General features: G+C 41.0%; 15 protein-coding genes, 1 long non-coding RNA gene, 2 other non-coding genes and 1 pseudogene across 23 annotated transcripts; 7 read left to right on the plus strand and 12 right to left on the minus strand.

Annotated features, from left to right (window-relative positions):
- Positions 1-1,358: 1,358 nt before the first annotated feature.
- On the minus strand, positions 1,359-9,183 carry LOC108957684 (scarecrow-like protein 14). Of its 2 annotated transcripts, XM_018868755.2 has the most exons (3): positions 8,981-9,183; positions 6,191-8,867; positions 1,359-1,554 (listed from the first exon to the last, which is right to left on the minus strand). In XM_018868755.2, exon 2 carries the CDS (start codon positions 8,284-8,286, stop codon positions 6,232-6,234), a length of 2,055 nt encoding a protein of 684 aa, XP_018724300.2. In that variant the 5' UTR covers positions 8,287-8,867; positions 8,981-9,183; the 3' UTR covers positions 1,359-1,554; positions 6,191-6,231. The 2 variants fall into 2 exon arrangements, with proteins under 2 accessions (XP_018724300.2, XP_018724299.2); XM_018868754.2 differs by lacking the exon at positions 1,359-1,554 and having other exon boundaries at positions 5,579-8,867.
- Positions 1,361-4,630, minus strand: LOC104432725 (scarecrow-like protein 34). The gene has a single exon (XM_010045237.3). The coding sequence runs from the start codon at positions 3,981-3,983 to the stop codon at positions 1,587-1,589; it is 2,397 nt and encodes a 798-aa protein (XP_010043539.2). The 5' UTR covers positions 3,984-4,630; the 3' UTR covers positions 1,361-1,586.
- Positions 9,184-12,918: 3,735 nt separating the features above from the next.
- LOC104435320 (scarecrow-like protein 14) lies at positions 12,919-16,241 on the minus strand. The gene is made up of 2 exons (XM_018868757.2): positions 16,050-16,241; positions 12,919-15,764 (listed from the first exon to the last, which is right to left on the minus strand). The coding sequence occupies exon 2, from the start codon at positions 15,655-15,657 to the stop codon at positions 13,345-13,347; it is 2,313 nt and encodes a 770-aa protein (XP_018724302.1). The 5' UTR covers positions 15,658-15,764; positions 16,050-16,241; the 3' UTR covers positions 12,919-13,344.
- A 6,099-nt stretch (positions 16,242-22,340) lies between these two features.
- On the minus strand, positions 22,341-28,309 carry LOC104432726 (telomere repeat-binding protein 5). The gene is given in 10 exon segments (XM_010045238.3): positions 22,341-22,858; positions 23,444-23,507; positions 23,777-24,091; positions 24,408-24,640; positions 24,951-25,030; positions 25,122-25,184; positions 25,294-25,479; positions 25,593-26,370; positions 26,476-26,663; positions 28,100-28,309. Coding segments are annotated over 9 exon segments (1,950 nt in total). The 5' UTR covers positions 26,557-26,663; positions 28,100-28,309; the 3' UTR covers positions 22,341-22,708.
- An 8,087-nt stretch (positions 28,310-36,396) lies between these two features.
- On the minus strand, positions 36,397-42,959 carry LOC104435321 (oxysterol-binding protein-related protein 3C). Of its 2 annotated transcripts, XM_039305888.1 has the most exons (11): positions 42,664-42,959; positions 41,588-41,681; positions 41,131-41,247; positions 40,947-41,019; positions 40,745-40,863; positions 40,374-40,495; positions 39,813-39,989; positions 39,508-39,652; positions 38,311-38,489; positions 37,945-38,192; positions 36,397-36,943 (listed from the first exon to the last, which is right to left on the minus strand). In XM_039305888.1, exons 1-10 carry the CDS (start codon positions 42,759-42,761, stop codon positions 37,946-37,948), a joined length of 1,371 nt encoding a protein of 456 aa, XP_039161822.1. In that variant the 5' UTR covers positions 42,762-42,959; the 3' UTR covers positions 36,397-36,943; position 37,945. The 2 variants fall into 2 exon arrangements, with proteins under 2 accessions (XP_039161822.1, XP_039161821.1); XM_039305887.1 differs by lacking the exon at positions 36,397-36,943 and having other exon boundaries at positions 37,757-38,192.
- A 2,871-nt stretch (positions 42,960-45,830) lies between these two features.
- LOC104435322 (PGR5-like protein 1B, chloroplastic) lies at positions 45,831-49,761 on the minus strand. The gene is made up of 7 exons (XM_010048096.3): positions 49,294-49,761; positions 48,842-48,904; positions 48,650-48,736; positions 47,982-48,216; positions 47,219-47,292; positions 46,944-47,042; positions 45,831-46,240 (listed from the first exon to the last, which is right to left on the minus strand). Exons 1-7 carry the CDS (start codon positions 49,531-49,533, stop codon positions 46,148-46,150), a joined length of 891 nt encoding a protein of 296 aa, XP_010046398.3. The 5' UTR covers positions 49,534-49,761; the 3' UTR covers positions 45,831-46,147.
- Positions 49,762-50,067: 306 nt separating this feature from the next.
- Positions 50,068-50,139, minus strand: TRNAG-UCC. Its single transcript has one exon. It is a non-coding gene; the product is annotated as a tRNA-Gly (tRNA).
- Positions 50,140-50,481: 342 nt separating this feature from the next.
- LOC104435323 (xyloglucan galactosyltransferase KATAMARI1 homolog) lies at positions 50,482-51,768 on the minus strand. Its single transcript, XM_010048097.2, has one exon. It carries the CDS (start codon positions 51,766-51,768, stop codon positions 50,482-50,484), a length of 1,287 nt encoding a protein of 428 aa, XP_010046399.1.
- A 10,612-nt stretch (positions 51,769-62,380) lies between these two features.
- On the plus strand, positions 62,381-65,155 carry LOC104432728 (expansin-A4). Its single transcript, XM_010045240.3, has 3 exons — positions 62,381-62,627; positions 62,885-63,203; positions 64,326-65,155. The coding sequence occupies exons 1-3, from the start codon at positions 62,474-62,476 to the stop codon at positions 64,633-64,635; spliced, it is 783 nt and encodes a 260-aa protein (XP_010043542.1). The 5' UTR covers positions 62,381-62,473; the 3' UTR covers positions 64,636-65,155.
- Positions 65,156-68,020: 2,865 nt separating this feature from the next.
- LOC104435324 (factor of DNA methylation 4) lies at positions 68,021-73,244 on the minus strand. Its single transcript, XM_039307085.1, is given in 10 exon segments — positions 68,021-68,290; positions 68,705-68,892; positions 69,383-69,633; positions 69,722-70,055; positions 70,171-70,239; positions 70,643-70,824; positions 70,904-71,272; positions 71,275-71,406; positions 71,492-71,889; positions 73,171-73,244. Coding segments are annotated over 9 exon segments (1,995 nt in total). The 3' UTR covers positions 68,021-68,290; positions 68,705-68,706.
- Positions 73,245-74,736: 1,492 nt separating this feature from the next.
- On the plus strand, positions 74,737-75,474 carry LOC104432727 (expansin-A4). Its single transcript, XM_010045239.3, has one exon. It carries the CDS (start codon positions 74,752-74,754, stop codon positions 75,094-75,096), a length of 345 nt encoding a protein of 114 aa, XP_010043541.2. The 5' UTR covers positions 74,737-74,751; the 3' UTR covers positions 75,097-75,474.
- A 2,482-nt stretch (positions 75,475-77,956) lies between these two features.
- On the minus strand, positions 77,957-83,973 carry LOC104432729 (factor of DNA methylation 4). Of its 3 annotated transcripts, XM_039305371.1 has the most exons (8): positions 83,761-83,973; positions 81,744-82,808; positions 81,483-81,664; positions 80,978-81,046; positions 80,594-80,860; positions 80,186-80,395; positions 79,466-79,695; positions 77,957-79,053 (listed from the first exon to the last, which is right to left on the minus strand). In XM_039305371.1, exons 1-7 carry the CDS (start codon positions 83,771-83,773, stop codon positions 79,468-79,470), a joined length of 2,034 nt encoding a protein of 677 aa, XP_039161305.1. In that variant the 5' UTR covers positions 83,774-83,973; the 3' UTR covers positions 77,957-79,053; positions 79,466-79,467. The 3 variants fall into 3 exon arrangements, with proteins under 3 accessions (XP_039161305.1, XP_010043544.2, XP_039161300.1); XM_010045242.3 differs by lacking the exon at positions 83,761-83,973 and having other exon boundaries at positions 77,957-79,036; positions 81,744-82,926; XM_039305366.1 differs by lacking the exon at positions 83,761-83,973 and having other exon boundaries at positions 81,744-82,926.
- A 666-nt stretch (positions 83,974-84,639) lies between these two features.
- LOC120289230 lies at positions 84,640-85,761 on the plus strand. The gene is made up of 3 exons (XR_005547150.1): positions 84,640-84,725; positions 84,810-84,896; positions 85,321-85,761. It is a non-coding gene; the product is annotated as an uncharacterized LOC120289230 (long non-coding RNA).
- Positions 85,762-87,287: 1,526 nt separating this feature from the next.
- Positions 87,288-87,360, minus strand: TRNAK-UUU. Its single transcript has one exon. It is a non-coding gene; the product is annotated as a tRNA-Lys (tRNA).
- A 486-nt stretch (positions 87,361-87,846) lies between these two features.
- Positions 87,847-88,245, plus strand: LOC104435326 (flowering-promoting factor 1-like protein 1). Its single transcript, XM_010048099.2, has one exon. The coding sequence runs from the start codon at positions 87,847-87,849 to the stop codon at positions 88,243-88,245; it is 399 nt and encodes a 132-aa protein (XP_010046401.2).
- A 5,130-nt stretch (positions 88,246-93,375) lies between these two features.
- On the plus strand, positions 93,376-96,289 carry LOC104432730 (serine/threonine-protein kinase PCRK1). The gene is given in 5 exon segments (XM_010045244.3): positions 93,376-94,139; positions 94,725-94,985; positions 95,166-95,288; positions 95,544-95,838; positions 95,841-96,289. Coding segments are annotated over 5 exon segments (1,359 nt in total). The 5' UTR covers positions 93,376-93,728; the 3' UTR covers positions 96,110-96,289.
- Positions 96,290-96,749: 460 nt separating this feature from the next.
- On the minus strand, positions 96,750-100,908 carry LOC104432731 (probable serine/threonine-protein kinase PBL9). Of its 2 annotated transcripts, none has more exons than XM_010045245.3 (7): positions 100,542-100,908; positions 100,178-100,264; positions 98,989-99,314; positions 98,619-98,754; positions 98,384-98,526; positions 98,061-98,184; positions 96,750-97,574 (listed from the first exon to the last, which is right to left on the minus strand). In XM_010045245.3, exons 2-7 carry the CDS (start codon positions 100,227-100,229, stop codon positions 97,135-97,137), a joined length of 1,221 nt encoding a protein of 406 aa, XP_010043547.1. In that variant the 5' UTR covers positions 100,230-100,264; positions 100,542-100,908; the 3' UTR covers positions 96,750-97,134. The 2 variants fall into 2 exon arrangements, with proteins under 2 accessions (XP_010043547.1, XP_010043549.1); XM_010045247.3 differs by lacking the exon at positions 100,542-100,908 and adding an exon at positions 100,443-100,491.
- Positions 100,909-118,617: 17,709 nt separating this feature from the next.
- Positions 118,618-122,518, plus strand: LOC104432733 (glucan endo-1,3-beta-glucosidase). The gene is given in 3 exon segments (XM_018868761.2): positions 118,618-119,350; positions 119,352-119,771; positions 121,777-122,518. Coding segments are annotated over 3 exon segments (1,533 nt in total). The 5' UTR covers positions 118,618-118,720; the 3' UTR covers positions 122,260-122,518.
- Positions 122,519-139,121: 16,603 nt separating this feature from the next.
- Positions 139,122-141,072, plus strand: part of LOC120290714 — a 9,973-nt pseudogene continuing 8,022 nt past the window's right edge.

Genomic DNA, 141,072 nt, shown 5'->3' on the forward strand with positions numbered 1-141,072 from the left:
ACTATGCGATATCGATTCACTGCATAAATATTTGTGTTTATTTTATTGAGAAATGGATTGGAAAATGAGTCTTAGATTTTGGAGGAAAAGAAACTATTTATGTTTATTCACATGTGTTGATTTTATTACATCGATTCAAGCAAGACAAAAAAGAATAAATTAAGAAAATTGAATAGCACTCTGCGATATTTAACAACATTAGTAGGAAGGGAAAAAAACATAGCAGTGAGTTTCTCATTCTTCTACATCCATGGCCATGATTCCAAACTGTGTAGCTATTAAAACTGTGCGATATTGATTCACTGCATAAATATTTCTGTTTATTTTAATGAGAAATAGATTGAAAAATGAATCTTAGATTTTGGAGGAAAAGAAACTACTTCTATTTATTCACACATGTTGACTTTATTATATCAATTATTAAGAAAAACTTTTCATCAAGCCAAAACAAATTAATATAATTGAATAACATTCTATGATATTTAACAACATTAATGAGAAGAAAAATCATGGCAATCAGTATCTCATTCTTTTACATCAATGGCTGTGATTCCAAAACTATGTAACAATTGAAACTATGCAATATTGATTCACTACATAAATTTTTCTGTTTATTTTATTGAGAAATAGATTGGAAAATGAATCTTGGATTTTGAAGGAAAAGAAACCATTAAGTGCTAATTAACGTGGGAGCTTACTATCGCAAGGAACTGGCAACATGTGGGCACACCCACTAAGATATTTGCTCATTAAACTTTAGGATTGGCTGTCACCTCCCAATGCATGGTTATGCTTAATTAAAATGCAGAAAAGCTAGAACTTTTGCAGATCAAATCAACCTCATCCCCCTCCCCCCATCCATCAGACAGCGGTGTAAATGAAACAATTTATTGACAGACTGGATTGCATGGGAATTCCATTATATCTACAATAACTAGTTTAATCACATACTTGATCTCCCTTGTATATAAACCAGCAATTGACCCATACAAAACAGAGATGCAAAAACAATGCCAGAATGCCAGAAAGGATCCAGAAGTTCAATTGCCCTTGAGTTCGCTTGAAGACAGAAACAACTTTGGCATGAGAACAATTTGACTGCATCACATGTGGAAACATCATCCTTTACGAGCCCAACCTTGGGTACTCAAGTTCTCAAAAAGCTAAACAGCTTGCGGTACGATAGGACACTAGTAAACAACAGAGCCATCAAGCGAACAGCACAGACCGTACATGATAATCCTGCACCCACATCCATTATCAGATTCGAGCAGCCTTGTTACTTGCAGAACTTGTGAGATACAGGATAGAGAAATCACGACAAACTATCTGCAAAATTCGCAATGTGGTGCGGCATAGAAGCTGTCAATTGTATCTTCCTATCTTGATTAACAGTAAGACAATAAACAGTAAGACAACATTGCAGATTCAAAATTGTTTGCAATTAAAAATATACATCCACAAACAGAAAGAGTGGGAAATCAGTAGAGTCTGAGCTACTCTAATAAAATGCCTAGACCTGTCAACCAGGGAAGAATCCCTGCAATGAACGGATCGTGACAGAAAATATTCCTTTTGGAGCCATCCTAAGCGGGCACCCAACAGGAGGAGCAATAAATAATCCGACCTCTCCAACCTTGCAGCATCCAGTTGCCATCTTCATCAAGCGCAAAATCCTTGTGGTAACATGCTTTCATCTTACTCCTGAACAACTTCATGAGCTCTTGGTCCAGAGGAAGCGCCTTAAACCCAGCCCTCATATGACGAACCCACCACTGCTTGTATGTTTCTGGCCTCTCAACCCTTTCCGAACCTTCGCATGCTATGACATTCATAATTTCCTGGCCATACAACTCTCTCTCAAAAACAAACCTCTCTTTGCTGTCACCATCTAAAATAGCATCAAACATATCATAAAATGCAGAAAGATCAAAAAGTGCTGCACGGAATCTTGTCGCAAAAAAGGGCGAATTGTAGGAGCCACTACGTACAGTATGAACAAAAATATCCGGTTTCATTTGCTGAATTAGATTCAACACAGCATCCCGTGGACAGTTGTCCCCAACTGTCTCATCAAGGAGATTCCTAAACCGATCTAAACTACTCACAGCAACTGTCTCATTGCTTTGAATCTTGAGATCCTCGAGTTTGATGGATTCCCAATTCTTCGATGCTATGCAATTGAATTCAAAAGGGACATTAAAACGCTCACAAAACTTCTCCAAATGACGACCTGTCTCCTCTAGTTTTTCTGACGGGCGGAAACCAGCCTGTGGAAGCTCTATCCCTGTGATGCGCAATTTACAGGGCCCTCCTGATCGAGAAGAGAGCCTCTGTATGAGGATTGGCCATTGAAAACCAAATGCAAAGCCAAAATCTATTATATGTAAGGTAGTGGCTTTCTCTGCTATTCTCAAAATCATGTAATTTGCAAAGCAAATGGATAACTTAAGAAACGGACATGTCGAGATATTAAGGTGGTAAGCTTTCAAGAGATCGGCTGCTGAGGTCCTCCTGGCGACAAGACTTGAAATGAAGTGTTGCGTTCGAGGCTCGTTGCCCAACAATCGTGCCTCTAGCCCATTGGCAAAGTAATGGGCCAGTCTTTGAGACCCATCGCCAGATGGAGAAGAGTTCTCTCTAATCTGCTTCAACAATTCATTAGCGGTCCTGAAGTCACTAGTAGAGATGGCTTGGGCACAGAGAATCAGAAGAGTGCTCAAGTCAACAGTATACTCACTTCCCTGCTTCTTGCCACGACCCCTACCTCTATTGGAACCGCGCTTTTTCCTTTGTGGTCGTATGTCTTTGCTCAGCCCTGTCTCCACAGATTTATCGCCAGAACACATAGCCTCACCATTTTCGTTGCATAGCAACACCTTGTCGAACAAATCGGAAAATTCACTCTCCTCTGTATACAAGGCTGTTTGCTTATTGGCCCTGCCTTCGTCAAAAGCATCCTTGTCCCTCTCGTGATTTTTTAATCCCTTGAATCCATCAGTTGAGCGCCTCATGTTGATCTCCTCACTGATGCGCATTCTTGGGGTTCCTTTCTCTGTTTCTGATGGCGGTTTGCTGTCCCCTGGGTTAATTCCTAATTGATTGCTGGTAGGAAGGAATTTGCTGGCCTCCTCTAATCCTTTCTTGAACTGAAGCATAGACTCACTATCACTGAAAATGCTCTTGACAAGAAGCTCGTGCAAAGATTCCTCAGACCCATCATCATAATTTGTGATGCTGCTTGAAGAATTGGACAACAACCGTGAACTGGAATCCACGTTTGACCGGAAGTCCAGGTCAGAATTTTCCTGCGCAGCGTGGCCATGTTCTTCGATCGTGTAAAGAATCTTAGCATCAGCTGAGTCACTAGAGCCAACAGTAATGCTTGTAGCATCGTGGCTTCCACGAGCACTGCTAATTCCAGAAAGGTTGCTATTTGGGCTCTCGATATTATGGCTTAAAACACGCTGTGAGGGGCTCTGATCAGACACCTCTGAATGCTGACCAAGGGCATCGTACAACGACTTTTCAGCATTCTGCAGAGCAACCTGATTAGCAAATTCCCACGGTTGCTCCTCCATGTTCTCTTCCATAAGCATCTGACTTATGTACTTTAGAACAGGATCCGATGAGTCAGTGTCCCCCGATGGGGAGAGCGAATCTCCCCCTAAACTCAGGGCACTATTCGAGCTCATAGATGGACCAAATGGGCCTCCATCTGAGATCCTGCTTGTCGAGGGAAACATTAAATCTCCAATACCGAGGTCTACAGATTTTGAAGGGAGATCATTGGCAGGGTCTACTTCATTCAAGAGAAAGGCACTATCTGAGGATTTAAGGTCGAGGAAAGGGTCATCCAAAAAGAAACCATCTGCGAGACCCAAGTATCGATCTGGACTAGTTGAAAAGGCACGGCTATCCATGGGACGATCATCTCCATTGATACTAGCAGAGGAATCAAAGAACGAAGGATCCATGGTCATATATTCTCCTCACTCATACCCTATCAAAGTCCCTACCCTAACATCATGTTTTGATGCAAACCAACAGTATATTTGGACTCCTAGAACATCGACCAACTAAATTAAAATGATCTCAGCCTGCAACAAAAGAACTCACTCTCCAATCTTGTTCTTTTTTCTCTTCGTTTGCTCAAACAAACTTCGATTTAAAGTCGAGGAATCCAAGAACAGACTCACTTGCTGGGAGAAAAGCGGAGCACTTCAAAGGCAAAGGACCACGCAGGAAGTAAACATCGAAATGCTCCTCCAAAGCAAATGAAAAGAAAAGGCACGGAACCCGACTTTTCATCTACAAGATAGAAAACGAAAAACAGAGTTTGGATCTGCATACCGCCAATGGGAAAGTGGGTTTGGAAGCTGAATAAAGACCCATCTGACGACAAGTTCCTTCGATGCGACTTTTGTACGAGGGAATCAGCTGACTAATGATTGCTTTAAGGTCGGAATACTCGGCGAAGCAGACGAGCTGGAATACTGGACTTCGACTTGATAACTGTAAAGAGAATGGTGCTGGAAGAACTGGGTCGGACAGTAAAGCGGGCTCGGATGTTCTCCATCCGCGCGTCTTCCGCTTCGTGTGGCTGACCTTCGATCGGCGGAACGATCGGTCAACCCTGCTGATGGTGATGCGTTATGTTTTTCTTTTTTTTTTTTGTGTCGAAAAGATACATTATTATTATTTTATGTTTTTTGGTCGTGAGAAAATGCGTTACGTTTGCCAGCCAGTATAACGACCGCTGCGGAACAAAAATGTAGAAACAAAGAGACAGAAGACTCCCGGAAAAAACCACTAAAAATTCTCAAACCAGACCCACTGAGTACCGAATAATACCCGTGCCATTAAAAATTCCAAATTACGCAAGCATTAATATTGTCGTGATGTCAATGCAAAAGCTAGCTAGGATTTTGCAAATTTATGTAACTTCGAAATTATTCAAGAAAATAAATGATGAACAATAAAGAAATTACACGGATCGATATTAAGTGTCAATATCACGGCAGAATTACCAACAAATAATCTACCGTAATCAAAGAATCAAAATTTATAATTGTTCGCAAGTTCAAGTGCTTCCCCACTTCTAAATTAACTTCGACAGCACCCCATCAGCAAAACCATGCAATTCCATTAGCGTTGTCAAGATTTCTACTCATCACACCATAAACCTAGAAAATCATGACCATTTATTTAGTAAATTTAAATTACACAAGTGTTGATTTTATTACATCAATTATTAAGAAAAACTTTTCATCAAGCGAAACAAGACAACATAAATTAATCTAATTGAATAGTATTCTACAATACTCAACAACATTAGTAGAAAGAAAAGACATGGCAATCAGTGTCGCATTCTTTTACATAGATGGCCATGATTCCAAAATTGCGTAGTTATTGAAACTATGCGATGTCGATTCATTGCATTAATATTTCTGTTTATTTTGTTGAGAAATTGATTCGAAAATGAATCTTAGATTTTGGATCAATCTCAACACCCCCCTCCCAAAAAAAAAATCTATCAATCATTGGTATAAATGAAGCAATTTATTGACAAACTGAATTGCAAGAGAATTCCATTATATCTACATTAACTAGTTTAATCACATACTTGATCTCCCTTGTATATAAACCAGCAATTGACCCATACAAACAAAGATACAAATACAATGCCAGAATGCCAGAAAGGATCCAGAAGTTCAATTGCCCTTGCGAAGATACACAACATTGGCATGAGCATAATTTGACAGCATCACACGTGGAAACATCATCCTCCATCAGCCCCACCTTGGATACTCAATTTTTCAAAGAGTTAAACAGCTTTCAGTACCATAGCATAATAGTGAACAATAGATCACAGACCGTACATGATAATCCTGCACCCACACCCACTATTAGCTTCGAGCTGCCTTGTTTCTCGCAGAACTTGTGAGATACAGGATAGACAAATCACGACACATCATCGGCAAAATTCGTAATGCGGTGTGGCGTAGATGCTGCAAATTGTACCCTCCTATCTCAAGGGTTGATAAACGGTAAGAAGTCATTGCAGATTCAAAATTGTTTGCAATTAAAAATATACATGCACAAACAGAAAGAGTGGGAAATCAGTACGGTCTGAGCTACTCTAATAAAATTCCTAGACCTGTCAACCAGGGAAGAATCCCTGCAATGAACGGATGGATTATGACAGAAAACATTCCTTTTGGAGCCATCCTAAGCGGGCACCCAACAGGAGGAGCAGTAAACAATCCGACCTCTCCAACCTAGCAGCATCCAGTTGCCATCTTCATTAAGCCCAAAATCCTTGTGGTAACATGCTTTCATCTTACTCCTGAACAACTTCATGAGCTCTTGGTCCAGAGGAAGTGCCTTAAAACCAGCCCTCATATGACGAACCTGCCATTGCTTATACGTTTCTGGCCTCTCAACCCTTTCCGTACCTTCACATGCTATCACGTTCATAATTTCCCTTCCATGGAACTCTCTCTCAAAAACCAACCTCTCTTTGCTGTCACCGTCTAAAATAACATCATACATATCATACAGTGCAGAAAGTTGAAAAAGTGCCTCTCGGAACCTTGTCAGAAAAAAGGGCGCATTGTAGGAGCCGCTAAGTTCAGAATGAACAAAGATATCCGGTTTCATTTGCCGAATTAGATTCAACACAGCATCACGTGGATTCTTGTCCTCGACTGTCTCATCAAGGAGACTTTTAAACCGATCTAAACAATTCACAGCAACTGTCTCATTGCTTTGAATCTTGAGATCCTCAAGTTTAATGGATTCCCAATGCCTTGATGCTATGCAATTGAATTCAAAAGGGACATTAAAACGTTCACAATACTTTTTCAAACGGCGACCTGTCTCCTCTATTCTTTCTGCTGGGCGGAAACCAGTCTGTGGAAGCTCAATCCCTGTGATGCGCAATTTACAGGGCCCTTCTGATCGAGAAGAGAGTTTCTGTATAAGGATTGGCCATTGAAAACCAAATGTAATGCCAAAATCTATTATATGAAGGGTAGTGGCTTTCTCTGCTAATTTCAAAATCATGTAATTTGCGAAGCAAATGGAGAACTTCTTAAATGGACATGTCGAAATGTGAAGGTGGTAAGCTTTCAAGACATCAGCTACTGAGGTCCTCCTGGCAACAATAGTAGAATAAAAGTCTTGCGTTCGAGTCTTGTTGCCCACCAATCGTGCCTCTAGCCCATTGGCAAAGTAATGGGCCAGTCTTTCAGACCCATCGCCAGATGGAGAAGAGTTCTCTCTTATCTGCTTCAACAATTCATTAGCAGTCCTCAAATCATTCGTAGAGATGGCTTGTGCACAGAGACTCAGAAGAGTTCTCAAGTCAACAGTATTCTTGCTTTCCTGCTTCTTACCACGACCCTTACCTCTATTGGAACCTCGCTTGTTCCTTTGTCGCCGTATGTCTTTGCTCAGCCCTCTCTCCACAGATTCATTGCCAGAACACATAGCCCCACGATTTTCGTTGCATAGCAACACCTTATCGAACAAATCAGAGAGCTCACTCTCTTCTGTGTACAAGGCTGTTTGCTTATTGGCCCTGCCTTCCTCAGAAGCATCCTCGTCTCTCTCGTGATTCTTTAATCCCTTGAATCCGTCAGATGAGCGCTTCACATTGATATCCTCATTGATGCGCATTCTCGAGGTTCCTTTCTTTGCTTGCGATGGCGGTTTGCTGTCCTCTAGGTTAATTCCTAATTGATTGTTGGTAGGAAGGAATTTGCTGGCCTCCTCTAATCCTTTCTTGAACTGAATCATAGACTCACTATCGCTGAAAATGCTCTTGACAAGAAGCTCGTGCAAAGATTCCTCCGACCCATCATCGTAATTCATGGTGCTGCTTGAAGAATTAGACAACAACTGCGAGCTCGAATCCACGCTCGACTGAACATCAAGGTCGAAATTTTCCAGCCCAGCACGGCTATGTTCTTCGATAGTGTAAAGAAAATTAGCATCAGCAGAGTCGCTAGAGCTAATAGTAACGCTTGTCGCATCGTGGCTTCCGTGAGCACTGCTACTTCCAGAAAGGTTGCTATTTGGGCTCTCAATATAATCGCTTAAATCAAGCTGTGAGGGGCTCTGATCAGACACCTCTGAATGCTGCTGACGAAGGGCATCATACAATGACTTTTCAGCATTCAGCAGAGCAACCTGATCAGCAAATTCCCACGGTTGCTCCTCCATGTTCTCTTCCATAAGCATCTGATTTATGTACTTTAGAACAGGATCCGGTGAGTCCATGTCCCCTGATGGGGAGAGAGAATCTCCCTCTGGACTCGGGGCACTACTCGAGCTCACAGATGGACCAAATGGGCCTCTGCCTGAGCTCCCGCTTGTGGAAGGAAAGATTAAATCTCCAATATCGAGGTCGATAGATTTCGAGGGGGGTCATATTCAGGGTCTACTTTATCCGAAAGAAAAGCACTATTCGAGGATTGAAGGTCCAGAAAAGGGTCATCGGAAAAGAAAGCATCCGTGAGACTCGGGTACCGATCTGGATCAGGTGAAAAGCCATGGCTGTCTACTGGAAGATCATCTACGTTGATACAATCAGAGTAATCGAAGTTCAAAGGTTCCATGGCCACATACGCTCTCCAAACCCTATCAAAATCACTTGCCTACCCTAACCAGCACGTACTCATGCAAAACCCGTCACTACCAAAACACCAACCCACTAATAAAACTAAACGAAAGAAACCCACTCTTCAATCTTCTCTTTTTCTGTTCATGCTTCGCTGGCCTAAACGACGTGGGTTGAAGTCGAGGAATCGCGAGGCCAAACAGAGCAAGTGCAGGGAGAAAAGCGGACTGCTCCTAAGATCCTAAGCAAATGGAAAGAGAGAACGCATGAGCTGAAGAACCAAACCGACGAGAGACCCGACTTTTCATCCGTGAAATGGAGAAGAAAGACAGAAGAGAGATGGGATCTGCGTACCGTAAGGACGGGAAGGTGAAGTCGGAAGCTGAATGAAGACCAGTCTGAAGACGGGCTTCTCCGATGCGATTTTCATACGAGCGAATGGGAAGATGACGAAGATGGCGAAGATGGAGGAATGCGTGATGTTCGGAACCTTCCGGGAATTAGACCAGCGGTATTTCCCTCGACTTCGACTTCGACTTCGACTTCGACTTCATCCACAGCTTCAAGTTTCATCGTTTTATTGGCTCTTGAAACCCTCTTGCATAAATTAACCATATCATTCTGTACGGATCTTCCTATTAATTTAATAGAATTTCCTTTGTCCTCTTTCATTTTAATTTTATCAAAAATTAAACTATCGTGCTGCTCTCAAATGATGTTTATTAAGATCAAATGTGCAACCACTCTTGATTTTCGGCTAACGCTCGCCTCCTTTTTTTCCCTTTTCTTTCTCCATTTAGAAAAAACATGGGATGCCTCTTTTTCAAAAAATAGCTTATTTGATAGACGTCTTTTCAAACTAAGTCTCCCCAAATTGACATTAAAGCGAAATTAAGATGGATGTAGGATGCATGCTAAAAGGATCTTAACTGTCTCACATCGCTTAAGGAAAGCCCTATAATCTACTTGATAACTACTGCAGCTCTCATCTCCTAACCTCACATTATGTCTTTTGAGGCTAAGTCCCCACAAATTTGTATTCCCGACAAAAAAATCTAATTATTTTATTAATGAGTTATATATTTCCTTTTTTTCCCAGGAAACTATTATTCAAAATATAACTTAAGTACAAGTGAAAAGATAATTTATGAGCAAATTATGTATAATGTATCCATCGACCATAAAATTTTTAAGTAAATTTTCCTGAAGTTGTACCAAAAATCAAAGTCAAAAATTTCACACTTATAAGGATAATTTATGGAAATAAAATAAAAAATTTACAAATAAAATTAACATTTCTTTATTCCTTTATTTGCTTAGATTATGATCATGGACAACAAGTTCAAAACACACATGAAAGATACCTTAAAATATAATGGGCGTAGAAAAAGCAGCTAAGGTGAGTTAATAAGATAAAAAAAAATGAGAAGAAAAGGAGATAATAAATTATATTAAACCAACAGTGAAAATTACAAGAGATAATGTAATGAATTGAATATGATAAAGGGGTGTCAAATGTTAATAAAATGTAAAAATAGCATCAGCCTAAATAATTTAACCTAAATAAAACATAAAAGGACGAGAAAAAAGAAATCGTGTAAGAATATTCGGGTCCCACTTCGCGCACCTTCGGCCAGGGAAACAATCTGTCAACTCTGGACGTCCCGCGTCGACACGTTTCGCGATGATCACGTGTCATAGCTTTACAGGCCAATGAGCGACGGCTTCCGTCAATGACAAAAAGATTAAAAATGAGGAGACGCCATCTAGTATTTTCCTTTTTCTCCACCGTGTGAACGCTCGCATGTGAACGCGCGTTTTCTGGAATTTTCGACTCGGTCAAAGCCCGCGTCAGGCAAAAACCGGGGGGACCAGCCCTCCCGGTCAGAGGCCTGGCTTATCTTCCACGGTGACTTAGGGAGCAAGTCCCTTGCGTAAAAGACTTCACGGGGTGAGACTTTTCTAGCTCGGTCTGTTTCAATGACGCCGCGCACTCCCTGTATCGGTGAGAGCGTTGCTTCGGTATTTGCGACCCTGCATCGATCCGTGAGCATAAACATAGGTAACTTTTGGATTACCCAAAACTCGTAACTCGAATAGTACACTTTCGACAATTTAATAATACATCAGATTCAGATTCAATGGATTTAGCTTTGTTTAGTCCTTAATTCCTGGAGTGGCTCCTTCCCATCTATAATTTATGGAATACCCAAGATTAAGAAAGATATTATGCTCTCGACAGTTTAATAATACATCAGATTCAAGTTCAATGAACTTAGCCTTGTTTAGCTCTTCATTCCTATTGTGGCTTCTTCCCATCTATAATTTATGGAATATCCAATATTGATTCCTCGGATTTAACTTTGTTTGGTCCTTAATTCCTGTGGTGGCTCCTTCCCATCCATAATTTATAAAGTCAAAGAGCTAGCCAAAAGCTACATGGAAATCATGCTATATGTGTGGTTACTTTCTGTTTTTTTCTTCCAACTAACATAAGGGCGAATGTTCAACCAAAAAAGGAAAATCATTTGTGTGAACGGAAAATGAATGAATCAACCAAGCTCAATCGTGTGGTTTGATTCGGTTCCAAAAATTATTTCAGTTAGAATTTCAAATTCATTTTGCTTTGGATTGATTTAAACCGCACTAGTGTAATTTGGCTCGTTTTTTGCACAAAAATTGAGTAATACCGTACTATGCTTACCCCTAGTACATACAAAGTACTTACCATTTGCCGTCACAAGAAAACTCAGACATCGTCATATGTTTATGGTTGTGATCTTTTTGAATTTGTTTATCGAACTTATGATTATTTTTGGCCAGAAAGAAGCTAACCACACGGTAAATTCCAGACTCGCTATATGTCAAACATTCAGACACGGTGGTTTGCAAAGTCCCTGACACGATTTATCCGAAACTCAGCGCTGTCGGTTTTGATGGGTCAGTTTCTTTCCATTTTTGTTTACTGGCAGAAAACAATTCCGAAAAGACTACTAAAACTTGGCCAGCTCCATGTCTTATGCCCGATCTCGAAACAGGTTCGGTAACGGGTCTTAATCGGAGCAGTTGCGGTGGCCGTCTCTAATACCCTGGGATAGGACCACCTTTCTTCCGACTGCGGAATTTTTTTTTAAGTATTCAGGATTCTTCTTGACCCAAGAGAAAAAGAACAATTATGGAGTTGGCCTGCCTCGTTCGACCTCGCATCTCTTCGTTCTCGGTTTTCTTTTCCCAAGTTCTCTTTCCCCCACTGAAATTCTGGCCTGTGGGCCAGTAGGCTGGCTGGACCCCCAAATTGGATTAAAGAGACGCGAGCGTGCTTTGTTGGGTTTAGTAGATCTTGCGTTAAATTTAGTGGGATCCATGTGGACGACTAATGCATTTCGATCGCACGCCATGCCGAGACTCAATAAGTTAACCGACCGGGGGCGCCGCGCCCCGGGAGGGTTGGACCCAAGTCCTTTTATCGAACACTTTAGTCAATGTTAAAGATAATGTTCTCTAATTCGTAAGCGCACAAAACAGATAAGTTAACGCCATCTTCAGGCCTAGATATAATTTATCCGAATGATTATCTTTATTTAACGAAAGCCATCCCTACAGCCCCACAAAAAAACAAAAAAAAAATCTCCGCACAATGTTCTGAACCAATGGGTATTGGATGGACATGTCGGTCAAAACAGTGGAAAGCACATGTCTAACCAGCAAAAAGCAAGCTTCCGACAGATGCTCAACGCCCAATCTAGATGCATTCTTTATTTTAATATGTCAATACACAAACGCCCTGTCCCCTCCTCCCGCCCTCCCACATTGGAAAGAAAGTTTTTCTTCCTTCATCCTAGGAACACTCCCAAATTATACATCCTAGAGTTCAGACGAAATAGTTTTAAGACATACTTAGATCCAGAACACTATTCTCTACGCCCAGACTGAGACTCATAAGTTAACCTAGGGGGGACCCAAATACTTTTATCAAACGGTTAAGTTAAAGTAAAAGATAATGTTCTCTAATTCGTAAGCACACAAAACAGGTAAGTTAACGCCATCTTCCCGCATAAATACAATTTATCCGAATGATTTTCTTTATTTAACAAATGGCATCCCTACGGCCCGCAAGAGTTTTTTTCTGGGGCTCCACCAATCACATCCTTTTACATTTATAAATCTGAACTCGTGAAAAAATTGCTTGCATGCGCAAAGCGTGCCCGAACGAACATAATGCCATGATCCTCAAAAAGAATTTCGATCCCATCTCGAAAATTAACCAAGACCTGTTTCAGGCAACTAAAACATCAACCCAACACTGTTGGACGTCGTTGTCTTCATGCCATTACTCCTCAACCAACAGCAGACAATATGGATATTCGGAAACAGATATAACCAGAAAAACTACATCAGTGCTCAAATTTATTAAGGTCCAGGAATACTGTCTAGACAGTACCACAGATAAATAGTAGCTATCCTATACAGTATGCACAGCCAAGGGAGGGCAAGCATTTCCTAGATATCAGTCTAAACAGAAAGATCACCAGCCAAAAAGAGAGAAGCCTACAGCAGCATACAATCGTAAAGTGAAAGCAAGGTGATATGACACCTATTTCCGAAAGCTAGAAAGATGCCTTACTTGCCACGAATCAGCCAACAGCTTCCTCCTTGGTCGTCATAAACTATCCCCGGCTCACACCAAAAGGACAAGCATATAAAGACTTGGAGAAATTCTACACAGGTTCCCAACAGGAGGAAGCATAAAGAATCCGACCTTTCCATCCTTGGAGCATCCATTGACCATCTTTGTCAACCACGAAATCATCAAGGTACCCCTCTTTCAATTTCGACTTCAGCTTCTTCATAATTACGGGATCCAGGGGGAGGGGCTTAAAACCCGCCCTCGTGTTGCGGATTTGCCACTGCTTATATGTCTCAGGCCTCTCAACTCTCTCCGTGCCCTCACATGCGATGACATTCAGAGCTTCGCGGCTGAAAAACTCTCGTTCAAATACCAGCCTCATTGGATGTTCACGAGGTAATTTAGCATCAAATGCATCAAACAAGGCCGAGTAGTGGAAAAGAACCTCCCGAAACCTCGACACAAAAAAACAGGCATTGAAGGATCCATTAAGGATCGAGTGGACAAAAATTCTTGGCCTGATTCGATGTACTAGCTTTAGTACCTGATCCCTCGGGCTATTAATTATAACAGTCTCATCAAGTAAATTCTTGAATCGAAAGAGGCAATTCACGGCAACCACCTCGTCTTTAGAAATCTTGAGGTCCTCAATCCTAATGGTTTCCCACTTCTGCGCGATAGCATTGTACTCAAATGGAACCTTGAAACGCTCACAGTACTTTGCAAGGCGCCGACCAGTCTCTTGAACTCTTTCTGCTGGACGGAAACCACTTTGGGGCAGCTCGATCCCCGTGATGCGCAACTTTGGGGGGCCACCAGGTCTCCTTGCGAGGCAATGAATGAGGGCGGGCCATTGAAAACCATAAAGGATACCAAAATCGATAATATGCAGTTTCGTCGCTTTCTCAGATATGCTTAAAATCATATGGTTAGAATAGATGATCGCAAACCTCTGAAATGGGAAAACTGAGAGATAAGCTCGGTAAGCTTTCAACATTTCAGTAGCAGATTTCCTTTTGGAGCCTAACTCCGTATAGACTTGCGCTCCTGTGCAATCCATGCGTGCCTTAAGGGCTTCGGCAAAAGAGTGGGCCAACCTCTGAGACCCATCACCAAAAGGGGAGGAGTGCTGCCTAATCTGCTTCAGATATTGATTAGCATTTTTACGATCCTCCACGGCAACTGCTTGTGCACAAGAACACAGAAGGTTCCTCAGATCCACGACTTCCTTCTTATCACTCATTGGTTTTTTGACACAGAGCTGTTCGGCTGAAAGTGCAGGTGATTGCAGATTTTTCTGTACATTCTGGCTTGCCCCATTATTTGAGGCATCCTCAAATCTAGAACCAGGAGATTTAGAATCAGGCTTATTTCCCGTCGGAGCACAAAGTAGAACCCTATCGAAAATGTCAGCTAACTCATTCTCCTCCACGCAAACTGCTGGCTGCTTTGTGCTCCTCTGATATTCAAATTCCGCGTCCTCACGCTCATGCTTCTTATTTCCCTTGATTTCATATAAATACGAGAGTTCAGGCTCACTGTTCTCCGCCTTGACTGCTGCCCTTGCAGTCTCCCTCTTCGACACCAGATGGGGCATCCTCTTCTCTGTATCAATCGACAATGGATTACCCTTCGGAATAAATCTACTAGCTTCCTCAAACCCCTTCTGGAAGAACAACATGGAATTGCTATCCGCAAAAAGGTTCGGAAGCATAAACTCACCCATTGCAGAGCCTGAGCCCAACATCCCCTTAGCTTTGGTAATGACATTTTTCCGAAATTCATGCCCTGATTGGCGACTGGGAATTGCAGTCGCCTGGAACACAAAGTTCTCTGGGATGTGAGGCTGAAATATAGAGGGTCGGCTCTCACAATAATCACCAGTCCCTGGAAAGTCGACAGAATTGCCACCGCTAGCAGTGCTCGAAGTGATAGTACTACTGCCGCAGTAGCCGTTGCTGCTACCCGAGCAATTGTCATCAGGGCTGTCCATGTAGAGAGGCGACTGGTTTTGTGAGGGACGGTCCTTCGGACAGAGAGCATCGTATAAGGATTTCTCTGCAGCTTGGAGAGCTAAAGGATCATGAAACATACAGGGTTTGTCATCTATGTCCTCCTCCATGAGCATCTGATTTATGTATTTCAACGTGGGATCCGAGGTGTCGCCATAGTCGGAAAGGAAATCCCCATCCACGCTAAAACTAGGAGATACAGCGGAGTTGCAGGGTTCGGGATCGGAAGCGAAGGAAGGGAAGTGAACCGAAAGGTCCGATTCGGGATCGTCCAGCAGCAAGTGGTTCGCCAGCTCCTCGTATGGATTCGAGAAGGGGGCGAGAGTCTGGTCGTGGAAATTGAAGCCGCTGAACGGCCCGGAATATCCCGCGTACTGAGGATCCATAAACATTTCTCGGTCCGCAGGAGCTCAAGGAAAACGATTCCAACTCGGGTCACAGACCTGGAAATCCCCGATCGAACACGGTCTTCTTCGGAGAGTTCCTACGATTCTAAGCCCTAACGGATAGAAAAAAAAAAAAAAAGGGAAACCAAAATCACGACAAGAAGACGTCCCAAAAGAACCTTAAGCCGTCCCATTCAAAAAGCTCGGCAAATCGATCAGAAACCAAACAACAAAACGCCTCGACATACGCGGCAAGGAATTCAGACGAGACGTGCGGTCGAAATCCATGTATCGAGAAATGAAACCCTAAAAAGCCGTCACATCTAACGGAAGAAAAAGCCAAGCCGATCGAATCTGTAAAATAACAGCGCGGGGAGGAGATGAGGATCGAGGCGTACCTGAGGGACGGGCGGAGGGCGAGGAGGCGAGGCGAGGCGAGGCGAGGCGAAGTCGGTGGGGAAGGATGTTTAATAAGCGCCGCCGCGAATCTTCGCGGAAGGGAAGCGAAGCGAAACTGGAATTTCTTTTTGATGGCGGGGGAGAGAGAGGACGAGGCTGGAGAGAAAAGTTACAGCACCCAGCTCTTTTCACGGGCAGCCGTTTTGGCATCCAGCTTCGCGAACGTGATATCCCACGTGGCGCCGGGACCGCAGCCGGGTCAATGCGGGCTCAAGCTCGGGTCGTCGCCCGACCCGGGTCCATTTACCCGACGTGGCCCCCCAAATGGTGACCCGAGATGGGGTGCATGCACCGTGTTTTAGCGGAGGAGAAAAACGTTGTGAAACATAACGTAATGCTTTAGACGACCTAATGTGAACATATCAAAAGGGTCCTTCCCTCGGTATCAAAAATCAAATATTTAAAGACCGAAAGCGACTTTTGAGTCTTTCATATAAAGTTAAATTCCACTAATCTCGAATCACAAAAGATGGAAATCATTATAAATAAGTGTCAATAACAGACCTTTAAATATAGATTCCTTCTTTTATTTGAAGGTCGAGGGTGTCATTTGAGCCCTTCGGATTAGCTAAAAATGGCAAAATCGCAATTTTCTTTTCGTCGGAGATAGATCAAGAAATTAGAAACATGGGATATCACGCGGGTGCCCAATTGATGCCCACGCGTCGTTACCGACCACCGCGTACCGACTAGTAAGAAAAAAGAAAAACTCTGGGTTCCAAAAGTAAATCAACGGTCGGCCGGTCAACTTGTGGGGGCCCCCTTCCCGCTGGAATTTTGCGCTAGTGCCTATCTTTTCCGTGCTATTACCATCATCAGTGCCCCTTTTGTAAATCGGGCACTGGCAGTTCCCAATTTCTCATGGTGAGAGTAGGTTGACTTGTCTACTCCGAGGACCTTATCCGACCTATAATACAAGGAATTAACTTCAAGAAATTAGAGCTCCGTTCGGTCCGCAATAAATAAATAATTTTAAAAAAAAAATCATTTGTATCACTCATAAAAATAAATAAAAAGCTATGTGACGAGGATCGCACGACTTTTTCGTGACAAGATCATGGAAAAATATTACCTGATGGGGATCTTGAGTGACATGCCCCGTCACGCCATCCGAATTCTTTATTAATTCTCTTCTCCGTCCGAGAACCCCAAGCTTGACTTTGAGCCACCCGCGTTGAGAATGGACCACTTCACTGGCACCTGCTCATTGATTATATTAATATCTCGATGATTACGGTTTCATCACTTTCTTCTATGGTATGAAATGGTCAAGGTCATTAGCTAGATGGAATAAGGCGCGCCTAATTAATATCTATTCAACGACTCCATCGATTACAAAACAAAGTCCTTGGGTCCCCAGAATACTTTACTCCAACGCATAGAGAAAAAGTTATTTCTTTCTTTCTTTATTATTATTATTTTTAAACAGAAAAAAAGAATGAGAGAATATCAATAAGCATTGTTGTGACGTAAATTGACAATAGCATTAGATCGACATCTAATCTAGTATTTGAATATTTCGACACATCCTATCACAATAAGGTCGAAACTTTTGCCTAGGACTAGAAAGATTCGAGTTTGAGATCTCATATTCTGATATTATATAATTTGACCAATTTACAACCCTAAAGTCCCATTTTCTCAAGGGATTATTTAGAATTAAAAAAAAAAAAGGAATCATCTCTTGATGATTTATTACCCCCATAAGCTTTACGCGACTATACACCCACATACATATAATTTATAGAGAAAATTCTAAAATAAAATTTTAAAGTGTTATCATTTTTTCAATTAAAAATATGAGGTGATCATATCAATTTTAAAAAAGGAACTTACCTTGCGGTTGGTTTGGGACATTTTCATCATTTAATTTTTTTGATTTCAGCGAAGACTTCGGAGTCATCGTCGTTAGGTCTGCATTACTCATGCACGTGCATGACAACGACCCTCAAACCCCCCATTCGTCCACGTTGGCAAGTACGTGACCTCGAGCACCGAATCATTTTGGATACTTCCGGCTGGTTTTGTCTGCCCTAGATTATATACGCCAATTAATTTAAATCCGGTACGAGGTGGATTAGAAAAATAGACACAAGTTTTTTTCCCCATATTTCTTACCAGACCCTTGCTTTCTTATCTTGCTATTATACGTCACATGGATTTTAATTTTCTTAATATTTGAATATTCAAACTTTTTTTCATTTACTTGAATACCTCAACTTTACAAAATCGGATTGAATGATGTCTCAATTAAATTGACCACCGCATCATTTTTCTTATTCTTTTTTTCCAACCTCAATAGGTAGAGAATTTTGACTTTCCTCCTTATTCTTTTTCTTCCATTTTTGTCGCTTTCTCTTTTTTTTCTTCTTTTTTATTCTCTTCTTCTTCTTCCCCGTGCATCTATAGTTCCACCATCATCTTCTTCTTTCAACGGTCATCACCCAACCGTGTCCATGACCATCATTACCGACTTCGCGACATCAAATCTAGGGATCATGATCCAATATATGGATGTCGGAACTTTATTCGAGAGAAAGACTTCGATGGTGGAAAGTGATGACAAGCTAGGTTGGTGGCGGTGAGGCGAATTGTGGCGGCTAAGTGTGGTTTCTGTCGGCGATGCTGAACAGTCTGCGATGACGGTGAAACCATCGTGATTAGGGCGAGGCATGATCCGTGGCACCTAGCGGTGGTGAGGTTGATCGATGGTAGTGGAGGCACCATTGCGAAATGGATTGTGGTAGGGCGGCCGAACCTCCTGGTATTGGTTTTTAAAGTATACCTTTTGAGGATGGAGGTGGTACAGAGACTAGACCTTATTTATCTCTACGCGTCCTAAAGATTTTTTTGAAAAGTAGAAAAGATCATAAATAGAGAGGCTGATGTGTCACTTTTGCTGATGTTGCGTTGACTGTGAGATGACAACTCAACCATCTAAATGCTACCTAACGGTGTTAGCGACAAATTTGAACAATTTTCAGCCACCAATCTAATAGAGAATTCCAGTAAAATCGAACTCTAGAACTAGAGATATACTTGACCAAAAAAGAAGGGAGACAAAAATATAGATATTGATAATGTCGTTATCTTTACCTTTCTTGTTTAAGATGAACGGGTGGAAGAGTTGTCCGCAGCACAACCATTCTTCCATCCTCTCGATTGAGACCAAATCTAAAATTTTCGGGTCGGACTGAAATAAAAATAATAAAAATAATAAAATTTAAAATGAACTTTAAAATTTAATGAGAACTTTAGCGTTTCGTTGTCCTTTTATTCCTACCCCAATGGCTCATTTAAATTTGTTGACAAAGACTTTACTTATGGTACAAAAGAACCCAAAGCAATTCCAAGTGTCCCTCTGTCTTTCGTCAACCAATCACATTGCCTTCTCATGCCATTCTAAAGATCACGTCTTGCGACAAGAATCCTAATCATTTCCTAATTAAAGTCATTCCCAATATGGTCAATGTTCATGTTTTGATTTCTCTTTTTCTAAACGGTCTTAAGTGAAAAAGATAAATTGTTTGAATTATATCCTACCAAAAAGATTTGACAATTATAAAACTAATTTTATTTATATTTTATACTTTTATGTTGCGGGCATCACAACTGATTAAAGTATAATTTATGGTTAATTAAAGGAAATAAATCCAATCACGATCAACTAGGCCAATATGTGTGGAGGAAATTTGGTCAGGGTAGGAAGGAAAGTTGGCTTGCCGTGTACTTTAATGCGATGAGCCAAAGTCACTTTCTTTGGTGTGAATTATTTTGAATTCCCACCTCCTTTTATGGTCTTTTCTCCTGCTTTTGCTTTTGGAAAGTGTGAACATTAGAACAACCTCCCCCCACATTCAATGCCCCAGCAAGCGCAGATTGAGCCAGAGAAAGATGTTGACACTTTCTAGATGCGGTGGAGGATTGACTTTAATTGACGAACCCAAAGTTACGAGAGAGCAGCAAATTGTAACACGATACGAGGTGAGACACCCACCATACGTCTTGTATAGATGACTTGACTGAAAGTTCTGCTGAGGATCGATCCTACCTATCGGACTAACATGATTGTATTTTTTATTTTAACGTATCAATATCTGCATACTTCAACCTCTCAATTGGAGCTAAAACCTTTATTTCTTCTCTCTAGGGAATACCTTGAATTTTACGTCCAAAAATTCAGATGAAGTAGTTTAAGGTTCTACTCAAGACTGATTTATATGGATGACTTGATCATAATGAAAAAATTTCTAGCTTACCAAACCCAAGACAAGAGCGAATTTTCTCAATCGAAATGCCAAACCATTCTGCAGTACATTTTGCCTAAGGAAAGTTCCAGCATGCCGACAATTTCCAGGGTTTGACGAATATAATCAATCATCGATGTAATATCCGAATTAGACCCACGAAACCTGTTGAGGAGGCCTTCAAAGATTCTACAACATCATCTATTTCAAAGACCCATGGATATAGCAATGCACGATTCGCTTTGCCGAAGCGGTGTGCCAGCTGCAAACTGAATGCATCACGTGCTCAGCCACGTACAAATTTGGGTGGGTTGAACATCGTTTTAAGCCATAACAGAGCGACCAGCTGGAGACCGATGGGCAAGACGAATCAGGACTTTCTCGAATTCTGGGGTGTTGGGCTCGGATGCATTTGGTCTCTGGGCCGCGAAACGAAATGGGCCACCAAGAAGAGATTCGTTTTCCTTGGAATAACTGAAGCCGAATGCTCGGTCCCATTGCATCCTTATCTACATATACGACGTTTATCTTTATCTAAGCTAAACTGACCTTTCTCCCTGTCGTAGAAGAAAGCTATCCGCAAAGGGCGAAATCGTGTCCACTACAAAGACTAATCCCGTAAAAACAAAATCCCATCCACGTCGTGGCTGTGTGTGTGGGGATTGGACTGGCAGCTCACATCGTTGCATCACCCTCCTACGTGGAAAGCGGATTTGGATGGAGACCCTCCACCAGGCAGCAGCCACAAAACGACAGAATCCTTTAATCATTTCATCTGTCGACACGAGAAGACTGAGAGCGAAGGTGCGTCGATGGGGGCTCTTTATGTTGGCCAATGAGGAAGGACGGGAGTGGTCCGATCAAAGCAAAATGACACTAATCCCCATTTGTTCTCTCTAGAAAAGAACAAATGTGATGGATCAGTGTCATTTTTTGCAATTTGATTAGTAATCTACGTCTGTTTTTGCGACAATATATACCTAGAATTGCATTCTAAAGATTTCGAGAATCCAATGGTCGCAGAGGGGAAGTCCCCGTGCCTAGGAAAGAATTTGTGTAAACGTGTCATATTAAAACTGCTCTTACACGAACACAATTGTCCGAAATCAAGGAGAAAAAAACTCTACTTTTTAATGATGATGATTCAATAGCATCGTTAGTGCTGGTGGAAAAAATAAAAACAAAACACTTTCTTCAAAAGTGGTGCTTTGGGAACATTGATCTCGCAAATTAAATAACATTCAAAGTGGCGCGATGCTTTTTCAAATCCATTTAAATCAATTATGTGGACCCAGGACTGATCTATTGTTCTTTAAAATTAGGAAAAGACTATTTGTACTTTCGGTGAAGGATGAGTTGCTCCTCTTATCGATACGGAAAAATATGATGTAAGTTTGAGTTTGCCTAAAAATATTAATTCATTGATGGTCATCGTGGACTATTGGATTTTTTAATATCCTGAAAAACATGATGTAAGTTTGGGTTTGCCTAAAAATAATAATTCATCTATGGTCACCGTGGACAATTGGATTTTAATAGGAAAAATCATCGGAAATGCTGAAAATTGCAGTAGTTTGAAATGTCCACCAAAGACGTTCGAAACCTCAGGGGTTGCTTATAAGAACAATATTTACTTTTTACATATGATTCTTGATATACTAAAACTTAATTTTTCTGTCTGAAATGTTTATGATCATATCGAAAATTTACTAGCTATTAACGATGACATAATTACTAGTGTTAACTTAATCGCACTAATCCCTCTACTCTAGTAAACAAAACTTGCTCTTGTATCACCAAGACCACATGAATTAACGTCGACCTCATTTTTTGGCTTCCCATCCATCGCAATCCTTCTCACCCAACATTAATTTCCAATACATCTTCCAGATTGAAGGATAAGTGGGTCTGCTCATTCAAGTCGATGACGATAGTGCCACCGTCTTGTGCAGATCCGACTTTCATACAGTCACCATAAAAAAAGAGAGCAAAGGAACTTGATACTTTCAACATTAATGGACAAGGATTACATGTGCAGCTTCAACTTCTACGTATTCCATCTACACGCCAAATTCACTACAGCCAATGAAGACAAGTCCTAGAGGACACCGTGCCGGTGTCAAGACTAAAACACACCATTAGCTAGGGCTTATTCCGTCACGTCCCCTTTACAATCGCCACCCTATCCTTACACAAATAACCTCCGCGATGATGCGGATACAATATTACACTAAATACTCCTTTTTCATGTACCTATTTTCTTGACGTCACATCTTTTTACAAGTCAATTGAACAATTAGGAAAATACTAGATATACGCTAAACACAAAGTGACCTGTTTCTTCAACTCCCTCAGATGTGCTTGAGCTGTTGCTTGGCTTGGTGTTGGGACCAGTAAGCATGTGCGGTCAGGACCCTGTCCAAAAGCTCTTGAGGAACAGGCTCTCCCCTCCTCTGCTGAGGCGATATTCTCGCAGTGTGTACCAATGTCTTCCACTTATCCTGTATATAATTGAATCACGTTTCAGAAGCAGAGGAGTTTGTGCAGGATTTTGACTTATCAGATTGACATTGGCACTCATTCTGTTCAAGAAGCAACGCAGACAAGCTATAAGGGGAGATTAACGTGTATTTGTCTTCAAATGGACACTCTTGACAGGATTTAGATGGGAGATCCAGCCACTTTCTCTATGCTACAAGTTGAACTCCATAGGAACAGCATAGATAATGGTAATGAGGGGTTACATTGTCCCCCTGTGTACATTCATCGAGGGGTTATGTTGACTCCCTCTGTTCATTCATAAATCAGTGCGTGTGGGTGCGTGTGGAAATTGCATATTCAAAGTTCACAAATCAATTGAACGCAATTATAAAAAATGGTGAGGCTGAAACTAAAACAGGGTAGATAATGGTAATAAGGACTTACATCATCTTCCTCTGTTCATTCATTGATCAGTGTGCACACGCACAAAATTGCATAATTGAAATTCAAGAATCAATTGAATGGAGTTTTAAGAATGGTGAGGCTGAAACTAAAATGTAACTGCAATCTCAATAGCTTCATATACTTTCGAAGAAAAAGGTCACCTTTAAGTCCACATACGTCCGATGCTTTGCACTATCAAAGGCCCGAAGCTTAACATCTCTCCACCTGGAGGTATAAAATTAATGAATTGTTCAGAATATGGGAAAAATAGTTAAATTGCGATCTGATACTCACAGATTTAGAACAGGATTCGTACGCTTAATTCATCTAGAAAATTCTAAAACAAAACTGAAAGAACTGTTCTAAGAAACTAAGATATAGATGCTGACCTAAGGCAACCCCTGCACACTAGCCTCGACATATCAACGTCAACCACCCAAAATATCCCTCACTGCACAATCTATAAGTCCTTGAATGTGTAATTTCATGCTTACCTTCCAGTTCCAAGTTTTTCAACAGCCTGAACAAGTGCTTCAACTTCAGTCACAGAAAAGGGTCTACGAATGCGCCGCTGAGCAAACTCAGATCTTTTTGATTTCCTGTGCACTGGTACCACAGCTAAAGCCTCCACGTTCATAGACGAAACAGGTATAAGTGCTTTAGATTGTGTACTACCCTTTTTCAACACTCCAACAGGAGAGGTTGCCAAATCACAATCATTCTCTACCACAATGGGTAAGTTCGTCTCTTGATGCTCAGGCAGGGTATCATGAGTTCTCTCTTGAGAATCATTTGGACCAGTGGGATACCTGGTGAGAAACAATCAGAGTGAAAACAAGTTGACAAAGAAGTTTCTGGAAGAAATCCAAGCAGCACAACAACAACCAGACTTATCATAACCCCATTCCTGTTTCTATAGAAATATAGTATCAACACCACCCTGGGTCCACTAATAATGCTCAGTTCAATATGCAGTTCAACGTTATCATGCTATAAGCCATGCATAATAAATACGCAAGTACTATATAAAAAAGCGACTACTCCACAAAAACATCTACCAGATTTTCCATTAAGCACCCTCAACCAATATGATCATTCAAACAGGAACATAAAATGTTTTCTTACCTTATCAAAGGCTGAGACACATCGCAAGGAAACAGAGAAGAGACCTTTGGACTTGCAGATGTGTACAAAGGGTCGGGCTCTAAGGCAAAACCCAACGAACTCAATTGATTATCATGTGAAATTCCGGTTTGTAGTAGAGTTTTGCTGTCATCTCCAACTTTTTTTCCCTGGAGAAGAACCCCAACACGTAACTCACTGCCAAGAACACCACTAACTGCTTCCATAACTGCCCTCTGCACACAGCCAAAAGAATTTAAAGAAAGAGAATTGACAGGAAATTTGTAGAGAAATCCCCAGACAAGGAGCCAAATCCAAGCTATCAAGAGAAAAGTTAGTCTGTGGTTCAAAAGACTAAGAAGTAAAATGACAAACCACTCATCCTACACACCTTTCTTCATACTGTGAACAAAATAGGGGAAATGCACAGAGAGAGTCAGAGTGGAGACCCTAAACACACTCGCAGAATAGCCCCTGCAATCAGCTATGCAAGATGGCCAAGCAATATATTGTGGTATAATCTGAAGAAAATGATGGCCAATATACCTTCAATGAGCCAATAGTAGCTGTCTCTGGAATTTCAATTAATAGCTCCGGCACAGTGAAAGACTCAATCCGAAGCTTCACTGAATATAAAAAAAAGAGCGTTGATAAGCAAAATGATTTACCCTACAAAACCACAAGTAGTACACGGCGTCTTTCCAAAAGCTCCATTACCATGGGAATCTGTAGATTGGTACGACAAATGTTGACCTGATGCTGGAGGGGATTTCCGTTTGGCTGCAAGAGGACCAAATTTGCAGAAAAAAGACTTAGACAAGATTCTATGTCAAAAAGGCAAAAGAAAAACAAACTAGAAAGGAACTATTGCATTTTTTCTGAAACTAACCAGAAACATCTCCATCAGTATGATTCTCAGGGGGATAGACAGTCGCGTTGCTACTAATTTCCTTGTCAGAATACGACTCAAAGTCAATATCAAAAAATTTTCTCTTCTTGAAAGGATAGTTCCTCTGAGATCTTTGGCGTTTATAATAACTACTCTTATCCTTGTAATCAGCCTTGAAATTTACACCTGCCCCCATGAATTAAAATTAAGAGGACATTAAGAGATCCAAAACCCTAATGGAAATACAAGACTGCACACAGCAACAAACCTGTCACATCGAATGATGAGTGACCACTTACCAGTTCTAGGATGTACTTTCCAATGTCGAGAAGCCCAAACTTTCCTTATTCTTCTGTCTCCAATATGCCTAAAAGACTTCTTTATGGGGATAGGGTGCGTGCACCCAGAGGATTTTTCGTCATCATCTCTACCAACTACTTCTACATTCCTAGCAGGGGATAAACAATCAAGTGAAATGCAATCTTTATTCTCAGGGAATGACACAGCAGCACCACTCTCCAAGCTAACTTGCGTGAGAGGTTTTGCATCTCATACCACCGGTTCCCTTAAACTATACATAACAGCCCCATTATCGTTTGGAGCCTTCTCAGAATAAAGCTGTTCCACCTTAATCTCATTTTGGGTATCATCTTCTAACTTGGAGTCGGTTGACATCAAAGTCCCTAACACTGCATGTCCACTAGTTTCATCATTTCTTTTGTCCTCATCAGTTCCCAGCCTCTCTGAGCAGTCAGTACTTCCAATGACAGGATGTTGAATATCTTCCAGAGAAAGCTTTGGATCCTCATGCTGTTGGGATTCAAGCTGGGAATCTAACATACTCCTACCACAGCTTCCTTGATCACAAAGTTGCAGTTCCAACTGTTTACACTGATTGTGACACCCTTCTTCTATACCAGTGCTGTCAGTGACGGGAAATTGATCCTTTTTAGTCGACGAATTACTGGAAGATAAAGAACTACTGTTCCCGACCAGCAGCTTCCCAGCTAAGGTGGCCAGTAAGTCAAACGCATGCATTTTGTTGTCTTCACCATTCTTCTTAATCGAATTTCTCCTCTAAAGAGAATAAAAGATCAATAACGGAGATCAGTAACCAAGAATGATGGTGTGAGATGGATACAAATTCTAGAAGTACCAACTGGAAACTCAAAATGAGCTTACTCTAGCAGATCTGGTGCCCCGAGGCATGGCAGGCACCTGATAGCCATTGAATCCATATTCTAACCTCCTATTCAGCACCATATCGCAGAAATCATACTAAATAAGATCAACCAGTACAAGGAACAAACTCTCTTCAATCCATCTTATAATTCAGCTATCCTTCAATGCTTGAGACACCATACCAGAACCTGAAAGCATAAAAAAGTTTGCAGCATTAAACTAAATGGAGAGCAGACATTATGATCCAAAATAAAAACACATAATTTGCTACATCATATCTATCCGAAGAAAAAAACTTGCTTGATTAATTCGCAATTATCATGATCGCACGCATGCATGCACAAAAGCAGGCACACACACTCCAATCTTTTGTGTCGCAATGATCACCAGACATAACATTTAAACAGTAAAAATCAATTCACGAAATCGCATTTGGTGGAAATTCCAATTAGGAAGCAGTTTTGATCGACAATATTAAACTCCCCAACAAAAACTCAGAACAATGTCACTGCTTAGGGTAGTCATCAAGAAGTGAAAAGACAAATTAATAAACCCGTTCCAGCCATTATGATCTAATTCCCACAATTAATGCACAATTTAACAAAAATTTAAAAACATTTATCCGTGACAAGAGTTCAAAGTCCAGAAGTTCGCAGATCCAGCCAAGCTTGACACCCGGAAAAAATACATTAATTTGGGAAAACTCTAAGGATATGCAAACTGCAGAAAAGAGAGGAAAAGATTGGGTTTTGACGACTCGCGTAAGGTGACATCGAAGAAAAATATCGATGGACGGTCAGAAAATGTCAAGACTTGAAACTCAAGAATGGAAAAGCGGAATTACGAGTAATTCCCAGTTTGGGGAAAGGTACGAGGAGAGGGGGAAAGAAAACCGCTTAAACCATCACAAAACCCTCATGCAGAGCAAGGAATCGCCAAGATTGGTTCTCCGACGGATCCGAGAGCCGCTCGAATCTTTGAACAAGGTGGAAACAGGGAGATCCAGAACACTCATCGAACATCAATTTTGAAAGCTCGAGCTCCGAAGACGATTTCAGGAACAGAGTAGCGGAAGAAAACCGCGCCTCGACCGTATCGCGTCCACGAGAAAAAAATCATCGGATCCCAGCGATCGGGCCCCAAAAGAAGAGAAAGCATTCGACAATCAGCGCGAGGATCGAAAACCGTCGCCAAAATCGAAACATGTAGAAGATGAGAGACTGTCGGGGAAATTCCGAGCATTTTCCGCGCCTGAAAAATGCGAACTTGGAACTGCCGGAACCTTCCCGGATCGCAATCGAAAGCCGGAATCCAACTTTCAACGCCGCCGGCTCGCGCGACCGCGACTTTCCTCGCCGGAACCGGGCGTCCGACGTCGAGATCCACCCCCAAAAAAAACCAAAAAACCGAAGCCACAGCACGGAAATTCAACGAATCTCCGCGAGACGGAGCACGGCGAGGCATGATCCCGGCTCGCCTCTCGACAATGCTTCGCTTCCGCACGCCTGGATTCCGGCAGAGAGAGAACCCCACGAAGGCAAGACGGAGACGACCGCAGAATCCAAGACACGATGCAATCTAGAGAGAGAGAGAAGAGAGAGAGAGGCTCGACGGCCACACGTACCGCGCGATGCCACCCCGTTTCCTCTCTCGCATTCCGAATTCCCTCCCCCTTCAGCCCATGAAATTTTCCCGAGAAAATACGTCGCCTTCTTCCTCGCTTTCCTTTCTCTGCGCGGGAGAAAATCCTCTCTCTCTCTCTCTCTCTCTCTATCTTTTTCCCTTCTCCTGATCACCAAAAACCCTCTGAGAACCACCCAACCCAACGCTTAAACCCCAACGCCCCTGCTTTTTATGGTTACGCCATCCGCACGCACGAAACATTTCACCAGTTATTTACCGGTCATATCGGCAACCGGGCCCGCGGCCCACCGGCTGCAGCAGGTGGCCCGGGGAGCCCCGCGCGCTCGACGACCCGGTCTTCTCACTCCCCCGAGTGAGCTCATCGGTGCCGTGTCGCCATCCCGGGCGCGACACGTGGAAGGCGGGTGGGATCATGTGGCTGGGTGTTGGTCAGCGCGATCGAGAAAACGTTGAGCCCGCTACTAACCGGAGGAGTTCCTCGTTCTTTTCTTTTTTTCCTTTTCTTTTTCTTTTCTTCTCTTTTTTGGGGTATCGAGGGATTTTTTTATTATTATTATTTTTTTAAATTAGTTATTGGATTTTTCCTTAATTGGGATGCCTTTAGAGACCAAGTGGCCCTTGCTGCGGGCGCTATAGCGAGACATTCGTGCCTATTTTCGTGAAAGAGAGGAAAAGGCAAATTGTCTTCTCTTGGTGTGGTTTTTCTTGTTGCTGTCTTCAGAAGGAATGCTGGTCAGCACGCACGCAATGATTTCTCCTGAAATGGCCCGATTGTCACGTGGTTGATGTGGGTTCCAGGCTCTTGATAATTGCAATTTTGACGGATTGGGTGATTAAGCAATTAATCGAGACGTCCCTCGTTTGAAGTAGCCTTAGAATCGAGTCCGTAGTTTTATATATATAAGATCACTTGTGCTTTTAGCAAAAGTGCCCAAGAAAAAAGTGAAATCACTTTTATGGTTCTCACGGACGAGGAAAATTTTGTGTATAATTGGTGAGAAGTTTTGCTGCAGAAAAATGACGGAAAGGACAGTATAGGACATTCTTCCAAGGACAAGAGAATCTAACCATGACAAGACATGCGCAACTCATGAAAGCATGACATTATGGCTGGCGTAGAAAAGCAAGATGTTGGTACACCCATGGAACTTGAGTTACCCCAAAAATGTGCTAAAAATCGAATTGGATTGTTTGCATTAAATGGCCAATTATGGGAGAGGACCCAATATTTGAGAAATTAACCTCATAGCGTCATATCCTTGCTCCCCAAAGGAACGAGGTCGAAATAGGGTAAAAGATTTGGATTTCTTTCCAAAACTAACATATATTATAATTACATTAAAACAAATATTAAAGAAAGCTATGGTTGAATATTTGGGCTGGACGATTAATTAATCCAGCGAAATTTGAAGACGTAAATTATATTATGTATTGAATCAGAGGGCACCACAAGATAAATCTTAAGAGAATCGTATCAAATTTGATTTATGAACGTATTATATTAAAGGTTGAGGATTTATGATTCGGCCTATTTTTGTAGGTAACCAAATGCGATACATATAAGGCATGTTTGTTAAAAATTGTTTCTGTTCCTCGAAACAAAAATTTATGTTCTTTTGTTTCAGAGAACGAAAAAAGACTAGAAATATGTTTGGTAAAAATTTTGTTTTTACTCTCTCTTCTTTTTTTCTTCTCTTTTCTTCTTCTTGGCCGGTCGACGCCGACGCCGACGACCGGCGACCTTGCCAAAGCATTGCCGGCCCCCGAAGACGCCAAGCCACGGCGAGGCTCGTTGGCCCGAGCCTTGCGGGCCACGATGAGACTTGGCCTCCCCAACCGACGTGAGGCCGGACGTCGCTTAGCCTATCTTGGGAATATAAATTTTCATAAGTTACCAAACACATTCTTTTGCTCAGAAATTATTCCCGATAAAAAAAAAAAAATCATACCACCCGTGGTGGCGGCGTAGTGGTTGGGCACTAGTTTCTTTCGCAAGAGGTCCAGTGTTTGAATCCTTGTGTTGTCTCCTTGTTGGAAATGAATCCACGACTTATCCGAAAAGTAAGGGTGGTGGTGACTCTACTCTCTAGGGTTTACTCCAACCGCGAAGTAGCGTACGGAGGTTCCCTAGATTACCAAAAAAAAAAAAATTCTCAGTAAAAATTGTTTCCCAAACAAAAGTGTTACCAAGCGCGCCCATAATTATTGATTTTTGTTCACATTAATTTATTGATCTATAGAGGTTAATAACTACTATTTTTAGTCTACCTAGAGCTCGAGTCTGATAAGAACTTGATGGCCAAAGCACATGAAAGGGTTCATCCAACTTGTAAATTGTAACCATACTCAAGTCAATAATGGGATGCTTACATGATAATATTGATGTAATATTATAATATATTGAATGCCTTTCTTAGAGATGTCCAAGGAACGAGCTATAAAGGGGCAGGTATGTCATTTCCTTGCGGGGCAGCTATCCCAATAAGCATGTCGAGCACTTTATTCAGCGTGTCAACAGCATCCGCATCCGTGGGCCCACCCTCTGCCACATCGGATGGAGCCTCTGGTCCTACGTGGATCAATATGAGGTCCATACTAGTGTCTGTATTATCTCACCTCGCAGAGAGAACGGAAAATACGTTCTCTCTCCAGTCGGAAAATATTTTTCTCGATTTTCCAACACTTAAATATGTAAGTAGAATAGGCAATAAAATCCATCGAAATATATATATGTTTTTTTTCTAAAAAACAACTTCCATTTTATAAATTATAATTTTTTTTAACAATATCATTAAATCTCGATATCTGAAATCGATACCTCAACACTTGCGCTAAGGTCCCTTGAGATTGAGGGCGTTTGGTTGCTTTTGGGAATGTATTTGCGTGTAATGCAAATACGCTTTGGAGTAAAGGGGTTTTCCGAAATGCAAACATCGTTTGGTAAAATTTGCATTGAAAAACAACTTTAGCCAAAATACCGTTTAGTAAAATTTGCATTTGTAATTAATTTTTATTAAATTAAAAAAAGCAAAAATACACTCTTTTTTTTTTTTTTTTTTTTTGAAGTTCGGCCACTGGACCGCTAGGGCCTCCCGAGGCCGCGCGACCCGGCGCGGCCGTCGCGCGACCCAAGCGGTCGCGGGTTCGCGCAACCTCGGCGACCGTCGCGTGGGTTCATGCGACCCAGCGACGGCCGCCCGAGGTCACGGTTGCGCGGCGACCGTCGCCCGAGGTTCGGCGACGGTCGCCGGGTCGCGACCCTCGGCGGCGGTCGCGGGCGCCGGGCGTGCACAACCCCTTGGCCGATCGTCGGCCTCCGTGCGGTGATTTTCCTCACGGATGAACAAAAGAACCGCGAAGTGAATAGTAACCTTAGGAACTTGCATTCCGGAAATGCAAGTTTCAAAGGACCTCCGGACCTCCTTTGGCCTAAGGGCCCTTAGACCCTTTGGAGATGCGGTGCATCTTGCCAAAGTCACTCAAAAACTCGAACCAAACACATTTGCATTTGGCTAAGGGACTTTAGAGTCCAAATGCTCATCTCCAAAGCTGAACCAAACGGGCCGAGTTTGGGACCCTAGGGCTATTGCCTGGGTTTCAATGGTTGAGCTTAGGATCTTGGCTACCATTGAATGAACCTATGCTTAGAACGAGGAAAACGGAGTCAATTTTTGCATGTGGGCAAATTTATTGTTTAAGCCTTTTAGGGACAGCCTTTTAGTAGCAAACTATTAAGAGATTTAGTTCAAAACATAGAGACACTTGAGAGTGTTAGGATGATAACTTCTCTAACTTAGCCGAGCTGCTTTTTTAAGAGTATCCTATCAGGTTGGAGAATAAGAGTGTTTTAGAGAAACATTGAGAATTTCTGTAAACACTCACTTTAATTTAGGGAATTATGTCAAACACATTACATCCTAGATTACAGACAAACAAACAAGGACTATGTTCGCGAGTTTGAAACAAACAAAGGCTTCGAAAAATCCGATCAAGAATTATTTTAGGTGATATGAACAGTGACCATAAATAGTGCTTTTCCTAACATATTACTACAGTACTTTGCTACAATGATCTATGTTACAATGACCTAGCTACAGGCCTATCTTCAGTCGCTAGCGTTGTAGTTATAATATGAATCATTAGAGCTATGCATTGCAAGATGTTCTTTGTATCTTTGTTCAAGTTCTGAAAGTTTGATGTCAGAGAGGCTTTGGGTGATTTCTCTTTGTGCTGTTAAAGCATTCCACATTTTTATGTTGGTTGAGGTAAGAACCTAGAAGTCAAGCTTTTAAAATATTGAATCAAGGTTTAGCATTTTGAAAACCTATTGGGGAAATGCAGAGTAATTTAGTCCAAAGAAGGTCGTTTGGTAAGTTATGATTTAAGAAGCTAACTTTAAAAGAAATACCGTTTGATAGAAAACACATATGAAAAGCCCTCTAGGTAATTAATATTAGTTAAAAATTTTATTTGTTTAAAATTAAAAGAATAATGTATGCAACTTTTTAAATATAATCTTTGACAATAACTCTAAAAAATCAAATACATATAATTAAAAAAAAAAAAAGGACCAAATCCTTCATTGATTCGACAAAAGGCTACGGTTGTTGTTGAGCTAGATCCGATTTTGGCAACAATTGAATTAGGTCACCCAAGGTCGAGCAGCCCTTGCCGGGGTTGCACAACCCTCGCTAGAGGTCACCGGACCTTGGGTGACGTTGACCGATAGCCACCGATGACCGTAGCCTTTCACTAAATCAACAAAGGGTTTGGTCTTTTTTAATAAAATAAAATAAATAACGAAGGATTAAATAAAAAATTTAAAGAATTGGTCAGGATAGTTTTGAAAGAAAAAAATGAGTTTCAGCATTGGCCAAATGCCGAAGGCCAAATACTGAAGGCTCAATATTAGTCTCTACTAGCGTTGAGCTTTCAATCTTTATAATGCTAGATTTTACTTGAAAGTTCATTTAAAATTGTTATCAAACGATCCAGCATTTTCTCAATGGGCTTTGAAGGCCAAAAGTCCCCCCCCATATTACATTGAGAATAGGCCTGGAGCCTCAGCGGTCGAGCCCATGTCCCTAGAGGATGAGCCTATGATCCCTCGAGGCTTGGGCTCACCCCTAACTTGTGAATTCGATATTTGTAGTTTTATACGAGATCTTTCATAACTTTCTATAAAAAGCATTAGAACGTGACTTTCACCACAAAATACAGTTAAACGACAAGAAAATAATCGTTTTCCTTGTAAGTTCCTTGAAATGTATTTTCCAATGAAGTTCAATTTTCGTCCTTATACTTCCACTATCACCATTTTAACTAAGTCCATGTAAAAAGAAAAAAAAAATCCAATCAACCGACACTTTAGTGTGACATGGAATAAATATTATGTCTGAACACCCATCACAAGATGTGTGTAGTGTGAATGGATTGAGTTTCATAACTTTTATATTCTTTTAGTCACTCTCTATAAGCGTTCAAGCATACAATATTCAACATACAAATTTTGTGACTTACCTATTTTGATGGGAAAACGATACAAATAGTTATTAAATTTTGACTCAATGTGTAATGTGCATATTAAATTTTTAATTTGTTTAATATGATATCTAGATCTTTTGTATATATTCAATGTTGTCCCTAAACTTAGATTAATGAAATGACAATATTAAATGTTCTCATATGGTTTTTGGGCTAAGTCAAATGTGGTGCAAATCCAATGATCACATTATATAAATTAAAATTAAAAAAATTATATTACACATCTAATCAAAGTTTAATAATCATCTGTCATTATCTTTATTTTGATTTGTTTACATCCAAAACTTCCGAAAAATTCACAGTACTCGATATAAGTTCACACGTAACCCTCTTCATGATTTTGAAAAAATTTGGATCATATTTTGAATTTTGAAGAAATTAAATTTTTTATTGACTATGTGAACAAATATGTCCCACGGGAGCACTTTCAAAAAAGGCGACAACCAATAATAATAATACGGGAAGTGCAAGTCGAATCGCATTCGAATAAATTTGAAAGAGAGAGGGAGGGGCGGAGGGGGCACCGGTTAATTTATCGTCACTGTCGTCGTGTTCGACGGCCGTTAGGGAATCTCCGTCAGACAGGGACAGCGTGCCGCTCACAGAGTGGATATTCGGATGACGGCGTCAAGATCGGGGAACGACGGCGGCGTCCTTCGAGTGGGCCTCGCTGGGCCCCATTGAGCCCGGGAGAATTGACGGGCTCCCCGCAAGAGGGCCCATAACGAGGACACCGCGATTTGGACGGGTTTCGTTTTGGAGTTTCCGAGAAAATAAGGGGAGACCACCGTTTTTCTTACCATAGTGTTTGTCGCAGATTCTAGATTCCACTTCTATGTGCTCATGATGGCACGTGATTTCTTCAGAAAATACTTACATATTGTTTTTTTTTTTTTTTGTGTGAATGCGTCGCTTATTAAATAAAACCGGATGGATATTATTACGTATGTACTCAAATTTAAAGGGATGAGTTTTAATTTCGGGAGTGGCTTTCACGAAGTACGTTAAAGGTGAAGATAGCCTAATATTTTCCCCATTTGTCGGGGTTAAAGTCGCGTCGGAGAGCGGAGGTCCGCGCACGTGCCGCTGTAGAAGCAAAAGCCATGGGGGGTCGGGCCTTCCGGCTTTGACATTAGTGAACGAGAAAAGTGCTCGGAAAGAGGCTTACGGATATGGTCACGCGTGGCGCTTCTAGAGTGGCTCTAGGACCGTCTTTCGTTGCCTCTGGGTAACTGGGTTTCTGGTGGTGGAAGTGGAAACCGGGCCAAGGGATTGGATGGGGGCATGTGGTTTTTAGGGAGGGGACGCCACCAATTTTTTAGGCCATTCAAAGCTCCAGTCAAAGATGTCATTTTTTATTATTTGTTATTTGATAATTCGATGTTAATCAGAGCTATCAGGTTACTCGTCTCCATTGCAAAGCAAATCAATTGGACGGCATACGGTCGATCGATTGATTTGGCACAACAAAACAATTATTATCTTTCAAGACCCTTGTTGGGGGTTGAATACCAATTAGAGAGGAGTAAAAAAGCAGGCCACATATTTACGGGAGGATCTAATTTTCACAGTCCATTCACAATTTACTTCCCATCAGTTCTTTTTCACTCAAAAGAAGCAAAATTATTAGGTAGCGCATTGTCAAAGTGATTGGCCCAGTGATAAATTGAAAATATGGCAATGACGATTTTGATTCACTTTTGGCTACGTTTGGTCGTCAGGATTTTAATCGGATAGACGTGGATATGATAGGATATAAAATCGCAGGATTTTTTTATATCCGTCCATTGTTTGGTGAATCGTAATATTTAAGTCGGATATGTTCACATCATATCATATACATTTTTATATATATATAAACGACATATCATTATAAATGAACCTAAATGTTCATAAACGGAGATGGTGAAAATTTCTCGTAACACTATTCCTTAGTTTTATTTTTATTTTTCCTTTTTATATTATTTTCATTATTATTTCCTTTTTCCGCTTTCATAATTCTTTAATAAAATTTTATCAAACAAGAAACTATACTAACATACCTAAAATACAAAAATACCTAAAATATATAATAAATATAAATATTTAATTTATAGATTGAATGTTTATTATAAGATAGAATTAAAGTTGAATATATAAATTAAAATAAGATTAATTGATTTTTAATTTTTAATTTATTAAATTAGAATTCAAATATTATTTATATTGAAATATGATTTCGATTTTATTAATTGAATAAGTTTGTTATTTAAGAAAAATAACTTTCCTATTATGGACATTAGAAATCCTATCCACCTTTATCCCACCTCCCATGGGATAATTTTATCCCGTCTATATCCCCCTTATATCCGACCTTATCCGTCCGAGTGAGCACCAAACGTAGGATAGGATAAATCATATCTTATCCCGAATTTTATCCTGACTGCCAAACGCAGCCTTTGTGATCGAATCTCCGAACGGTTCATGCTCAATTTATGCGACATTTGGTTTAAACAACAATAGTATGTCCACACTGATTAGGTGAAGTATATCCCAATCCTGCCCAAGCCAAGTAACGTTTTTAAGTTTGGATTAGATTCAGATTAGGTGGCCAACTACCTGTTCAAATTTACTATATTCTCAACTAAGAATCTCAGCGGAAGTAAATATTGTCGTCATCCAGGATTTGCCTAAAGGTGGAAGATGTAGTTAACCCTGGTAAATAGGAGACTGAGATATTCGAGTTAGTGACACAAGGGGAATGGACAAAATTGAATAGTCAAGCTTATGCTTTCAAGAAGCCTCGGGTTCCCACATACTGTACCGAGGTACACAAGAAATGGGGCGCATTCATTCGTTTGCTGAAACATCTAGACTACCTCATTGAGTCTTCACCAGGGCATGTCCATAATCAAGTCTATCCTTTGTGCTCGCAACCTATTTAAGTCTCATCTCCCATCCGTTTGCCTTCAGTCTGTAAATTGTAAACTCCACATAGATAATGCCTGCCTGAAGCCCCAGAGGTTGCAGCATCAATGCTCTCACTATCATTACAGTAACAAGGTTGTAAGGAGGGAGGGAGAGAATTTGGAAAAGTTGCAAATCTTCGGGAAACCAGTGTAGTCCCTCGTCACACGAAACCCAACTCTGGCTAATTCGAGTACTCATGCTCTCTCCAGATAAGACTGAAAAGCCTAAGACCATATAGAACAAACACGCACGTACAGTTGCTCACACACTTTCTCGAAAAGCGAAAAGGTTCCATAAATTTCGGCATTCTGTTAGTGGGACAATCATGTACCTGAGAAAGATTCGAGGAAGCAGGCGACAAGAATCTTCAGGAACGAATTTCAAAGAGATGGACATGCTATATATCAAGGCGATCAGTTGCATCTAATCCTCAATTGACACCGACAAATCAAATCATAAATTTCGATTCCAGAGCCCAGCTTCTGGAACTGACAGAAAGAGAACAATAACTTGACCTTGGTGACCACTCTCCAGACCAGTCTGTCGTGTGATAAGCAGGCATGAATACTACTGCCCTCAAGCATTTCGCATGGTATACCAGTGGCCTATGAACACCCCTACATCATAATGCATTCTCCGCACGTAATAATGAAGTTGGTCTTTTGTCACTTAACGTCAAGTAACTGGGTCCACCAAGAGCAAGACACGATCAAGCTGAACATATAGTTTGCTCACATGCATTTCCAAGATGAGAAATCACAAAAACCTTATTGCAAACAGTCAGTGAGGCCATTCACAGCATCGCCAGGAGATATCTAAATCCAACGAAGCACTACTCTTTAGTCAAAGTTGATTACGTTTAGCCCAAAAGGAAATTGATTAATCCGTCAAATATCTCAGTCTCTTCCTCAGGTAGCTTTGAAACCTCATTCTTGCATCCGTTTAGTACAGAACTGACAATCTAAGTTCTGATCACGATTCTTTCTGACACTTCATTATCTTAATCTATTGATTCTGTTCATCAATCTACAGACAGTTGTGTGATTCAAAGTAGATCAACAAAACAATGATAAAAACCACAAAAGAACGTAATAAATTCTAGGCACGAAAGACAAAGAACATAATAAATTCTAGGCACGAGAGAAGCATAACTTCAACCATATTTGGGAATAATAAATGAACTAAGATCAAAATGGAAAAAAAGAAAAAGAACATAACAGACCAAAAATTTGACGTTAACAGGCTACAAGAAGCATTGATCTAACATTTCACACCAGAAAGTTCCATGAATAATCTGCATAGTCCAACAAGCCAAATCTAACACAGGATTACCTTATTCCGTAGATACATCACTATATTGCCACGGATTAAATTCAATGGATGTGACATCAATCTCGCTACTGCTGTCAGAACTATCTTCAGCAGCTCGGTGCTCCATATATCTTCCATTGTAACTGTAAACTTCCAAATCACCCCAAGGAGTAGGTGTGACTTCATCAGTTGGATCAAACCATCTAGGGGTAAACTTTTGATCCTTGGACTCCCGTTCTCTCTTTTCAGCTCTTTGCCTCTCCTCCAATCTGCAAGACAAGCAAAAAGAAAACATAAGGGCTTGGTAAATCACTAAAAAAGAATTTGGAGTGCCTGTGTAATTCAGTTTAAAATTTGGTCCAAAGAGAGGGGGAGAGAGAGAGAGACCTGCTCTTCTCAGCGCCAGCTTTGGAGAGATCACCCTTCTCAAGTGCATATCTATCAGGACGTAAACGAGAATCTGATGCCAGCAACTTCTTAGGAGCAGTCTGGAAGCTATTCAATTTGTGCGCAAAATAAGTATACTGGAATTTGTCATTTGCTGGAACATCAGCAACATGCCAGACCTATAGATAACAACAACATTTGGTCAATAGCTATTTAAAAAACGATACAAAAAATAAACTTTGGTCAATAAGAGCAGCGCTTTTAACAGCTAAGAAGTACTGAAGGAATATACAACACCCACACAGTTTGTGAAAACTCAATTCTGAGAGCATAGAGGCATAGACAATATAAAGAGATAAACTCGAAAAACACAGTAAAGTACTCATGCTCTGGAGCTGCCTCTCACACAGCTTTACCTATAGTCAAATACCTAGGGAAGCAGTGAATTCATGTTCTTTTTTGGCTCATTCTCTTCTCATCTTATCTATTTTTTCAATTTCTTCCTGTTATGTGTATGGCAGGTGTGTTAGGAACCTAGGTTGAAGTAAGATCCACATGCAATAGACAAGATGGAGAGATCCAGCCAAACCCTTTAGTTGGTAAACATATCTCATAAGTAAATTAAACATTATACAAGAACCATGCTCATAATAGTGAGCAATTAGGTAGACAAACTTAACAAATGAGTATTAGCAAGACAACAGTTATGTATAGAACCAACGAAAAAGATCAATTTACAGTATTCTATTCCCAAAGGGGGCAAAGGGAGATTTGTGAAGGCATGGTTGGAAAATGTTAAAAGGACCATGAACTTTCAACTTTTCAACTCTTAACAGATAATAAAAGCAAACAGGAAGTAGCTGAATGTTGCAAACAAACAGATTGGGTAGACTACTCTTGTAAAGAAACTCGGTTTGGCATTATTGTAAACATAAACTCCATTGCCCCTTAATTCAATTCTCTCTCCAGTTTTTCACTCATGTTTTGAGCTTCCATGCTCCATAATTTGACCCTACTGAGAAACAGTCCAAAATGAAGGCATAAGTGCATTGATTGCATGGAAAAGAGACAGGCAGTATTGCTATTTACCATAACAACCTTAACAATGAAGTAGAATAAGGAACAGGGGCAGAGAACCCAAAAAGTTGGCTCATACAGGGAAGTTTTTCTAAATGCAAGACATTTTACTGGTCAAACCTCTTTTAGTTCTGAGCCTGGAAGAGGCTCTCCTTCCAAGTCGCATGGTTGATAACTCAACGACTCATTCCACTTCCCTGTCATCAAGACTTTTGGTTCTTCGGCGGCATTATAAACATAACCATCAACCTCATAACGACCGGCTCTGCAATGATTTGTCGTAATTCATGAGCAAGATCAGTGATAAGCAAATTTTTCATTTTTTTTTTTTTTTTTGGGGGGGAGGGGAAGGGTGGGAAGAACAGCCCAACCAACACCAAAAAAAAAAAAAAGCAGGGGTACAGGAATACAGAGCAGCTAATTACCCAAACCAGCCACACGGTTGGAAGTACAGCACGACTTTGTCTCCAGTAGTCAAATTTGTCATGACCATCTCCCCAGGTGAGTCAACCCATGTCCGTCCAAAAATCAGGTTGTTAACCTTTGTTGGGGGTGGCACCAAATCTAAAACCACACCATCTCGTTTAAGAGTGACACGTGTTCTGCAATCAGATAACCACTTATCCATCATTGATGGCTTCAGGAGTTTGTCATTAAATGTGCAACAAAGCTCAATCCTCTTCTAATCACAATGGACAATAAATCACTGGTCCCGCATGTGAACAAAAAGTCAAACCACAAGCAATTACCAACTCCAATTTAGTAACAAATTAAGTCCGGCTTGTAAAACACCCCCAATTAGGCAGTGAAAAGGATTCATCCACTGATCAAAGTAATTATCAGAGATGATATATAGGTTCTACAAGTGTCAAGAATAATGAATGTATTGCACGCCAAATGAAAAAGATAAGATATTCTAATAACTGAAACACTTACATCGAGAAAATTTAAATGGCAAAATTGATATTAGAAAAAATTATTCATACCTTCCTACAGGATAAACATCAACAGAGTTCCCTAAGAATTTGGTTTTTAATTTTGATGTCACATCATACGTAAAATGATCATTTTCCGCATGCCCGGCACTCATTGGAGGATGATGACAGACCTGAAATGAACACAGCACATATTAATTACTGAAAATCGATGTAATGTGGCATTACAAATACAAGTGCAGATGTATTCTAACAATGTGGTCGCTCTAATGAAATGATTCAGAATATGTGAATAAGTAATTATTCAGAAGAAACAACACTGATAAGTCAACAACTGCTGAAACGAGTATATGCTGACGACAATAAGTGAATAGCTGTTAATGGCAAAATTCTCCCGGAGATAACTATTTTTTAACGCTGACCTGCTCAGCAATAAAAGTAATACCGCCATGATTTGCCAGTTCATAAGTCTCCCCAAGAATAGGATTGAAAGGCTTCCACGTCCTTTGATAGGCATAATAGACTGATATAGCCCATGATGCTGAAAATGTTTTTGAAGAACTCAATCATCTACTAGACAGTATTTGCAAGGGTTAATAAAATGAAATTCCAAAGGACAATTACCCGCATAGACCAATCGCATGTGCGGATCCTCACATTCATCTGCCCGATCCAGTAAATGTGAATATTCCATTAACTGTCAAATTAGTGCATACGTTGTGCCATCAGACAAAAGGGAGAAAAGTAGAAACAAAAAAATAAAAAAATAGAAAAAAATGAGTTCCCTCCCAGAAAAAGCAATTCAAACCTCTGCCATTTTCTGGAGCATTGTCATTGGCTCAAAAATAAGAACGGGAAGTGTCACCATTGATGTGACGTCTGAGCCAATATATTTTTGCATCATCTTCCAGTAACCGTCTCGGTCCTAGAGAAAAAGGAGAACATAATGACATTAGAGAGCAAGAAACGTAGTTTTCTAAAGCACAAAGATATTTTTCTTGAGACGTGTCAAACTAAATGTTGTAATGGTAAATGCACACGAACAAAGAAGTAATGCCAATTAGGCAGACAGGCAACAATATCTTGATAGCAGAATTATAACTCATAAACACATAATTTCTTTCTTCAGAACTTCACAGCATGAGAAGCAGAACTCAAACCGAGGCTTACAAGAGAAGTTGCAAACAAGAGAAACCTTAAAGATCTTTAGCACGGTGTTCCTTTAAATGCAAAAACCAGCAGAAAAAAACAAAGTAGGAACATACCTCCTGCTTCCATCTACCTTTCTGAGCTTCCTCTTCTGCATCTTCTTTGCCTCCCTCTGGATTGATGACTTCTAAACCTTCATAGCCAAGCAATCTGGATGAAATAAGAAGGATTATACACAACCCAATACCACATCTCCAATACTTATATCAAACAATTGTATTCATCATAGGGATTACAAGAATAACAAATTGCCAACAAGGTACACCATCAATAATCAGCAATTTAATCATTTTTCGATCTTATGGCCATGAGTCCACTATACTTTTCAGCATGTTAACACATAATCAAGAGGAACTTAAGAAGGTTCTTTAGGACGTAGATTTTCTCCCACAATATGGCTTTGAGAGTTTCAAAATAAAAAAGAAGGCTCAAAAGCAGGTCCCAGAACATATACGACATGCATATATATTGGAAATATGCATCACAATGAATAATCGTCACTGCAGCATAAAAGGACCGAAGCAAACCATCAAGCAAAAGTAAAAATTACGAAAAAGAACTTATTTAAAGCCAGATGCTCCATCAAGCCAGTTCATGAAGTCTTGCCTCTTTTAATTAAGAGCTTGAATTAAGTCAATTCAATTTACGTGCATGTGGCACCAAAAGCAAACTGATCATCAGATCATAACCGTTTGCATCGAAGTCCAACTTCCTCGGATCCATGATGATGGACGTACAAACCGAACTCATGAGCTGCATCCTTCCATCAAATCTTAATCTCCCTACTTAAATTAGAAACCACCGGCCAACCACAGGCAAACGACAGCAGAAAAACGCGAATCGAGCTCGCAGTGTCGAATCCAAAACAGCAGAAGCAAAACGCGAACGAGCAGCAGAACTACTTTCCGGAAAACTCGAGTCGCACCGGAATCGACACGCGGAGGCCTGGAATCACTAGATCAAGCACCGAACGCGTCGAATTATTCACGCGACTCGGACAAGCAGAGGCGGCGAAGGGCGCGAGCACGGGAAGAGAAGGGAGCTGATCGCAGCTCGGGGAAAAAACGGCCGCGCACACCAGCATCGCGAGGCGAGGGAGAACGGAAGGATGGAGCAAGACGCGAGGAAGTACCCGTTGACGGATCTGTGGACGGCGTTGCCGAACATGGACAGCCCGGAGCTCATGGCGGCGAAGAAGCCCTTGCTCTGATTCTTCTTCGGACTCCCCATCCCTGTCTCTCTCTCTCTCTCCCCCTCTCTGTAGCTCCTACCGAACAAACGAGCTCGGCGGCTCGACCTGAGGCACGAGATCGGGCCGGCGGGAGAGAGATCGGAGACGGCGGGCGGATTCTTCTTCCTCTTCCTCGACGGACTCGGCGAATGTTTCGCGATCGCGAGTGAAACGACGTTCGAAGAGACAGGAAGAGAATTGAGAATAAATATATATTAGGAAGGGGGTTTGATTGCAGGAACCAGCGAGGACTCGTTGGCGGTTTTGATTTTTCGTTTTCCATTTTTCCCTTTTTCCTTGCGAAAAGACGATTTTGGGGCTTGATTCGTGCGCGATTTCTTTCGCTCTCTTTTCCGACGAGATTGAAAAAAATATTTGAAAAAAAAAGGGAGGGGGGCGAGATCTGCTTCGTTATGAGCAGTAGCTGAGTCTGCGCTAGCGAGTAGCAGCAACGCGAGACACCCGAAAATATCCCTGGGGGACGTGTTCTGCACGCCGAGTGGCGGCGCGTGGATCGTGGCTTCCCGTTCCCCCCCACTTTGGTGTTCTGGACGCAATGGGACGACGGCTGGGCTCGATGGGCTTGGATTAGCGGGACGAATTTCAATTTATGTTCGGGACTGTTCGCGATAATGTTTAAACATTTTTTTTTTTTTATCAGTCCTACTTTTTCCTACTCTACACTCACTCTCGCACTTTGTCTTATTTTCACAGTAGCATGGAGTCGAAACCCACTTCCCGAAACTTACGCGTCCCCACCCCCTCTCCCACGAGAAGGCGGAGATTTAACCCTCACCTCTCCCTTCCATGTTGGAAGGGTGGCAGTGGAAAGCGAATCTTAGAATTTTAAACACTTCAATCATCGAACAAATGAACGATTTGAAAAATATTTTTTATAAATAATTTTTTAAAGTAATTATTCAATTTTTATTATCACTAATAAATTATGTCTGAATAAATTTATAAACAATGAAAATATTTTCATTTATTCTTTTTTATGCGAAACGAATAATTATATTTAAGAGAATGTCTTTCAAATTATTCTTTTTTCGTGAAATAAATAAAGTCTAAGTAATGCCCAATGAGTACTCTATGCTATAGAGTAGACCCTGTTCAAATCCAACCAAATAGGGATTGAGCAGATGTAAATATGGTTTGGTTTGCAATAGAGTTGAACCGGAGTACATAAATACTTTTTTCAAAATAGAAAAAGAATGGAACCTAATCAAACGAAATCACTGTTTGGAATCAAACGCTACTGCTTTTGCCTTTTAAGACAGAAGGTCTGCGCACAATAGGGGAATCAAATTCGCGAACAAATCTTAGAATTCACGACTAAGTTTCTATGGGCCTCAAGTAGTGATGGTGTTTTTCTGATTAAGAAGCTTAATCTTTTGACTTTCGATTCACTCATGTCTGTTCGACACATCCATAAAGGTTTTAAAGCAAACTCACGGTCGATCTTAGCTGCGAATATCCTTTGCTTTTTCCTGAAACTACAGTTCATGTGTTTAGCTGGCACACACCGGATGTATTCTTTAGGTGCCATGTTCACTGTCCATTATACTTTCAATTTAAATGGAGATGATGCTCTAATGGGATGATCTGGATCCACGTGTTGGTTCTTATGGGAATGGAGTGATGAGGAAACTTTTCAAGAAAGCTTTTGCTGACCTGAAGATCTAGTCTTAATGACTTAAGGTGTGAATTCGCGACATGTTCAGATGCGAAGAGAATCACTTGGGCAAGAAAGCCTCGAGCCAACACGTACGAGGAGACAACCTGAGATGGGCGATTTGTAAGCTTCTACGATCTTTCGTAGTGGCCAGCACGTCACGTCTCGTCTCATGTCCTTGGTGAAAGCAATGAATGTGCCCATCGATTTGTCAACTATGCCGCTGGAGAACCTTCAAGCGAGAGCCTAGGCTCGTGTCCACCTAAGAAGCCGTTCCCTTTTTGATTTTCCGTTCGACCGCAAGTAAGCTTTCGCATGCCCCAGAGCAAGCGAGAGCCTAGCTCGTGTTCTAACAAAAAAAATGTAAAACGCGTTTGTGTGCGTTTGTTGCCTTTTTTTCTTTTGTTCAGTAACGAAAAAAAAAAATGTAAACAAAAAACACAAATTTTTGCTTCGAAACAGAAACACATTTTTTTCTTTTTTTCTTTTTCTCTTATTTTTCTTGTTCTTTTTCTTTTTTTTTGATTTTCCGTAGCCGGGCGACCGCAAGCTCGCCCCCCATAGGCAAAGCTTTCGCGGATGCCCCAGAGCATTTCATATGTAGATCCTTCTCGGCGAGGCCGCGGCCGGCCGGGGCGAGCTCGCCTCAGCCGGGGAAGACCGCCAAAAGAAGAAAAAGGAAAATGAAAAAGAAAAAGAAAAAAAGGAAAAATAAGAAAAAATAGAAAAATAAAAGAAATAAAAAATTATCTAAATTTCCCTATTTATTTTTGTTGCATTAACCCAGAACAATTTTTAAACAAAAACACAACCAAACGCAAACGAAGACCAGAAACGAAGCAAAATTTAAAAATCATATGCCTCAGGAAATTCCATCTAATCATCTATAATTTCATGTCCGACTTGATGATGTAAAGATTATTTTTCAAATTAACACAACCGACATCAAACCTATTCCAACCAAAAATGAAGAGCCTACAAATTTATGCTCCCCGTCCGAGAAAGAAACCTCGAAAAGAAATCCGAATGATGGCAAGGGTGTTCAGAAAAGGCGTAAAACAAAAAAGAAGAGATAATCGCAAAATCCAACTTCAATTTTGCGTGATGAAGAGAAGGGAAATGCACTTTTGATTTTAGTAAATAAGCCTAATTAAAATGGACATAATTACAGAATAAGTTCTAAAACTCGTTACTACAATATAATTAAGTTTTAAAACTTTTATTTTGTGTGTTTAAATTCTAAAAGTTGAACCTTCTATGCATTTGAATCTTTCTGTTATCTCCATCAATTTTAAGTTGACAAAAAAACAAAACGTGACTTTCTTTTTATAACTTTTTCAATCTTACGTGGATTTGCTGCCCACCAAAGACATAACGAAACTGAGAAAAGAACTAAAGCGAAATTAATTCAACTCTTCATACCAGTGCTTCAAAATTTTGATGTTCCAGGGACCAGAACACTAATACGAAGGAAAGATTGAGCCTCGTTCCGACATTATTTCCCTGATTGTCCTATAAGGGGCGGCTACAGCGTAACTATTCTACAGTATCAGAAACTGGGTATTTCATACCGCAACTAACAATTGCTTGGTAAGCCAATTTCGACAAACCCTGCCAACCTGGACATAAATGAAGAAATTCCAGCGCTGTACAAAAAGCAATGACAGTTCGCAAAAGCAATGACAGTTCGCATATGCCTTGGAAAACATTTCAGATCCATACTTGGCGCCGGGTCCTGCCTCTCCGAGAAACAAGGTATACACGACCATAAATCCATCGTCTGCCTAAGCTCGAGGCAGGTTGCTGCATGATGAAGACATAACAAATTAATCAGATACATCGCAAACTACTCAGAGACAAAAGTGCTGGAGCTCTCAGACTACAATACAGCATGATGAACGATCTTGTTCCTCCTTTTCGCCTTCACATCATGTTAAATGATGTGCTATACTGGACATTTCATCAATTGGTGTTCCCATGGCATGAAATATCCAATTTCAGAAACTTTGTTGACTTTTGTAAGGGCAAGGCTAACATATTTTCATGAAAAGGAGATTCTTCCTTCTTTACCGAAGATATATGTCCTCTATTTTGCAGATTGCAACCAGTAAGATTTGGGAAAAGGAAGTTAAGAAACCATACAGCAAAAAAGTTCTCTAATCCATTTTCTCTTCAATAATCGCTTGCAAAATACAGAATCTTTCAATTGGTCATTGGAGCTCAAGTTCTCAATATCATGATTGGACATGATAATGATGTATATAGTCAACAATCACTACAGAACATCGACCCCGAATATAGCTGCATATATAGGAAAGCATCAGAAAGTTTTGAGCGCTTATGTGAAACAATCACAGAAATCAAAGGAGTCACTTCCCCGTGTAATACAGGTTATATAACCCATTCCTATGTCGAGTACTGACATCTCCAGAGGGACAGACAGAAGAAAATGACCATAACCTAAATAAATATGAGAAGATCAGTTAATATACATGCATGTCAGTACCTCAATCTTGGTGCGGAACTCTAATGTGCATTCACAAACGTGACAATCAGCTCTATGAGCTGAGCTATTTGATTGGTTTGACTTCACGAATGCAAAAACCTGCAAAACGGCACAATGTGAAGCAGTGACTAGATAAATATTGCAAGTTCCTACATTAATTCTGTTCCAAAATCAGGAAGCAGTCTATTGCAGATGTAGGCTTAAAGCAAAGTGAAAAGCAGAGTGACCCAATCAGCTCTAGACCAATGACAGTCAAAAGGCATGCTAAGAAATACCTCTTCTCCACAATTTGGACAAGCCCCTTTCAAAGCTGCCAAGTCTTTCCTCCACAAGCCCTGAAGTACCCCAACTATGAGAAAAGAAAGATAGCATAAATGATTCTCTGTGCAATAACCGTGAAGGAACTATATTGTTCAAAGAATTTAACAGATGGATTACATATTATGCAATACTAACAACTGTTGTTCACCGACATGCAAGGAAAGAGGCGCATCAAACAATTATCTTCCTCAAATTGCAGCCGTCAAAGTTATGTTAACTGAAGATGTTCCTCAACAATATATATGACTTCTTATGTTTCTAAGCATCTTGGAAATCAAATCAGGCAGGCGTTTAAGCATTATGTGTGTATCCCTGGCTCCGGCTTGTTCAAAAATTCATTTACAAAAATAAATCAGTTGTCCTCACATGTCTCCCGTAAGTCCAGTAATCTATGTGCTGACCACGATGACAACCTAATTTTTGTCCAAGTACCCAAGGAAGTACCTCATGACTCATGTTATCGCATTCAGCTTATTAATTCTTCATTCATTTCCCATGCCAATAAGCAGTATGTCCAATTATGAGAGTATCATACTCTAGAAGACGATTATAAAATTTTATATGGAGACTTGTCGAGAGAAAAAAAACAACAGAAGAAAGGCAATTTGCTTTCAAAGGAAAAGACAGGATAAATCCGAAACTATCTCTCACAAACATGGAATCTTAATTAGTACATCTTGTGGTACTTCATTAAAGCGCTGGGCCAAGGAATTTTACCAGAAGCTGAAACAATTGGATATCCGACAAGTGATCCCATTGCCATGAGAAGAAAGCCATTAACAGCAGAGAGAAATCCTAGAGCAGAGGCATGGGTGCTGTAAATCCCCGAATGAAATGCATCTTGATAAGCCAGGCTGACAGTGTAAACTACTGGCACGATAAATGCTGAGCCTCCAAATGCCAGAAACAGAATCCATATGCTGGCAAGGGCAAAGGCCTGAGACAAATCTTCCTGCCCTACGTCCATGTCAATCAATCTTGTAGTGAAGAAAAAATGTAAAGTACCTTTTAACAAATTAAAATCTATCAACAGTCCCACAGAAAGATTCTTGATTCCACCGTGAAAGAGAGGTGGACAGGCAAATTTCATAATGTTTCCTGAACTGCAATGGCACCGGAAAAAAGATGGAGGGAATGCCAAAATGAATGGCAAGATGATTTGTATTGGGTGGTAAAGTCAGAAGAGGATGAAGAAAACAGACATGGCTCATGCTCACAAAGGTGGATAACCAATCAAAGAGTGCAAGTGGGCACCCCCGCATGAATGTGTAATTTAGGTAAGTGACGATTGGGAAACATTTTGCCAAGAACTAATTCCATATCGATTCATCCAAACAAAGATAGGAACTATTGTAGGCATTCCATGCTACACCTAAACATTTTACCTCTGCATCTGCATACACCGATTGCCGCCTGAGACTGCAGCGAGGATACTTCACAACTGTATCGGAACCGTACCGCCGGAGTTTTAGCTGTTCAGAATCATTATGTAAATAAGAGAGGGAGAAAACAAAGACTTCGACAGAAAAAAGAGGACAATTTGAGCATTGCAAATCGAAATGCTGTACTGGTTTTACCTCCACTCTATCAAACATGTCATCGACTATGAGAGGTTTGCCGCTGTAGTACGCATCTCGTGCCTAGGACAAAGACAAAGACGAGAATTCCTCTCAGACTGTTGCGGATTGTTAAATGACAACAATCACGAAAAAGAAAAGTCCAAGCTGAACAATTCGATTGCGAAGAACCTCCTGAGCTCAGAAGCTCAGTACGTGCTGATTCTGAAAATTAGCTAAAGCGTCCCAACACCAGTGGAATTAGATACACGATTTTCACAAGCGAAGAGTCCGACGACATATGTTAGAGAACAGTCCGATAATGCTCTAAGAACAACCAGAACACGAGAAAAGAAACAGCATCAAGCAAATCACGAACTGAATTAGGACATCGATGTCGGTATCCGCTCCGCGCAATTAATTCGCTCCTCTAGAAAGAGGCAAAAAGCAAACCATCGCCGGCGAACTCCTACCTGACAATAGAGAGCTTCGAGAGTCTCCTGACTGGCCGTCTCGATGGGGCCGACGAATATGCAGGACGGAGCCTCGGCGGCGAGGCCGAGCTCGCCCTGCTTGCAGGTGGCGATCCCGCGGATCCGCGTCGGGGCCCGGACGGAAAGCGGAGCCGCGGAACAGACCCGGGCCCGCCGGGAGAGCCCGGCGGCCCCGGGCCCGAACGCGCGCGGCGCGACGGAGGAGCTCGTGCCGGCCATGAGAATCGAGGGGGGAGGAGTTCGGTTCAGTGGCGCGGGGGCGAGGAGAGAAGCGCCATCACGAGAGGTCGGGAATGGGTCGGCGTGTCCCTTTCCGAGAATGGGAAGGGCGATTTCGTCTTGGCCACAAGTGGGGAGTGGCGTGGGACGAAGGGGCTGTCTTCCGCCGTCCGGTCGTTGCAGGCAGCGAAAAGACGGGAATGCCCCCCCGACGCTGACGGGGATCGGGCTCTTTGATTTCGGCGGCCGAGGCTGCGTCTGGCTCTTCTTCGTATCGTATCTGGAGGTAATCAATCCCGAATCCATCACATCGAGTAAATGCCACACGTGTCGCCTTCCGTTTTGATTGGCTCGGTGATCGGGCCGGTGGATATTTCGCGGGGGATGTGATTGGTTGTGGATTTTGTGCCCAGAAAGGAAAGGAAGCAGGAATTCGGGGCCTGCACTTTGTCATTTCTGGCATTGTTTTGTCCTCCTACGACGTCGTCTATACTCAGGGAATATAAATAGGAAAAAAAAAGAAAAAAAAAGGATTGCGTCTGCCGGGAGTCGAACCCGGGTCTATTGCTTGGAAGGCAATTATCCTAACCGTTGGACTACAAACGCTTTGTCGTTAGGTAATCTAATTTTATTTTATTAATTAATAAAATAAGCATTGCCTTCCTCACCTGATTGCTGTTTTCTTGTAACGGTGCGAGCGAGACCTTCGAGACTCCACGATCTTCCCTCTCGGATGAAACCCAGAAAAGGAGATATAATATGAATATATAACTCAAACGAGAGATCAGACAACTGGTTTGTGGCTGAATGAAATCTACGTACTCTTTTTATCCGTTGTAGAGAATGGGAGATCCTACAATAGACCGACTGTACAGCAGAATCATGTCTTTCCTACATGCCAAGATTCTTAAGGTTCCCGAGTGATAACCGGGGCTGAATGAAGTTCTTCTAGCCTAACGTCTCTTCTCTAATCCTCTGGACCCTTTCAAGAACACCTTTAACCGATAGATCAAATGCATCTTCATAGTTCTCTAGTTCCGACGTCGGATCCGCATACAGGATAGCCGGAATGAGCCGTATCACCTCCTCTCGCATGGCCAATACATCCTTCTTCGGGATCTGGAGCAATCGCCTCTCAAGCACGACCTTCCCATATTTTACGTGATTTTCCGGTATGAACACGGAGTATTTGGAGTGATCACCCGGCAAATGCCACTTGTACTGGTCATAAGCTGAGCCGCTATGGAAGAAAACGGGAATGCACCCTGCCAACATCGAGTCGAAGGCCGACCTTCTGGTGTACGAATCCCCAGGAGGCTGCAAACAGAAGACAGAACTTTGAAACAGCTTCATCAAGAAAATCGGCTTGTGACACCGGTGTCCCCTGGAATCGCATTCCAATAGCTTGCATTTCCTTCTTGAAGCACGGCATTGGCTGATGATCTTGTCACGGATAGAGTTATACAGGTCTTTCCTCGGAGCACCTGCAAATGAGAACAAGTAACGCCTTTTTTGCCTTCTCATTCTGCTTTGCCATTGCCTTACTTCCACATCCTTCGAAGGGTGGAAGTAGGTGGGGTATGGTATGGCGAAATCGTTGCCTCTATCTATAAGCGAAGACTCGAGTACTAATATGGTCATGTTCATCGATTCGGGCAGAAGCACGAGATTGTTACCCCAGTTGGGGGGTCTGTCATTTTCCCTCCTGAAATCCCAAACGATTCTCCCAGCGACTAAGAAATGATCCCTTCCGCCCATGACTTTCCACTCCTGTCTTCTTCTGAGCCACCGGACTAGATCGGAAGGACCGACATCTCTCAAGGTTCTGTTAGAATCCCACAGGTATCTAGCCACATCGAGACCTGCATAATAGGGCACGAAAATTGCCGAAGCGACCGAGGAATCATCGGTCAAGCACTTGTAACGTCTCATCCTGTTGTGAAAAATGACCTCCAATGAGAACTGATCAGTGGCATACCAACCAGTGTTTCCTAGAACCTTATTGGACTTAGGAAGCTGAGGACCAAGACCGAAGTTTGATAACGAGTCACACATATTCGTCCAATTATTAAGCGACTCGCAGTGCCTGAGCATGTCTTCATTGAATTGCCTCGGCAGCTTTTGAATGTAAACATGCCGCCCTTTGCAGGAAATCGAATCAGCTTCTCTATATTGCCTAATTACCTTCTCTTCTGCAATCTCCGAACTAGGAACAGAACTATTAGTCTCCTTCATACCCTCGAACGGTCTTCCAGTCTCGCCTTTATTTTTTGCATGGTCGCTCCGTACATTGTTGCTCTGAGAGTAATTCTCGGCAAGATCTATAGAGCTATAATTTACAAAATGGATAGGATTTGCATGGAACGACAAAATCAATGCGAACCAAAGGAGAAAGCCAGCCAAGATAACCAACCACCATCGATTCCGACACCTAGCAAGGAGCGCTTTTTCCATTGCTTTGCTATCTTTGAGCTCTGCCCGGCATGTAAGATGTAATTGTCACGGTCCGAAAGAAGACCGATCCAAGAGGTTATCAATCGGCCCTTGACATAATCATCCCCGTGCAGCACCAAAAATCAAGAAAAGGAAAATACTCGTGTTGCACGAAATGACGAGAGAACGTGTATTCCGTTTAGCTACAGAGAGAGACGGAGATTTATTCCTCAAGAAACAACGAGGAAATCAAGCATCGCATGGCCAACAAGCTGCGCACTAGATTAAAACCGGAGAACCATAAAGAAGGCGAAAGGAGGAAATGTTCATACCTCTTTGTTCACGTCCCTAGGAAATCCGTTAATTCCTTTATTCTTGAGATAAGAGCCATGGAAGTGAGAAAGAAGTTTCGGTTTCGCTTCTGGCAATGGAACGTCATCTTTGGAATGAGGAAAGTCCGGCATTTGACAGATTAACGATGAACTACGGAGGTAGACAGGTAATAGCGAGCGGGCTGAAAAACAGGCGAGACAGACGAAATTAGAAAGCAAACTGGCAAATGGGCTTTAATGGGGAACCGACTGGGCAATATCTTTCGGTTCAGTTCGTTCAGTTAGGTTATCTTCTCCGATGAGAGTACGTTACGCAGCTCGAATCGAAGAGACCGCTGGGCCGATGAGCATGTCCTTAACAACCTTCATCTCCAGAACAAAGTTGTACCTGTCTTGGGCCTGAAGGAGCAATGCCCGTCATTTTGTTCATTTGCTCCTTACTGAACTTCGAACATTGACTTGCCAACTTTCGAGAAGCTCGGCCCTACAAGCGAAGCCTTTTGTTGGGCCATGGACCCATTTTGCACCCATATTTTTCACAAATAGGTCGAATGTGAATTATGAAGTTGTAATGGGCCATAACCCACATTCGACCCATTTTAAATTTAATTTTATATGGGTCGAAAATGGGTCAGAACCATTTTCAAAACTTAAAACGTAAAAACATATCAGTTATTCAGTGACGCTCGACCCACCTCTGCCGCTCGCCTCCGGCGCTCCGCCGCTCGCCTCCGCCACTCGCCGCCGCGGCTCGCCTCGACGGAGCTCGGGCTCGCCTGGATCTGGCGAGCCGCGAGCTCGCCGGCCGCGATGGAGCTCGGGCTGGATCGAGCGAGCCGCGAGCTCGCCGGCCATGGCCGAGCTCAGGGTCGCCTGGATCTGGCGAGCCGCAAGCTCGCCGGCCGCGACGGAGCTCGGGCTCGCCTGGATCGGCCGAGCCCCGAGCTCACCGACCGCGACGAAGCTCGGCAGCTCGGGCTCGCCCGGACGGCGGAGCCTTGATCTCGCCGGACTGCGGCTTGGCCGGTCACCGTCGATGGAGCAACAATGGAGAAGAAGGAGGAGGAAAAAGAAAGAAAAGAAAAATAAGTAATAATAACAATAATTTCAAAAAGTTTTAAAATAACAAAAAAGTCGATTTTTTTTATGATATTTGGTAGATAGAAATTCAAAACATCATAATGTAATTTTTAACTTGATCAACTAAAATCAATAAATCAACCAAAATTAAAAACAATTACAATTAAGAGGCTATGTATTCTTGCATTCAAGAAGATTTGTTTTGAACAAATATTATTTTCATATCAATTATTAGCTCATCAAACTTTTTCTGATTAAGAGTTCTTCAAAAGTATCTTAATTTAAAGATTTTTCACATTTTTTATTTTATTTACTTTTTAAATTTGGTGTGAAGTTTTTATTTAAGTAATTAAATTGAGTTAAATATAAATGTGTTTCAATAATATGGTTGGGTATGAGTCGAGTATGAGTCGGGTCGGGTATGAGTCATAAGATTTACACGATAAAAAATATGGATTAAAACGGCTTAAATTGGTCAAATATGGGTTCTCATTTTCGACCCGACCCACCCATTTGCCATCTCTAAAGAAAAGTGAGCCCAGCCCTTGATGAGCTCCATATCTTTTGAACGAAACAAGGATAATTACCGAAAGGAAAATCTTAATAGATGTGAATTTAGTTATAAACTTTTTAATTTAGTTAATTTAGTCTTTAAATTTTTTGAAGATTTGCTGATATAATTATTTTGGGTTGGCAATCGTTGATTTTTCTGAAATTTTCTCTTTTTACCATTTTGTCCTTTTCTTTTATATTTTTTTTTCAATATGAAATATTTTTAAAAAATGCAAAATTTGTCCATATCAATGCTGGCCGTCTATGTCACATAGAATGGCTAGCGTCCATGTTAACAATCATTAACAAAATTGGTTGAAATGATTACATTACAAATTGTCAAGAGGTTTTTAAGTAAATTGGTTAAATTGAAAAGTTTAGAACTAGATGATGGGTTTAAACTTTTTTGGTGATTTCCCCAATAAAATATATCCATTCTTAAAACAAAACCAGAGAAAGAAATATATAGAAAGCTTGTGCATTTGTTTTTTTTTGTTTTTTTAACAACATGAAAAATCTCATGCGTTGCTTGATTTCAATGTTTCGTGATTACAATTTACACATCAGTAACATCGTCAAATAAGCGCCTTCAAACAATATGTTATTATAAATTCGAGAATATGGTTCCGACTCTCGAACGTATATCTAGATTCTACTTTAGTGATGCTCAAATCTCGTGTAAAGAAAGGAACCAATGTAATATCGGAGCACTTAGATGATCTTTGTATGTCCCACCTCGACAAACTCGTACTACTACGTATTCATTCATTTGACCGGTGAATGATGATGCTGGTCTAAGGAGGATACGGATTTCGTTATGGGAGTACGAAGTTGTTGGGATCGGGTTTAGAGGCTTGCGAGCGATTCTTAATTTGGAAAATGGACGTGATGGTTGGTGAGTAATCAAATTCGAGGTGGACGAAATCATGATTGGATTTGCGAAATTGAATGCAAAGGCGCGGACCACATGAGAACGAGGGGAAGGGGGGGGGCCCCTTTGATTTTTGGGGTGTTTATTTCTCTCACCTTTCTCCGAGCGCGTGTTAGGTGACCGAGCGATGTGCGCACTCATCAAGTTCCCTCTCCAATAGCACCTAATTCATTTACTCTCCCTGTGCCGAAAGTCAACTGGGGAGGTTTTGTGGTAGTGATTGCAAACGGGTCGGGTCGGGTCGGGTTTGCATGGCAAGGCGAACTGCACGGTCCGGCCCAGTACGTCGGTCATCACAACTAGTTACTACAGGCCATAATGGGGGCCTAGGCACGTGGCTTGCAGGTTGACACGTCGACGGTTTAGTACAATTTAGTGTTCTCAGAAATTGATTCATTCCAAATGATGCATGCTTAATAAATATATTGGAGGCGCTCGTTAATGCAAAGCCCTTTCCTTTTTGTAGATCTTATAATACAAAAACTCTTTAACTAAAAAGTCTAGTATACTTTTGTATTATCTACAAGACACATCTCATATTCTTGTAATCTCATTTTATAGACAACCTACATCTCAATTGATTCTTATATTTAGACAACTTTGAAATTGCAAACAGACTCATTGGATTGTTCGAATGAGTTTACTTACCGATGACATAGTCTTGAGTTGACGCAACATGAGTTGAAACATCATTTGGTCTAGTTGAGCATACTCCACTTTAGAGTGTCAACAAGACATGGTAGAAGGATAGGAAGGCTCTCTGTGGGTCGAATGGCATCACTGAGCATAGTGTAAACGTGACTAGTCACTTGCAAATGCCAACATCGAGTTTGTATCCACTTTGCGAGAACTCATGCGCAAGATTCAAACTCAACTGTGATAGATCGCTTAATCTGATCGCACATGGGGTTACATGTGGAGAAATTGGAAAGCGATCAACAGTTAATTATTAGTTGTCGGCATCGAAAGCAAAATATAGAACTAGAATTCATCTGGACATTTGGTCCACATAAAAAAAGAAATTCCTGATTGATTAGTTGTTATAATTGCTTGTCCCTCTGGTCTTTTTGACCCCGCAATTTAATCATGAACTTACTGTCGTTCTTTTTTTTTTCTTTTCAAAGGCCATGATAAGAGGTAGTTAAGGGCGGTTGTTGCAGTTGTTGGCCCCCCAGAGATTTCAAAGCATCTCTTTCCCTCTTAGCATCGAGTGTTAATGGCTTTTAACATGGAGTGCTGGCATTATGAAAAAAAAGGAAGGAAGAAAGTGGGCGTTCTTCCTTTCAGACAGAGAAACCCCGAAAAGCTGTTCCTTCTCTTTCTCTCTTTCTTTTGAATCTGCGTAAAGTCGGGGGAACCGATTTTGCCGAGGCGTGCTGCGATTAATGAGAGAATGGGGTCGCGTGTCTTGAGATGCTCGGTTCCCTCTTCCCACCCAAAGCGGTTCGGTAAAGATCGGGCAGGCGTTCCGGAGAAATCGCAGGTCATTGACCCATTGCATACGATTATGGCCGCAGCACTTGGCTAGAAATATTTATCAATTTGCCCACCTCCCAAATCTTAGTGGGAAAGGGTCTTTTACCCTTTACGCTACGCTCTTTTAAAAAATCATTCCTTGTTTCGTGATTGAGGGGCGCCTAATTGAGCTGCATTTAGGGGATCTGTACACATGGAGAGACGCGGAGAGCAATAGAAAAGATTCAATCGACGCCCGAAATGAATATGAAATCCCTTTTTCTAGATAAGATATTATTTAGCGTTATAGCAAGAACTTGGCTTCTTGTTTTCCTTTTCTCCTTTTCAATTGCTGAAAAATTGTCGGCTCGATACTTCACTTGACTTCAAATACACACTGCATGAGAGTTGCTTTTTGAAATGAGCATAACGATTGTTTCATAATAAAAGGTTTTTTTGTTTTGGAGATTTTTATTAATAGAATAATTTGAAATTAATAAAAAAAAATTATTCTTTTGCAAGTACTCCCAAAAGGTTGCCTTTTGGGGTTGGACACCCATTTTAAAAATTAACTTCATAATAGCATACAAAACTACGAATGTGTTTAGTGCAGCTTTGAAAATGCACTTTAGGGCTCTAAAAACCTTTAAGTGCTACCGGTTGCTAAGCTTCATTTTTTTTAATTATTTAAAAGATATAACTAAAATATTTTGCAAGTATTTTTTTAAATAATATTTAAACCAAAATTACTTTCTAGCACCTTTTACTACACTTTACCAAACACTATTGACATTTTATAAAGTATTTTGCATTTCCCGAAAGAATTTCTCCAAATGCTCTCCCAAACACACCCAAACACCTGAGAGAGATTGTCTAGGCTCACAGCAATTCACAGGGCCAAGATATAAATAGAACCAAAAATTCCAAATTATGCCATGTAAGTATATCATGGTGGTGATCTTAGATGACCACAGGCAAGGAGAAAATTCGATAAAATAAATGAATAACATAAGATTTTTTCATTCCCCCAAAAAACAAGGTGGGGACAGATTTATTTGGCCCTTTTAGCAAAATCTCTTGCTCTCACATGCTTATGGTCAAGGCAATCTTCTGCTGTCTATCCGGTCTCCATCTTTCCTCCTCCTCCCACATGCAGATCTTGATAAATTTCGAAGCGAGAGCCGCATGTGATCTGATACGTCCCCGGACAGGCCTCATCCGCCCTTCAAAATCAAGTCGATTTAAGGCCGGAAAGGAATTGCAAGTTGATCGAACAAGTCCCAATCTATATTCAATTTTCTGCATCCCCATGTTGCAGTAGTTGAAGATAAACTACATGATAGTGAAGGCCTGCTCATGACAGACCATACACATCACCCATCCGCATAAATTCCCCCCTCTTTTCTTGCTCAATTTATATATATTACTTTTTTAGGTATTCAAATGAGTGATGCTGAGGTACACATAATGCCACTTGAAGTTTCAATGTATGTGGATTTTAGAAGTCATAGACATTTTGAAAAATGCTTGAAATGAAAGCAACAACATGCGAATCAGTGACGGTTGCACGTCGAAGGTCCCTCTTTAAGAGAACGAAGTTTCACAGACATGGTACTCCATCGGAAAGGCAAGCATAGCACAATTATAGGGCAGGGTAAGTTAGAGCATTGATGGGGGAGTTACGAGCGCTAGGCCACTTTCATGTCCTGGCAAGAGGGTGAGATCGGTGGAAGGGACCAAAGGGAGCCCCTGCCATTCGATTAACATCCACTGCCCTATCCGGAAGGCGAGGTCACTTCTCTATCGGCAATCAAGCTCTCGAGTCTCACTGACCTTTGACCTAGGTTACTCCCTATGCCACCATCAATCAGGCCCCAAGCAGGGGCAAACGGGAAAGATCCATATTTAGAGATGGGAAACATCTTATGGACAAGGTGATCTCAACCCATTAAATTCTCTGTCGTCGAAATTTATTCCCCATCACTCCCGACTCTATTGGAGAAAACTAGAAACACGCTAACAAGTGTCTCTAGAAAGAATACTTCACCTCCGAGACTTGTTGCCCGTGAACAAATTATAATCGCGACTGTTAAAACTTGCGAAACACGTGTGGGGCTCGCAATCAGCGAACAACTAAGTTGACCTGACCCCTAGGCTGGATGCATTTGGAAATGTTTGCGCAAAAGAGATGCTCTTCGAAGTCAAAATTATAAAAAAAAAAAGAAAAAAAAAGGGGGGTGTTGTTAGGTCACATTATAGACAGAGGGAGAGACGTGCCAGAGCGATAGAGACCAAGGCGCAAGAGGCTAAAACAATCAGGTCAAATGAGCTCCCTTGATAGGCGGAATCAAAGGGGCGTCGGGCAAGAGAAAGAACAGATGAAGATGATTAACGAGGTCGATATTTGCACGGAAAATGCTACGCCCGTGTATATAGCCAAGCGGGAAAATTCCAAAATGCATACAGATAGATTTCACGTCAAACGCCTTTTGTTATTCATCTGCGCAGTCTATCATATGTCAATACAAACAACAAGAGGAGTTTGATAAGAATTTGGGTTCGCTTTAAGCTATCCTTCGGACAATGTAGATCGAGAAGATACGACAAGGAGAACGGCCAGTTTTGATTTTGGGAATGTCCGCGTATGGGATCGAAGTAGTACCCATTTGGGTGCGTTTAACGACTAACAATAAAACAAGCCGTGCAGAAAGGAATCTGCATAGCTAACTCCTAATACATGGAAGCTTATGATTCTTTGTAAATTTTTCAATCTCAGAAATATTTTGAAGTAACGCCCTAATCACTAGAACGTGTTTGACGTACCCGTGATATCACATTGAGTGCTGTAAGAATTTTGAACAAAATCAGTGATGCTCGAGAGCGCAATATGATGCGGTCTTGTATTGAATTCAAATTAGCTATCATGGTCGTGAATATTTTTGTCTGACTTGTCGGCGGCAAATATTCTTTGATTAGAGGAACGTCATGGCCACATGCATGGTTCATCTTTTGTGAAGCTGATGTGAACTTTCGTGGAGCACCCACGCGATCGACCATTCGAATAGATCGGACCCGGGTTTTGGATCCGAATCAGTACCCGGTTCTTCCGACCACGTTGGCAATTCACGGAGAGCGGGCTGTTCCTTGCTTTAAGACGAGCGGATGTGGCGTGCGGGAGCACATGGATGGGGCTGGCAACGAGAAAACAGAGGAAACTGTGGATGTTTTGGATGTGACAATAGCGCAATCATGCGGCCGAGGCCTCGTGCCCTCGTAGCCCCCCTTGCTTTGTCTCCCCATTGGTTCATTATATCGTGCGCACATGAAGAGCAATATCATTTACTTTCCAATGATTAGCCAAAACCATTCGAAATCAAGAAATGCAGAGTCATTAACTATCGAAAATGTGAAAATTCCTTGTACATGTGATTTTTCGATAGGATTACAAAAGTCAAGCGTCGGTGGACGGGGGCACGACTTTTTACTAACATTCCAAGGATCTCTTTTTCTTTATGCTACTTTACGAAAAAAGTTGGATTTTTTGGAGAATGGATAACCCATCGTAAGTATCACAAGATAAGTAAAACTCACTTAAGACCGTAAACTCTCGTTGTTGATTGCGTGACGCATCTTTACTTCTAAAACTACGATCCAATCGTCCCCGCGCCCACCATATGCTTTATGGTAAAATCTTACCCCATTCAAAGAGTAAATGTCATTCAAGTCGAGACATGTCGAAAGGAGAAACAAAAGTAAGCAATGTAGAGCGTGGGAGACAGCTAGAGATGCAAGAAAATGCACCACAAAACAGTAAAGCTCGCTACCCCCCCCCCATCATCCTCCTCAATCATCTCCCCTTCTCCCCAAAACCCTTGTCTCGTTCCTCATAAAGAAAAGTCCTCTCCTCATCCTCCCCAGTTCAGACGCGGTTTCTCTGCACCACTAGTCCCTTTTCATTCCCAACTTTGGCTTCCTCCTTTCTTTAGGCTCTGCTTTTTAACGTGAAACCGCGCGTCGTTGACAAAAGAACGCGCTGGACTCGCCCTCGACGACGACGACGCGATCGGCATCCGATGCCCTCCTGTCCCGCACCCAAGAGCGCACGAATTTTCTATTTCCCAAAACCAGCTACGGCGCGCATTTAATGATTGTCGAGCCCGTCGCTGTGTAAAAAGACAGGGTTAGAAGACATCGATGGCTTACCGAAAACACGCTTAATCGATTCGGGCGAGAGAGTCCTCTAGGACGGGGTGAGTGGCTCGAGATTTGTTATGCGCCGATGATTACGGGAATTGGGCCCCGCCCCGGGACACCTCATGTTGGATGCTGCTCCGGTCTTCCCCTCCCATAATGAGTGTCGTCTAGCTGTAGTTCGGCTGCCGCGGCTTACGTTTTTGTCGGGGGCGTCGTTTGGTTTTACATCTTGCTCCGTTTTAATTGGGGGTCGCGACTGGATTCGGATTTCGCTGAACATGACCCATGAAATCTTCTGATGGACCCAGGAAATTTTTTCGACTTTAATGGTCCATCGCGGCCGCTGTTCACGCCACGCCTCGCGATTGACCCAGAGGCTGCGTACCGCTTTAAGCCTTGAATTTTTTTTAAAAAAATTCGTCACCTAATTGTTTCAATTGATGAGGATTTTTCTAGGTATGAAATAATTCTGTGTAGACTTTAATTTGCGGAGATGGGAGATCTAATATTTTATGGTCTATAGTCTCTCTTTAGTGGGTTAGGGATCTAAGTTATCCCTAATCCTTTTTGCTGTTTCTCTTTTACGGGACGGTTGCTTTAAATTTTCTCTTTTTGCCGGGCGATTAGCCATTACCCATTAGCAAAAGAGGCACCGCACTTTTGCCGTTCTCTCCAAAATGACCCTGGCGACGTCACTTAGCCTCTGCACTGTCTCGTCATCTGCCGAGGTCATTGATGTCCATCTACCTCGGGCCAGAATCTTGACGAATATTTACCGCGGACGTGTCGAATTGTGCATGGAAGTCTTTCAACTCATATGACTTAGTTATTCGAATTTAGGTCGTTTTTCATTTTCATTCTTAGAACAGAAAAATTTGTTGGGTCGGCAATCCCGTCCAAGCATTCAACAGATTAATAGTCTCAGAAATTCAATCACAACATTAATTATCGTTGGTAAAAGGAAAAAAAAAGGGGAAAAAAGAAATTTACCACAGATGAAGATGAGAAGAGGACACGTTGCGCTCTGTCAGGAGAGCGTGAATCACACGGTCCATTCAATTAGAGGAAGCGGGAAGGACGCTTTTCCATTTACTATGGGCCCCACCTGAATCCGTATTATTCCTTTTATTTTCTATTTTTCTTTTCCCTTTTTTTTGGGCCTTCTGATTAAACCGATTACGGAAGTTGCGACTTTACAAGTTATTTTTTATTCGTGCGAGCGAATTGTGCTTTGACTGTAACCGCTGGCTTTTGGTCAGAAAGATCTAGAAATTGTATACCAGCCGTGACAAAATACATGACATTTACCCCTCCCCCGAGAAAAAAATAATATAAAATTAGTCCGATGTGGATCTGAATCGACTCGCTTAATCCGTTCAGACACTAATTCACATGCGCTTAAGCTGATGTGTTAAGTCGTCGTTTTTTCCAACACAGCACTGCAAGCCGCATCTTAACATATCTGACACTCATTTTAACCCATGAACATATTCATAGGTGCAAAAAGCCTTTAACATAAAGATGAGAAATGAGCTGTGTTTTGTAGAATCTATATCCATGTTATCTATGCACCGACCCTTTAGCTAAAATGAGGGGACCAGGGTTAGAAAAAAGAGAAATTTACATGCATTATGTACATATTAGGCTTTATATTTGATGTAAATACATCACTCGTTGATTTGTTCTCACATAAGTGCAGGAGACAATAACACAAACTAGCTAATGTTCAACAACACTCCTGAAAAAAGAAGAAAAGGGCAAAAAAAAGAAGTCTAGAAATAAGAGGGAAGAGGATAGATGGGCTCTTTCGTAAATTCAGACGGCTCCTGTAGCCCGCCCAACGCAGACCCTCCATAAGTAGCTAGCCCCACCCTCTCTTCACCTTCGCCCATCCACTTCTTCTTCTCTCTCTCTCTGTGCGCTTGTGAAACGAGCATTTTGCTAGCGAGCGAGGAAGAGAGAAATGACTCGAGCAAGCGTGGTGTTTGCAGCCTCCCTCATCTCATTCTCCCTAATGTGGCTCGCCGACGCCAGGATCCCCGGCGTCTACTCCGGCGGCCCCTGGCAGACCGCCCACGCCACCTTCTACGGCGGCTCCGACGCCTCCGGCACCATGGGTAAACACTAACCCCTCCCTACAAACCCTTCCCGCCTCCGGCATTGTTCCCCTCCGGACAATGCCGGTCACTAGAGCTCTCAAAAACTCATTATCACGCACGGAACCGGATTTGTTAGATCGAACCGGTCAAGAAACCGGACCGGCCGGTTCAACTAAAGCCCGGTCCGGTTTCGGAGACCCTGCGACATTAGGGTCGCGGTATAGTGCGGCATTCGAACGCGCGGACGATGTTAACACTGTTTAAATTTGTGGCAGGTGGGGCCTGCGGGTACGGGAACCTGTACAGCCAGGGCTACGGCGTGAACACGGCGGCGCTGAGCACGGCGCTGTTCAACAACGGGCTGAGCTGCGGGGCGTGCTTCGAGATCAAGTGCGCGAACGACCCCACGTGGTGCCACTCCGGCAGCCCCTCCATCTTCGTCACCGCCACCAACTTCTGCCCCCCGAACTTCGCCCAACCCAGCGACAACGGCGGCTGGTGCAACCCTCCCCGCCCCCACTTCGACCTCGCCATGCCCATGTTCCTCAAGATCGCCGAGTACCGCGCCGGCATCGTCCCCGTCTCTTTCCGCCGGTGAGATCCCGTCGCATCCCTCTGTTTTTTACGTTGGGGAATCCACCTTTCATTATGCTGATTTTTTTGCCAAGTCAAAAAGGAGTAGAACGCGTGCATTTAGTGCAATGTACTTACCAGCATGTGTCGAGACGCACCATCGTAATGCCCGTGACACTTTCTTTAGGGAAAGGGATGGTAGAACAGCAAAAGATCTGTACCTTTGTTGAAAAATGCGACGGGACCGCGAGCTTCAGTAGCATTCGGAGTATAGTGACAGCTGTAGATAGATTAATGTCGGAGGTTAGTGAATAATTATTTACGGGGGGATGGGTTCGAGCTTTTACTGTGTCTCGGGAGTAGCGACACAATGCAGGTTTGTCGGTACAAGCGTTTCGTCGGTTTGAAAGGGGTACGAGGTTAGTGGGATTTAACGACTCTAGATTAACTTAATTAAGCGGTTTTTCTGTGGGGAAGGGTGATATGATCATGCTGCATGTTGGTTGGTTGGATTCTGGCAGCGTTTCTTTAATGCCTGCTCTGTCAGACCGTCGGCGGAGTTCCCGTCCTCAAGTCAGTTCAGTTCGCTAAAACGCCCCTCTTCCTTACCCACATTTACCACCTCGTCTGCCTTATCCAATGCCTTCTTTTGGACCACCCACCCTTCGTTCGTGTTCGTTCGTGTCTCTTTCGTTGTTTTTGTCCCTTCAATTTGGTAAATGGCTGCAAAAACTGAGAGCCCATGTTTTCATTTGACGTAGTATAGATCCAAGCCAAACGACTCTTATTATATTGCAACTTTTCTCCGTCGAATATTCAAAGTCTGAAATCTCTGCCTCAATATAAAAAAAGTCCTCCCCTTTTGGTATCGAAAGGAATCAAAGTTCAGATTAGTGTTCTCACCAATAAATGGACTTATACGAAGACCATAATGCATGTCAGTGTGGTTTGACCGTACAGTCAAAACGACAAGCGCTGCGGCTGTGCCAGATTTTGCGCGAAATGAGTGGCGCGATTTGTGGACTAGTGCGAGCAAAAGTAAAAAAGTTAAAAAAAAAAAAAAAAAAAAGAAGAAAGGAAAAGCTGGGTTCCATCGAACGACTGAAATGCCCCGTGCTGTCTCTGACGTGAATTTGCGCGCAGGGTGCCGTGCCGGAAGCGAGGCGGGATGAGGTTCACCATCAACGGGTTCCGGTACTTCAACCTGGTGCTGATCTCGAACGTGGCGGGGGCCGGGGACATCGTGCGGGTGAGCGTGAAGGGGGCGAGGACCGGGTGGATGAGCATGAGCCGCAACTGGGGCCAGAACTGGCAGTCCAACGCCGTGCTGGCCGGCCAGGCGCTCTCCTTCCGCGTCACCGCCAGCGACCGGCGCTCCTCCACCTCCTGGAACATGGTCCCCGCCGGCTGGCAGTTCGGCCAGACCTTCACCGGCAAGAACTTCAGGGTCTGAGGAGCGAAGCCTCTTTTAATTCACCGTTTTGTCCTCGCCGCGCCATTTTCCCACTCTCCAGAATGCCCTGTTCCTTTTCATTTTCTCGTTTTGCTGTTTTAACTCGTAAGGTGTTGGGGAATGTGAAAGTGAACGGAGCGTCAGACTTCTTTTTTGACTTTTTGATTGGTGGGTCTTTTTTTTCCGTTTTCTGCTTTCCATTTTCTTTTCTTTTTTGGGGTGAAGTGTTGAGTGGGGGGATTGTTTGGTTAGTAGGGAAGGAGGAATGTTAGAAGACATCCTAGGGCTGAGGAGGCGTCTGCACAAGCACGTGGCCCGCAGCTGATATGGCACCTATGAAGCACTAGTAGTAGACCAGTAACATTATGCTCGAGCAAGTTTGAGTATGTGTATCTATAATTTATTATATATATATATATGTATGTGACACGTTATATTTCTCTTACATTATGTAACCAGCAAGTGTAATGTAGTCGAATCTATAGCTGAATTTGGAATGGAATTTGTGTTTGCCTCGTCATCCTCCTCCACGAACGTCCTTTCAGAGCTCTTTTCCTTTGTTTTGCTGTCAAATGCTGCAATGTCTGTCCCATCCCAGGTGTTCGCACACCTTCGATGCAACTTAGTCGAATGGAGAAGTCGAATTAGAAATTACTAGGAGTGTTCTTGGATACTACATTACAAATGAGGATGGATATGGGAAAAATACTTGGTCTTCAGAGATTTAGAGCACTGGAAAGGATATGGAGTTAATAAAAGAATGGGGGATCCTAAAATTTTTTCTTCAAGAATTATTGCTTGTTATAATTATTTTTTCATGAAAAAGTTCCAAAAGGGTCACATCAGGAGGAGGACCAAAAACATCTATGGGGGAACCAAAGCTGCACGTGGGTGGGGCCGGGGTCGCTCCCTAAATGCTTTTCTTCGCATGTGAAAATGTCCCTATTTTCTTCCGTATCCTCCTCTCCTCTCCTCTATTCTCCTCTCTTTTCTCTCCGTTCAAAAAGAGACAGACCATCTTCGGATTCCAAGCATCGGATGCCCCCCTCGCCCAACTCCCCGTACCCCTTTTCAACTTTTCCCACTATTTCCCCCGCGCCTCTTCTTTTTTTCCCCTATCATTGCGGTAGATTTGGTTTGGCGAACCAACCGAATCCAGCTTTCATGCCCCAACTCAAAGACGCACCAACTAATTCGGGACGAGGGAACGGACGAGTTGGAGACAAAAACCTCTGTTGCCCGCTCCCCGTACCGTGTAAACGAATTTCATAATCCCCGTCCATTCCAACTATATCTAGGACAAGACACCTTGTTGGCCTGACGTGCTTAAAGGGAGCTATAAGGCAGGGGGTAACGATAAGGAGAACAAGATCCACTCTAGAAATATTTTTATGATTTTTATGATTTTTTTATTTTTTATTTATTTTCTTTCTTGTTTCTTTTTTACAAAGGATTGGCTCCATTGGCCCTTGGACGAGGGCTGTGAAGCCCTCGTTGCCCACAAGCAAAGGTCGTAGCCCTAGCTTAATCTAGCAGGGGCATCATGAGCCATCACCTACGTCGTTGCGACTCATAGTGAGCGCATAGCAGCCCTTGCTCCCCTTTGCTATGATTGGCAAGGGCCGCGACACTCTCGCCTTATAGGATTTGTCAAAGGCTTGAGGGCCGAGGGGTCAACGGGGGTCATCGACCCACACCTAAGGGCCAGCAAGGTTATTGGCCCTTGCTCAATGGCCAACCGCTCGCCCAGCCCTTTGTGATAAAGGAAAAGGCAAACATTGTAAATATTAAAAAAAATGTCTATATCGGGTCGGTTATGTCATGTGGACTGAGTAGTATCAATACCAATATACAACACGATACGACACGTCAGTACGTCATTTCTTAAAAAATAGAGAATTCTAATAAACTATATATTAAATATGTATTTTTCGCATACACGAGAAATTATCATTTTTATGATTATTTTAACCAAATTAATTTGATTTAAATTCACAAATAAATAAATAATAACAAATAGTCAAAAATAAATGTACACGAAAAATATTTATCCACAAATTGTTAATATTATTAATTATTTTAATTTGACAAAGTTAACTCCATTCCAGTAATCCATAAAATTTGGAGTAAAAAACAAACAAATAATCCACATTATGGACTTGTGTATCTGAATGTGTCGAAGAGAAGAAAAAACAATTTCGTAAGGTAAATTGTGTACCACGGGAAGTGAGAGTGAGAAGATAAAAGAAAAGAAGATTAGGTTTTTGTCCCTTCCTTCTTTATTATTATATTTATTTATTTGTACATATTTTCATTTTGACAATTCATTTATTGAAATTTTTAAAATTGATCTCTCATTCATTTTGGAATCGTGTGTCGGAATTCTGAATTTACAAATTAGAATTCTGGACTCGCATATCGTAAAGTATCAAGAGAGTTGATCAGTCGTTGAAAATTTGACACCCGTTAACCCAGTGTTGAAGCAAAAGTTTCCGGAGAGCGTCGATACTTCTCACTATGTAAAACAACCAACACTGTCACATTGGCAATATCTAGCAAAAATTAGTTAGAATCGTTAAAAGAATTATGATAAAATTAGAAAAATTGAAAGATTTAAGACTAAATTAGCAAATTGATTGCCATAGATAAGTTTACTACTTTTTTAACAATTTTCCCTGCAAATACCTACAGCCATTCTTTTCATTTGCTCGGTAACATTGCATATATTCCAACCACAACACCGACAAATACACTCTCGGTAGCTCGAGTCTTATAATGTTCTTGGAAGATGCGCCCCAGTTGATTTTATTCTCGCTCCAACTTCTTCAAGAGGAGGAAACCATTTTTGTATCTCTTCTTCGGCACAGCACCACCAGCAACCCACGCATCGACATGTTCGGAGCAGAATTGACGAATACTCTTGTCGCTACTCGCTAGTTCCTGTCAATTTTGTTTTCCCAACCATTCTTAATAGCCTGATTCCTGGCCATCCTGATAGGGTGCCCATATCACGCTACCAGACATGGGAAAATTCCTGCACGGCATTTAGTGGATTTGCCTGTATCAGCAGGTAGGAGTTCCATTTCATCCACTCGTGGATGGGGTTCATTCCCTCCATCTTCCAAATCTATCGGCCAAGACATAAAATTTTAGAAACACGACTCCAAGATAAAATTTTCAGTTTTCACAATCCCACACCTTGCGATCTACCAAGATGAGCGTTATCCGAAAACCCATAGCCAGAAGCCACTCATTTCTAGACAACTTCTTGAGATCGTTTCGAATAGATACGACACTAAAACTAAGAGAACACAGCAATACCGTCATCCACTGAGAATTTTCTTGTGGGTTTGCACATAGCAAAGGATGCAGCTATGGTCGTCTATGAAAGAATCAAATTGTAAGTACATCTCATAAATACTCCATGAGAGCTCCTGTCAAAAGTCAAAGGAAAGTTTGATTTTTTTCCCTTTAGTCTAATTGAACGGAAGAGCAAGTACGCCTATTTTGAATGGCCTAATTCTACTTCAAGAATCTACACTCAGTCAGCTTTAGAAATCAAGTATCTGGACTCAACAACTGCATCCTGAGATGTGTATCCGCAACAAATAGGAGGATGAAGATGCCAGACTGCCCACCTGAGTACATTAAGAGTCTACATCCAGCAAAGCACCGTTAGAATGGACCGCATGTTCAAAACAATGCCTATACAAGTGTGTGCTTGCAGTACACATAAGCTAAGCAAGCTAAACATCGTGTTAAACAGGCACGTAAACCATCAATCAGTGTTTCATTAATTCTCCAAAAGAGTGTCCAGCTTTAGTGGGTTCCCCGGGTGGGGGGAGTAATATTAAAAAATATCGCACTGCTTTGACATCTGAATGAACTTACGTTCGCCAAAGGGTTAATTGTGGCAATCTGGTGAATAGCCCCCCCACACCATCTCCTTCTTTTTAACTTTTTGTATTATAGCTCTTTCATGCATATCAGGCGAACAACTTTCAATGTACAGTCAAGCTGCAGATGCTTCGTGAACACCCGTTCTTCATTGCTACAAAAAAATTCATACCTCTAATTCTTCTTCTTCTGGGGTTTCCACAGCTTGAGAAGGTAAGCAACTCCCTCTTTGAGAGATGCTCTTCTTCCTTCTCTAGAATGCCATAGCTCGGGCACAGTGTACCTGCCACTGCCATTGTACTCATTCAGCTCTTCGAGGGCCTTTGATACTGCCTTGAAGACCTCTTCATCAATAATTTCCTATGAAGCCAAATGACGAAGAGACTTTGAGAAGTAGGAGAGACACCGATATGGACAGAAAAGGCTTCTACACCACGATATGTAAAAATCGTGCTGGGTTAACAAGGATTTACATGTCATGGCTGGCTATCATGAAACAGGCACACTACAAAATGCATCAGCATACTTTCGTTTGCGAAATAACAGTGCTTGCCTTGAACCATGACATCAAACTAACCATACTGAAATGCAAACACGAAGTAGTAGAGGCTTCTATTCATTGCAACTCTTCTGTTGGGTGACAAATGATCATTCTTGGCATGTGAAATTAGGTTGATCGGAAAAGTTGCATGAACTCTTCAGAATTTCGAATGAAACCTCCTAAAGAACATGGCTTCCATTAATGTACTAAAATGCAGAAGAATGTTAACTAACATAAACTTGCTATAAATATGGGTAGCAATGTTATGTAAGAGATATGCTGGTAATGTTAGTTGCGTGTAAAGTATACCTTGCGATTCTCTCCCTCTGTTATGCCTTTAAAGGGGTACCATCCCGGATCTCTTAGAAGTTTTTCCCACTCAGAACAGAGCGTCACGGCCATTAGATTTGCTTCTTTCGCAGCATATTTTGTTTTTTGCTGCAATGAGGAACGGCTTGCTGTCAAGTTCTCCCATTCTTTTGACGCAAATTTGGGCACGAGTTGTATTATTCTTGAAAGTCTGTAGAGCAACAGCATTATCATTTCTGACAGCTCAAAATCTATTATCAGATCAAAAGGTTGACATTTTTGGAAACAGGCAATCGATGCGTATTACATTAGCTTTCAAACTGTTTACATGTCAAGCGCAGTAAGTTATGCCTTGACGTGATAACAAATGCACACAAAAGGGTCTAAGATAAGGAAACAAAGCAATTACTTTAATCAGCTCCTTGCAAGCATCCTGCAATTCATCATTGTTCCTCCAATGCTTAACAGTAAGCACTCGACTCAGTTCTTCCTTTGCCTCTAAACTTTCCTCAATCTCCTTCATCTTCTGTTTAAGGTCCACGTCGTCGTCATCCTCCATGTTTTTCATAACTTGCACAGCACCTCTCAATCGCTCAATGTCCAATTCCAACGATTGTTTATCATCGAGTTCTCTTTCGAGCTCAATATTTTCCCGTGAAGTTTCTCCTTTTCTCTCTGCCATTAATAGCAATGTGGAAGTTTAGAAACTATTGAGCCAATAAAGATCTAGCTATTGCCTAAGCTCAAAAGAAAAAAAAAATGCAGAAATAAAGAAAGCAAACAAGCACCTTCTGATCTTCTCCCAGCCTCAAGAAATTATTGTTTCCTTTCCGCTGCTCCAAAAATGCCCTTTCAACCTGAAACCAGTTAAACTTGAGTTCTTCTGTGGCAGCGCCAAAAGATTTAGTTCTCCATTCCTTCTAGTGGGGTTGGTTGTGTTTTCTTTTTTTCCTTTTATTTCCTGGTTCCCATTTGTAGACATCACAGGTTATAATAGCCTTTGATGGTTAATTTCCCACTTCCCTCACCAATCTAGTCAATAACAAGTACTTTCTGGATTTTTCGAAGCATTCAGTTTTTTGTCTGATACACAAAAGGAATGCTTATAACGGAGGTAACTTCGTTATGTGTCGTTCAATGTTTAGACATGATGAGATCTTATTCCTCGATATTTATGGTCAAATATCAACTGCACTGTCCTTTCTGAAGTCAATGCTCGAGCTGAAGATGGATTAAGAATATATAGATGAAACTTCATACCATTTCCTTATCATGTCTAAGCTTTGCCCTCTTGCCTTCATTTTGAAATTCTCGCAATTCCAACTCTTCTTCCTGCTGCCGAAGCTCGTGCTTTTGAGCTTGCAAATGCTGTGTCACCTTGTCATGCTCCAGGTATATCTTCGCAAGATGATCCCGGGCATTCTGCTGCATCTTTCTTATTTCTAGCAAAAAGGAAAAGAAAGAGTCAGTTCACAAGTCAATTTCGTTGCCAGTACTCATTTCCCAAAAAACACATCACACCTTCATTATGAGCCCTCAGCATTTCATCCTTTTGAGTCACTAAATTGTCGAGGGAATGCTTTGTTTTTTCGTACTTGCTCTCCATCTCCATAAGTCGCGAGCTCTCGATCTCCAGCGTCTTCTGTAAGTCAGCAACAAGCATTGACCGTTGGCGTTGTTCTTCTGCCTCTTTATCGGACAAAGTTCGCAAGTGCCCTTTCTTTCTAAGGTGGTCTCCCAGTATGCCTTTCGAATAGTAATCATCATCATATGCCAACCAACCAAAAAACTTGTCTCCCCTGTCCCTGGAGACATAAAAGTCCCTCTTCCCACGGCGCTCAATCTCATAGCTTTTCTCAAAAGCAATCGCATTACAGAAGCCCGCCCAGTCTTATTAAACTCAACAACTGCTAGTCCCGAATGACCACGGTAGTTCCATAGGGCCTGCACCCTCACAGGGTGGAATCCTTTCTTTTCCAACTCCTGCCTGATTTTGGTACCACTCTCCCAACATGTCTTCCATCCTTAACTTCAGTCTTGATGTTCGCAATTACACCCATCCACGGCCAGACAAACTACTGATTATTCTTTGCTAAAGAGAGTGTTATTGTTGATCATTCTTAGCTGAAGATAGTCTTAACTGCTCATCGTTCTTAGCTGAAGATAGTCTTGCTGAAGAGAGTCTTATGTTGGAAGAATTTTCGGCATTAACCTTCCTAGAGAAGTATTTTCTTATGTATCTCTCCAATGCCGAGTGCTTGGCAATCTCCTTAGTACTTGTCCCTTTTAAATCCTTTGATATGCATGAGGCGTGCTTTAAAAGGTCCTCGAAGAGATAATCACGTGCACTTCTGCAGTATGGACATCTATAATGTGAATCTGAAACTTTGATCTTGATATAATGTCCCTTCAATTCTTGATAATAACGATCTTCATATTCCTCCAGCTCATAAGAAAATACTTCTCTAGGAAAGTTAATGCCGAAAATTCTTCCAACATAAGACTCTCTTCAGCTAAGGACAATCAACAGTTAAGACTATCTTCAGCTAAGAACGATGAGCAGTTAAGACTATCTTCAGCTAAGAACGATCAGCAGTTAACACTCTCTTCAGCAAAGAACAATCAGCAGTTTGTTTGTCTTCTTTGTGGAACATTTTCATTCCTACACATGAAAGAGAGAATGAAAAGACAAGATCAAGATGAGCATCGTCTAAGAAAACAAGCCACTCATTTCTAAAACTCTTGAAATGATTTCAAACAAATATGACACAACAACTGAAGGTGTGTTTGTTTCACGGAAAACGTAATGTTTTTGGAAAATATTTTCCAGGAAATCATTTTCCAAGAAAATGGTTAGTTTTCCTTTGTTTGGTGATATGTGATTGAAAATATTTTTTGATGTTTGGATTGCATTTGAAAAATAATTGAAGATGTAGAAGACGCTGATGAAGAGGAAGAGGAGGGAGTGAAGCTAACGGGAGCGCAGGAGGGGGCTAGGGTTGGAGGAGGCGGCGGTGACGAAAAGGAGGGGGTGAAGGAGAAGGAGAGAGGAGAGGAGGAGTTAGGGTTTATGTTCACAGGCAAAAAAAGAAAAGAGAAAATAAGAAAAAAGAAAGAAGAAAGAAAAGAAAAGATATAATAATAACAAATTCAAAATTTTTAATTAGAAATCCTTTTTAATTATAATTTTTTCATCAAGCAAGAACCTTAAAATATTTTGGAAAACGTTTTTGATTTTTTCGAAAAAGAAATCGTTTTTCTGAATTTAAGTTTTGGAAGGAAAACATTCTACGTTGACTTATTTTCCTAAATGAACTAAACACTGAAAAATGAGGAAAACGTTTCTCCGGAAATTGTTTTTCGCAAAACAAACACACCAACAAGAACATCATCCACTGAGGATTTGCCTGTGGGATTGCGCAAAGCAAACGTTTCAGTTATGATGATCAAAGGAAAAAATATTGCCTTTTTCCTCTTTTGTCCGACCGAAGGGAACGGCAGGTATGCCTACCTAGTTCAAATGGCCTCATTCTACATGAGTTCAGTCAAATTTAAAGACGAGTATTGAATACCCAACAACAACAACTGCACTGTGAGACGCGCGTCCGCAAAAGTCGGATGGCAAGCGTGCCTGACGTCCAGCTAATAATGCTTTCAACAGCACTTCCAAGTTGCAAGTTATGATTGACCGAACTAATCATTTATCGGAGCTTACCTATTAGATAATATCTGCACCAGTATTTTTTTATGCTGAGAACGATGCAATAGCTCCCAAATGAATAACTTACCCTGTTTTCTTCCCCGGTAGAAAACAGAGAAACGAACAGCTCCTATTTGCGCTCTGGTTATTCCATTTTCCCATTACTGATTACCCTAGTTTCTAGCTTTCTACATTTCATCCGGATACAAACCGATCGCCACCACGAGCCGGTAGTAAAAACGCTAAGCACGCTGTCATCTGCATTTCCGCTTCCTCTCCTTCTTTACGGAATCAAACAGTGCACGCCAACCGAACACGATCTTTAACCAAAAAATCCATAGACGGTAATCCATCTCACCTCGTTCGTCCATGGCGTACGCAGCTACTTGCCACGCCGAGCGAACCGCGAAACCCTAGACCACCCCGGTACGCTGGAGCTGCGATGGATCGTCCGGGGGGCGCGCCGCTGCTTGAAGAGAAGAGAACGAAGACGACGGAAGGACGAGGAACGACGTGATGAGACGAAGGACGAAGGACGGAGTAATAGCTCAGAAACGCATCGCGCGATCGTCGCTCTCGCCTGCGATAGCCCCGGTACTGGACGTACCTGCGTTTAGTGCAATGTACTTACCAGCATGTGTCGAGACGCACCATCGTATGCCCGTGACACTTACTTAGGGACAGTGATGGTAGAACAGCATAAGATCCGTACCTTTGTTGAAGAATGCGACGGGATCGCGAGCTTAAGTAGCATTCGGAGTATAGTGACAGCTGTAGATAGATCAATGTCGGAGGTTAGTGAATAATTACTTGCGGAGAGATGCGTTCGAGCTTTTACTGTGTCTCGGGAGTAGCGACACGATGCAGGTTTGTCGGTGCAAGCGTTTCGTCGGTTTGGCAGGGGTACGAGGTTAGTGGGAATTCTAACGACTCTAGCTTAACTTAATTAAGCGGTTTTTTCTATGGGGAAGGTGATTTGGTCGTGCTGCATGTTGGTTGGTTGGATTCTGGCAGCGTTTCTTTAATGCCTGCTCTGTCAGACCGTCGGCGGAGTTCCCGTCCTCAAATCAGTTTAGTTCGCCAAAACGCTCCTCTTCCTTTCCCACAATTACCACCTCGTCTGCCTTATCCAACGCACTCCGTTCCGTTTTGAGACATGCAGTTAGTTAGTTGGAGACGACGGTTCGGTAGGTTCTGCAGAGATTTGTGCCGATGGGCATCCAGACAATGCCTTCTTTTGGAACACCCCCTTTGTTCGCGTCTCTTTCGTTGTTTTTGTCCCTTCAATTTGTAAATGGCTGCAAAAACCAAGAGCCATGTTTTCATTTGACGAAGTACAGATCCAAGCCAAACGACTCTTATTATATTGCAACTTTTCTCCGTCGAATATTCGAAGTCTGAAATTTCTGCCTCAATATAAAAAAAAGACCCCCTTTTGGTATCGAAAGGAATCAAAGTTCAGATTAGTGTTCTCACCTATAAATGGACTTATACGAAGACCATAATGCACGTCAGTGTGGTTTGACCGCACTGTCAAAACGACAAATGCTGCAGCTGTGCCAGGTTTTGCGCGAAATGAGTGGCGCGATTCGTGGAGAAGTGCGAGCAAAGTAAAAAAGTTAAAAAAAAGAAAAAGAAAGGAAAAGCCGGGTTCCATCAAACGACTTAAATGCCCCGTGCTGTCTTTGACGAGAATTTGCGCTGGGTGCCGTGCCGGAAGCGAGGCGGGATAAGGTTCACCATCAACGGGTTCCGGTATATCAACCTGGTGCTGATCTCGAATGTGGCGGGGGCCGGGGACATCGTGCGGGTGAGCGTGAAGGGGGCGAGGACCGGGTGGATAAGAATGAGCCGCAACTGGGGCCAGAACTGGCAGTCCAACGCCGTGCTGGTCGGCCAGGCGCTCTCCTTCCGCGTCACCGCCAGCGACCGGCGCTCCTCCACCTCCTGGAACATGGTCCCCGCCGACTGGCAGTTCGGCCAGACCTTCACCGGCAAGAACTTCAGGGTCTGAGGAGCGAAGCCTCTTTTAATTCAACGTTTTGTCCTCGCCGCGCCATTTTCCCACTCTCCTGCAGAAAATACCCTGTTCCTTTTCATTTTCTCGTTTTGCTGTTTTAACTCGTAAGGTGGAATGTTAGAAGACATCCTAGGGCTGAGGAGGCGTCTGCAAAAGCACGTGGCCCGCAGCTGATATGGCACCTATGAAGCACTAGTAGTAGACCAGTAACATTATGCTCGAGCAAGTTTGAGTATGTGTATCTATAATTTATATATATATATATATATATGTATGTGACACGTTATATTTCTCTTACATTATGTAACCAGCAAGTGTAATGTAGTCGAATCTATAGCTGAATTTGGAATGGAATTTGTGTTTGCCTCGTCATCCTCCTCCACGAACGTCCTTTCAGTGCTCTTTTCCTTTGTTTTGCTGTCTAATGCTGCAATGTCTGTCCCATCCCAGGTGTTCGCACACCTTCGATGCAACTTAGTCGAATGGAGAAGTCGAATTAGAAATTACTAAGAGTGTTCTTGTATATTACACTACAAATGAGGATGGATATGGGAAAAATACTTGGTCTTCAGAGATTTAGAGCACTGGAAAGGATATGGAGTTAATAAAAGAATGGGGGATCCTAAAATTATTTCTTCAAGAATTATTGCTTGTTATAATTATTTTTTCATGAAAAAGTTCCAAAGGGGTCACATCAGGAGGAGGACCAAAAAACATCTATGGGGGAACCAAAGCTGCACGTGGGTGGGGCCGGGGTCGCTCCCTAAATGCTTTTCTTCGCATGTGAAAATGTCCCTATTTTCTTCCGTATCCTCCTCTCCTCTCCTCTATTCTCCACTCTTTTCTCTCCGTTCAAAAAGAGACAGACCATCTTCGGATTCCAAGCATCGGATGCCCCCCCCGCCCAACTCCCCGTACTCCTTTTCAACTTTTCCCACTATTTCCCCCGTGCCCTCTTCTTTTTTTCCCCTATCATTGCGGTCGATTTGGTTAGGCGAACCAACCGAATCCAGCTTTCATGCCCATCTCAAAGACGCACCAACTAATTCGGGACGAGTTGGAGACAGAAACCTCTGTTGCCCGCTCCACGTACCGTGTAAACGAATTTCATAATCCCCGTCCATTCCAACTATCGAGGACAAGACACCTTGTTGGCCTGACGTGCTTAATGGAGCTAAGGCAAGGGGTAACGATAAGGAAAACAAGATCAACTCTAGAAAGGTAGAAAAAAAGAAAGAAGAAGAAAAAACCTGAAGCCCGTTGAAGCTACTGAACTTGGCCTAGATATTACATCCAAGGTTCTTTATACGGGGCCCAACCAAAATATTAACAGTATTACAAAGCATACGAATGTTGGGCTTTTGAGAATGCTCGCTCGTGGTAGCTTCAGTTTCTCCTAAACAAAATGAGGCCTCATCAATAGATGAAAAAATCGGAAAAAATTATCAAAAAAGTTATAAATATATTGTAGAATGCCCGATTCCGTCATAAATTTTTCAATTGTGTCAATTTAATCCTAAATCTTTAAACAATTTGTCAAATTAATTCCAAACTTTTTAATAAATTGTCAAATTAATCCTTCCTGTTAATTGTTGCCAAATATCACCGATGTGATAGCCTAATTAGCGTTGATTGTCCTATGTGACGTGGTTCAACATTGATGTGCCCAAATTTTTAATTTTAAAATATTTTATGATATTTTTTTTTTCTTTCTTGTTTCTTTTTTACAAAGGGCTAGCTCCATTGGCCCTTGGGTGAGGGCTGTGAAGCCCTTGTTGCCCGCAAGCAAAGGTCGCAGCCCTAGCTGAATCTAGCAGGGGCATCATGAACCCTCACCTAGGTCATTGAGACCCATAGTGAGCGCATAGCAGCCCTTGCTCACCTTTGCTATGCTCGGCGAGGGCTGCGACACCCTTGCCTTGCGGGATTTGTCAAAGGCTTGAGGGCCTAGGGGTCAACGGGGGTCATCAGCCCACACCTAGGGGCCATCAAGGTTATTGACCCTTGCTCGATGGCCAATGGCTCGCCCAGCCCTTTGTGATAAAGGAAAAAAAAAACGTTGTAAATATTAAAGAAAAGTCTATATCGGGTCAATCATGTCATGTGGACAAAGTAGTACCAACACCAATACACAACATGGCACAACATGCCGGCACATCATTTTTTTAAAAATAGAGAATTCCAATACACTATATATTAAATATGTATTTTTACATACACGATAAATTATATTTTTTTATTATTTTTCAAATTTGATTCAAATTCACAAATAAATAAATAATAAAAAAGAGTCTAAAATAAATGTACACGAAAAATATTAATCCACAAATTGTTAATATCATTAATTATTTTAATTTGACAAAGTCAACTTCATTCCAATAATCCATAAAACTTGGAGTAAAAAACAAACAAATAACCCACATTATGGAAGAGAAGAAAAAACAAACTCGGAAGGTGAATTGTGTGTCACAGGAGCGAGAGTGAGAAAAGAAAAGAAAAAAGATTAGGTTTTTCTTCTTTCCTTCTTTATTATTATATTTATTTTTTTACATATTTTCAGTTTGACCATTCATTTATCGAAAATCTTTAAAATTGATCTCTCATGCGTCTTAGAATCGTGTGTCGAAATTCTGAACTTACATATTAGAATTCTGGACTCGCGTATCGTAAAGTATTAAGAGAGTTGATTAGTCGTTGAAAATTTGACCCACGTTAACCGAGTGTCGGAGTGTCCAACACAACACAAAAGTTTCAGAGAGCGTTAATACTTTTTACTACGTAGAACAACTAACATCGTCACGTCGGCAATATCTAGCAAAAATTAGTCGGAATCGTTAAAATAATTATGACAAAATTAGTAAAATTAAAAAATTTAAGACTAAATTAACAAACTGGTTGCCATAGGATAAGTTTAACAATTTTCCCTGCAAATACCTACAGCCATTCTTTTCATTTGCTCGGTAACATTGCACATATTCCAACCACAACGCCAACAAATACACTCGGTAGCTCGAGTCTTATTTTGTTCTTGGAAGATGCGCCCCAGTTGATTTTATTCTCGCTCCAACTTCTTCCAGAGGAGGAAACCATTTTTGTATCTCTTCTTCGGCACAGCATCACCAGCAACCCACGCATCGACATGTTCGGAGCAGAATCGACGAATACTCTTGTCGCTACTCGCTAGTTCCTGTCAATTTTGTTTTCCCACCATTCTTAATAGCCTGATTCCTGGCCATCCTGATAGGGTGCCCGTATCACGCTACCAGACATGGGAAAATTCCTGCACGCCATTTAGTGGATTTGCCTGTATCAGCATGTAGGAGTTCCATTTCATCCACTCGCGGATGGGGTTCATTCCCTCCATCTTCCAAATCTATCGGCCAAGACGAATTCCTCCATAAAATTTTAGAAACACGACAACCCAAGATAAGTAGGATTTTGAGGATTCCCAAGCAGAGCTACGCAGGCCACACTCAGTTTTCACAATCCCACACCTTGCGATCTACCAAGATGAGCGTTATCCGAAAACCCATAGCCAGAAGCCACTCATTTCTAGACAACTTCTTGAGATCGTTTCGAATAGATACGACACAAAAACTAAGAGAACACAGCAATACCGTCATCCACTGAGAATTTTCTTGTGGGTTTGCACAGAGCAAAGGATGCAGCTATGGTCGTCTATGAAAGAATCAAATTGTAAATACATCTCATAAATACTCCATGAGAGCTCCTGTCAAAAGTCAAAGGAAAGTTTGGTTTTTTCCCCTTCAGTCTAATTGAACGAAACAGCAAGTACGCCTATTTTGAATGGCCTAATTCTACTTCAAGAATCTACACTCAGTCAGCTTTAGAAATCAAGTATCTGGACTCAACAACTGCATCCTGAGATGTGTATCCGCAACAAGTAGGAGGATGAAGATGCCAGACTGCCCACCTGAGTACATTAAGAGTCTACATCCAGCAAAAGCACCGTTAAAATGGACCGCATGTTCAAAACAATGCCTATAAAAATGTGTGCTTGCAGTACACATAAGCTAAGCAAGCTAAACATCGTGTTAAACAGGCACGTAAACCATCAATCAGTGTTTCATTAATTCTCCAAAAGAGTGTCCAGCTTTAGTGGGGGTTTAGGGGGGGGTGGTTAATATTAAAAAATATCGCACTGCTTTGACATCTGAATGAACTTACGTTCGCCAAAGGGTTAATTGTGGCAATCTGGTGAATAGCCCCCACACCATCTCCTTCTTTTTAACTTTTGTATTATAGCTCTTTCATGCATATCAGGTGAACAACTTTCAATGTACACTCAAGCTGCAGATGCTTCGTGAACACCCATTCTTCATTGCTACTAAAAAATTCATACCTCTAATTCTTCTTCTTTTGGGGTTTCCACAGCTTGAGAAGGTAAGCAACTCCCTCTTTGAGAGATGCTCTTCTTCCTTCTCTAGAATGCCATAGCTCAGGCACGGTGTACCTGCCACTGCCATTGTACTCAGTGATCTCTTCGAGGGCCTTTGATACTGCCTTGAAGACGTCTTCACCATACTCATCCTTAAGGGCTTTTAGCTTTTCATCTTCTTCATCAATAATTTCCTATGAAGCCAAATGACGAAGAGACTTTGAGAAGTAGGAGAGACACTGATATGGACAGAAAAGGCTTCTACACCACGATATGTAAAAATCGTGCTGGGTTAACAAGGATTTACATGTCATGGCTGGCTATCATGAAACAGACACACTACAAAATGCATCAGCATACTTTTGTTTGTGAAATAACAGTGCTTGCCTTGAACCATGACATCAAACTAACCATACTGAAATGCAAACACGAAGTAGTAGAGGCTTCTATTCATTGCAACTCTTCTGTTGGGTGACAAATGATCATTCTTGGCACGTGAAATTAGGTTGATCGGAAAAGTTGCATGAACTCTTCAGAATTTAGATTGAAACCTCCTAATAAACATGGCTTCCATTAATGTACTAAAATGCAGAAGAATGTTAACAGACATAAACTTGCTATAAATATTGGCAACAATGTTATGTAAGAGATATGCTGGTAACATTAGTTGGGCGTAAAGTATACCTTGCGATTCTCTCCCTCTGTTATGCCTTTAAAGGGGTACCATCCTGGATCTCTTAGAAGTTTTTCCCACTCAGAACAGAGTGTCACTGCCATTACATTTGCTTCTTTCGCGGCATATTTTCTTTTTGCTGCTACGAGGAACGGCTTGCTGTCAAGTTCTCCCATTCTTTTGACCCAAATCTGGGCACGACTTGTATTATTCTGGAAAGTCTGTAGAGCAACGGAATTATCATTTCTGACAGCTCAAAATCCATTATCAGATCAAAAGGTTGACATTTTTTGAAACAGGCAATCATTGCGTATTACATTAGCTTTCCAACTGTTTACATGTCCAGCACAGTAAGTTATGCCTCGACGTGATAACAAATTCACACAAAAGGGTCCAAGATAAGGAAATAAAGCAATTACTTTAATCAGCTCCTTGCGAGCATCCTGCAATTCGACATTGGTCGTCCAATGCTTAACAGTAAGCACTTTTCTCAGTTCTTCCTTTGCCTCTAAACTTTCCTCAATCTCCTCCATGTTCTGTTTAAGGTCCACATCATCATCATCCTCCATGTGTTTCATGACTTGCAGAGCACCTCTCAAGCGCTCAATGTCCAATTCCAACGATTGTTTATCATCGAGTTCTCTTTCGAGCTCAAAAATTTTCCTGTGAAGTTTCTCCTTTTCTCTCTGCCATTAATAGCAATGTGGAAGTTTAGAAACTATTGAGCCAATAAAGATCTAGCTATTGCTTAAGCTCAAAATAAAAAAAATAAAAAAGCAGAAGTAAAGAAAGCAAGCAAGCACCTTCTGATCTTCTGCCAGCCTCAAGAAATTATCGTTTGCTTTCTGCTGCTCCAAAAATGCCCTTTCAACCTGAAACCAGTCAAACTTGAGTTCTTCTGTGGCAGCGCCAAAAGATTTAGTTCTCCATTCCTTCTAGTGGGGTTGGTTGTGTTTTCTTTTTTTCTTTTTATTTCCTGGTTCCCATTTGTAGACATCACAGGTTATAATAGCCTTTGATGGTTAATAGGAAATATCTTTTTTTTAATTGTCTCGACAACTCCCACTTCCCTTACCAATCTAGTCAATAACAAGTACTTTCTGGAATTTTCGAAGCATTCAGTTTCTCGTCTGATACACAAAAGGAATGCTTATAATGGAGGTAACTTCATTTTGCGTTGTTCAATGTTTAGACATGATGAGATCTTATTCCTTGATATTTATGATCAAATATCAACTGCACTGATCCTTTCTGAAGTCTATGCTCGAGCTGAAGATGGATTGAGAATATATAGATGAAACTTCATACCATTTCCTTATCATGTCTAAGCTTTGCCCTCTTGCCTTCATTTTGAAATTCTCGCAATTCCAACTCTTCTTCCTGCTGCTGAAGCTCGTGTTTTTGAGCTTGCAAATGCTGTGTCACCTTGTCATGCTCCAGGTATATCTTCGCAAGATGATCCCGGACAATCTGCTGCATCTTTCTTATTTCTAGAAAAAAGGAAAAGAAAGAGTCAGTTCACAAGCCAATTTCGTTGCCAGTACTCATTTCCCAAAAAACACATCACACCTTCATTATGAGCCCTCAGCATTTCATCCTTTTGTGTCACTAAATTGTCGAGGGAATGCTTTGTTTTTTCATACTTGCTCTCCATCTCCATAAGTCGCGAGCTCTTGATCTCCAGCGTCTTCTGTAAGTCAGCAACAAGCATTGACCGTTGGCGTTGTTCTTCTGCCTCTTTATCGGACAAAGTTCGCAAGTGCCCTTTCTTTCTAAGGTGGTCTCCCAATATGCCTCTCGAATAGTAATCATCATCATGTGCCAACCAACCAAACAACTTGTCTCCCCTGTCCCTGGAGACATAAAAGTCCCTCTTCCCACGGCGCTCAATCGCATAGCTTTTCTCAAAAGCTATGGCGTTACAGAAGCCCACCCAGTCTTTATTAAACTCAACAACTGCTAGTCCCGAATGACCCCGATAGTTCCATAAGGCCTGCACCCTCACAGGGTTGAATCCTTTCTTTTCCAACTCCTGCCTAATTTTGGTACCACTCTCCCCAACATATCTTCCATCCTTAACTTCAGTCTCGATGTTTGCAATTACACCCATCCAGGGCCAGACAAACTGCTGATCGTTCTTTGCTGAAGAGAGTGTTAACTGCTGATCGTTCTTTGCTGAAAAGAGTGTTAACTGCTGATCGTTCTTAGCTGAAGAGAGTGTTAACTGCTGATCGTGCTTAGCTGAAGAGAGTGTTAACTGCTGATCGTCCTTAGCTGAAGAGAGTGTTAACTGCTGATCGTCCTTAGCTGAAGAGAGTCTTATGTTGGAAGAATTTTCGGCATTAACTTTACTAGAGAAGTATTTTCTTATGTATCTCTCCAATGCCAAGTGCTTGGCAATCTCCTTAGTACTTGTCCCTTTTAAATTCTTCGATATGCGTGAGGCATGCTTTAAAAGGTCCTCAAAGAGATAATCACGTGCACTTCTGCAGTATGGACACCTATAATGTGAATCTGAAACTTTGATCCTGATATAATGTCCCTTCAATTCTTGATAATAACGATCTTCATACTCCTCCAGCTCAGACCTCCTTTTGCTTGTTCCTTTGTCTTCTCTGTGGACCATTTTCATTCCTACACATGAAAGAGAAAATGAAAAGACAAGATCAAGATGAGCATCGTCTAAGAAAAAAAAGCCATCCATTTCTAAAACTCTTGAAATGATTTCAAACAGATATGACACAACGACTAAGAGAAGACAGCAAGAACATCATCCACTGAGGATTTGCCTGTGGGATTGCGCAAAGCAAACGTTTCAGTTATGATGATCAAAGGAAAAAATATTGCCTTTTTCCTCTTCTGTCCAACTGAAGGGAACGGCAAGTATGTCTACCTAGTTCAAATGGCCTCATTCTACATGAGTTCAGTCAAATTTAAAGACAAGTATCGAATACCCAACAAGGACAACTGCACTGTGAGATGGGCGTCCACAAAAGTCGGATGGCAATGCTTTCAACAGCACTTCCAAGTCACAAGTTATGATTGACCGAACTAATCATTTATCGGAACTTACCTATTAGATAATATCTGCACCAGTATTTTATGTTTATGCTGATTACGGTGCAATAGGTCCAAATGAATAACTTACCCTGTTTTCTCCCTCGGTAGAAAACAGAGTAACGAACAACTCCTATTTGCACATCGTTTTTTTCATATTCCCATTACTGATTACCCTGATAATGCACAGATGAAACTGGAAATCCTTCAAGCAACACAACCAATACAAGAAAGGACGAGTTCAGGCCAACCGTAACAAGGAAACTCGCACGGCCACCACGGCAAAAAAAAAAAAAAAAAAAAAAAGCAGGGCGACGGCAGCATTGTCCAAGTTTCTAGCTTTCTACATTTCATCCGAATACAAAACCGATCGCCACCACGAGCCGGTGGTAAAAACGCTAAGCACGCAGTCATCGACATGAAAAGAGAAAGCTTTCCGCTTCCTCTCCTTCTGTACGGAATCAAACAGTGCACGCCAACCGAACACGGTCTATAACCAAAAAAATCCATCGACGGTAATCCATCTCACCTCGTTCGTCCATAGCGTACGCAGGTACTCGCCACGCCGAGCGAACCGCGAAACCCTAGACCACCCCGGTACGCTGGAACTGCAATAGATCGTCCGCCCCGGGGGGGTGGCGCCGCTGCTTGAAGAGAAGAGAACGAAGACGACGGAAGGACGAAGAACGACGTGATGAGACGAAGGACGAAGGACGGAGGAATAGCTCAGAAACGCATCGCGCGATCGTCGCTCTTCCCTGCGATAGCCTCGGTACCGGACGTGCCCGATTCGTAATCTGCAGAAATCCATGCGCCCTTCCGCGTCTTTTGCCGTTTCAGGAATTGCACCGTCCCCCACACGAGAAAATATTAGGTGCGCCGGGCGCTCCACGTCACCGTGCGCCCCGCCCCATCAGGATACGACACGTGTCGACACGTGGATCTGGGTCCCCACTTTTAATTTTAGTCAAATTTTTGCCGCGTCCTTCTCCCGCCCTTCTCCCGCACGAAGTCTCTCTCACAAAAATCTTTCTCCGCCTCCTTCGACACCGACGATCAGCACCGGCCGAGCGCCCTCCTCGTCCGGCGGTACTCGATCTCCGCCGCCGCCACCGCCGCCACCGCCGCCTCCTCGCCGCCCTCGCAGCTCCCGCTGGCCTCCAAGGTCCAGCGTCTCGCGGACAATGTCCAGATTTTTCTGAAACGCTCCGATCGTCTCGCGCTCTATTTTGGCTCCCGATTGAGTCAGAGCGGCTTCGAGCCGGGGATTTGACTATTTCAGAATTTTTGCTTCTTGGCTTCGGTTGATTCCTTCTCTGTTGCTCTAGCTCTGATTTGAAGAGCGATTTTCCGGATGCAGCTTGCGAGGCAGGATTACTTGGAGCTGAGACAAGAGGCGAGTGAACTGCAGGAGTATATTCCAACACGAAGCTCAATCGAGTCACGCAGTCACGCGCTACCTCGGCGTTCTCGCCGACAAGAAGCCGAAACTAGGTGAGGCGGTGCGGCGTCTGTTGTGCCTCGACGCACGTTTGCTTTCTCATTTTGGTTTTTGACAGGTTCTGTGCTTTGTGTCAGATCAAGTCGCCATTGAAGATGAGGCTAGGATAGCACCGCTCGTCTGTGAGAAGAGGAAGTTGTTCAATGAGTTGTTGACATCCAAAGGTCAGTCTTTGGTTTCTTAATTGAGTTCTCCCACTTTCCACACGAAGCACGTGGACCGGAAGTACTTGGATACATGAGCTGATAATTCAGAAAATTTCTAGTTTGAAAGCTATTCATTTTCGGGATGATGTTCCTATCGGATGGATGGGTAGAGATAGCTTGCTTGTATGGTAATTTTGCAGTATGTAGTAGGAGGACAAAACTTGAGTTTAACGAGTAAGATCTAGTTGGAATATGACTGATAGAGTTTTAGCGATGAAGTGCAGATTAACTTGTGATGCATTTTTCTGATCATTATTAGTCTGAAAAATTGAGCTGTTTGTTAGTTCAGGACCTCCCTTTTTGAGGCTGTAAGAAGTTTTTTGGTCAAAAATTTATGGGTATTTTATTTCCTATGATGATTTGAAGATACTTTTAATTTCAGGGAACATAAAGGTATTCTGTCGTTCGAGACCATTATTTGAAGATGAAGATCCCTTTGCTGTAGAATTCCTGGATGATTTTACTATCCGTGTCGACATTGGTGATGGGACCAATACCAATTCTAAAAAAGATTATGAATTTGATAGGGTGTATGGACCTCATGTTGGATGGATCGAGCTAGAAAATGATTAATTTTGTTACATAATAGGCATCATTTGAAAAAAAAATTGGTATATACTAGTTACATGGCTAGTTTGCGTGGAGGTTTGTTATCTTACAGTAGAACTGGTGCATGTGCAGCTAATATATTTAATGATGTTCAACCATTGGTTCAATCAGCTTTGGATGGATTTAATGTGTCAATATTTGCTTATGGACAAAGTAACTCAGGAAAGACGCACACTATGGTCTCTCTCTCTATCTCTCTCTCTCTCAAACATGCTCCCACTTCCCGCGACCTCAATCCCTCGTCCGACAACACAGCCCGACCCCACAAGACAAGACGACAAAAATTAGATTGCGACCAAACTGTTCACGCTCCATCACCTTCCTCGGATCAAACAACACACCCCCCCCCCAACGGGAACGCCCGGAATCATTGCGATCGAGACGCATCCACTTAAACGATCGAAATTTCCACGCGAAGCTCCAAAGCAAAAGACATCAAACACGAGAGGAGACGGGGAAGGCGAGGAACCTGAGGAGGAGCCAAGAGGCCTGGGTGGTAGAGCGACTGCTGCTGGAGAAGGACTCGCTGCATCAACGCCGGCTGCTGCTGCTGCTTCTTCTTATAGAACTATTGGTTCCACCTCCCCGATGCTTTGAAAACCAATCCTCAATCCTTGCTGGACGCGCCCGGTGAGCTTTGGGGTGTCGGCGATCACCGAGGAGGCACACGCGGAGGAGGTTAGAGCTTGGGACGCAGCCACGACCGGCGGGGCTCTTCGGACCGAGTAGCACCCGGTGGTGACAGCGGAGGCGATCGAGCTTGGAGGCAAGCAGCGGGCTTTTGGGTGTCCACGCTCGCCGAAGAGGCCAAGGCAGAGATGGTCGGGACCCAACCACGATCGGCGGGGTTCTTGGGAGTGAATGGCTCTTGACGGCAACGGCAGAGGTGGCCAAGCTAGGAAGCGACCGGCAGAGGTGGCCAAGCTCGAAGGCGACCGGCCGGATTTTGAGCGTACGCGATCGTCGAATAGGCCGAGGCAGAAATGGTCAAAGCTTAGGACCCAAACACGACCGGCGAGGCTCTTCGGAGCGAGTGGCTCCTGGCGACGATGGCGGAGGCGGCCGAGCTCGGAGGCGACCAGCGGGCTTTTGGGTGTCCGCGCTCACCTTAGAGGCCGCGGCGGAGATGGTTAGAGTTCGGGACCCAGCCACGACCGGAAGAGTTCTTCGGAGCGAGTGGTTCCCGACGGCGACGGTGGAGGCGGCCAACCTTGGAGGCAACTGGCGAGCTTTTGGTCGAGAGAGATTAGGTTGCAGGTTTCATGGAGAAGGACGGCTTGCGTGCAAATAGGAGAAAAGGACGCAGTCATTAATGAAGAGAGAAGGACGCGGCAAAAATTTGGCTAAAAGAAAAAGCGGGACCCGGCTCCACGTGGCGACACCTGTCGCATCCTGATTGGGCGGGGCGCACGGTGACGTGGAGCGCCAGGCCCGACTCACTCTCGCGATTGGGTTAAGAGCGTCGTACTCGCTTGTCGCTTCCGCTGCGAAGTTGATGAACCGAGCGAGGGGTGAATGGGCCGGTGGGCGCAATTTCGTGGAGGATTTTGTGGGCCTGCGATGCAGTATTTTCTCGGGAGAGAGAGGTTCTATGGTCCAGCTCTCATCGCCACGTAGGAGTGATTGGGCCCGTGGGCCCAATGCTGTGGATTTTATGGGCCCGCGATGTGATATTTCTAGGAAAAGAGAGGTTTTATGGTCCCCAAAAAAATAAAAAGTGAAAAAATATTTAAAGATACTCGCCGTCTGTGGGAATCGAACCCACGACCACATGGTTAAAAGCCATGCGCTCTACCAGCTGAGCTAAGACGGCTTTACTGTTAACATGTGTTTATTGTTGGTATTCAAAACCCATAAAGGTTACGTGTCTTATTTTAATAACTAGAGTCCTTTGCGAGAATTGTGTACACCCATTACAGCAAATTTAAATGGCATAAGCAAGCACTGCTGCTAGCTTCTCCACGTATAAATCGCATCTAAATTCATTCAGAGGAAAATGAAGTGTCCATGTTAATCCAACGAGACATTGGCCAAGCCATCCTATACTGTGTATTTCTCGACTTTTAGGTTAGATCTTTACTGTTACGGCAAATTTAAGCATGATTCTCGTGGTACGGAGATCGTCGTCCCTACTACTCCCACATTGAAAGCAATCTCTGACATCCTTAGTACGATTAATGAAAGCCTTTAAGGCTTCGCTTGCTATATAAGCAGGCCAAATCAATAATCTCCACACCCTACCTCTCCCTCGCCACTACAAAGAGCTGTCCTGTTTCTCTCCCTCTCTCTAGAACACAAGATGTCCGGCGTTTGGCTCTTCAACAAGAACGGCGTGGCTCGCCTCATCCCGAACCCGACGCGGGAATCCTTCGAGCGGAGGGAGCCGCACCACCCGGGCACCGCGACGGCCCCCGGCGCCCGCCCCCGGTTCCTGGTCTACGTCCCCGCCAACCACGTGATCAGGTCCCACGCCGAGCTCGAGCGGCGGCTCGGCGAGCTCGGCTGGACCCGCTACCACGACGCGGCCGCCGCGAAGCCCGACCTGATCCAATTCCACAAGTCCGACCGCTCGGCCCACCTTATCTCTCTCCCTAGAGACTTCGCCAACCTCAAGACCCTCCACATGTATGACATCGTCGTCAAGAACCGATCCTTCTTCGAAGTCCGTGACCCCGCGAATGTCGAGCCATCCGTTTAGCCCCAGCCAGTAGCTAAAGCTAGTCTCTTGGCGACAATGTAATTACTTTCAGCTGGATTAAACACGTCAATTATGTGGCGAACACAAAGGAGGAAGTTAAGGGCCATTATCATCGGTCTTGATCTCAGTGTTTTTACTGATAGTGTCCTGTATGCAGTTTTAGGGCATAGAGATGTGCGGACATGGATAAAGTCATCGGTGTTGTAAGCTAGAGGTTGGAAATGCATGGGGCTGATGCTTGGTTCGCATTTCGGGGTAGATGGTTCGCCAACTTTTCATGGGTTCGAGACGTGCTTTTCTTGTTTTCTAGATGGTTACAGGACCGACCGTGATTCATTTTGACGTCACAATTTGCTCGTTTGTGTCTTCATGCACGCTTTCTTATGTTTGTGATGATGTATAATTAGCTGCATGGCCTTTGCCTAACTATGAGTGAATCTGATTGGTGGTGTTAATCATTATGTATGTATATAAGATCACTTCGTTGTGGAAAAAGCACATGAAAAATTGCAATAGTAACGGTAATCATTATCCACCATAAAAAAATTACTCCATAAAAAGATTCATACTTAAATTTTAAACCCGTTTGTCTCACTGAAATGAAAGCTAAACATGACACACGTGAACTATCTTGAACAGGACACACGTATCAATATGAAATTGTCTCACTTGAATATGAGAATACATCATATCATTGCACATGCGATGATTAATGCTAGCTATGTCTGCACCAAACATTCCGAACCTAATCAAATTCCACTACTCTCATCCACTTGCACACAATGAGGCGATTATTTGCAAGTGATATGAACCAACAATCATTTTCATTCATCAATTTACTATATGGTTTTGACCTATCAAGACCCGTTTGCAAAAAACACGGCATACATAACTAGCATTAATCATCGCATGTGCGGTGTTACCACGCAACCAAAGAGAGCAAGATCAACGGTGGGTTCACATTCATACCTAGCTAGCCGACGTGTAGCAAAACCCTAAGGCTTGGGAGAGCTAGCTGTGGGGAGAGCCGAGGGGGTTCAACGACCGGAAAAGGAAATGAGGAAAAAGAGAAAACAGTCGAGCTACTACTAGGAGTACCAGAAGCCCTAGTCCTGAAGACGACGCAGACGGAGCAGCAGAGTTTGGGGGTGGGGGGGTACGAATGTTATTAATGGGAGACAGAGAAGGACCGCGTTGGGAATGAAAATAGACACAGATTTTAGAGAGAGAGAGCATTGAGCAATGGCTAGAAAGTAGCAACTTGGGTGAGTGATTAGACGTAGCGATGCGAAATGGGGGAACTTTTGCCTTTCTTCGGCGGAGGGGGTTCATAGGGGTGTCAATGTCACGTGCGTACGGAGGATGAGCTTCGCTCTGCGCTTTCTTCGCCGGTCAACCTTTGACCTATCGTTCCCTACTCCCTCCCTCGCCCCCCTCCTATGCTACCGTGGTTCGTTATCCTTGTCCTTCACTGGTTTTTCTCTGCGCTCCATCGGTCGGTGCAGACGCGCAAGGACCAGCTCCTACGTAGTCGCGAGCGTGAATGGATCGTGTCGTTGCATGTTGCAGGGGCCCTCCCCGTTCTACCCAAAAAAAACGAGAACCCGTCCGGAGCCGAGTTTTGCACAACGTAAGGATAATTTCATGGTGTTGCCATGGAAGGATTAGTAGAAAATTTGGCACGTCGATGGTTCGGCCGCCCAAGTAATCGGTCCATGGAGTTTTTTATTTTTATATTTTTGGTAAAGATAATTATATAAATAGGAAAAGCCAAAATGCAAAGCAATCGGTTTCAATAACTTTCACTCATAATGTGAACATGCAGGACGAGTGGAAGGGAGTCGAAACAAAAAAAAAAGGAACACATAATCATAAAAACACAGCTAAACAAACAGTAAAACAAGCCTGGGCAAAACGCCACAAGGCAAAGAAACAACATAGTAAACTACATAACTAGGTAAAATGAGTGTTGGTTTCGTAAAAAACAGAAGGGTCAAAACCCCATCCTCGCGAAGCCACCTGTTTCTATGGTTGTCCGGCACCTTGCTGAAGGTAAGAACTTTATCCTTAACGACTTTGATAAGGTGCTCATTCAAAGCAGAGATTTCTAGCGCTTCGCCACAAAAGATGATGTTGTTCATTTTCTTCCAAATTAAGTGGCATAAGGCTCCAAAAGAAAACCAGACAATGGAGTGGAAAAAATCCTTACCAGAGAGGAATCTCATGTCCATGGAGTGTTTGTCACCGTTTCATAGAACTACTCCTTTCACTTAAAGCTAAAAACTTTCATCTTTAATAACACTATGGCTTAATTCCCTAAAAAGAACTCTCAATTTTTGGGTTTAATCACAATTCTATCTCGAATATTTTTTATCTAAAGAAAATTCTCAATTTTTACTTTATCCAAAAATCGCAACTTGTGTATTTATCAACACTCTCACTTTTATTTGAAATTACAACAACATAATTTTGAAAAGAAAAAAAGAGAGATCGAAATAAAGTTGAGATTGGACCTAAATTTATAAGTTTTTTTAAGGAGATTAGCCTCAATACTAGCAAGGCCATAAAAATAAAGCATGGGCTCATGTCCACATAGCATTAGCATGTAGCGATAGTAACTTCATAATATTCGATATTCATCCTATTTATTACTTTATCATAATTTTCAGATGTAAATGAAAGTATATTGGTAAACTAAAACTATGGATCACCTCGAGGACATCACATGTTTGCAAATTCTAAATATCATCTCGCGATCCTTTCAATTTAAAATCAATTTTCTTATAGAAATATTAAAGCATGAGTCTGCCAATATTTCACTTCTGTGAAATGAATATTTCTATGACATATTAATCAAGTAATGTAAGTAAAAAAGTTAAAGGTTAATCGTGATAAAACAAAATTACGTTTTACAAAGTTAGGAAAAATGATCAACTTTAAGCATTAATAAATGCATAATATATCAATAATCAACGTTGGCAATGAATTTTTCACAAGATAACGAAGGATTATGCAAATATTCTTATTCTAAAACTAAGAATGAAATTTCGTTTAATCAACTGATATAACCACATTATGGACTGGGATTTAGTTTATAAAATTTCATGTAAGCTCTGGCGGTGAATTTGATTCATGTGAATATTATTTTATTATAATTTTACGCATATTGGTTTTCTTGCGAAGATTCATGCCGACACCAACATATAAAATATTTCAACAGATAAAGTCTTAGACCTATGTAACGCACCAATATCTTGCGAGTCTCATATTTAAAGGCAACACGAATTACGAAGTCAGCGTCACAGTTCATCAGCTAAACTTTCCTACATAAGGCAAACTTCCTTGTCGTGAAAAACTCCGTTTGACGGTAGGAGGGCACCCATCGTATATCTCTACTAATTCCTCGATAGAATAACAAGACTCGATTCCCGAAAAAGGGTAATTTTCATTTTTTTGTGTAATATGGAAACGGGGAAAATGATACTTTATATTATGGTAGGCATGATGAATGAACAATGAGATGGATAAACAAGTCAGCTTTTTGGATGGGCTAAACACGTGATGTTTTTGTTTTGATCTTCGGAACGAATTGGGCCTCCGGCCCTGTCCTTTCCTTAAAAAGCTTCGCCTCACCTTCACTTTCCGTAATTACTTTCTCAAAATGTACACCACTCCAAAATCCATACAAAAAGAAAAGGAAAAGAAAAAACATAAGGGCCATCTATGATTTGCACTTTAAATTTCAATTGCGAAACCCATAATTTATTTTTAATTTAATCTGAAACACCCAAAAAATATTGAAAATCGGACATGTATAATCATATACAATTTCCGGCCATAATTTTCTGATGCTCGAACGGTATATTTTTGGCTTTGGAATTTCAGAGGACAAATTATTAACCGAAGTCAAGAAACAACCGGCAAGAGGAGGCGAAATAAGCTATTACCGTCCACTGCGCTCACGCTACTAAAGTAAGAATTCCATCGAGGACCGCTCGAGAAATGCTTATGAAGTAGCCAAATAATTTAGTGTTACAGGTTTTTAATGTACTCACCTTTCTTTAAGCATATTTAATTAGTATTTTTTCCCCATAAACAACCACAGTACTCACTATCATAACCCCTTGGAAGGACAAAAGTTTAAGAAATCAAGACCGATGGCCACCGCGAAATGAAACGGATCGATGAGTCATGATTCGCTCCCCCCGGGGCAAGGACGGTATCGATGCTCACGCTAGAGCCATTTTTTTTTTTACCTTATCAAGTATGTAATTGTCGGCAATAATATCCTCTGCTTTTTTTGCATGCCACTCCCGGATGATGCTTGCTTGTTCTGAACTCAAACGTGATTGTCACTGGCCCCGCTTTGCTGAATTTAGCAAAATCGCGCGTCGACCGAGTCCGTCGTCGATCCACTTCGGCAGACCCACGCGGACAGAACGTGGAATTTGAAATTCTTCTTCCTCGTCCTCCTTTTGAATTTCTTTAATCCCCCACGAGAATTTGAGTCTTTTGAGCACGCCATCTAGAAAGAAGAGGGAGGGGGGAGAAGAAAAATGCGTTGCAGTGACGCGATCGGACATGACCGCTCCACCGCCTGATTCGTGGGACGACGAACGAAGGACCAACTAACAACTTGAGAATGGTCTTTAGGATTATACGAGCGTCGATTTCGTGGGCCATCGTCCGACAAAGACACGGGGTCGATTAAGTAAACCTTCCCATAATTTGCCCGTTTTGCCCCTCGAACGAACGACGAGGATGGGCGGGGGGGCATGGTTCTGCTCCCAATACGGACGCTGGCCCCCGGTCGCATTTCGCGCACTTCCTTCCTCGTGATCGCTCTGACTCGAGTACTGTTCACTCTTTCGCTACACGACACTTCAATGCGACCAAAAACCAACCACGTTCCAATGCTAAGAAACCATACCAAATTTACCGAATCCCCCCCCCCCTCACCTACTCTCTCTCTCTCTCTTCCTTCCTTCTTGCTTCCCTTAAAGACACGATTCCTCATGTTCGATTTTGAAATTAACAAGCGATGCTTCCAAAAGATTAACCAATTTAGAAAACTCAGTTCTCTCGCCTCTTTGAATGTCACGATGATGGCGCGATATATCTTAATCTTTCAATGTTAACCTCGAAGAGATACATTGGATCTAGCTCTCTAAGGATAACTAGCAAGATCGAGCTAAGCGTCGTGATTCGCTGGTGACACCAAAAAAATTCAAATGTTTAACTGTTGGGGATTGGATTAAGACCATAATTAGGGAGAAAAAGAAGAAGAGAGAAGGGCATAAATAATGGCCGCCTAGAATTCTAAATTCTAATGGACAGGCGCGTATGACCCTGCCAAGGTTGGAAGCAGAAGTAGTTCGTTCATCCCCCACACCAGCTTTGACTCTGTCTCTCTCTCTCTCTCTCTCTCTTCCTTCCTTCTGCGTTGCGCCGTCGCCGGCGACGAGGAGCGAGCGGGGAGGGAGATGAAGTGCTTCCACTTCACCAACGGCGAGCGGCGGGAGGAGGAGGAGGACGGCGCCGCCGCCTCCTCCTCCCGGACCTCCAGGGTGTCGTGGGCCCGCTCCTTCAGCGTCGCCTCCAGCACCGCCGCCGACACGCGGCGGTCCGAGTTCGGCGACTCCGACTCCCGGGACTTGGGGGACTCCCTGGCCTTCTACGAGCTGCTGACCCAGCGGCGCGCCAACGATCTGCGGGTCTTCTCCTTCGCGGAGCTCAAATCGGCCACCAGAGGGTTCAGCAGGGCCCTCATGATCGGCGAGGGAGGGTTCGGCTGCGTCTACAAGGGCGTCGTCGCGGTCCCCGGCGGCGCGCCGGACGGCTCCGACGCGAGGATGGACGTCGCCGTGAAGCAGCTGAACCGCAACGGCTTCCAGGCATGGATTCCCCTTTCTGTTCTCGTCCGCTTGTGATTTCTTGAGCTCTTTCAATGCGCCATGTCAACGACTCGATGTCGTCTGGCGATGCCGTTTCTAGATGCATTTGGGATTCCTTAGCTCCGTCTGTTCACTCGCTGGCTGAGATTTTGCGCATGAAGATCATTAACGCCGATGTCAAGAGCGTGTTTTTACGAATCAAATCCGCCCGGACATAAAACTAGGAACTGAATTTGCTCGCTTGTCGTAGAAACCATTTGACGAATCTCGTCCTAATCTATTAGAGTCGCTCGTTGCTGCATCTTGTACAGTACCTGAAGCTTCCAAGTTGGAAGTAAATAGTAAAGCAGTTACTGTGCTTAGCGCTAGATGCTGAAGGGATGTGATTTACATTTCTGCTTTTAGAGCTATTTTATGCAACCGGAATAATCAACAATTGTGGGTATTGGCTGATTTTACAGTTGGTCGAGGCGACAGTATTTTCTCCTGCTGTGGGGCTTAATGGGGTCGGAATGTCTATGAAACTCGTAAAGAGTCTAAGTAAAAGAACTGCACGATTTGACTGAAAGTATATCCAATATTCAGGGGCATAAGGAGTGGATTAATGAAGTAAATTTTCTTGGTGTAGTCAAGCACCCAAATCTTGTCAAGCTTGTCGGTTATTGCGCTGAGGACGATGAGAGGGGGATTCAACGCCTTTTGGTCTATGAACTCATGCGCAATAAAAGCTTGGAAGATCATCTCCTGGCTCGGGTGCCATCGCCACTTTCCTGGAAAGTAAGGCTGAAAATCGCTCAGGATGCCGCTCGTGGGTTGGCGTACCTGCATGAAGAAATGGATTTTCAGGTACATGACTCTAAAAGCAATTCCAGATGTTCATGCTCTCCGACAGCAGCTTTCTTCCATATAAGTTAGCTTGGAAAGAATGCTGTGAGAGGGGCAGGAATAGTTGGGAAATGCATTACCTAGTTAAAGTGTTCTCCTATGCTGGCAAGTACATGTAATTTCACTGCTTGCTTTGTGCAGCTAATTTTCCGAGATTTTAAGACATCAAACATCCTGTTAGATGAAGACTTCAATGCTAAGCTCTCAGATTTTGGATTGGCTAGGCAGGGACCGGCTGAAGGGCTGAGTCATGTATCAACATCAGTAAGTCGAGCCATCTGTTTGTGGGATGTTCTTATCATTTTACAGCGAGCACGAGTATGAAAGCTTTGTTAGTTGTTGTAGCTCTCCCTACACTTTGTCTCAGAAAAACCTTTTGCTTTGCCACCATCACTGCTTTTCACTTGATTATTTTTTACTCCGAGGATACCTACAGTATATTCGAAGTTTTCCACCATGGGAAGATACTATTACTTCTCAACTTCAATCTGCATCACTGACATACCTGTTCTCTCTAAGGTTGTAGGAACAATTGGTTATGCAGCTCCAGAGTACGTACATACGGGCCGGCTGACTGCTAAGAGTGACGTATGGAGCTTTGGGGTGGTTCTTTATGAACTCATCACAGGAAGACGGGCAGTGGAAAGGAATCTACCTCGGAGTGAGCAGAAGCTTTTGGATTGGGTCAGACCTTATGTTTCGGACTCAAGGAAATTCTCCCTTATTCTAGATCCACGCCTTGAAGGACAGGACATCAAGTCAGCTCAGAAACTTGCTTCTCTCGCCAATAAGTGCCTGATGAAGCAGCCGAAATCGCGCCTAAAATGAGCAATGTGGTGGAGATGCTTGGAAACATCATCAGTGAACTATCCCCACAGGACGATGTTATTCCTGAACCAGTAGAAACTGAAGCTGAAGAAGTGAAGGGAGAGGCTGCAGGGGAGACAGAGGTCGATTCTGGTAAGCAAGGAAACAGTAAGTTGAGGAAAGTGTTTGATATTAGAGAGATAGTCAACTTGAGAAACAAGTCCACGGGGAAGTTGGATTGGAGAAATTGGACTCCTGGATTGGTAAAAACTTGGTGACTCAGCGTACTAATGTTTGTGTCATAAGATACGAAATGCACATGCATCTGCGCTGCCCCATGGATTTGGAGATTGTGAGGGATGCGAACAATTTGATCATGATGTAGCAGTATCAGAGTTGTATATATATTGGAGGCGAACCCCGGTTCTTCAAATGCAAGCAGCATATTTCAATTTTTCCCTTGTAGATCACCTCAGTTAACCGCTGAATATGACCTCTACTATTGTCTAGCAATAGCATCCCAGGAATATCAATATGAACAATGACTTGGGGATGAGACAGCTCCCGTAATCTCTTCACTCGGACAGACTCTGATCCAACAAGAAGCAGATGTGCCGCCGTCAAGATCGAAAAGAATTGTTCGCTTTCAAGGATGATACCGTTTTTCTTACCTTGGGCAGGTCCGGGCTTCTCTGGATACACAGCTGGTTGTCTTGGGCCACCAGCTTGTCTCATGTTTCCTTTTCGGCTTATTATTTGAACTTTTGCTGCATTATCAATCCTTCCGTAATTGACTTACGTAAGAAATTCACATTGTTAATTCTGATAGGATTTGCGAGAACTCGGCCGTTTTCCTCAAATGCAAGCTGTCGCATTTCGCATGGAACATCACGAACCATAAATGTCGGAATCATTGCATTTGAGGTTCTTTGTTTCCATATAAAAAAAATTGCCAGGTAATATGGAAAAAAGACAAGTTACAAGACCATTACGAACCCATCCCGAAGAGATTGATCGAACGGGATAAATCTCAAGTCAAGCCATATCAAAACAAGCTTTCATATATGGGCATTTCGCTTTTTCTACCAACCGGCCAGCAGCCAAACTGAGCGCTAATGCTGAGACCTGATCTTGCAGAGACACAACATTGGCAGTTGCTTCTTGTCACACTTTTAGCTTAAAATGGCTCCAAAAATGATTCAGCAAATACATTAGCCCAAAAACTGTACAGAAACAGGATGGCGTAAGACAGGTGCTCTGAAGGTCAAAAGAGAAGACACCTGCGCCAGCTCTGACCTTCCTTCTATGCATAAAGAGGTGAAGTGGAAGGCCTCGGGTACGCAACAGCCCTTGTCCGAGCATTCCCATCATCGGCACTTCGTCTGCGCATTCTCTGCCCGCTGCTTGGTCTGCTGTCACCAGCATTTTTGCTTACCTTGGATTCCTGAAGCTGTTCCAGCTCTGTGACCACCTCGTCCATGGTAGGCCTGAACTTGGCGTCCATGGATAGGCATCGCAGAGCTAGAGTTGCCGTTCTGTAGGCCCCTTCCATGCTGTACTGGCCCTGAAGGCGATTGTCCAGCACTCGGAAGACTTTACGTTTGTTGGACAAGTACGGCTTGGCCCATTCCACAAGGTTGTGCTCCCCAGATGGACGGTTCTTGTCGACCGCTCTCCTGCCAGACAACATCTCTAGCAGGACCACCCCAAAGCTATACACATCGCTCTTGGTACTTAGATGACCTAAAAGAGGTGAAAAGAAATGAGTAACCAATTATAGTGGAAAAAAGAAGATCAGAGCGTGTAATCAACGACAGTAGAAGTTTTCCCTAGATGACCAAATTCGTCAAGCAGGTTCGAGGCCCAACAGGTTTCTGAAAGAGAATCAATGCAATTAGAAGTTTAAGAAGGCCTACTCTCCCATGATGTGGACGTAGTCATAGCAATTCTGCAAAGGTACTCAATTGAAGATGAAAATGGTAAACAGTCGTCATCTTCGCTTATTTTGGATGGCTTGGGGCTTTGACCAACCTTTACGACTTGAAGTATATACATTCTCTTGATATACTCATTCACATGCAAATGCAGAATTGGCTTAGCTAGTGATGGTGGGGTTTAACTAATCCACTATAAGAGTGGGCAAGTTGCTTTTGGTAGATTGACAAAAACGAGAAGCTCAGACTGTACGCCAAAATTTGTTACTAAGGGAGTTATGACTTTCAAAATTACCTGTGGCAAGATATTCAGGGGCAGCATATCCATGAGTCCCCATGACTCTGGTCGACACGTAACTTTTATCACCGGTTGGGCCATCCTTGGCCAAACCAAAATCAGAAAGTTTTGCATTGTAATTCTGCCATTATGAAATAATGCTTTTCAAATGTTGAGTAACAATTAAGCCATCAAAAACACAAATAAGGAGCAAAAACGTCAATTGGCATCAGCCATGCATAAAATATCAAAGAAGACATTAGCCCAGAATATAGTAGGAAGAGACGGTAATTACTAGTGTTCTAAAAGAAGACAGTGACAATCATTTTAAATTCACCTACCGAATCGAGAAGGATATTGGAAGTCTTGAAATCCCGGTATATCACTTTGGCCTGAGCGCTGTGAAGAAAGGCTAGCCCCTTTGCAGCACCAAGCGCGACCTTTAACCGGAGGTTCCAAGACAAAGGTTGGAAGTATGATCCTCCTGATATACCATTAATGTTTACGTGTCAAAAAAATATCAACAAAAGCCGCATTTGCTCAGTAATATAAGTGGGACGGGAACAAATAACTCACTCCTAAATAAATGGTTTTCCAGGCTACCACGAGGCATAAATTCATACACAAGAAGTCGATGCTCGTCCTCCAAGCAGTACCCAATCAACCTCACCAGATGAGGATGATAAAGCTGCCCCAAATAATTAACTTCTGCCTACATTATCAAAATTACCAGTATTAGTGCATGACAGATCTGAGACTTACTTTGATCAACACAAAATGGAGGAACAAAATCCTCAACAATATCGTCCTCGCAAAATGTTTGGGAGATGAAGCTTGAAAGTGCCACCACTTCTAATGAAGTTGGAATTCGTATTTAAATTGTCTGCCTCATTCACATCACCAACCATGTTACCTAGTTTCTCAAAGAAGGGAAAGCTTGACTCACCAACCACTCTCTATGACCTTGGAAACTTTCTTGGTTGAGCTTCTTCACTGCAATGACAATACCAGTTCCAGCTTTTGCCGCAGAAAAAGAATTCTCATCGATCCACCCTTTGAAAACTGAGCCAAAACCACCTTCCCCAAGAACACTATCAGGACGGAAGTTCCTAGTAGCCATTCTGAGGTCAGCATAGCTAAATATCTGCACATTCAACGACTGCAAAATTTCACACTCACTCCTCAGAGTCAGGGGCGCCAAAACTGATGAGGTCTTGCTCCCGTTACTGCTCAGATCATTCTCGCTGGTGCCGATGCTTTTCGTATTTGTCCCTGTGCCATGATATATTTTCTATTATATGCAAAGCAATACAAAGTCTATGTGCAGAACTTTCAAGAAAAGTCCCCTGATATTGGAGGAACTACTAAGTGCATATCCGTCTACCGGAGTGAATTCGGCAGGTCTCCACATAATCGACAATTCCCAGCAAAAATGCGAAATAAAAAATATTCATCTCTTCTACAAGAGATATAGAAAGGAGAGCAATTTTCCCTACCTTATTTTTGATCAGCAACATGTACAGTTTTAGGACTATGGTTTACCCAGAACGCATAAAGAAATCCATGTTGTGTCCACTTGGTAATCAACGGGAATCAACGGGATTAATTGGTCTACGAGGTTTCCCCTATCAACGGTTCAACTCACTTCAACATGAGATGGCGGACAAGTACTTTACTGCTTCGCTCTATTTCTAATAGAACTTCTCAAGATAATATAGGATATTCTAAAGGCTCGAAGCTCACTTTGTCTAAGTCCACAGGGCATTCAAACTATAGGAAGTATGATGTGAAAAGGAGTATTCAGCATACCACTACCTGCCTAGAAAGAGGAATTGGAAACTGGTCAAACTATACAACCACTCCCACTTGAACTAAATTGGATACATATGTACTGATAGCCATAAATTCCACCATATCCCCACCACGCCGAAATAAAATAACATTAATGGAGAGCACATAGCTGAAAATTTAGTTAGCAAGGAAAGAAGAGATCTTGTAGAAAGTGACGACCAGAAAAGAAAAGGAAGAAGAATTCAGCTGCATCTAGCAGCTTGCAGCTGCTACACAATCTGCACTCAATTGACAACGAAAATGAGAAACGGAAGACAAAAGAGTTCGACCGAAAAATCAAGTACCTGTATTATATGGGCTCTCAGCCTTGATTCGAGCGCTCAAGCAAATCCCCATCAAAACCCAATTTTGAGAATCACTTCCCCTCCCACCTACAGATGACAAAAGCATTCCTTTACACGGAGAAGGTAAAAAAACCAATAGCCATCAAAGCTCGAGAACGAAACGAAGCAGATCTGAGGTCTGAAAGAGGAAAGGGGGCTTCGCATGCAAACCCAATTTCGAAATTTCACGAGACAAACGAAAAAACTAAACCTTCTCTCACCTCACCTCGACTCAAGTGAACCAAGACCTCAACAACGGGAGACGAGAGAAAGCCACATCACGAACAAAGAGAAGGGGCCAGAAAGGAGGAGGAAATTGACAAACCTCTTTACCAGAACTCTTGTAACCGACTGCCCACCACTCCCAGCAGACCCACTACAGAAGCAGCTGCGGGAGGAAGAAAAGCACGGGCTTTCTTGTACTCTATGATGCTTTTGCAGCTCAACACGACTCCAGAGAGAGAGAAAAAGAAGAAGAAGAAGATGATGAAGAAGAAGAGAATCCAGCAGGAAAAGCTAGTAAGCTTACACCCCACAGCTTCTCACAACTTCTTTTGATTAATGCAGCAGCTCGAGCGAGAGCGAGAGAGAGAGAGAGAGAGAGGAGAGAGGGAGGGTTGGGGAGAATAGCATTAATGGCGGGGAGCTGGCCCCGCTTCCTTCTAATCTCTCAAGACTCGCCCCCCCTTTTTTTTTTCTCTTTTTCCTTTTAACTCTCCGTCGCACGCTCTTGCTCGAGAACCAACGAACGAACGAACGAACGAACGAACAGCAGAGTCAAGTCAGAGCAGATAAGCATGCACGGGCTCCTGTCGTCCTCAGCCGTCCGATCCGATTTCTACACCCGCCCCATTTCATCTCTCCGCTCCAAAAACAAAAAGGAAAAACCGAGAATTGCGTCCACGTCTGCTTCGCAAATTCCAAATTAGCTTCAACAAACAAGGGAGACCGCGGTGGGCAAAGACAGGCGTTGGGAACACATAACCGACAGCCTCGAAAGACCTTTCTCTCTTGGCTACAGTACGCGAGCCAGAACAGTAGTTTCGGGTTCTCCTAACTAAGAGGTTAATTTGTTAATTTATAAAACGGACGGCAAACCAACCCACCCCCGCCCCCCTTCCTGCCTCGTGGAAAAGAACGCTCCTTCCAGCTATCGATTCCGCCATACCTTAGCTGGAAAGCCGAAGCTCATGATGAACGGATTTCCAATGTTTCAACGCGATAAAAGTGGTCACGTGCACGTTTTTAATAGTTTTGCCCGAAAGAAGAAATGAGACATCGCCGATCCTGAATAGCGAAGTGAAATTCATTTGAATCTCCATTGCGAATGATCGGCAACCATACGTGGTTTGGTAGTTGAACAAAGACTTTAAAATTACCAGCAACGGAAAAAAAAAGTAAGGATTCAAAAAACTAATGAAGTTGGTCGATTAGTTGAATTGACGAGTAGAATTGATCCCGATGTTTTAAAACTATATGGAAAGTTACTCCTCTCACATATCATTGACACACTAAAAGAGATAAAAAAAAATGTAATAGTTTGATTTTGGCAATTATAAAAAGGAAGATTAGCAAACTCAAATTGTCCGTGCATGTAAAATTTTCATAGAAATTATGAGTGAATACTTTGGTACCCTTTTTAATGCCGTTAGCTCTTAAATTGGACTTACTAAATTGTGTTCGATTCTATCCGTGAGTTGCATTAGCAAACGAGAAATCGATAGCCTTCCAACATCTGCAAATCAAAAGGAGATGGATTTCTTCCTTTGCCACAATGCAAGAGTGTTGCTTCGAAATAAGATGTGTTCTCAACATGGCTAAAAGAGGGTCAAGAGCGGTGAGCCTATTTCAAAGCTTTAAGATAATGGGAGCAGGAGGAAGGCGAGCAGGGATTAGCGCTTCGAGGCAGCTTCTCCAGATTTGCTTTACAAGCAAAGGCTCCAAGGCAGTAGTAGCACGTGGGGCCATGCAACAGACAGGGACAGGCAAGCTACGTCGGGAGACCCCCTTCGTCGTTTCCGGAATCCCGATTACTCACGTGTTTTGGAGACCCTTTTTGTCAATGATCTTCCAGAAACCCAGAACCGAATTCCTCATGATCGGGTACGGCCGATTACTTTACTCATTGGAACGTTCATTTGCCAGATTCCTTACTCATAGGACGGCCGATCAACAAACTCAGGGTGGCCAAGCAAGTTGAAGAAATTAACTAGACGATTTTAAATGATGTCGGTGATATTTCTAGAGTTAAATTATAAATAATGATCTAAAATGAGATCATTTTCGAAAAAAAAAAAAAAAAATTTAAAGTGAATGATGTTTTCAAATAAGAAAATAAAATAACAAAGCAAATTTCAAATAACTGCTCAAAATGAATAAATCAATTTTAAATAAGGGCCAAAATTTGCGAATCGGCATCATTTAAGATTGTGGCCAATCCAATTGCGCCTCCGTTTGGCTATGGTTCATCATTCTCCAACCGTGATTGATTATCCAGTAACTGGCCAAGCCTCCTCCAACTCCTCCATTTTTGTTCTCGAGATCTCCATAGCTAAGCATCTTCAATCTCCGTTCTCATCTTCCTCAAATGTTGAGCACCATCTAGACTGAAAGAATCTTGAAGTGGAATGGTCTCACGAGTTTGGCGTCGGAGTAGCAAGCAAGCTCACCGATCCGACCAAGTTTTTGAGCTCATGCAGTCATGGCGGTCGCAAGATTCAAAGCTAGGTCTGACCTTGAAGCTTGCGGCTAAGGTGGACGCTCTCCGATATCCAGGTGGCAAGGGGTAGCAACGAAAGTGTATCGATGGAGTTTGGCCGAGCGATTGTGAGGTTGAAGATGATAAAGGTATTTTCAAAGAGAATGAACGGTAACTTACAATTAATAAGTCCTTTTAAATTTTTTTACTGATGTGCACCACGCCAATGCTACATCAGCCCAACGTCAAAATTTTCTTTTAATTTTTTATCTAAATTTTGTTTGGGACAAAATTGCCTTATTTGGTCATTAGCAAACTTGTGTTACAGATTTTTATCGGAATTTTTCCTATTCTTACCGTCACGAAATACGATTCTTAAAAACAGTAAGTTACTTTTTAAAATTCGGTAAAGGTTCTGTAAGAAAAAAGTCGTGAACTTTCCCGAAGCGGGGCTCCCGTGTCGTGTTCCTTTGCCAAGATTTTGCAAATCTACCCAACTTTAATCATACTTTTCGCCCCCTCAATTAGCGACAGGTCCGCCCAAGGAATGCCCTCTGTTTACACGGCATGTCATGATGTGGGAGACGGAATCTCGATCGGGGTACTTGACCAAAAGAAGATGGCGAAGGTAGTTCTCTCTTGTAGACCTAGTTTTACCCCATAAGAGCTTGTTCCCTTTATATATATAGTAGGTACGAGAATCCTCCGCTTTTTCACTTTTAATAAGGACCAGAGTCATTTTCTTCTTCCAAAAATCCTCAGTGATACAGCCATGGATGAATGCATTTATCATCGCTCACCCAACACCGATCTCTTCTAACATTTCTTCATCTACATATACGCACATAAATAAGTTCTTCATTAATTACTACTTGAAAAACTTCGATCAAGATGCCAGATTCCTATTTGAGCAAGCCATTCCCCGTTTAGGCATCCTTCTTAGGTCCCTTTATTTCGTTGGCTCGATTAGTTTGCAAGCATGATCTAAGATTTTACTATGTTTCAAGCCTATCTAAATAAGTATCGTTTAATCTAATGTTTGACCTAATTCGTCCATGCTCATCTACCCATCAAATCTAGTTGAGACACGTTATGTTGTAATTGTGGTGGATTAATGATTAATGAAAGTAAGCAAAATGAGATACGTTGTTTCCGTTCATTTACCTCCTTAATTCATGTATCTCACAAGTTCATATATCTCTTAGATTCTTGTATCTATTTAATTCATGAATTTCCTAAATTCTTATATCTATTTAATGGCAGAATTATACCCCAAGTGTCAAAAGTGCGGAGGAAACTTGGCATAAAAGTTTGGAAAGTGACACTTAAATGCTAAAATTAGAGCAAAATGAATCACTTAAGTGTCACTTCGGCCAAAATTCAACATGGTGATTTTTTGGTGAAGGAAGTGCAAAACGACGCCGTTTTGCACGCCGACATGACTAGAAAATACTAAAACAACGTCATTTTGGTGCTTTGACATGTTAAAAAAATTAATATAAAAATTAATAAAATTAAATTTAAAACTAAATTTATTTAAAACATTTAAAAATAAAATAAAATAATTAAAAAAACTAAAAATTTAAAACATTTAAAAACTAAACTTATTTAAAACATTTAGAAATAGAATAAAAATATTAGAAAAACAAAAAGAGGGGCAAACGGCTAAGGGTTGAGCCCTCGCCGCCGCTACCTCCTCCACCATAGGAAGGGCTCAGCCCCCCTTTTTTTAAATATTTTTTTAAATATTTTTATTTTATTTTTAAATGTTTTAAATAAGTTTAGTTTTTAAATTTTTACATTTTTATTTTTTAAATATATATTTTTAAAATATTTTTAGTTTTTTTTTTAATTTTTAGTTTTTTTAAAATATTTTTATTTTATTTTTAAATTTTTTAAATAAGTTTAGTTTTTCTAAATTTTTTAATATTTATATTTTAAATTTTTTTTTGTTTTTTAAAAATATTTTAAAAATATTTTTATTTTTTTTTTAAAAATTTTATATTTTTAAAATTTTTAGTTTTTAAATATTTTATTTTATTTTAAAATTTTTATATTTTTAAAATTTTTAGTTTTTAAATATTTTTATTTTATTTTTAAATGTTTTAAATAATTTTAGTTTTTCTAAATTTTTTAGTTTTTAAATATATTTTTTTTTTAAAATATATTTTAAATATTTTTTTTAAAATATATTTTAAATATTTTTATTTTATTTTAAAATTTTCTATTTTTAAAATTTTTAGTTTTTAAATATTTTATTTTATTTTATTTTAAAATGTTTAAAATAAGTTTAGTTTTAAATTAAATTTAATTAATTTTTATATTAATTTTTTACGATGTCAGTATCAAAACGATGTCGTTTTACACTTCTTTTGCCGAAAAATCACCACATCGACATTTTGGCCGGATTTTGGTTGGAGTGGCACTTAAGTGATCAATTTTGCTCCGATTTTCTCACTTAAATGTCACTTTCTAAACTTTGGCAATTAAGTGTCCTTCCGTCCAAATTTTGGCAGACTCCGGATGTCCGTACCTCCTATTTAATTCATGGTTCATGCATCGTTTCTATACATGAATTCCAAGACTCCATAAATAGATTTGAATTTCTTTGTTTGAAAAAAGAAGCAAAAACACCTACATCTCCTCTCTTTAAGTTTCTCTAAGTATGCCGGTTTCAAAAATGTTCGATAGAGTCCTGTTAATACAGTGCTAATACTAACAAGTTTGAGGTGTTGTATTTGGGAAGCGAAGTTTGTGAAGCTGCTTAACACTATTAGCAGGGATTAATTGTCTTAAAGAGATTTAGTTAGTTATACCTCACCTCCAATTACTATTACTTTTTGTTATCACTTTCTTAAATTTTTTATTTTTTGATTACAACAAATAGTCTTACATATTCTTCCTCTAATATGTTTCTTCTCCTCCTCCTCCTCCTCCTCCCTCATCCTTGATATATTTTCCAACAATGTTAAAATCCAAAAGTCGAGATGGTTGATAATAATGATGTCTGGAATTTCCTAATATTGTGGCAACAAATGTTGCGAGCTTTCGAGCTGAAATTATCCATGGTGATATGAGTACGAGTCACTTGACTAATATACTTAGGAATGGTTTTCAAAATAGTATAGACCAAATGACATAAGGTCCAATTTTTGGAGGGATGATTCAACGGGCTTTGCTAGCTTGATGGTAACACCTCTAGTAACATTGAATGAGAAACGAAAGAAATTCACTGGCGTGGGATTTAAGCAATGGCAGTAGAAAGATAATGAGTGATTAACTGTTGGGGTAATATCTAAGGTATCCTTGGTGTTGAACACGTGTCGGTGGATAAACATATGTTCTCGTCTTATGAGAAGGCTAAGGAAGAAAGGAAGCTTTATGGGGCTAACTCTATATGAGCAAATATTGTCAAGAGACAAAAAGTGATATTGAAGTTCACCTCTAGCAAGGAAATCACATTGCTAAATGTGTTGCATGTACTAGAGATCTAGAAGAATCTCATTTTTGACCCAATACTTATCAAGAAGGGTTTTGAATTGGTATTTGAATTTAACAAGTTTGTACTTTCCAAAATGGGATGTGTGTGGGGAAATGGTACTTATACAATGACTTGTTCAAAGTGGCTGTCATAGATGTAAACTCAAAATTTTTATACCCAAAGGCAAGTCTTTAGTTTATACTATTATGTCTCATTATTTATGGCATGGTAGATTAGAACATGTAAACTATAATGCAATAAAGAAGATAGCAAACTTAGGGCTAATTTTGAAGTTTGAGTTGGACACCTATTATAAGTGTGAGACATGTGTTGAGACTGAGTTTGCTAAGGAATCTTTCAAATTGTTAAAAGAATGAGTGAACCTCTATAGTTAATCCAAAGTAATTTATGTGACTTAAAGTTTGTAGAAAGTCGAGGTAAAAAAAAGTACTCCATCACCTTTATAGATGATTGTGCTTGATTTGCTATGTTTATCTATTAACTAGCAAAGATAAAGCTATGAGCATGTTTATCAAGTATAAAAATGAGGTCAAGAATGAATTTGATGGACGAATCAAAGTGCTTAGATCTGTTAGATGAGGAGGAGAATATAGTTCTTCCAACTTAAAAGAGTTGTGTGCTAGTTTGGGAATAATTATATAAATAATTACACCTTACACTTTGCAGCAAAATGGAGTTGCTGAACAGAAGAATAGAATTCTAAGTGTGGACATGTCTAGTCAAAGTGGCGATTTCTCCTTAGAAACAAACTCAGTTGGGGCCTAAAATGATGGATTGCATAGTAATCAATTATGCTCAAAATAGCATTGCATACAGATTTTTGATTCACAAATTTGAAAATGTGAAAATGCATATGAATACTATCCTGGAATCAAGAGATGCTGAATTCTTTGAGGACATATATCTTGCAAAAAGAAACCAAGGTGAACCTTATTAGAAAAGATTTAGAGAATTAGAATATGAGAATGATGAAGTCGAGGCTGACTGAAGTCAAACTTTGAAGGAGTAAGGCTATGTTTGATCGATTAGATAAAATCATGGATATGATATGTTTATCCTATCCAGTGTTTGGTAACTATCTAGGATATGGTATGGTCGGATATTGATAGGATATAGCTCGGATAAAAAAAATCCTAGGAGGGGTAAAATAGACTTGGATAGTATTTCTCTTATCGATCTATTTAAAAAAAAAAAAAAACCTACGCTCTCCTTTTCCTTCTCCTTCTCTCACATGCACGACTCCTCTCATGAAAACACCACTCGAAACGTCTTTTTCTTAGTAGCTCCAATTTGACTAATTCAAGCACCATCTTTGGTGAGGAGACATGACGATTCTACTTTCTCATGAGGTTTCGTCTCTCTCTGTGCATTGATTTTCGCACACTTTACAAGGTTTGTGAATTTCTTCCTTAGTTTAACTTTCATGGGTGCAGTCAATTGTGGCTCAAGTTTGGCGACTCTTTTTCCATGAAATCCTGCTCTACAGTGGCCTACTTTTGTTTTTCCACAAATTACATCACTTGGTAACCTTTTCTTTTCATAATGATTCGACCTTTTTCCTCATTGCTGAAATTTAAGGGAACGAGTCAAAACTGAAAGACATTGTCAAGAGTGAAAAAGACAAAACTTACAAAATGCTCAAAAGGCTTCCCATCTTTAAATATGAAAAAGGTAGGTGATGCTTCTATCTTATATTTTTCAGCAATGTTGGGGTATTTCTTAATATCAATCTTCACAATCTAAATTGTATCTTTAAGTCTAATGCTATCCTCATTAAGGATAGGAACCATAAATTGATAGGGACCACACTTGGGCACAAAAGCTCGAATGATTAGATTTGGCCAATCAAGTTGCTCAAAGATTTATTTGAATAGGTATCATTGCTCCAAATCTATGGAGGATGTACATTACCCAATAGCATAAAAATCAACTAATAGTGGTTTCTCAGATTTGGCCAATAGATAATCAAAAGATTTATATGTTTGCTTCTTAGCTTCAACCTGTAAAAAACAAGGGAGACATGTAAGTGGATGTTTCTAATATACAAAACAAAGATCAAGTAATAATGTCACCAAATGGTCCAACAAAGACTAAAGGAAGCACATATACTTAACCATATTTTTCAAGTCCAAAAGAAGCTACTTATTAAAGAGGATCATAAAGTTTACTCCATCAAATCAAAGGAAGAAGCCAACTATATAAAGAACATATGCTATTACTAGTGTAAAGGAGTACAAGGAGAGCGAAACACATTTTTTCATTAACAACAATAAATAGGATGCGGACAAATAACAATGGGAAAAATTGCATGACATGTAACAAGGAATAATTGCACTTGCTGATATATCTCTTTCACTCCTACTCTCTTTAGTTACATAGATATATACTTGGATATTAACATACTAGAATCCTTTAAGAGACCAACATATATACAACTCCCATCTAGTAGGATAAAGTCTACAATTGTCTATCGTTATTTGTGATTACAAGTACAAAATCAGCTCCTGGTAAGAGTTTATGTGGTATAGGTTAACCCCCAGCTTACCTTAAAGAAGCTTTACAAAGAAGCCATTGTAGACCTTATTGCTAACTTTTTAAAACTGTAGTTCATTATATCTCTATATCACTTTCATAAATATCATTTTAGATTTAGACCGGATGTTAACATGAGCCTCATACATTAAATGAGAACTCCTCATAATACAGTAATAGGTCGATTTTCACCGGTTTGTGTTCTTCTACACAGATCATTTATAGGTTACGTTGTCCATTACAAAATGATGAAACCATCAAAATCTGTCTTCTTTGCTTGTGGAGGCATCAATGCATTTGTATGGATTATTGAAATAGGTTAATCCTAAACTATATAAATTAGTAGTAAATGCTAAAATTGTGCTGTTGTTGGTTTATGTGTTGTTGTGATTGCATATCTACAATTTTATTCATGTGGTGAATGTCATCATTGATTCATTAGTGAATTGTCATCATAGATTCATTTATTTCCTAATTTCGTCCCTCTTGTCATCATAGATTCATGTATTTCCTCATTTGTTCATGCTCAACTTTTTATGATAATATGTTGATTTGAAAATGATATTGTGTTTGATGATTTTGCTATCACATAATATGTCAATTTGTACTTGCTTAATGTCATTATTTTTTTTCTTCATTAGAAATGATCGTGATGATAGAGAGGAAATCTTTAGCATTTTGATATTAAAGGAGATGAATCTATAGATGTTGCTTTTATATAATGTATATGATTGTGGTGTGCACTACTATTGAAAGGCACTACCGTAATCATTTATTAAGGATCACACATTTGTTAGAAGACAAGCTTATTTAGATCATCTTGATCACATCTTTAACAGTAGTGACTTGAATTGTGTGGAACGACTTATAATGGATAAACATACATTTACTCTACTATGCGAGTTGACACGTGCAGTTGGTGAGTTAAAAGAAGATGGACATGTGACTATAAAATAACAAATGACAATGTTCCTGCATATACTTGTCCATCATGTGAAAACTTAGTTTGAAGTGCAATGATAAGAATGTATAATGTACTTCTTGTCTCACTTGAACCAGTTCCAGATGAATGTATTGGCGAGAGATGGAAATGGTTTAAGGTATGTTTGTTATGCTATCACATGGATTAATTTAATACTTTAAAGATAATGTTATTTTCTTAAGTTCTTGTTTTTAGGGTTGCTTAGGAGCGTTAGATGGCAGATACATTAGGGTATGTGTTCTAGAGGTTGATAGACCTAGTTACCGAAATAGAAATGGTGAGATAGCCGCTAATGTCTTAGGAGTTTGCTCTTGTGATATGTGATTTGTTTATGTTTTACAAGGAGGGAAATGCTCAAAAGCGGATCCTAGAGTGCTTCAAGATGCTTTAGTTAAACCTAATGATTTGAAACTTCATGTTAGTAAGATAAGCCTTTATCAATATGTTGCATTCTTTGTCATGTAGGTTTGATGATTCTAAGACAATTAATAATGTCATCATTTGTTATTAGATAATTATTATATTGTAGATGCCAGATACACAAATGGGGAGGGCTTTTTAGCTCCTTATGGAGGAACTCTATACCACCAATCTGAGTGGACAAAAAAGTTGTATGCCAAATTCCCTTGAGGAGTACTTTAACAGAAATCATTCTCAAACTAGAAATGTTATAGAAAGATACATTGGTCTACTTAAGTTATGATGGTCTACTCTTAGGAGTCCATCTTTTTACTCAATTAGAACGCCGGGTCAAATAATCATAGTTTGTTGCCTCATACATAACTTGATAAGAAGAGAAATGGCTATTGATCTAATCGAGGCACAGTTAGATGAAGTTGCTAACACTATTGAGGACGTGGAAACAATCGATGTTGTTGAGTCGTCAGATCATTGAACGGCATGGAGGCAAAATTGGCCAGTACGAATGTTTAATGAGTGGAATGCAAGTAAAGGACATGGAGGAGTTGTATGATTTGATATTATTAAAAATATTCATTTGTTTCCCATTGTTGCAAAGCTTGTGTTGTAATATGTTTTTATTTCTCCATTTCTTTTAGACGTGTGTGATATGATGCTGGTTTCTTATTGTTGAAACATACTTTTCATTTGCTTTATGGCTTTATCATTTTAAATATTTAGTATTATGTTGTCTCTACCATTATATTTTCTCTATTGTGCTATTCTCTATCATTAAATTTTCTAAAATTTAAACAAGATGTTTAGGAATGGAAGATAGTGATTTCAATCAAAGTCAAGGAAGGGGAACAAAGAGCAATTGATGTGTATGGACAATAGATGAAGAAAATGCACTTAAAAATGGTCTTGAAGAACTAGTTATATGAGGAATGAAAGCCGATAATGGCTTCAAAAGTGATTACATGATTGTATTAGAGTAGTGGTTTGAAGAAAATTTCCCTAGTCCCGGCATCAAGGATAATCCTCATATAGAGTCGAAGATGAAAAACTTGAAAAAATTATACAATCATATATATGATTTGAAGGATCAAAGTGGCTTTGGGTGAGATCATGAAAAACATCGTATTAATATCCATTTGGAAGATAGTTGGCAAAAATATTGCAAGGTTTGTGTCATCTCTTCTCATTTTTCTTCTTTAGTACTTATTTCATTTTTAATAAAACAACATATTTTCTTTGTAGGTTTATCCAGGAGCTGCTTCTTTGAGAGGGAAGTTTTTCCCTCATTATGATCGACTAACAGCCGTATTTGGAAAACATCGTGCCAAGGAAAATCTCAATGAAAACCCTTCGAAAGCTCATGCAGTAGATCATGAACAATGTGAAAATAATGATGTTGTGGAAACTAATGGGTAAGTCAAAATACCACTGCTATCATCTTCTCAAACACATGAGGTTTCTGATTCTTCAAGAAGAAAAAAAAGGTTAAGACAAGTGACAAATGGGTTGCTGGGTTAGTTGAGATAGTAGGAACCTTTGGTTCATTTTTGGAAAAAGCTAATGAGAAGATGGAGATAAATGCTAGCCGCACCGGACATGCTAGGGATTTGGATAATGACAAGTAAAAAATCAATGAGGAGCTTCTTCAAATGTCTCTACATACAATGGATAGAATGAAATTATGTGGAAAAATTGCAAAGAATCCTGAGAATATTCATCTTTTTTGGGATTTCAAGGAGATGGCAGGAAGGCAATTGTGAAACTACTTCTCCAAGAGATGAGAGAAGAGAATGTGTGATGACTTGGAGCGATGAGTTGCAATGGATTCGGAACATCGAACAATGTTCTTTTTGCTATTTATTGGAATCATATATATATATATTAAGGTGTTCTTTCTTGTGCAATCCCTCTGTAGTTATATTAGGTCTTGTTCGTGACCTTCCGGTACATGAAACATCTTGAACTTGAGAGTGTGTTGCTATTCTTATGCTGAAGTTTGTCTCCGATGGTGGGTAAATTCAATTCAATAATGTGTTGTTCCTTGATATGTTTGTTAATGGAGTGCTTTGGTAATGCTTTTGCTACTTTTGAGATAGACTTTCCATCCACAAAATCTTAAAATCAGATCTCATGACTATAGTCAAACTTTTTGTTAATTTTTTTTATGCAACTTACTGTGAGCATTACATATATTTGTCATGTATAAATTTGAAATATCATGTGCATCGTAAATCTCCCTGAAATTGAAACTTGAGAGCACAATCCATAGAGTACTTAAACAATATGAAATGACTTAAAAAATCGCATTAAGAAGCACATGAAAACAATCACACCAACAACCGAAGCATGCAATATAGGATCAGTGCAATGCACATTCAACAGTGATAATAAGCTTGAGGGCATAGGTTTCCTTAGGTAATCTTTTGCCCATACTTCCTCTACTGACAATTGTCTGCAATCTGGGTAGATATACACATGTTTGAGGACATTGACCACAATTATTAAAGTCGGCCTCACACTTTTTGTTACCTTTTTTTTTTTTTTTTTTTTTTTTTTCGTGCAACTTATTGCGACTATTACATATTAGCATTTGTTGTTCAAATATGCTATGATGCAATTTGGTTTCTTATCCGTTCATATTTCTAATGCTCTCGTATAAGTTTGAATTGACTCATCTCATATTAGCATATGCAATATCGCTTTTTGCTTCTTTATGCATTCGTAGATGATGCATAATCTTGGATTGATTTTGTGAGATTTTGTGAGATTTTGTGAGAATCTGTTGATTCAAAAACCGTTTTGGATGATTTTGCTATAATCTAATATGTTAGTTTGTGCTTTCCTAATTTTATTATTATTTATTCAAGAATATAATTGTTCATGAAAATATTCGACTTTAAATCTGCAGTTCATCAAACAGTGGATATGATAGGATATGAGAATATCCGACTTTAAAACCGTAGTTCACTAAACAATGGATAAAATATGAAGAAATCCTTGGATTTCTTATCCTATTCTATCTAGTTTTATCTTGTTTAGAAATCCGGATGATGAAACACAGCTTAAGAGGTCACAAATTGAAAAATATTTCAAGATTTTTTAATCTATATGTTAGAAGGTGAGCCTCAAACATTTCAAGAGGCAACGTCAACTCCGTATGTTCCTCACTGGAAATAAGCTATTTAAAGTGAGATTGATTCTATCCCAAATAATCACGCTTGGGAATTGATTGATCTTTTGTCAAGAAATAAACCAATTGGATGTAAATGGATCTTCAAAAAGAAGTGTAAAGCTTACAGCTCTATAGATAAGTATAAAGCAAGACTTGTTGCCAAAAGGTTTAGATAAAAAGATGGTCTAGACTACTTTAATACTTATTTACCTATAACAAGAATGACATTAATTAGGATGTTAATTACTATAGCTTTGTTATACAATTTGCAGGTACATAAGAAGGATGTGAAAATTACATTCTTGAATGGTGATCTCGACAAGGAGATTTACATGGAATAGCCTGAAGGGTTTAAAGTCAAAGGACAAGAACACTAACTTGTCAAATTATTGTATGGATTTAGACAAGCTCCTAAATAATGGTATGAGAAATTTGATCGTGTAATGATTCAAAATGGTATATTATCAATGAGTGTGACAAGTGTACGTACACAAAATCCATGTCAGTTATCTATTTGTTGATGACTCGTTGATTTTTGGAGATAACGCTAAGGTTATCAAAATCACCAAGAATGTTCTCAAGAAGAACTTTGAGATGAATGACTTAGGTGCCGCAAATGTTATATTTGGCATCAAAATTCTAAAGAACTCTAATGGTTTGGGTTTAACACAATCTCATTATATTGAGAAGATAGTTAAGAGGTTTAAAGGGTATAACATTAAAGATGTAATTAATAATTTTCTTCCACACTTGACTTTAAGAAAGAATATCAAAAATAAAATCAAGCAGCTAAACTACTCTTAAGTGATTGGAGGTATCATGTAAATCATGAACTGCACTAGACTGAATATTGCGCACAATTGAGTCGGTATACAAGTATTCCTGGTTATGAGCATTGGAATGCACTTTTGAGAGTGCTGGGTTTTGCAAAGAACCAAAGAGCATGTTATACAAGCAGAGTAGTTTCGGCAATTTTTTGAGGATATTTTGTTGTAGCAAAAGCCCGTGGCTCTAATATGCATTCATTATGATAATTAACTAGTGATTGCAAGGCCATATAATGTGATATATAATGGTATCGTCATGGACATAATACCATAAGACAATTGCTCTCGAATGGAATAATTTTTTTTAGATTTTGTGAAGTCAAAGGAAAATATTGCATATCCACTAACAAAAGGTTCATCGAGAGAATAGGTAAACTACGCATCGAGGGGGATGGGGTTGAAAGCCCTAACCCAATAAAGAGATTCTAAGGTGAAAATCTAATCTAGCAATTAGAGATCCCATGGGCTAGGTGCAATAGAATAATGTAAATTTTGAAAACTCTAGCGAGTACATTTACCCAAAAAAAAAAAATTGTGACGTGAAAAACCCTGAACTTTTCAAATTGTTTTGTCATTTTTTTTATGTTTTTCCTTTTTTTTTTTCTTTTTCTTCCCTTCACCGGCGTTCGGCGAGGGCCTAGTGAGGGATGCCCTCGCCGAACTCGGGCGAGGGGTGCCCTCACTGGATCCGGCGAGGGAGGCCCTTGCCCAACGCCGATGAGGGCGGTCCTTGCCCGCGTCAGGCGAGGGGTGCCCTTGCCGGCATCGAACGAGGGTGTGTAGGAGGTCCTCACCCGACCTAGCCGAGGGCTACCCAGCCCAAGCAAGAGTGACCCTCGCTGACGCCGGTGGAGGGAAGAGAGAAGAAAAAAATTAAAAAGTAAAAAGACAAAAATACCAAATAATTTAGGGTAAAATGTGTCACACGACAAAAGTTTAGGGTTTTTGTGTCACAATTTTTTTTTTTTTTTTTGGTAAATGTGTCACGGTTGGTAAAATTTAAAGTTTTTTACGTCACAAAAAAAGTTTGGGGTAAATCTGTCACTTTGAGCAAAGTTTAGGGTTTTTCGTGATTTTTTCTCGTCTCCCAACATTCTTCCTACAACATTTTAAGGGTATGGTATGCGTTGAATGATCCTATAGCTTGGATTTCAGCATGTTAATAAGGTATGGTAGGTAGGATATTTTTAATAGGAATGCACTTATATGTGTGAGCTAGTCGACTCTAAGAAAATCTCTAAATGCTAGATATTTTGAAGCACGCATGAATCTTGAGAGGTTTAAGGCTTGAAAGATGAACGCAACCGAGAACCAATCTTGATTTGGATATACTCTGCGTGAGGTCTATTATTTGGGGTTACACCAACAATTAGTGGTTCAAGGTTTTGTCCATCGATTGGTTAAGTATGTACGATAAGCTTTCACTAAAAAAGGTTCAAAATGAAAGTGAGCAAAACGAGATACGTTATTTTCGTTCATGAATCTTATTAACTCATGTATCTCTAGAGCTCTTGGATTCGTGTATCTACTTAATTCATGAATCTCTTAAATTCTTGTATCTATTTAATTCATAAATCTCTTAAATTCTTTTATCTATTTAATTCATGTTTCACATATCATTTCTGTACATAAATTGCAAAACTCTATAAATAGATTTAAAATTCCTTTTTCGAAAAAAGAAGCACAAACACCTACATCTCTTCTCTTAAAGTTTCTCTAAGCATGTTGGTTTCAAGAAGTGTTTAATAGAGTGTTGTTTGTATAATGCCAATACCAACGGATTCAAAGTGTTGTATTTCAAGAGGCAAAGTTCGTGAAGTTGCTTAGCACTATTAAGAAAAGCTAATTACCTTAAGGAGATTCGGTTTACCTCACCTCCAATTACAATTTCTTTTTATTATCACTTTCTCGAATTTATTGTTTTCGAGTTACAATAAACAGTGTTAAGTTTTCTTTCATAGTACGTTTTTTTCTTCTTCTTCTCCTTCTCATCTTATATATTTTCCAACACGTTACACTCATCCACGACAAGTGCGGACGAATACGCGTCAGCGGAAGTCCCCCTCGACGTGGGAAATTTCTAATTCCACGGTACGCGGGAATTGAAGTTTGCGTAAATTGGCCTTGGCGTGCGCCGCGGGTGCAGCAGCGGTATCTTGTGGCGTTGCAGCACCCGACAAACGAACTGTTCATGGACGTGACCTTAGCCAACTTGCGACTTTGTCCGCTGCCGAGACTTCCGGGACGGAGCCGAAAGGGAAGAGTCCCCACCCCCAACCCCCGGTGGTCCACACGCGAACGTTGCCCCGCTCCTGTCAAGACTCGACTTTGCGGGCAACTTCTTGAGCCATCGGGATACGCTGTCGACGGTGCCTAAAGCCCGAGAAAAGAAATCGCATGCCCGGCCGACAAGACATACTAGCCGCCAAACACATCCCCCGGTGTTTTGAGTTAACATGCAACTGGCTTTACGGTACCTAATTTTCTCAAGAGGACTAATTCATCCTTCTTGCTAGAAGTCCAAGCACAAGAACCATAAACCGAAACGAACTAAAAACATCGTTATAGACGACTTGTCAATTTTGTTTTTGGCTTTTGTTGCTTGGACGAAGATGACGACGACGACGACGACGACTACTTCGATATGGCTCAAGATGCGGGTCAAAGACGGGTGATAAGTTTGTGGTCCTCATAAACAAGAGTTGGGACCCAAAAGGGATTATTGCTGGGACTTCGACATGGGTGTTTAAAAAACGCGTTCGTCTTGTTACGGAAAGAAAATACAATGATTTCGCTGAATAGATCAAAGGTCCTCCTTGTACAAACCTATGCCGTGCATAAGCGAACTCAAAGGCAATTTTCTACGGGAGATTGTGAAACGGGTTTTCATTAAAATCTCTCTTGCTATGGTATGCGGTCCCCAGTCAAGAGAGAAAACCTATTATTGTTAGCAGTCTTGCTTATGCTGGGCTGGCTTTTTCCCGAAGGTAATTCGAGGGCTATAACTTAAACATGAGTCTGACTAAGAAACTCTTTTTTTTGGCTGTTTACTGGCACCACTAGAAAGATTTTATGATTTGAAATGGGACGGGGATACTAAACGACTTCAATTGCTGCCGTACCTACTTCTTTATTCAAGAGTTAAAGGTTCTATTTGAGAGTTAATCCTGCTTGTTTAAGATGAAAAGATGAAATCACAAATAATATTTCTCCTAAAACGGGAAGTTGCTTTAGATATTAAAGCAATCAGAAGAATTTCACATGGCAAAAAACAAAAATTTTAAGCGGTTCATTTGTTTTATCTTGTAAAAGGTAACATTTGGACAAAAAAAATTACAAGTTTGGAAAGTTAAAAGAGTAGTTTAGATAACTTGACTAACTTGTCAATGAACGTCATAGAAAAAGGAAGAGATTAAACATCAGGGACACTAGCTTATAAATAGGGGGGTCGTGAAGGTGAGGTACAAGCATGCGCTTTATGCACCGAACTCATTAAAATATGCGAGCCCATCAAGAAATGCATCGTAATTAAAAGCTCACCTACATGGAATACTATCTAAAAAGTTTCCTATGAAGTCAAAAAATGCCCTGACTAAACTAGGATGATCAAAAAGTGATAATTCTTCATAATTCATCAAAAGCCGAAAGTTAGACCTATTTGGAGTAATTTTCACATTTTACCTTTTGTTTTTTGTTTTCAAATTTCTCTACATGCGTTCAGATAAAAAGGGTACTCATCCTTTATATATTTAAAATATTACGATTTAAAATTTCTGTATTCACTTTGCTCATTTATTCTTACCAAAAAAAAAAAGATTAAGAAGAAAAGATGCAAAAATAGAAAAAAAAAAAAATGTGCCCCCGAGCTCGAACCAGCGCAAGAAAGAACATTTTTTATTTTTTTGGTCAGAACGCAACAAAGAACTTGAAACAACAAAATGCCACGTAGGACTGCTGCCAATCCCCGTCATTGCGAACAGACTCAAACGCAAACGCACAATCCAAGTCCATTCCACGAACACCAAAATTGACTTCTTCAGCTTGACTTAGACCGTCTCAGTCACGTTACCCTCCACTGCACGACAAATCGCAAGACGAGCGCGTTCATCCCACGGCTCCATCGCCCCCGTACACTTTGGTCGATTCGCATCCCGTCCCGAAAATTCTCGGAGGTGGGTACCCACCGTCCGTACTCGCAGTCGACTTCCATTGACCGCGTGCACGGCACTTTCCGCTTGGCTCGCTTCCCTCTCTCTCTGCTCTGCTGCTCTGCTGCTCTGCTTCTGCGTCGCTTTAAATCCCATCTCCATCTCCGTCTCCGTCTCCGTCTCCCTCCCTCTTCATCTCCTCCACGAAACGCGCTACGGACTGATCATGGCCAGCCTCTTCCCCCTCACCGCAGCCGTCGTCTTCCTCTCGGTCGCTTGTCCCCATCTCTCGCGCGCCGCGTACACCATCGGCATCAACTACGGCACTATCGCCGACAACCTCCCCCCGCCGTCCAAAGTCGCCACATTCCTCAAGACCAAGACCACCATCGACCGGGTCAAGATCTTCCACGCCAGCCCCGACATCCTCCGGGCCTTCGCCGGCACCGGAATCGCCGTCACCGTCTCCGTCGGTAACGAAGACATCGTCTCCCTCTCCAAGCTCCCCGCAGCCAAGTCCTGGGTCTCCGCCAACATCTTGCCGTTCTACCCCAAGACCCTCATCAACCGCATCGCCATGGGCAATGAGATCCTTGCCACCTCCGACAAGACCCTCATCGCGAACCTCTTGCCCGCCATGAAAGCCCTCCACTCAGCCCTCCAGCTCGCGAACGTCACCAACGTCCAGGTCACGACACCTAACTCTCGGGATACTGGCGTCGTCGTATCCCCCGAGCACCGGCCGTTCCGCAGCGGCTTCGACCGGACCATATTCGCTCCGATCCTGAAATTCCACCGCCAGACGAACTCCTCCTTCATGGTGAACCCGTACCCGTTCTTCGGGATCACCCCCGAGAACGTGAACTCCCACCCTGAACTACGCGTTGTTCAAGCCGATCCCCACAGCACTTTCGACAACGGCGACGGGGAAAAACTACACGAACATGTTCGACGCCCAGATGGATGCGGTGTACTCGGCGATGAAGAAGGTGGGTTACGAGGACGTGGAGATCGTGGTGGGCGAGACCGGGTGGCCTTCGGTGGGCGACCCCAACCAGCCGGGCGTGAGCATGGCAAACGCGGAGTCGTACAACAGTAACCTCGTGAGGCACGTGAACTCCGGCAAGGGAACGCCGCTGATGCCGAACCGGAAGTTCGAGACCTACATCTTTGCGCTGTTCAACGAGAACAAGAAACCGTCGACCTCAGAGCGGAATTACGGGCTGTTCAAGCCGGATCTGACCCCAGTTTACGACGTTGGCATCCTGAGAAATTCGGTAAATGCCGTTCCTTTACATCTTTTAGGCTAGTACTAGCGTAAGTCTTTTGTTATCCTAAAAATAATAATTTATTATGAATCATAAATTCTTAAAAAAGTAGACCCCATAATAATTTATGAGTTTTGCTAGTATAATAGAATAATAACTTGTTGTGAATAACAAATTATTAAAAAAGTATATCTCACAATAATTTATAATAATTTATTATTTGATTTTTTATAATTCTTAGATTAAAGACTATCATTCAATTATTTCACAAACCAAGCTTTGCTAGGCTACTGAGAGAATAATAACTTGTCGTGAGCCACAAATTATTAAATGAATCCAATTTATAATTATTTGTTTATTTGATTATGTGCTTTATTCTCACAATAGATTAAAGACTATTACCCAATCATTTTTAAATCGGACTTTTCTAGCATAACAGTCTTTAGGCAACTATAAAAATAATGGTTTGTTGTGAGCCACAAGTTCTTGATAAAGTAATCCCCACAATAATTTATAATTATTTGTTATTTGATTTTTTTATAATCTAGAACATATTGTTATTGTCACGATAAATTAAAGATTGTTGTCCAATCATTTCTCAAATTGGGCTTTACTAGTATAATAGTTTTTAGGTTATTGTGAGAATAACAGCTTTTTATAGACTTTACAGTAATTTATAATTACCCGTTATTTATTTTTTGTGATATAGAATAAATTGCTATTCTCACAATAGATTAAAGACAATTATCCAATCATTTTTTAAAGCGGGTTTTGTTAGTATAACAATATTTGGGCTACTATGATGTGAGCCACAAATTCTTGAAAGAGTGGACTTCACAATAATTTATAATTATTTATTATTTGATTTTTTGTCATCAAGAACAGACCTTTATTCTTACGGTAAATTAAAGACAATAGATTAATGTCGTTTATTAAAACTAGGACTTATGTACATGAGTACAGAAAAAAAAAATGAGAGTTAAGTATGCCAAAACCGATAATATTGAGGCTGATTTTGATTATGGCATTAATTGACTTCCAACAATTGATGGGACATTTTTTAGCTCAAGTTTTAGGAGGGAACGAGGAAGTGCTTTTTTTATTGATTGAGCTTGTAAATGATTTTTTTTTACCTTGGAAAATTTGGCCATTGTCGTCTTCGGTGATTTTCAAACCTTCGACGAGTTTAGAGAATATGTTGCATGTCCAAAATTTGTTCTCTTTTTATCTGTATGAAGGGATAATTTTTTTTTTTTTTGGGGCTATGAGTGAGCTTTGGCATTTAAGGGAATGTTTGGTCACATACCAAATAATACTTGATTCTATTCTTTTATTCTTTGTAACCAACAAAAAAAAAGAAAAAAGAATATTATGCTTTTTTTTCCTCTCTTTTATTTTATTCTTTTCCTTTTCTTTTCTCTTCTTCTTCCTCTAGCTGGTCAAAAAATATAATAAAATTGTATAATAAAATTAAAATATATAATGAAATAATTTAAAATAAAATAAATTTTATTAAAATATTTATTAAAATAGAAAAATAGAAAAATATAATAAAAGTATTAAAAAAATTAATGATCGTACCAAATGTATTTTTATTTCGGAAATAGAAATTTTTGGTAATTATCAAATGTTTACAAATGCTAAGAAATTTGTCTAAGAAATAAAAAAAAAAAAAATTACTTTTTCGCATAAGTTATTTTTAAGAACAAAATGATTACTAAAAGCACCCTCCTCGGATAGCTCTTGCTTCTAAGCACGCGTCTGCCATGGAAAGAGACATTGGCTCCTTTGCTTCAGCTCCACTTTGCCCAGACTGTCCTCGCTGCGTGGCAAAATTTATGCCCCTGGATCCACCCTAGTGGAGGGCAATATCAGTCCATGAAAACTTTTAATCGAAAAAAAAAAAAAATTTCTCATGCCATCTATCAGCAACAGCCCATGTACTTGCTTCGAGATCTAGGCCGACCATTTCGATTAATCTTTTATTATTATTTTTTGTTGGTGTTGATCACAGGCTGAGGGACCCAGTCCGACAACGGCCCCCAGTCCGTCGCCCTCCAGTCCCTCGGCCCCCGGACCCAGTCCGACATCGGCCCCCAGTCCGTCGCCCTCCAGTCCCTCGGCCCCCGGACCCAGTCCGACTTCGCCCCCAGTCCGTCGCCCCCGGACCCAGTCCGACATCGGCCCCCAGTGCGTCGCCTTCCAGTCCGTCGCCCTCCAGTCCGTCCATTCCCTCAGCCCCCAGTCCGCCAGCCCCCAGTCCGCCAGCCCCGTCGACGAGCTCAGTGAAGAAGTGGTGCGTGCCAAGATCGAAGGAGTTGATCCTAGGAGGTTCTTGTTTTTTGTTCGCATACTTTCTGTTAATTTGAAGGAAAGAAAGAGAAGGGAATTCGAACGTCAGCCTCCCTTCTCTTTTTGTGGTGGGAGCAGATCGCGGCTTTTATATGAGGTTGTATTATTGGCTTTTCAGCAACATAGATTTGGGGGTTGCTATTGATCCCCCTTTTTCTATCTTTTTTGGGGATCATGCGACTGATCCACTTTTCTCTATCCGATATGGCTTTTATAGAAGGTTGAGCCGGGTCAAACGGCTAAAAATTTTGATGGAGCCATCCTCCAATTGAATAAGATTGAGTACCTACATTCTGAATTACGAAGCACTTCATGGGATAGGAAGTTCCCACGTTTATCATGTATTGTTGTTATACATACTACATAGTTTGAGTGGGAGTTGAAAGAATGCTTGCTTCCCTGTTCATCGTGTGTTTTACCTTCTTGAATTGTCACATTATAAAATGTAGCATAACTTTTGTCATATGATCCTTATTCAGTCGATAAGTTTTAGTTTAGCAATTTGTCATCTATTGATCAACATAGATAGTTCCTATTCGGGTAGGCTTATTTTAAATGTATATTTTATTACTGTATACTATAAAAGTGTCAATTTTCAGACTTAAGAAAATTTATCATTATAGCGGTTTTTTTTTTTTTTTTGGGCCTTGTACTGACCTTAGGCCTTCATATGATGTTTTAAAATATTATAATTATACAAGTGTCATACTTTTCTCTTGCATGACATCATTAACGAGGAAACTACATATATATAATGATGTCTGCACAAAGCACGGGCTGAACTGGATAATTATGGACGGTAATTATCTCACTTTTGATACGGCACGCCTTAATGGCTCCTCTTATTGTTTACGATCTTGACCAATCAATAAGTCTAGAAGATTAAAAAGATTTTATGAATCCCCTTTTTTGGTCTAACCCCCTAAAAAAACCGTAACTTTGCATCTATTTTCAATTCCGCCTCAATCCTTCTTTTGTATGTAAAATATAATCCCCAACTTTCATCTCAATCCATTTTTGCCTATCTGTCCAAAAATATCCAATAACTTTTTCAAAATTATCAACAAAGGCCTGTTAGAGATTTATTATTGAAACCCACATCTTCATCAACACTTTCATCTTCGTTTGGAACAGTAACAACTTCATGATGTTCATAATCTTAAAGAAACCAACGAGATTGATTTTTAGACGCAAGTGTAGATTTGAGACTAGAATAAAAGTTAAAGATATTTTTTAATAAAAAAAAGGACAGAATTGGGATTAAAGCTTAAGTTGATTTTATTTTTATTTTTTTGGAATTAGCCTTGCCTTGGTTGTAAGAAATCCTCAGAATACGGGTGCACGAAAAAGCCTGGATTTTCGGGTTCGTTTTCATTCAGGCCCGAGCACTCTCTGAACCCAAAACCCAACTGTTCATGGATCTCTTGAAAATATTGAAAGATTTGAAGTTAATCTTCGCCATCCAGACTTGGGCTCCGACTCTCAGAGAGGTGGCCGTGCGCCTTCATGGATCGACACCGTAAAGAATACCAGCAAGGTAGTCGCTAACCGGGTTCCTTTCTAGTTTGGTTCACTCGGATTTGATGTGTAGATTGCCATACTGTCAGGAAGGACATTGTCGTACCATAAAATACTATTAACTTATCTTCTAGGTTCCTGGATGCTGTTCCGTTGAGGTTGAGTTGTGTTGGCTTGGCAACTTTAGGATTGCTTTGATCATACGTACACATTGCTTGAGCTGTTTAGTGTGGAGTGGATCTATGCTCGCAGTGGAGCGTCATGTTAGAGCGTGTTTGGTAACGATTACGTTCTTGAAAGGCGATTATCGACTAAAAATTATTTTTTGATTGTTCTAGAACCGATTCCGAGTAAAAAGTGTGTTTGGTAACTATCCAAAATTTTGATTCGGAATAGAATTGCGTTTGATACCGTGTTAATTGATTATATTCCAAATTAATTTATTTTAATTTTTAAATAATTTTAAATAATTTTTTTCTTTTTTTACCCTTTTTCCTATTCTTCTTCTTCTTCATCGGCCCGATGCTCATCGGAGCGTCGGCCTCGTTGGCCGAGCCTCAGCCTCGGGTAGGCGGGCGAGGCTTCGGCCTCGCCGAGGCTCGGGTGGGCGGGCGAGCCTCACCGGTGGCCGAGGTGAGCTTCTTCGGGCAGCGGGCGAGGCTCGACCTCGCCCCGATCGAGCCTCGAGGCCGAGGCTCGCCCAGCTACCGGCGAGGCTCACCTGGCCACCGACCTCGCCAGTGGCTGGGCTTGCCTCCGGCGAGCTCGCCGGACCGGTGACCGGCGGCGAGCGGTGGCGACGGCAACCGGGATGACGAAAGGAAGAGCGAGATTTCACCATTTTGATTCTTTTTCGATTCTCGGACGGAGAATCAAATTTTTTTATTCTCAAATCTTGTCCAAAATTATTCCGGGGAACAAAAATTTTACCAAACGCGATTCTCGTCCCAAACGATTAGGAACAAAAAATCGGAATGAGCCTTTTTGGCACGTTGCCAAACAGGCCCTTAGTAGTTTGTTTCCAGTGACGAGTCTATGACTTGGGTATGGTCAAAATTGCTCTAGGTGATGCCTAGTCCGTGGAAGTCTTATTTTGCAAACGTGGCCGACTGGAGGAGGAAAACCGAAGATATTTCGCTTGGTTTGTTTCCGTAACAAAATATTTTTTACCGAGAATTGTCCTTTGCTTTTTATTTAATAAGGGACAAAGGTTCTAACCCAAATGCGGGTAGAGGATATCAGATGCAATATGAACATTAACTTTCTGATCCAATCAACTATGTACAACACTAGGCTAAGTTGGCAATTAATTAACAACACGGCCTTTCGGACTTGAGATCAACTCAAATTATGTCGGAATTTTATCAACGACACAATTTGCCACTGTATCAAAATTCAATCACACTATCCTAGAATAGTGGGATACATTGGAATTTAATCAACAATAATGCACCGGGATAGAAGATACAACGATGTTGCACTAAGGTATGGACACATGCTGAAATTTAATCAACGACGGGAATCCAAAGTTATAACTAGTGAAATTAAAGTGCAAAAAAGTAAAGATAAAGAAATAATATTTGATTGATTTATCGGGAGGGTTTCTCTTTGGATGTCTGGTGATATTTATAGAGGAATTTGGTAACCGTTTAGCAGTTGTAAATTTCTCAGTAGCCGCTTTCAACTCGGTCCACATCCCTTTCTAGTCGCAACTCTTCTGTCCATTTCCTTTTCGACTGCTCTGTTCGTGTCTTGGCAATTCTTGATTATCGATAGCAGTTCTATGATTGGGTCTTTAAATCATAACCGCTTCTTAACAACGCACATCCTTGGCGTTTTCTTTTTGAGAGGTGCTTTGAACGTCTTTGCTCCGACTTCAACGTGGATGATCAAATAATGCGTTCGTCTTGTTACGGAAAGAAAATACAATGATTTCACCCAAAATATCAAAGGTCCTCCTTGAATAAACCTATGCCGTGCATAAGTGAACTCAAAAGTAATTTTCTGCGATAGATTATTACACAGGGTTTTCGTTAAAACCTCTCTTGCTATGGTTAGAAAATCGCAGTCAAAAGAGAAAAGCTATTCTTGTTAGAAAGGTTTGCTTCTGCTGGGCTAACTTTTTTCCAAAACGTAACTTGAGAACTATAACTTAAATAGCTTTAGTGAGCTCATTGACTAAGAAACTCTTTTCGACTGCTTAGGGTTTGCAAAGTAACATTTCAAATTTTTTGTTCTTTTGTTTACCAATGAGGGGATCTATGCTTAAAACTAAGGAAGACCAGGTTAGTTACAATAGATATACTATCCCCACAATGAGACAAACCTTGCAAGTCTTCAAGTGATTGCTTTTTAACTGCAACTACCCGAAAATTTAATTCTGAACATAGAAATACTCAAGGATGTCGGAATGGTAACATTTCTAACTTAGCCGAGCTGTATTTCTTAGAGGATCCCATCAGGCTGGAGAAAAAGTGTTTAGAAAGATATAGAGAATTTTCACAAGCACACACTTTACTCAAAAGGATGCTGCCCAAAACATTACATCTTCTTTGCCTTTTATAGGCATTAAGATGTTACAAAAAACAAAGACCATACTCATGAGCCTTGAAAACACAAAGGCTCTGGGAATTCCGATCAGGAAATTATTTTATGTTATATGAATAGTGACTATGAACAGTGATTTTCTTAACTTACTGTTACAGTACTTTGTTACAATGGCCTATGCTACAGTAACTTTTGCTATAGGCTTATCTACCATTTCGGGAGTTGTAGTGATAGTTTGAATCATTAGAGGTATGTCGTGCTAGCTATTCTTCCATGTAGAGTTGCTCAAGGTCAAGTCCATCATTAGAAGCAAGAGGATTGTATGTGTTGTGAGTGGATTCTCTTTGAGATATTAGGGCATTCCACATGTTTAAACTGCTTGAGGCGAATTCTTCTTCATGAGTCCTAGAGGGTCTTGGAACATTGTCTTGATCCAATCTTTCAAGCATAATTGGTTGGGGCCAATTTTCTATTTGAGCATAATGAGAGACTGTGTTGCGGTCAATTTCAAGGGATAAGGACAAAGGTCCCTCATCATAGGGGTCTTGAGAGAGAGGCCCTCCCCATTGGTCATAGGATGCTTGAGCATAAGATTCTTGAGAGGACTGTGCAAGATCATCCGTGTTTGCCATTCCATGCTCTTATGACCAAGGAGGTGTTCCTGCTTGGTTTTGTGCTTGATTGAATTTTGCGAGTGCTTGTTTAGCTTCAGATGCAAGATAATAGTGGTCCAATGATATAAGTGTTGAGTAATCCCATACTTCTTCAAGAATGGTGTGATTTTCTTCGCATAGGACTTTATGGAGTTTTCTATAATTGTATTCAATAGATCCACAATTAGGAAATTTTTTGTAGATACGAGCTAAAGATGTGATTGAGGCTTGTAGATGGTGGTTCCTATTCTTTTTGGTGCATTGGTGAGGGTGTCATTTTTTCTCACAAAAGTCCATGGTCACAAGAAAATACCACTGTGTGTAACTCTGGCTCTGCTTGAGGGGCATCTCTTAGTTCTTGGAGGAAGAGGCGTTTCCAATAAATCGGAGGATAAAACCAATTAAGTATAATCAAGAGGTTCATGTTGCTTTCATTTCCCTTGTTTCGCCAAAGCGCAATCAGCTTGGTTTACTTGTCACTGAACTTTCTGGTGGGGAACTCAATAGTTATTAAGTACTTAGTACCAAAACAGCTATAAAAGCTAGTCACGGAAATCATCTTCCTTCCAAATTAACGAATATATGAATGGTTACCTAGAGTTTAATATGAAGGGATAAATAATTGAGTCTCTATGATATCTCGAGAAGTCTATATGACATTGGCATGTGAGGTTATCAAGATCTTCAATAAGACTGTCGTTTTTGGTTTGTTCAACAATCTTCTAGGGATACTTTAGGCTTGGCCAATCTTGCATTCTTTCGATCTTGTATTATTCTTCATGAGGAAAATGATGCTTCAAAATGTACATGTTAATTTTGGCTAGAGCCTTTGATTTGGAGAGAAAGTCAGCCTGCCTATTGTAGCAGCTGGGAATGAGGAATCTGTTTCTGCTCAAATTTGGTCATCTAGGGAAAAGATGCCATATCCAATTCTATTAAGAAATGATGGCCAATGAGATGAAATTTAAATTTTTTTATTCCATTCTTTATTACCAATATTTTTTTGAAAGTAGAATGATATTGTATTTCAGGTTGGGAAAACTTTTCATGTCTATAAACGCAAAGGTGTCGCTTGTCCTCAATTTCTTTTGATAGTATGACTACCCAATACTCATCACTGATAGCGGTATAGAGGACTATTTTCCTAATAGATGGTATTTGCAATGGGGGAAGAGCCTGCATGACTTCCTTTAGTTTTGCCATTGCATTGGTTTTAGTCTTACTCTAAGGTGGATGATTCTTTTTCAGCATAAATTGCAATGAGATTAACAATTTTGCAATGTTGAGAACAAAATTTCTAAGATAATTGATTATCCCGATAAATTGTTGAACTTGCTTTGTCATGAAATTTTCTTCTGGAAATTTCAACTATTCTTGGCCAATGTGTGGCCCTGGATAGTAAATGCCTTTGTTGAGATGCATACCAAGAAATTCAATTTCTGTCTGGGCAATGTTCATCTTTTTTTGAGAAAGCATGATTTCATTTTTTTATAATATCTACAAATTGTTCAAGGAGCTAGCGGTGAGATTCTTCATGGGGATGTAAAGTAATATGTCATCAATCTAAATCACTGCACTAGATAGGATTGGCTGAAAAATGCGGCACATAGCCTTTCGGAAAAAAGAAAAAGCCACTTTGAGTCCAAAAGAAAGAATTTTTTATTGGAAATGTTGATTTAGAATACAAAATCCAGTTTTGGGTATGTTTTCAAGATGAATGCCCAGTTGCCAGAATTTAGCTTGAGGTCAAATTTGGAGTAGATGTGGGCTTTGGATAATCCAACAAAAAGAGAATTTCGAGAGGGCAAAGAGAATTTATCATCTTAGAGGAAGAGATTGAGGGGCTGGTAGTTGATCACTAGTCACATCTTTCCTCGGTTTTGTTAGGCTCGTTTATTGACACAAAAAGTTTCGCAAGCCTATTGCAAATTTAAGATTTTAATAAGGTCTTACTGTAGTAACTCTAAGCATTCCTTCTGAATAAAAACAAGATATTCTAGGCTCATTCTAATATGACTCACTTTGGTGAGATTTATATCTTCATTCCTTTTAGATAGAAGGTGAACAAAAAACTCTGAATTTTTCTTCAAAGGATGAGGATACTTTTAAGATAAGCCAGAGTGAAATTTCAAACAGGATTCCAATGATTTTTGCATAATTAGATCTAACAAACTCATTTAAATAGAGAAAAACCTTTGTATATTGACAAATTTAGAGAATTTGTCCTTATACTTAACCCTTTTTCTGGGAATAATTCGAAGTTGGGGAATTTAGGTCATGACGTCTGAACCAATAATCAGATTTTTGTTAGAAAGACTAGATCCAAAGATTTTAGTGATTATAAAATAATAAGGGAAGAATTGAATGGCATATTTATGTAAAAAGTGTCTCATAAGCAGAATTAAAATACCGAGCACAAGAAGTCTAGTATTATTCATGAAGAATTTTAGTGTCTAGAATTGAAGAACTAGCACCAGTATCTATAAGAGCAATAACGGTAATTGGTTTAGCAAACTTTGATGTGAAGATTTTTATAGGAAAATGAGGATAATGAACTTGACTAGAATATAAAATAGGGTCTTGGTCTAAAGAGATGAAGGATATATGATAAAAATCTTCAGAATTTGAATTATAATCAGTTTCATTGGGGGTTTGATAGTAATGAATTATAATTTTTTTTTTCATATGGGTCTTAATTAATGACAAACAATGATTCAACATTATCGTTTTCAACCGAAATACTAATTTCAATTTCAATGTGGTGTATCGAGTAGTCTTGACATTTTCTCGTTTGAGAGCAATTTTTAATGAAATGACCATTTTTATTGTAGATGAAGCATCGACTTGATTTTTTGCGATCTGAGCGATCTTTCTTTTTTTGCAGGAATCGCCATTTCTTCTTTCTTTGGAAGTGCTTAAGTCCATGCTTCGACCTTCCAACTTTGTACTTCTTGAAATGCTTCTTTTTTGGGAATATCTTCTAGGTAACTTCACAATCTTTTTTAGAACATTTGATCTTTAGATGCTAGTATGAGTAAGCACCACAAGTTCTCGATTGTCTCTAATGTAAGTTTTCATCATCTGGCGCTTGTGGCATAGATCATCGAGGCAGAGATGGATTTATTGTTGTATTTCTTCAAAGGGATATCCACAATTCTCATTTGTTTGTTAGAAAGGATCTCTTAACTTACCAGGAGAGCTCTCTAGGAATAGAGGCTAGGAAAACCTACGTTAGGTTTGTATTAGTTCTAAGGCCATAAAAGAGTTTGATCATTTCTCGATAATATATGTCGAGATGTCTTTTTTTTAAGAGAGTAGCATTTTCTTTCAAAACACTATCTTCTTTTGAGCTCATGGAAATCAATGGGTTTGCCATCAAAAAAGTGGTAGATGAAGGCAATAGTCTAACCAAAATCTGTCAAGAGCAGAAATTGAACTTGGTCTTACTCTTGAATTGATTGCCGCCGATGTTTGAGATTACCTATAAACCTTGTGACAAATTTAGAAATACATTATACTTGTCTTGATTGGTGAGAGCTTTAGTGTTTAACCAAGAATGTAATTCTTTAAATCTTTCTGTCCATTTGAAATAGGGGGTATCATCAAGGGTAAAGAACTATTTGGAGAAAGTAGGATGGGTTATTTAGCTAAATAACATTTGATTCATAAGGACTTGATTCCATTTCTTGATCTAGTGGGTCGGCCATAAATATCAAAGAAGTCGCTAGTACAATGGGAAAGGATTCAAGAGTGGGGATAAAAAAAGAGGACAATCATGAAAGAGATACTGTCACGCCCCGAACCCCGAGCGCGAGCACATCCCACTGCGGTCGATCAAATGCGACATTCCCAGGTAGTGTCGCCGACCCATTTAATTTATTACGCATGCGGAAGCGAAACAAATCCCCTGACAATAAAATACGGGATAGAAAAGCAGGAAGCAAAACCACAACATAACACTTCATTATTTCAACATAATTACAAACAGAAGCCTACAGCCAAAAGTCTACAAAAGACCGGCTCTTAAAAAGGAACTGTCCTACGACCTACAAGTCGGACACGTTCTCCAATCTTATGACTTCACCTCTGCAACTCCTGAATGCCAACCAAAGCTATCTGGCCGCTCCGTCCACCAGGGACCTGAAATGGTTATTCAATAACCACTGAGACAACGTCTCAGCAAGTTCAACCCCCTAAACCCCTATTAGAAAGAAAATACGCCCCGGGTGGCATAGCCACATCACACAGAAGACTTACCTCGCCTCAGCCTTTATCGCGTGTTAGCACAATTTATATAAACCAACCACGTGCAATTATGATAGCCAAACAACTGCAAAGCACAATCACATCATCGAACAATTCAACCACTTGGATCGTCTCGGCGATCAATCGACTTGGCCGATTACATGTCAATTCTAGTGAATCAATTACTACTTCCAATCTCGACCCTATAGGAAGGCTTAATAACCGTGGCAATCACGGCCCCACTCGGCACGACCTTTAATTAGGTGGTCCATCACGGCCTCACTGGGCACGACCTCACATAGGTGGTCCATCCCGGCCTCGCTGGGCACGACCTCTCATAGGTGGTCCATCACGGCCTCACTAGGCACGACCTCTAATAGGTGGTCAATCACGGCCCCATTAGGCACGACCTCTCTTAGGTGGTTCATCGCGGCCCTATTAGGCACGACCTCTCATAGGTGGTTCATCACGGCCTCACTAGGCACGACCTCCAATCGGTGGTTAATCACGGCCTCACTAGGCACGACCTCTAATAGGTGGTTAATCACGACCAATCTCCCATCAATTTCTACACTTAGGATATCGTAAAGAATCCCTATAAATCAGAATCACACTCAATTCATCACAACCAATCATCAATTTCAAATTCTACTAGCACAGCAATGATCGGCACGAAATTCGAGCAAATAAGGTCCCAATGAAAATTTTCGAATTTAATAAATAATTAAATTTATTCCGAAAATAATTAAATAATAATATCCATAGTTTTCGAAATCCACACTCAATTTATAATATCCAATCATCAATTTCAAAATACGACTACACAAAGAACGACCGGCACGAAATTCTCGAGAATTTAAGGTCTCGGCAAAATTTTCGGAATTTAATAAATAATTAAATTTATTCCGAAAATAATTAAATAATAATATTTTAAAATTTTCGAATATTAAAATATTATTCAATTATTCAATAATTTCGAGATATTTAAATAAATCAAAAATAGATTCCTTTATGTCACATCGAGTTTATATTAATATAAACACCCACTTAACTTTAAATTAAACACAATTTAAGCTAATTAAACACATTAATATAATCCACACTTAAATAAATCAAACTAACCACCTAATCACACTTAACATAAACTAAGCACCCATAAAGCATCATTAACCGTCTAATCAAGGTTTAGTGAGCTAAACTCACCGGATTAGCGAGCCGAGCGGACCAAAACGACGGGGACGACGCGAGGATCGACTTTCCTCAAAGCGGGCCAAGCATCCGGGCTCAGGGAAGGCGGCCAAAACGGGCCAAGAAGGGGCTGCCATACCCATTTTCTGCAGCTGCTGTCCGCGGCGGTTCAAGGTTGAGAGGCCGATCCGGCGCCGGTTCGGGTCGGAAAGGGCGGAGGAGCTATGGCGGTGGCTGGCGGCGACGAATGAGCTCCGACAGCTCTTGCGCGGGCTGAACAGGCTCGGGACGACGAGCGGGCGAAGCGGGCGGAGCGCGCGCGGCCAGGCGCGGGCGAGCGCGAGGTAGATGCGCGACGGCGGCGACGGCAAACGGCGATAGGCGGAGCTGCTGGTTTCGCTCGGCGTCCGACCAGATCGAGATCCCGAGTAGCAAACGGAGGCGGGCCGGGCGGAGCAGCTCGCGGGGCTGCGACGGTGAGCGGGCGGAGACGCGCGGGGCGGCGGCGCGAGCGGCGACCGCGACGGCGGCGATGGCGTGCGGCGGGAGTGGACGACCATGGCTGCAGCTCCTTCTTCTCTGAAATTTTCTGGTCTTCGCACAATGAAGATGGAGGAGAAGCCAACGGGAGAGAGGAAGAAGAGAGGGAGGAGAGAGAAGGAGTGGGGGCTCTTTTCTTTTCTTTTTCCTTTTCTTTAATCCCTCACACATGGCCCACCATGACCTCACATGAGGTCATCTTCCACTATCTCCCACAACCTTTCTCCAATGGGTTCATTTTACTTTTCCGCCGGGACATGAAACTTTGTACAACAAATTCTTCAATTCCACTTGATTCTCTTCCAATTGAATCAAATTGAAGTCCATAAAATTAATCCAATGTCACCACACTTCAATTCACATCTTCACTTGTCTATAGAACCAACTTAAGTCCCAAAAGCACAACCAAAGACGAGCCTACTATTTCTCGGGTCAAATTAGCCATTTCTTGATTATTTTGCTAAAACGCTCGGCTTGCATGAAAAATCTTCCAAAGATGATTCAATGATCTTGAAATGATTTGTGACACACCCGGACTTCCAATTTCTGAATTCGATCTCAATTCCACGGTTAATTTCACTTTGGCACGATACTAGCGCGGCCCAACCTACCGGGTAGCATTTAGAAATTTTCATGCATTTGACCTGTGGTTGATCATCTCAAGCCACAATGTACATCTTTGAAACATTGGCGGCTTTCGGTTGTCGGGGTAATCTCAAGGTTTCAAATACGAACACAGGGTACCCAATCGATAGAAAAGTCGGTCCAGTATCGATCGACAAGAATTGTGCGATCTGGTGGAATCACCCACACCTGATCACATGCCTCTATCGAGTCAACCTATCTCCGATCTCTAATCGATTTTAATTGTGCCGTAATGACCCTTGCAGATTAACTCGGTCGAAAGATCGCTTCCTGGTCAAATTCTCGAGTACGATGCATTAGAAACTCTTAACGGAGCCTTCACCCGATAGACTAGCTTTCACATGAGTGGCCGACTCAAGGAAAAGAACTATATGCGTGCCAATGAAATGCCCGTCTCAATTTATTGAAAATAGAATCGGAAAATCGGGATGTCACAGATACCGAATCTGGTTCTAAGTCTAAATCTGAATCGATCGGAAGAATCGAATTTGGAGAAGGCTGAATCTTATCTTTCAGGATAGTTGGATTAAGTTATCTTCTCTCGTGATTTCTCAGATCTCTCAAGAATGATTCTAATGGGTTAGATAGCATTATTTGATTTGACTTCTCCCTTGTAGAAGTTGAGGATTTCTCGAGAAAATTATTCTTTCCCTTTTTCTTTCTTTAGCTTATTCATTTATTTGAGGCGATTTCTCATCTTTACCATATCGATGCTATTTCATCTAGAATAAGTTTTTGTGATGTTAGCAAAGATTGAAGTATTTGGGGATGGAAGAGAATACTTGGTTTTTAGCAAGGTAGAGAATGGATCAGAAGGTTTGAATCTTTCTTCTTCAAAAAATTGACTTTGCCATTTGAGTTTCTCTATTTCAATCTTTGGGCTTTCGAGATGATGATATCCTAGGGGTTGTCCAGATTCCAAGGTGTGAAGCCTTTTTTGGAAATCTGAAAGCATTTTCTTAGTAGTTTTATCATATCTCTTGAGATATTTTTGTATTCAACGATTTTGGAGTCAATCGTTTTGAAAGCATTATTGTGTGTCAAAAGAGTTTCGATTGCCAATTCAAAACAATTTCGGTAACAAGAGTTCTCTTTTGCCTTCCATGTTCATCCTTATTAGTTAGAGTAGGAATCTTTGGAACATGACAATATCTTCCCTATGAATCGATAAATTCTTGAGTGTCTAGAAAAAAAAAATCTAGAACTTTCTCGGGCAATAGGAGGAAAATCTACCTCTTGGAACATAGAAATAAATGGGTTAACCTTCTTTCCTGGCTAGGTGGTATTTCATTTGGAGGTACAAGTGAGTATGAGTGTTTCTTTGCCCACTTTTTGCCCACTTAAATATTAACTTGTAAAATAAGGAAATAGCTGATTTTTTGCGAGGGTGAAGGAGGAGGTGAAGGTGACAAAGCTGGTGATAATGATGTATATGAAGGTGATGGAGATGGAGCATAAAAAATCTTAAACTAAAATTTATCGCTTTCTCCAAGAATATCAACAGAGGGATCTCCATTTATATGCCTTTGGTACACACCATCTTTTGCTTTTTGGGACTTTCTCTTGGGCCTTGTAGTCAGTCCCCCTCATCAGGAGAATTTATACAATAAGAGCACTGTTAGAAAAGATCCAAAAAATAATGACCATAACAATCTTTGTAGTAATTGATAGGATTTCCATTACTCTAGAAATATTTGATAAGCTTTTTTGGATCTAGCTCAGAGATCGAATATGGAATGCAAGATTCAATCATGAACAAGGTTTGGAAGATGGTGGATTTTCTTCATTTTCTTTGTCGAATTTGATGGTAACAGTACCATCCATTTTCCTCACAAATTCAGAATCTAAGGACTAGAGAGGCTTTTTATAATTGGTAATCCAAGTTTCCGGAAAAAGTTTGGCCAACTTTTCTTTAGGAATTTATTTGGGAACACGGATACAGGATGCCTGGTCATTTTCTATGGAGATGTACAGAATGTCTTCATTTCCATTCTAGAAATTAAGATCAAGGGCGTGATTCTGCACTTTGTAGACTATATGGTAGTGGAGGGTTGTTGCTATGGAATCAGCAGTTTGGGATGTTCTAGTAAACTAAATTTGAATCTCTAAGAAGGAAAGCAGCTGGGGGTCTGAAAGAGCAACAGTAAAGTTTGGATACAAGATTACAAAGACTATCCCAACATTTATGTAGTCTGGACAATACTGATACAAACATGTCGATATTCTAGAAATCAAGTATCTAATAGGGCTATCCAGGCTACAACTGGCAAACATTTTTTACCATGGAAAGTAAGTGCAAGACGGACTATGAGAATATTCCTGTTAGGTCCACTGTTTAGGAAACTCTAGAGGGATCTGAAGAGTAACAAAGTACTCATTTTCTATGGCTAGAATAGGATGTTAATCAAATTTGGAGGACTGCATGTACTTTTTCACTTCTTTAAGAGTTTGGCAGATAAGATGTCGAATTGAACGTATGGGAGAAAATGATGAAAATGGTTTAGCAAAAGCAGAATATGAGTTTATAAGAGGAAGCTAAGTTTCAGATATTTTTGTATCATCACTAAGAAAAACTTCATAAATATAATTAATCTCAGAAGTAGTTGACACAGAAAAGTCTAAAAGAGAATAAGAAGATGAGGATGGAGTAAGAGTAGCAGGAGCATTGAGGGTTTCTAAATCGGTTATGATGATAAAGAAATCTTCTCAGCACTGGATTCACCATCTAAGCGCATGGAACAAACTAAGTTACAAAATGAAACCACGACTTTAATATCAATGAGGGGATCTATCTTAGAACTAAGGAAGAGCAGGTTAGTTGCAATAGATATCTTATCCCCAAAAGAATAAAAATTCGTTTGATAATATTAGGTAATTTTTCTATTCTACATAATAGAAAAGTGGCTAAGGAATATATTAAGAACAGAAACAAGAAATATAAAAAAGTAGTTCTTATTCTTGGGAACAATTTTTAGAAATAAGTCATTTTCTTTCTTTCTTTTCTTTTTCCTTCTTCTTCTTCTAATCGATCGGTGGAGACTCATCACTCACGGCCCGCCAGCCATTGCCACCGCCAAAGGAGGAGAAAGAAGAGAAGGAAAAAAAAAAAAAAAAAGAAGAAGAAAAATCTAAAAAAATTATTAAAAACTTAAAAGATATTCCAAGGCACAAAAAATATTTGTGGATAGTACCAAATGCATTCCGGTTTTTTTTTTATTTTTATTTCGAGAACAGAAATTTTGTGTACTTACCAAACACGTTATTTTACTCATAAATTATTTCAAGTAATAGGAATAAAAAAGAATTATTTCTGAAAAAAAAAATTATTTCTCGCAATAGAAATGTTACCAAATGCACCCTTACTCACACCACTATAAAGATTTCTTGGCTTGAAATGAGACGGGGACACTAACCGACTTCAATTGTTGACGTAACTACTTCTTTGTTTAAGAATTAAAGGTTTTATTTGAGAGTTAATCCTGCTCGCTTAAGATGAAAAGATGAAATCTTTCTTCCAAATGGAATGTTGCTATAGATATGAGAGCAACCAGAAGAATTTCACATGGCAAAAATAAGAAATTGCAAAGGGTTCTTCCATTTATCTTCTGAAAAGCAACTTTATTTTTTGGCTAAATTTTGGAAAACAGAAGAAAGAATGTACGATTTTGGAAGTTACAAAAGAAATGTAGATAATTCGACTAACCTGTACATGAAAGTCATCGAAGAAGGAAGAGAATAATCATTTGGGACACTAGCTAATAGACAAGGGGTCATAGGAGTAAAGTGTATGCGTGCGCTCGGTCTACCCAACTCATTTAACCATGTGAGCCCATCATGAAATCCACCATAATTAAGAGCTTACACAAATGAAAATGCCATCTAGAAAGTTTTCTATAGAGTTGAAAGATGACCTTCCAACTAAACTAGGATGTTGAAAAATGGTAATTCTTTATAGAATAGGCTATAATTCATTAAAAGCCGAAAATCAGATCCATAGAGAGTAGTTTTTATTTTTTACCTTTTGTTTTTATTTTTTTTTCAAACTTCGCTATGAGGGTACTTTGGCATTTTCTTAACTGCAATTGAAAATCTCACTACACATATATTGACACGTATGTTCATACGTAATCTATTGATAAATTTTTTTAAAAAATTGAACAATATTTTTAAATTTTAATGTAAAAGCATAAACTTAATTTCTTTTATTGTTTTTACAAGTCAAAACAACCGGGGGGTTGTGCAAGGCAACTCATAGAATCTGCAAAACTTGTAGAACCACCATGACCTAGTAGGTCTTGGCGCGAGACCAATTTCGAGCTTTGAAAAAAAAATTACAACCAGCGAATACACGTAGGTTCCAGGATTCGAGGTCCTACCCACCTTATACTCTCTACGAGTTATCTTGTAAAATATTTAAATAGTTGTCTCATTTTTCTTTTATCTCATAAGTCTTTTGTAAAAGTGAGAAATACAATTTGCACAGGCTAGGCCAATAGATTAATCTACGTTTAGCGTAAGTACGTATTGTTATTAACCCGCAGTACGGGTGTCCCAGTAGCAGAACTAGATCGTGTCTTCATCGGGCCTTAATTCGGAACGCTGACGGGTCACCGCCAGGAAGCAATTCAAAAGCGAGAGAAATCGGCCCTGGAAACAAAACCTGCTTCACCGGAGACGGAAAACACGTTTTCAAATCAAACAGCGCCAGCGGTGGCCGCATGGGAGCCACAATGAGGGCCGAAGGTCTTCCATGGGATTTACCCCTTTGTTTCTTTGGCGATTGAGAATCACATGCTTTTGCTTTTCACCGGATTCTTTTGATGGGCTGGTGCTGATTCGCTTTGCCCAGCTCAAAAGTGGACGGAAGCCACTTTGCCAAACCCATCAAGTTTAGTTTCTTGAAAAACCGACCGTCGCATTATAAGATTATAAATCTCCACCCTTCTTGAATGGAAACTTTCAAAAAATTTGTAAAGTAACAACATTTTATTTCAGAAACATGAAAAATTAAATTAAAATATGATATTTTTAAAATTGGCACATCCATCAGCCTCTCGATGAATCATTTAAAACTCCAAAAAAATACTACAATAGTAAATTTTAAAGGTCGGGATACTTTAAGAATAGTTTGAGTACCCAGTCTCTCAATTGCGGCGAGATAAAAAGGGTACTCGTCCTTTATTATATATAATTTGAATTTCTGTATTTTACGATATTTTCTGTAAATATTAGAAAGAAGAGATGAAAATATATTTAACAAAAAAAAAGTGTCCCCGAGCACGAACCCGCGCAACAACGAACTGGAAACAAGAACCAACAAAATACCACGTCGGACTGCTCCCAACCACCGTCATTGCAAACACAAACACAAACGCACGACCCACGAAAACCAAATTTAAGTTCTTCACCTTGACCTTAGAGCTTCTAACCCACGTTACCCCATACCGCGCGACAAATCGCAAGAGGAGCAGGTTCAGCCCACGGCTCCATCGCGCCCGTACACTTGCTCCGATCACATCCCATCCCGCAGATCTCGGTGGGAACCCGCGGGTCCCTACTCGACAGTCCACTTTCATCGAGCGCGTGCACCGCACCTTCAGCTTAGCCCGCTTTACTCTCCCTGCTCTTCTTCTGCGTCACTTTAAACCCCAATCTCTCCCCCCCATCTCTCTCTCTTCATTTCCTCCACGAAACGCAACACGGGCTGATCATGGCCAATCTCTTCCCCCTCGCCACAGCCGTCTTCTTCCTCTCGGTCGCCTGTCCCCATCTCTCGCGCGCCGCGTACACCATCGGCGTCAACTACGGCACCGTTGCCGACAACCTCCCCCGCCGTCCCAAGTCGCCACCTTCCTCAAGACCAAGACCGCCATCGACCGGGTCAAGCTCTTCGACGCCAACCCCGACATCCTCCGCGCCTTCGCCGGCACCGGTATTGCCGTCACCGTCACCGTCGGCAACGGCGACATCATCTCCCTCTCCAAGCTCCCCTCGGCCCAGGCCTGGGTCTCCGCCAACATCCTGCCCTTCCACCCCAAGACCCTCATCAACCGCATCGCCGTCGGCAATGAGATCCTCGCCACCTCCGACAAGATCCTCATCGCGCGCCTCTTGCCCGCCATGAAAGCCCTCCACTCGGCCCTCCAGCTCGCGAACGTCACCAATGTCCAGGTCACGACGCCGCACTCGCTCGGGATACTCTCGTCGTCGGAGCCCCCCAGCACCGGCCGGTTCCGCCGCGGCTACGACCGGGCCATATTCGCTCCGATCCTGGAATTCCACCGCCAGACGAAGTCCGCCTTCATGGTGAACCCGTACCCCTTCTTCGGGTTCACCGCCAAGACCCTGAACTACGCGCTGTTCAAGCCGAACGCCGGCATTTTCGACGCGGCGACGGGGAAGAACTACACGAACATGTTCGACGCCCAGATGGACGAGGTGTACTCGGCGATGAAGAAGGTGGGCTACGAGGACGTGGAGATCGTGGTGGGAGAGACCGGTTGGCCCTCGGTGGGCGACGCCAACCAGCCGGACGTGAACATGGCGAATGCGGTGTCGTACAACGGGAACCTCGTGAGGCACGTGAACGCCGGGAAGGGAACGCCGCTGATGCCGAACCGGAAGTTCGAGACCTACGTCTTCGCGCTGTTCAACGAGGACCTGAAACCGTCGACCTCGGAGCGAAATTACGGGCTGTTCAAGCCGGATCTGACCCCGGTTTACGACGTTGGCATCCTGAGAAATTCGGTAAATGCCGTTCTTTTAAATCTTTTAAACTTTACTAGCATAACAGCTTTTTGTTATCCTGAAAATAATAATTTATTATGAATCACAAATTCTCAAAAGAATAGACCCCATAATAATTTATAAACTTTGCTGGTATAATAGAATAATAACTTGTTGTGAATAACAAATTATTGAAAAATTAGATCCCATGATAATTTAAATTAGTTGATATTTTATAATTCTTAGATTAAATTATTTCTCAAACTAGGCTTTGCTAGGCTATTGAGAGAATAATAACTTGTTGTAAGCCACAAATTATTAAATGAGTCTAATTTATAATTATTTGTTATTTGATTTTGTGTTTTATTCTCACAATAGATTAAAGACAGTCACCCAATCATTTTTTAAATCAGGCTTTTCTAGCATAATAGTCTTTGGGCTACTGTAAGAATAATAGTTTGTTGTGAGTCACAAATTCTTGATAAAGTAATCCCCACAATAATTTATAATTATTTATTATTTGATTTTTTTTTTTATAGTCTAGAACATACTATTATTGTCACGGTAAATTAAAGATTGTCAGTCAATCATTTCTCAAATCGGGCTTTATTAGCGTAATGGTTTTTGGGTTACTGTGAGAATAACAACTTATTATGAACCCTACAATAATTTATAATTATTTTTTTTTTTTGTGATCCGAATAGATTGTTATTCTAATTAAAGACAATCACCCAATCATTTCTTAAAGTGGGTTTGTTAGTATAACAATCTTTGGGCTACTATGATATGAGCCACAATTTCTCGAAAGAGTGGACTCCATAATAATTTATAATTATTTATTATTTAATTTTTGTCATTCGGACCAGACCTTTATTCTTCTGGTAAATTAAAGATAG

The sequence above is a fragment of the Eucalyptus grandis genome, chromosome 2 (genome assembly GCF_016545825.1).
Source record: "Eucalyptus grandis isolate ANBG69807.140 chromosome 2, ASM1654582v1, whole genome shotgun sequence".
Lineage (NCBI taxonomy): Eukaryota > Viridiplantae > Streptophyta > Magnoliopsida > Myrtales > Myrtaceae > Eucalyptus > Eucalyptus grandis.

Coding starts and splice junctions, on each gene's coding strand:
- LOC104432725 (XM_010045237.3), bottom strand. CDS start 3,983: ATGACCATGGATCCTTCGTTCTTTGATTCCTCTGCTAGTATCAATGGA.
- LOC108957684 (XM_018868755.2), bottom strand. CDS start 8,286: ATGGACTCACCGGATCCTGTTCTAAAGTACATAAATCAGATGCTTATG.
- LOC104435320 (XM_018868757.2), bottom strand. CDS start 15,657: ATGTTTATGGATCCTCAGTACGCGGGATATTCCGGGCCGTTCAGCGGC.
- LOC104435321 (XM_039305888.1), bottom strand. CDS start 42,761: ATGGGGAGTCCGAAGAAGAATCAGAGCAAGGGCTTCTTCGCCGCCATG. Junction 41,020..41,130: donor TGCTCCAGAAAATGGCAGAG/GTTTGAATTGCT, acceptor CTAATTTGACAG/TTAATGGAATATTCACATTT. Junction 39,653..39,812: donor CAACCGTGTGGCTGGTTTGG/GTAATTAGCTGC, acceptor AAATCATTGCAG/AGCCGGTCGTTATGAGGTTG.
- LOC104435322 (XM_010048096.3), bottom strand. CDS start 49,533: ATGGCCGGCACGAGCTCCTCCGTCGCGCCGCGCGCGTTCGGGCCCGGG. Junction 48,737..48,841: donor ACATGTTTGATAGAGTGGAG/GTAAAACCAGTA, acceptor GATTCTGAACAG/CTAAAACTCCGGCGGTACGG. Junction 47,043..47,218: donor GTCCAAATTGTGGAGAAGAG/GTATTTCTTAGC, acceptor GCCGTTTTGCAG/GTTTTTGCATTCGTGAAGTC.
- LOC104435323 (XM_010048097.2), bottom strand. CDS start 51,768: ATGAAGGAGACTAATAGTTCTGTTCCTAGTTCGGAGATTGCAGAAGAG.
- LOC104432728 (XM_010045240.3), top strand. CDS start 62,474: ATGACTCGAGCAAGCGTGGTGTTTGCAGCCTCCCTCATCTCATTCTCC. Junction 62,628..62,884: donor CGACGCCTCCGGCACCATGG/GTAAACACTAAC, acceptor AATTTGTGGCAG/GTGGGGCCTGCGGGTACGGG. Junction 63,204..64,325: donor GTCCCCGTCTCTTTCCGCCG/GTGAGATCCCGT, acceptor ATTTGCGCGCAG/GGTGCCGTGCCGGAAGCGAG.
- LOC104432727 (XM_010045239.3), top strand. CDS start 74,752: ATGCCCCGTGCTGTCTTTGACGAGAATTTGCGCTGGGTGCCGTGCCGG.
- LOC104432729 (XM_010045242.3), bottom strand. CDS start 82,878: ATGGATGGCTTTTTTTTCTTAGACGATGCTCATCTTGATCTTGTCTTT. Junction 81,047..81,482: donor TTAGACATGATAAGGAAATG/GTATGAAGTTTC, acceptor GACTGGTTTCAG/GTTGAAAGGGCATTTTTGGA. Junction 80,396..80,593: donor CTCGCAAGGAGCTGATTAAA/GTAATTGCTTTA, acceptor GTTGCTCTACAG/ACTTTCCAGAATAATACAAG.
- LOC104435326 (XM_010048099.2), top strand. CDS start 87,847: ATGTCCGGCGTTTGGCTCTTCAACAAGAACGGCGTGGCTCGCCTCATC.
- LOC104432731 (XM_010045245.3), bottom strand. CDS start 100,229: ATGGGGATTTGCTTGAGCGCTCGAATCAAGGCTGAGAGCCCATATAAT. Junction 98,527..98,618: donor GGAAAACCATTTATTTAGGA/GTGAGTTATTTG, acceptor ATGGTATATCAG/GAGGATCATACTTCCAACCT. Junction 97,575..98,060: donor CCCTGAATATCTTGCCACAG/GTAATTTTGAAA, acceptor CACCTCTTTTAG/GTCATCTAAGTACCAAGAGC.